At 47.0% G+C, this 111,202-nt stretch overlaps 3 protein-coding genes across 8 annotated transcripts; 2 read left to right on the forward strand and 1 right to left on the reverse strand.

The window, feature by feature from the left end:
* Positions 1 to 11,344: 11,344 nt before the first annotated feature.
* On the forward strand, positions 11,345 to 33,996 carry LOC140900096 (solute carrier family 2, facilitated glucose transporter member 5). Of its 2 annotated transcripts, XM_073316713.2 has the most exons (12): positions 11,345 to 11,579; positions 15,741 to 15,839; positions 17,889 to 18,049; positions 18,848 to 18,972; positions 20,722 to 20,874; positions 20,968 to 21,093; positions 22,904 to 23,091; positions 23,502 to 23,612; positions 25,103 to 25,204; positions 25,695 to 25,770; positions 29,078 to 29,205; positions 30,421 to 33,996. In XM_073316713.2, exons 1-12 carry the CDS (start codon positions 11,523 to 11,525, stop codon positions 30,655 to 30,657), a joined length of 1,563 nt encoding a protein of 520 aa, XP_073172814.1. In that variant the 5' UTR covers positions 11,345 to 11,522; the 3' UTR covers positions 30,658 to 33,996. The 2 variants fall into 2 exon arrangements, with proteins under 2 accessions (XP_073172814.1, XP_073172815.1); XM_073316714.2 differs by lacking the exons at positions 11,345 to 11,579; positions 15,741 to 15,839 and having other exon boundaries at positions 18,022 to 18,049; positions 18,915 to 18,972.
* Positions 33,997 to 43,274: 9,278 nt separating this feature from the next.
* Positions 43,275 to 90,086, reverse strand: CA6 (carbonic anhydrase 6). Of its 5 annotated transcripts, none has more exons than XM_073317185.2 (12): positions 89,884 to 90,086; positions 88,809 to 88,882; positions 83,888 to 84,101; positions 66,451 to 66,543; positions 64,189 to 64,371; positions 62,849 to 62,997; positions 60,775 to 60,870; positions 54,879 to 54,945; positions 53,011 to 53,168; positions 49,680 to 49,803; positions 47,910 to 48,008; positions 43,275 to 44,898 (listed from the first exon to the last, which is right to left on the reverse strand). In XM_073317185.2, the coding sequence occupies exons 4-12, from the start codon at positions 66,527 to 66,529 to the stop codon at positions 44,285 to 44,287; spliced, it is 1,569 nt and encodes a 522-aa protein (XP_073173286.1). In that variant the 5' UTR covers positions 66,530 to 66,543; positions 83,888 to 84,101; positions 88,809 to 88,882; positions 89,884 to 90,086; the 3' UTR covers positions 43,275 to 44,284. The 5 variants fall into 5 exon arrangements, with proteins under 5 accessions (XP_073173286.1, XP_073173287.1, XP_073173288.1 ...); XM_073317186.2 differs by lacking the exon at positions 89,884 to 90,086 and adding an exon at positions 89,272 to 89,473; XM_073317187.2 differs by lacking the exon at positions 89,884 to 90,086 and having other exon boundaries at positions 83,888 to 84,005; positions 88,809 to 89,473.
* Positions 89,613 to 109,921, forward strand: ENO1 (enolase 1). Its single transcript, XM_073317192.1, has 12 exons — positions 89,613 to 89,719; positions 95,731 to 95,824; positions 98,685 to 98,780; positions 101,869 to 101,927; positions 102,878 to 102,947; positions 103,442 to 103,575; positions 104,248 to 104,470; positions 106,479 to 106,676; positions 107,092 to 107,293; positions 107,662 to 107,770; positions 108,312 to 108,370; positions 109,457 to 109,921. The coding sequence occupies exons 2-12, from the start codon at positions 95,740 to 95,742 to the stop codon at positions 109,524 to 109,526; spliced, it is 1,305 nt and encodes a 434-aa protein (XP_073173293.1). The 5' UTR covers positions 89,613 to 89,719; positions 95,731 to 95,739; the 3' UTR covers positions 109,527 to 109,921.
* The last annotated feature ends 1,281 nt before the right edge of the window (positions 109,922 to 111,202 follow it).

A 111,202-nucleotide genomic window follows, 5' to 3' on the forward strand; every position in this document is an offset into this window, starting at 1 on the left:
CAGGGAAATGAGATCGTACAAGGAGACAGAGACTGATCGAGCAAGGAGACTAGGACTGGGAACCAGAAGGGGGGGTGGGTCTGACGAGGAGGTGGGGGAAGCAGGGGTGGAACTTGGACAAGGAGCCAGGGAGGGGGTGGGGTGGGCCAACTGGGATTGGATGAGGAGCACAGAATGCCAGGTGCAATGGGAGCACGGCAGGGATGATTGGAGGCCCGGGGTGCAGGGGGGAACAAATTGCACAAGGAGCTGGAAAGAAGGGTCAGTGACTGGGTCTGGTAGGAGTGTGGGGGAGAATGGGACTCGGAGGGGGAGCGTAGGATTGGCTGTGCAACCTTAATTTGGCCCCCTTGTGTGTATGCTTCATGGTAGTCGTTAATTACACGATCACGTACTGTTTCTTCCATGGGACCCCTGCCTCGTTCAGCACAGGACAGTGCTTCAGGGAGGGATCAGGGCTGTGTTGTCTGTAAAACCCTGCCTCGTTTGTCGCAGATGTTGAAAGCTGTGCAGGGGCATTTGCTTGAGTGGCCAAGTCTCAAGGGTGCAGAGCACTAGCTTTTGCTTGAAAGAAGTCAAAGGGGAGCTCAAAAGGCAGGGTGCCCAGGTGGTGCCTTGGCAGCTGGGCAGGGCATGGGGCCAGGGGACTGCAGGAAGAGAAAGGAGGGTCTCATGGTAAAGGCTGCTGGATGCTTCACTGAAGAGCTGGAATTTTTCTCTGCCCCAGAATTGCTGTGTGATGCTGGGCAAGATGCTTAAACTGAACTTCTCCCGGGTGGTCGCTGGTGGTGTGTTCCTCGTTTTCTGGTGCCTGACTGGAGACCCTGGGCTCTCCTTTGCAGCAGGGCTGGGCACTCACAGCTGCAACTGAAGTCGCTGGGAGCTGTGCTTTGAATATAGGAAGGGCTAGATAACAGTAAATACTCTGAAAAATCCGGTCCTCGGTGCTTCAAATTGGGCACCCAAAACGAGTGGATGATTTTGACCTTAATCTGCGTCCCTTCCCCCTTCTGTAAAATGGGAATCATACCACCCCTCCCCTCAAGGGGTGTCGTGAAAGTAATTCGGTTTTGTGACACGCTCGGGTACCACATCAATGAGCACCATAGAGAGGTCCCTGCGGGAATTAATAAATCGTTTGAATCGTGTGCAGTAAATAAAGCCTGGAGTCACACACACAACGATGAGGCTAAAACAAAAGATCAAATAGCTGCTTATTATGCAAGCACCATCCATGCTCCTGCCCCTTTAAAATGCCTGGAGGACCAAACTCCATGGAATAGCCCTGTGTCCACTTAAAGCAAAGGCAGAATGCTGGTGTGGCAGGTTTAAAGTGTCAGGAGAGCTGAAAGTTTATATAAGGCTCTGTAAACATTTCATCTACTCCTCCTCCTGCCTCGGAGATCTTACAACTGCTGGATGAATCAAGGAAACTCCTGGTGAAACAAGTGATAGGATTTCAAATATATTCCACCCCCACCTGCTGGAATCCTCCTTCCAGCCAAGGAGACCTGGCTGGGCAGCATCTCTCTCAACCAATGCCATTTTTAATTGCCTGTAGAGATCACTCTTGAGAGATACACAGCTCTCCTTTCTTGGAGGGAGCGGGAGCTCTTGGCATCTTACCTGCTGTATTGAATTCCATGTGACATCTACTCCTACATAACCACAGCGTAAACCCTTGCTTCTTCTGAGCGCCTGAGATAGGGAAAAGGAACGCCGGGCTTGGCAAAATCAGCATTTGTCTCTAGGAGCAGGAAAATGAACCCACCCACCCACCACGGTCCAAGAGGTCAGATAACACACACTGAGGAAAAAGGGGCTTGTGCAGAACCCAGGGCAGAAGGAGCTTTTAATTTCCATTCCTTTTCTGTGGTGTTTTGCATTTTGTAGCCTCCTCATTTTGCTGGATCACGCAGGCATGCCGGCAGAGAAGGGACCAGAGCATTCGCAGACCTGCACACCCAGGACTGGGGTCAGTTTGCAGGGCTCAGGAGCTGGGTTTGGAAGCTGCTGTGTTGGATTGAGTCTCATGCAAGCACAGAGTTTCTGCCAGGTAACAAAGGCTGATGGTGTCTGGGAGGAAGTTTTGGTCAAGGAGGGAAGGGTTGCTCTGAGGTAGGCAGTGGGACACCAGCCAGCACTGTGGTTTCTGCTGGGCACGAGACATATGAAATGCACTGAGAAAATTCTGTATATATTTTTTGTTCTCTCTTAGCAGCTTAGCAATAAGTAGCTCTGCTCTTGTGGCTGCCTCGGATTCCACATCCAACCCACCCTTCCCACAGCTGCTGAGTTACCTCCAAAGTAAACGGGCCTTCGCAGATGGTTCCATCTGTGCCATTAGCGATCAGTAACATGCCATGTGTCCTGTTGGCGAGTGTAATGAAGGAAAATCCCATGCACAGCCAAAGCAGGATGATATACGGCAGGATCTGTACACATTTTGGTTGTGGGCAGATCTTTGGTTATTTGTACTGCAGTCATGGGCCAGGACCCTATTGTGCCAGGTGTACAAACATAGAACAAAAAGACAGTCGCTACCCTAAATATGCAGTGTAGTTGTAGCTGTGTCAGTCCCAGGATATTAGAGAGACAAGGTGGGTTGTTGTGACCAACTTCTGTTGGTGAGAGAGAGAAGCTTTTGAGCCACACAGGGCTCTTCTTCAGGGCTGGGAAAGGTACTCCTAGCATCCCGGCAAAATGCAAGGGGGAACAGATTGTTTAGCATGAGTAGTTAGCGCACACTGTCAGGGACCGTTCAAGGTAGAGTGGCCCGTTAGTCAGATGGGGAAGAGGAAACAGGCTGTAATATCTATTGTTAAAAGGGGAAAACACCTGAATTTTAGAGTGTGTGTCTCTGTGTTGTTCCTTATCGATCAATCCAGGATTTTATAACCGCTCCATCATTGCATAATCTGAGCGCTCCAACTGCCCGGGTTTCAGCATCCAGTTTTTAAGCACAGCAGCATTGCATGGTCAGTCTCTCTCTCTCTCTCTCTCCAATAATTTCTTCTTTAGTCACGAGCGGTGGGAGGGATAGCTCAGTAGTTTGAGCATTGGCCTGCTAAACCCAGGGTTGTGAGTTCAATCCTTGAAGGGGCCATTTGGGATCTGGGGCAAAAATTGGGGATTGGTCCTGCTTTGAGCAGGGGGTTGGACTAGATGACCTTCTGAGGTCCCTTCCAACCCTGATATTCTATGATTCTAGGGTCCCCCGTATCCTGTGAAAAACCTTAGTGCTAGCTCCAGCTCTCTCCTCCCCTTTGTCCGTTGCTCACACACTAATTTTCTCCAGCCAAGTTCGTTGGGGCTGAAACTTCAAACTTGGGAGCTTTAAATATTTTGCCCCTTTCACCACAAAATTCGACTTCTCTTCAGCTCCTAGTTTTGTGAACCCAGGCAACAGGATTAAATGCAGATAGTTCCCAAACACACACACGAGAACTTTTCCCCATCACAGGTGCAGGAATGTTGTGGGCAGCCAAACTAGCGAGTGTCTCCAAACAAGTTCTCCTCTTTGGATTTGGGTGCCGGGGTGGAGCACAGACCTAGTGAGCTGGAAAATTCTTTGATGTGTGTTGGCTGAAATGAAACCATGACTGTGAAATAACAAGTCTTCTGCCAAGCTGGTGTTATAAGCAACATGTAAAAGAAATGAAACATCAGGGAAATCTTTAAGGTACAAATACAGTGTTGGTTATTTTTGTTTTATTATTTGCATTCTGGTGGCACCTCGCAGCGCCTGGCAAAGTCACCTCATTGTGCGAGGTGCTGCACTGAGGAAGAGAAGTGACTAGCTCAAGGTCACCCCTAGGTCAGTGCCTGAGCCAGGAACGGAATCTAGGTGTCCTGGGTTGCCGTCCTGTGTCCTGTCCACTGATGCTGTATGTCTGTGTTATACCAATAAAATAAAAACCAGCAGGATCTTATTAAAAGGAAAAAGGCAAAATACCACATTTATTGTGAATACAGAAAGACTCATAGTAAGCAGTTAGTTATAGCTATAACATTCCATTCAATTTCATATTTATTCACACATTCATACACACACACACAGGTTCTGCAAGGTTGTGATCATAGTTACCAGCCTTAGAGTTGCTCATGCCAAGCCACTGGCCAGGTGGCCTGGACATGAGGAGAGAGCAGGGCCTTGTCAGATGCTCATCTGATGCTCCTGGAAGTTGGTTTGCAGAATCAGACCCCAAAGTTCTCACTTTCTAGAGTCTATTTTTATAGGAATTTCTTCCTATGCCAGTCTATGGGAATTGCCTCATCAAGCTGTTGCTGAATCAATCAGCAGATGGCACATTCCTGACGGCTCCGTGCTGCCAGATGTTATCTTGTTCTTTGGTTCTCCCATTCTTGAGGCTGTTGGGTGGATTCCAGTCTGCCCTCCGGGGGTCCTCTGGTTATTACCACTTGACGCCTTCTTCAGCCGATGGACACTGGATTCTTAGGCTGGCACCTCCCTGATCATTCAGTTATTATCCACATCAAGCATCCATCCACATACATCCTCTATCTCTATTTTAATCACAATTGTTAATACAACAAAAGGGCAGGGAGTCTCTGGGTGCTGTTTCAGTTGTTACAGAGTATTGCTTTGAGTCTCTCTCTGTGTGAATTGCTTTGAGAACAGACTGTCTTAGAATGTACTAACGCAATTAGCAGCTTGCAAGTTTCACACATAGAGGGAGAGAAACAGTACCAAAAACCAAGAGACCTCTTCATTAGTAATACCCTGGAATTTAAACTCTGGGGAATCAAACTCATTTGTGATTTTAATACAGCACTTCTTTAATATGATCCAACATCTGCACCCATCCCGGAGCGAACTGTGTGCGAACATGTTTGGGTGGGTGCCCTGTAACACACTGGCTTCCTGGAGAATTATTAGCTACACCAAATTAGACTTTAGCCCTTGGTTCTGGGCTCCATTTATTGTCCAAATGACCACGAACTCACAAAAGAAAAACAAAACTTCCAGCTGGGGCTTTCTACCCAGTCATGACTCCCGGGGCTTTCCACCTGGAATCTGCCTTCCTCGGGGACTTATTGCAGGAGTCTGTCCCTTCCTGCAGCTTCTCCCTGCAGTGCCCCCTCAATTGAGTCACTTCCTGGTTGTTATAATCACTTCCTCCCTTTTCTGCTGGGTCTGATAATCGACCATGGCTGGTTGATCCCAGGCCATTGGCCCTTAAAGAGTCAATCCCACCTGTTATATGCCCCCACTCACCACGCAAGTGTGTCATAAAATCTGTACTGCTGTGAGTTAAAGGAGATTCTCCAAGTGGGCAGGGGCCAGCTTTAGAAGCAGGATGGTGAGGTTTATATCCTGTGAAGTTCTGAATGATGTGGCATGCAGCAGATTGATTCCTGTGAAGTCCTAGGTCGTCACATATTTGTTGTAGTCTGATAGGGCACCCGGCTGCTATAACAAAAGGCCCAGAATACTGAGACTAAAACGTGTGTTTATCTTGGGAGAATGGGGATGTTCTAAAACAAAATGAAATAGGGGCAAACAGCTTAACTTGCTTTAAGATTGAGCTCGATAAACTTATGAGTGAGTTGCCTGCGGTGGTGGGGAACTATGCTTGGTAGCCCTGGAGGGTCCCTTCTGTCTTATGTTCCTAAGATCTCATGCTTCAGGGCTTCAGATGGTCAAATGTAGGAGTCAGGAAGGTATATTTTCCCCTCCAATGTATTCTGGGTTTTTTGTTTGTCTCCTTCCCCTGCAGCATGGGGCATGGGCTACTTGCTGGGATCATCTGGGCATATATCCCTTAATCAATACCCTGGCATGACGGGGCCTCAGGCATGGGTCCACCTTGCTCCCTCCTGTTTCCTGCCTGTGGTACACACAGAACAGCCTCCCGAGGCCGGTAATAGTTCGCTTTCATTCCAGTTGTTGGGCCTGGTGTAGAGGTGACGGGGTGTTGGTTGATGGTCTGTGATCTGGTGGTCCCCTCTGGTCTTATTCTGACTAGAAGGCTGGGTGGCTGGCTGGACAAGCAACAGCTGCTTGTTTGGGCTGCAGTGTAAAGCAGCCCTCCCCATATCTATATCGATCTGTTTACAGTTCCTCTTCTGCTGCCAACTGCATGTTGCTAACTGACCTTGATGAGATAGGCAGATCTACAAAGAACTAATCTTCTGCCTCCGCCCCAGGCATTTATTGCACCCTTTCATCTCAGGCTGGTTTGGTTATGGGGTAGGGCAATATTTTCCTCGTGTGAAAGATCTCTCCCTTCCCTGTCTCATCCTGTTCCCCATCGACTGTCTAGTTGTGGTTGCTTGGCCAGAGCTCCCTTCGGAACTCTGGCTCTCCTCTGTAACGGGAAGAGAGTTTATTTATTGAATGGGGCGAGGCAGCCCCTCATCTACCCCAAACCTGGAACTGATTGTGCTGCTGATGCAACACTCCCAGCACCAATCAGCTTAGGGGCACGTGGGACTAAGAATCCAATTTAGGACTACCCCTGGGCAAGCCAGTGCATGTCCCTGTGGTCGTGGGCAGTGTTCATGTGCTCTGCACATTTTAATCCAGCAACCAAAGGAGGTAATTAACTGAAAGTTCTATTGCAGATGGGTTAACTCAAACTCCTAACTACCCTTGCTGTGTTCTGATTGGTTAGAAGAGCCAATAAATGTTAAGATTATTGTTGCAATTAATGTTCTATCTTGCACCTGTGTTCAGTTAAGACTGGTGATGATAGATATGCAGAAGAGCTGGGAACTGCTAGAAAGAAGCAGTTTCTACAAGGTGAGGAAGCTGCTGTTCAAGCTCTAAACTATTCGTTAGCTTCTTCCTTCAAGGAGCTAAGCATTTTGTTAAGATGTTCAAATTGGTGTTGTGTTTTTTCATTACTAAACAAACAACATTTTAAGCCATTGGGGGACAGTTGGCTGTGGGTTGTGTGTGTGTGTTTGTTTTTACCAGCACTGGAGACCTATTTTTGTTTACATTTTGAAATCCTAAGAATGTTTCTGAGGTGAGTTAACATTTTTGGCTTTTGCCAAAGGAAATTACTTTCTGCTTTAACTGTGTGCCATAGGCTCTGTACTGCCAAGGAGATTCTCCTTTAGCTCAAATGATGTGGTCCTATGTTTTTTGGAGTAGGAGAATCTTAGATCCATCACGACTGCTGATGTGAAATTCTGCCTGTATAAATGATACCTCTAAAGGGCTTTCTTGGCAATGAATTTGTTACTACTTAGCTTTTTTTAACAGCAAAATTCTCCTAAACTTAAATCCATGGAACTGCACAGATATAACAAGATAAAAACTGAGCTTGTAATGTTCCTTTGTCTCTCCATAGACAGGGATCTGTTACTGAATAATTCCTCCACAGTAGGATTTGCCTATCTTTTTTCACAGAGTGGACCACATCTTAATATAAATTATCTCATGAATCCTTCTCATCCCCCTCAAATCACATAAGAGACTTTCCCCTTCCCCTGGCAATCATAGAACAAGAGCCCGGTGAATCTGTGGATATCCACTATAGGTCCACGGACCACATTTGTGGATCGCAGATCGGATACGGATAACGCAGGGCTCTATTTATAACACCACTGTGACACCTACAGCAGTCGCTTCTGTGGGGAAAGTGACAGCAGGAAAGCTGGAAACAGGCGAGATAAGATCATGGGATCAGCTGGTTCTCTGTGGGCCCACAGCAATTCACAAACTTCTGCTCTCAGATTAATTCTCCTTCACCGTGGGATTCTTCTCAGCCAATAAAAGCGTGAGGTTAGGCCTCTTTAATTTCTCTCCTTCTGGCAAGAATGGCAAACTGGCCACTTAAATAGCTGCTCTCTCTAGTTCTTTGCATCCTTGGCTCGATGTGTAGTTCGATGGGTTCTCCTTTCGTTTCCCAGCACTTGCTCGTGTTTTGGAAGGATGTCAGTAAAGAATTGTGCAGTGCTGAATATTTCTCGATGCCAGAGTGTGGGTGCAGGGATTTCTTTCCTGCATTGAGAGGCGACGTTGCCTTGCATACATTCTTGCTTGCTTTTAAGTTCTAAAGGAAAGGGGTTTGTGCCCATACGGAAGAGGTGTGGCTCTTGGGGGCTACCTGCATAGTTAAGCTTAATGAGAGACATCAGACCTTGGGGCATCCATGCATAACCAACCCCCTACCACACTGGGTCATCAGCAGGATTTTTAAACCCAGGATTGTTCAGCACCACAGCACTGTCCTCCACTATGTGTGCTAAAGCAGCAATTTAGCTCCCTCATTCTATTAGTTGCTAGCAGTAGTAGGCAGTTATCCTCCAGTGGATCAGCTACTTTCGTGGCACACTACACATTCTTTGCCAATGTGTTTGCATATGCAATTTAATTTTGAGCACTTACCCCTTTTTTGCTCTTGGAAGGAATCCTTCCGGGAAAGGCAGCTGTGTGCAGTAGGTTTTAGCGTGCACAGAATGAAGCTGTTTAGGAATGAGTATCTTTATGAATCACTAATACCCTTCCCCAAGATTTCTGGACTTATCTGTTTCCCTGAATAATTTTTGCTTTAAGGTTTTTTGCTTTCCTCCTTATCCCTCCATCGGTCTTGTTTCTACATAGGCTTTGCCCTAATTACAGCCAGAAGCCGATATTATCTGTTGATCACCTTTTACATTGTTGCACAGCATTGTTTGTGCATTTTTAGTGCAGTCTTTTTTAGCACCTCGCACGTGAGCTTTACTTGTGTTCCTGATTTGGATTAGCTTGAAAGGGACTTTGAATAAACATAACTACTCGGTGTTGAAAAGAAACAAACAACCCCCAAAACAAATCCTGAAGAAGGAAGAAGAAAAATTATGGGAGCTGCTGTTGATAGGTTGTTACTTCGGTTTGAATGGCCAACCTGTTTCTTTTGTGACCTGCAGAACAGTGCTGGGGAGGAACCATCGACGGGTGCCAAAAGTATAAGTGAGGGTGGAAAATGCTGAGTCTAGATCCTGTACCCAGTCTTGTGTTAAGCCCCTTAATTGAGGGAAGGGAAAGCAAGCGCACAATGGACCCATGTGGGACCCATATGCAACTCACGAGGGTCCAAGAGGACAAGGTATTTTATTGAGCAATAAAAACAAGTGTGGCCTTTAAGAGTAGCGAGTGTTGGTTGTTTCATCTAGCCTGGTGATTGGGACTATCTGTGAACTTCACTTCCTAGTTAATCAGGGCCATCCAACCTCGGTTAACTAATAATAAGGCGCTGTGCAAAATTAGCTCTCGGAGTTGGAACGGAGAGAAGAGTTGAAACCTCTGCCAAAAAAGGACGTAGGGGTTACAGTGGACAAGAAGATGGATATGAGTCAACCGTGTGCCCTTGTTGCCAAGAAGGCCAATGGTATTTTGGGATGTATAAGTAGGGGCATTGCCAGCAGATCGAGGGACGTGATCGTTCCCCTCTATTCAACACTGGTGAGGCCTCGTCTGGAGTACTGTGTCCAGTTTTGGGCCCCACACTACAAGAAGGATGTGGAAAAATTGGAAAGAGTCCAGCGGAGGGCAACAAAAATGATTAGGGGACTGGAACACATGAGTTATGAGGGGAGGCTGAGGGAACTGGGGATGTTTAGTCTGCGGAAGAGAAGAAGGAGGGGGGATTTGATAGCTGCTTTCAACTACCTGAAAGGGAGTTCTAAAGAGAATGGCTCAAGACTGTTGTCAGTGGTAGCAGATGACAGAACGAGGAGTAGTGGTCTCAAGTTGCAGTGGGGGAGGTTTAGGTTGGATATTAGGAAAAACTTTTTCAGTAGGAGGGTGTTGAAACACTGGAATGCGTTACCTAGGGAGGTGGTGAAATCTCCTTCCTTAGAAGTTTTTAAGGTCAGGCTTGACAAAGCCCTGGCTGGGATGATTTAATTGGGGATTGGTCCTGCTTTGAGCAGGGGGTTGGACTAGATGACCTCCTGAGGTCCCTTCCAACCCTGATATTCTATGATTCAGCCATTCACCCCCCACCCCAGCCCCGTGCATGCACCTTGCATGTGGTAGTAAAAGACTTAGGGGCCGAAGGGGTTAATATGCTTGGGGGCAAAAGCAGCAGATCAAACAGCTGAGCAAAAATGTAAGAGATGGGTGAAATGTGCTGCTCTGAACATGCCATGACCTGCAGCAATGCCCCGAGCAGCCAGCTGCAAACGGCTCCTCCATGCTGCACACTGGGCTGTATTCCGGTGTAAAGAACAGGGAGGCAACCTGCTGCCATGAGACGGTTCTAACCCAGTTTGGTCCCATGCCCTCTGGCAGGACTAAAAGCAGGCTGTCGCATAGTTAGGGTTTGAGCCTGTCCCCACTGAAGCCAATGGCAAGGCTCCCGCTGGCCACAGGATCAGACCCTTCGAGCGCAGTGCTCAGACAGGGTACGTTTTGTAGTTTAAATGGGCCCGGAGCGAGACAGAGGCTACGTGAGGACAGACAGATGCTCTCTAGGCCCTATGCCAATCTTTGTCGGCTGAGTCTCTGTAACCCTTGTTCATGCTAGTCTCAGAGCCCTGCCAACTACAACTGTGTTAATACACAGCGGCGTCTATCGTCATTTCCCTGTGCAGCACAGAGGAGGGTTTTCTCTTGTCTGGGGTGGGAGATGGACGAGGCTGTAACTAACGAGCAATACTCAGGACTTGCAGTGTGCACGACCCGCAGTTCAGAGGTGCTGAGCACCCTCACCATCCATTGTTGTTAGTGGGTGCTCAGAGCACTCTGCTCCTCTAATTGCCTGGCTAGGTACCGCCTGATGTTTTCCCGAATACTACAAAAGCGTCATTCAAACAAATGCCTCCCCCCGTCCCCGGCCCCCCAAGCCCTCCAGCAGTGGCCCCCAGACGCTGCAGTCTCACTGTTGCATGCCGCAGTGGCTGGATCATTGGCAGATAATACAGGTTCAATAGGGGCTGTTGGGTGTGGGATAGTACCCTGATTTTACACATGGAGAAAATGAGGCCCAGCGAGGTGAAATGAACTTGCCCATGCTGCCCCAGAGGCTGCGAACTCCAGGAGCTCCTGGCTCAGGCTCCTCGACTGTGGTGCCTCTAACTAAAGCACAACCTACAGCACTCGAGAAAATGGCTCTGTCCACGCAGGGCTGAGATGGATCCTACGGCTACATCTGCAGAAGTGAACCTGCTCTCCCCGGGGCAGAGCCAGCATGCTGCAGTGGAGTTTCCGGCTGCTTTCCCCACGGCTATGACAGCAAGGAGCTGTTTCAAACATCCAGAGTGGGAGTGTGGCAGCGATCCAGTTTGAGCATGGGCTTGGCACGTGGGATTCTGACCTTTGTGGGGATGGGACCTTGGACAGAGGAAGGGAATGCCAAGCCATACGGGAGATATGCGAGAGCCATGCAGCCCCCAGGAAGGTCCAGAGGACAGACTGATTGTACTAGGCAATAAAGCGTATTATTGGGTGTTCCCTGTCACACCCACAGAGCAGCCAGCATGCATTATCTTTCCTCTTGGGGCGTCCCCTGCCCCACTTTGCCTATAAAAGCCTGAAATCAACGTTTTTTGCATCACACACCAAAATGAAGCTGACGAAGGAGAAGAGGGAGCGCTCTGACACCTGCAGGGGCAGGAAGGGGGTGAGTTTACCTGGCTCTTTCTGGATGATATGGTGAAGGCTGCAGAAAAGTTTCACTGGGGAAAATGGGGGTGGGGGAGAGAAAAGGGAAGCTGGTTAGCAGTCCCAAAACTGATGCTCGTGGGCTATTATGGTTACAGACCTATTTGTGTCTGAGGCTGTGTTGTCTAGTGGTTAGGATGCCGGAATTGGGAGACCTCGGATCTATTCCAGGTTCTGCAACTGACCTGCTGTGTGAGCCCTTGGCAAGTCATGTTTGCCTCTCTGTGCCTCCCTTGCTTTGTCTGTCTTGTCTGTTTAGACAGTAAACGTTTAGGGGCAGGGACTGTGTCTCACTGTGCATTTGTACAGCACCAAGCACAGTGGAGCCCTGATCTCATTTGGAGCCTCTAGACACTGCTATAATACTGGAGATGGGGTGGCATGGGGCTGGGAGCCAGGAACTCCTAATCCCACCTCTGAAACTGACTCACTGCGTAACCTGGGGCAGTCACACAACCTCTCGGCATCTCTGTTTTGCATGGACGTGGCTGAGACATCTGAAGAAGCTGAGTGTGAACAGTAGGGAAACTAGGTTTCAGAGTAACAGCCGTGTTAGTCTGTATTCACAAAAATAAAAGGAGTACTTGTGGCACCTTAGAGACTAACCAATTTATTTGAGCATAAGCTTTTGTGAGCTACAGCTCACTTCATCGGATGCATACTGTGGAAAGTGTAGAAGATCTTTTTATATACACACAAAACATGAAAAAATACCTCCTCCCACCCACTTTCCTGCTGGTAATAGCTTATCTAAAGTGATCACTCTCCTTACAATGTGTATGATAATCAAGGTGGGCCATTTCCAGCACAAATCCAGGTTTTCTCACACACACACCCCCCCACACACACACAAACCCACTCTCCTGCTGGTAACAGCTTATCTAAAGTGACCATGCTCCTTACAATGTGTATGATAATCAAGGTGGGCCATTTCCAGCACAAATCCAAGGTTTAACAAGAACGTCTGAGGAGGCAGGGGGTAGGAAAAAACAAGGGGAAATAGGTTACCTTGCATAATGACTTAGCCACTCCCAGTCTCTATTCAAGCCTAAATTAATTGTATCAAATTTGCAAATGAATTCCAATTCAACAGTTTCTTGCTGGAGTCTGGATTTGAAGTTTTTTTGTTGTAATATCACAACTTTCATGTCGGTGATTGCGTGACCAGAGAGATTGAAGTGTTCTCCGACTGGTTTATGAATGTTATAATTCTTGACATCTGATTTGTGTCCATTTATTCTTTTACGTAGAGACTGTCCAGTTTGACCAACGTACATGGCAGAGGGGCATTTTTGGCACATGATGGCATATATCACATTGGTGGATGTGCCGGTGAATGAGCCTCCGATAGTGTGGCTGATGTTATTAGGCCCTGTGATGGTGTCCCTGAATAGATATGTGGGCACAGTTGGCAACGGACTTTGTTGCAAGGATAGGTTCCTGGGCTAGTGGTTCTGTTGTGTGGTATGTGGTTGCTGGTGAGTATTTGCTTCAGGTTGGGGGGCTGTCTGTAGGCAAGGACTGGCCTGTCTCCCAAGATTTGTGAGAGTGTTGGGTCATCCTTCAGGATAGGTTGTAGATCCTTAAGAATGCGTTGGAGGGGTTTTAGTTGGGGGCTGAAGGTGACGGCTAGTGGCGTTCTGTTATTTTCTTTGTTAGGCCTGTCCTGTAGTAGATGACTTCTGGGAACTCTTCTGGTTCTATCAATCTGTTTCTTCACTTCCGCAGGTGGCTACTGTAGTTGTAAGAATGCTTGATAGAGATCTTGTAGGTGTTTGTCTCTGTCTGAGGGGTTGGAGCAAATGCAGTTGTATCGCAGAGCTTGGCTGTAGACGATGGATCATGTGGTGTGGTCAGGGTGAAAGCTGGAGGCATGTAGGTAGGAATAGCGGTCGGTAGGTTTCCAGTATAGGATGGTGTTTATGTGATCATCATTTATTAGCACTGTAGTGTCCAGGAAGTGGATCTCTTGTGTGGACTGGACCAGGCTGAGGTTGATGGTGGGATGGAAATTGTTGAAATCATGGTGGAATTCCTCAAGGGCTTCTTTTCCATGGGTCCAGATGATGAAGATGTCATCAATATAGCGCAAGTAGAGTAGGGGCGTTAGGGGACGAGAGCTGAGGAAGCGTTGATCTAAGTCAGCCATAAAAATGTTGGCATACTGTGGGGCCATGCGGGTACCCATAGCAGTGCCGCTGATCTGAAGGTATACATTGTTCCCAAATGTGAAATAGTTATGGGTAAGGACAAAGTCACAAAGTTCAGCCACCAGGTTAGCCGTGACATTATCAGGGATAGTGTTCTTGACGGCTTGTAGTCCATCTTTGTGTGGAATGTTGGTGTAGAGGGCTTCTACATCCATAGTGGCCAGGATGGTGTTATCAGGAAGATCATCGATGGATTGTAGTTTCCTCAGGAAGTCAGCGGTGTCTTGAAGGTAGCTGGGAGTGCTGGTAGCATAGGGCCTGAGGAGGGAGTCTACATAGCCAGACAATCCTGCTGTCAGGGTGCCAATGCCTGAGATGATGGGGCGCCCAGGATTTCCAGGTTTATGGATCTTGGGTAGTAGATACAATATCCCAGGTTGGGGCTCCAGGGGTGTGTCTGTGCGGATTTGATCTTGTGCTTTTTCAGGGAGTTTCTTGAGTAAATGTTGTAGTTTCTTTTGGTAACTCTCAGTGGGATCAGAGGGTAATGGCTTGTAGAAAGTGGTGTTGGAGAGCTGCCGAGCAGCCGCTTGTTCATATTCCGACCTATTCATAATGACAACAGCACCTCCTTTGTCAGCCTTTTGGATTATGATGTCAGAGTTGTTTCTGAGGCTGTGGATAGCATTGTGTTCCGCACGGCTGAGGTTATGGGGCAACTGATGCTGCTTTTCCACAATTTCAGCCCGTGCACGTCGGCGGAAGCACTCTATGTAGAAGTCCAGTCTGCTGTTTTGACCTTCAGGAGGAGTCCACTTAGAATCCTTCTCTTTGTAGTGTTGGTAGGGAGGTCTCTGTGGATTAGTATGTTGTTCAGAGGTATGTTGGAAATATTCCTTGAGTCGGAGACGTCGAAAATAGGATTCTAGGTCACCACAGAACTGTATCATGTTCATGGGGGTGGAGGGGCAGAAGGAGAGGCCCCGAGATAGGACAGCTGCTTCTGCTGGGCTGAGAGTATAGTTGGATAGGTTAACAATATTGCTGGGTGGGTTGAGGGAACCATTGCTGTGGCCCCTTGTGGCATGTAGTAGTTTAGAAAGTTTAGTGTCCTTTTTCTTTTGTAGAGAAGCAAACTACTGGCTACTCTGGAGAAATCCTCCAGTTAGAGAGGCTGAACAAGTTCTCTGCGCTAGAATAGATGGGCTGAGGCTCTGAGCCATTAAGCCTAATAGTAGCTGGAGAAAACAACCTATGGCTGAATGGAAATATGATTTGATTGCCCACAGGAAACAACAGAGTGATTTAGAGAGCTCTAAAAGGCAGCACTGTTTGCAGCACAGCTGGCTCCAGCTTGAGAAGTCAGGAGCAACCAGGAATACTTTGGACTGTTGTTAGTGGCTGGTGTCTCCAAGGGCTCTGTGCCCACAAACAACGTTCATGTTCAGGCCCTGCACAAGCCAGTTATTTCTCCCCTCTGTGCAACTGCAAAGCCCGGCTCCTACAGGGCACGATTTGACGTCCGTGGAAAGGTTCCAAATGAGTTTAATAGCAGCTGGAATGGGGCCCATAAGCAGCTTGATTCGGAAATGCTGATGGCAGAACCACCATGAGAAAGAAAATAGAGCAACTGCGAGGGGAAGAGATGTTTATTCATTCTGCAAAATTTTATGATCTTTATTTTGGCTATTGGCATCTATTTGACTTCAACGACCAATTGATACTCTAGAGAAAGAGTGTTTGCATTGAAGCTTCAAATAAGGGAAAAATCAAGCAGAATAAAGTGAGTTGTAGTGTAAACAATCTATCAGACGTTCCTTTTACACTAAAAAGAAACACAAGGCCAGGAGCCCAATTTTTTTAGTGTCTTTTGCTTTAACGAATGTCCTGAGTTTTTTATATATATGCGCACACAAAGAGAAACACCCCAATGCTATTTCCACCCATGTAACTGCTCTTCTTTCTTGCAGAAAATGACACTTCTGCTCGCAGGTGTAACGCTGGTGTCCACCTTTGGATCGTCTTTCCAGTATGGTTACAATGTCTCCGTGATCAACGCTCCAGCTGTGGTAGGTTGAGTTGGGGTGCAGGAAACAGCCTAGAAAGTGCGGGGGATGGGGGCCACAAACAAGTGGCAGACTAGTAACAGTGGAGTGTGCACGCATGCACATTTATATGCAGAGTCTAGGCTTTCTGAACTCCCTCTGCCTTGGGATTACTGTGGCGCCAAGAAAAAAGAACAGGAGGACTCGTGGCACCTTAGAGACTAACGAATTTATTTGAGCATGAGCTTTCATGGGCTACAGCTCACTTCATCAGATGCATACTGTGGAAAATACAGAAGATGTTTTTATACACACAGACCATGAAAAAATGGGTGTTACCATACACACTGTAAAGAGAGTGATCAGTTAAGGTGATCTATTACCAGCAGGAGAGAAGAAAAACCTTTTGTAGTGATAATCAAGATGGGCCATTTCCAGCAGCTGACAAGAACGTGTGAGGAACAGTAGGGGGGAAAAATAAACCTGGGGAAATAGATTTACTTTGTGTAATGACACATCCACTCCCAGTCTTTATTCAAGCCTAATTTAATGGTGTCCAGTTTGCAAATTAATTCTAATTCAGCAGTCTCTCGTTGGAGTCTCGTTTCTGAAGTTTTTTTATTGTAATATTGCCACTTGTAGGTCTGTAAAGTGACCAAAGAGATTGAACTGTTCTCCGACTGATTTTTGAATGTTATAATTCTTGACGTCTGATTTGTGTCCATTTATTCTTTTACTTAGAGACTGTCCGGTTTGGCCAATGTACATGGCAGGGGGGCATTGCTGGCACATGATGGCATATATCACATTGGTGCCAAGGAATCCCCCAAGGGAGAAGAAGTGCCCTAACTGTTTCCTCTCTCTGTCTCGTGTGTTCTTAGCATGCAGTGATCGTGGTCTGTAGGCATGAAATATAACTTCGGGATACCACTGAATTTGGCTCTGTTCTTTTCATCCTAGGCTTTGCTTGCTAACACTTGATTCCTGCCCCTCTTCCTTTCTGAATGTATTTTTCTTGATGCCCTTTCCTTTCGAAACCTCATAACCCACTCTATATGAATTCTAACTCCACAAGCCATCTGGCTAGTGTGGAATTCTCCCTGTGCACATATACTGGACAGCTGTAGAGATGGAAAGAACATAATGAAGCACAGTCCTGAAATCCTTAATCAGGGAAAGCTGAGAGGGCTGGACCACGGGTAAGATCCCATCCTGGGCTTCTGGCATCCATCTTTTGGCATTTCTCTACAAAACTAGTTGTCCCATAACACTGTATTATGGCTATCCTTGTCTTCATGAACAAGTAGACTTTGTTCCCAAGGACTGAAATTTTGGATCCATCTGTGACCCCAACTTCCTTTTTCCTCCAAATCTACCAGTCACCATCCTCCAGTGTACTGCCAAAATTCATCTTCAGGTGGACTCTCCCTCTGCTCTGTGTGCTAACATACCCACTTCCTGGCTTGACTATTGCACTTCCTCCTTTTATGATCTTCCTAAAATCCTGCTTTCTAAAGCCAAGTTCAGCCTCACTGAGGAATGGGACCTTTATCTCCCCCAGATCGTTTGCTGGTCTCCTATTTATCTATGCATGTCTTCCCTGTGATCCTGCCCGGGTAGCACTTATCATGGGATGCCAGGGTTACATTTCCCTGTGCCCTGTCTCTTTAAGGCTGTGCCCTTTCTCCGTATAAGTGTGTCTACGCTGCACCTGGGAGGTGTAATTCCAGCTCCCGCAGGCATATCCACACTAGCTCTGACTGAGGTTGCACACTAAAAACAACGGCCTAATCACAGCAGCACAAACAGTGGGAGGGGCTAGCCATGCAGCTACAATCCCATCTGAGACCCTAGGTACATACTTGGCCTGGTAGCCCCTCCCACCACTCTACTGTAGGTTTCTTTAACCTTCTGTTGTATTTTTCTTAAAACAAATCTTCCTCTTTCACCAAGAAATTGTTCAATGGAGTTTTACACTGTTTGGTCCCCTGCTGCTTTTATAACCTGAATAACCGTGTTTGTCATTTCCCCCCCTGCCAAGCCTATTAAGTCTGTTTTTTGTATCTTTTCTAGTTCATGCAAGAGTTTTACAATCAAACCTACTTTGATAGGAAGGGCATCCCAATGGAGAGTAGCTTCCAAATGCTGCTCTGGTCTCTCACGGTGTCTATGTTCCCACTCGGAGGCTTCTTTGGGTCCCTTATGGTCGGCCCTCTGGTGAACCAATGTGGCAGGTGAGTGACAGAGGCACCATAAGATGGACGGTCTGTAGTCCATTCAGAAGCCATTTGTTGTGGTTTGAATCAAGGTCTTCTCATGAGTCCATCTGATTCAGTATCCTACCATAGCCACCCTCCACATTATGCCACCGGACCAATGTTTGCCACTTGGATCAGAGACGAATCCACCCTCCCACATCTGCAGAACAACCCATCTGGTTGCACTGTGGACGGATTGGACATGACCATACTGCAGACATGATACTGAGCCAGATGTATCATTTGCTATGCCAAGGCCTATAGTCTTTACACTCTTAGCCCCTATCTTATTATTAATTTTTAAGCAGCTTAGTTTATCTAAGGCACTTTTGGTTAGATCCCATTGTAGCTTTTTATGTCTCTGGTGAGCCCTTCCCCACTGTTCTCGTCTCAGCTACTTGCTTTCCTGTGTTAAATGCAGGAAAAATCCTCCAGAGGAGAGCGAGGATAGTTGAGAGGGAGGACAAGCTTGTGGTTGAAGTACTGGACTGGGTTCAGTTCCTAGTTCTGCCACAGGCATCCTGAGCAACCTTGGATAAGACACTCAACCTCTTTGTGCCTTAGTTCCCTACCTGCGAAGTGGGATAATATTTCCTTTGTCTGTCACGCCTATCTAAATTCTAAACTCTTTGGGGCTGCAGTTGTGTCCGGCTATGTGTTTGTACAGCACCTAGTGCACCTGAGCCCCATCTCAGTTGGGGCCTTTAGGCAATACGACAGTACAAATAATGATGATGATAAGCCAGAACTGTCACCCTCTCGATCTCTCTGTAGAAAGGGCACTTTGCTGATAAATAACATCTTCTCCATTGTCCCTGCCATTCTCATGGGAACCTCCAAGGTGGCAAAGACCTTTGAGGTGATCATCCTCTCACGAATCATCGTGGGAATATGTGCAGGTGAGTGAAAGGCGGTACGCAGGGGTAGGACAAAGGGGTAGGATTTTCTGGGCCAGGTTGGAGCGTGTGTCATAGCGGGTTGGTTTGCGAGGAGTATATTGTAGGGACAGTACCTGCTGCAGTACAATGCAGTGTCTCCATGTCTGTCTCAGTCTGTGCTGTGTGCAGAGTGGGTGTGGTTCCCGGTAAACGAAGGAGACCAGGCTGGAACTTGAGCTCCATGGAAGTCTGTAAATGTAGTTGTTTTCTTTAATAAATGTATACTGTTTAAGAAAGACTGTGGTTCCATATGTCATGACAGCCGCGGCCTTGCTGGTGATGACTCATTTCTCAGTAACCGTGTGCTCTCTGTGTAACAATATCTGCTCCAGTCAGCCTCTGACAAAATACATCCCAAGCCATGAGGGCTCACTCCAAAACTTTTCAGGGCAATTAGTTGATCAGGAGGCTTATAAAGGAGGGAAAGGGTCTCTCTCTCTTACAGACCATATGAACAGCCTCATTTGGGTGCTTAGTACTTGTGACAACTTGCTCCTCTGGAAGTGGAAGAGGAAACTGCTGTTTCCACTAGACTCGTTTTGAAAGCCCAAAGCAGAAGCTGGGTTTGTTCAGAGCAGGGGCAGCAGGCTGAATGGCTCAGGTCATATTGAGAATCACTTGGCTGCCCCCTGCTGGCGGTTTTTGCCCTGCTGGGAGAAAGATGCTTCCTTCGAGAAATTGGCTGCATCAGAGCCCTGAGCCTTTTGTCAGCAGTGGTTGGGGTCTTCGGTTGGCTTAGGCAGTGCTGTGCTATTGAGTTGCTGAGGGGGCCCAAACCAAAACTGTCACCCCAAAACTTGGGACCCAAATTTTTCAGCTTGAGCCCATTCTGTCATTTTGTTTTAAATGCTCCAAACTCCTCAGCTTAATTAAATACTTCATTTTTAGCTGGATCTCTTCTAGCTATAACCCTGTCAGGAGAGACCTGGTTACAATCAGGCTTAAAGCTGTGGTGTAGACAAGACCTAACTGTGTCCCTGTAATGGGGTTGAAACCTTGGGCAGTTCAGAATCCTAACCCCATTATGGGCACGTGATTAGTCCTATGATGCTAACCCATGCTGTAACCAGGTACCCTAACTTGGCCCGAGCCCTAGTATAGATGGGGCCTCAGAGCTTAGACAAACAGCCCATTTCTGTGTCCGTGAATTGGGTGCCATGGGCAGGGGTTGGCCCTGGAGAGTGACCGCCTTGTCTATCCACGGAATGGATACAGTGTGGGAAGCAACAGTGCAAGTGTCCCCGCCTTGGAATACCAGCTGCCGGGGCAAGAGGGAAATTCGAGCTCATTGCTAGAATGGTCCCATTCGACCTTTGGCCTTTCTACTGAGGCTGACCAATAAAGATGCCAGCTGAGGTGATGGACTTTGTACCATGGACACCTTCAGACTAGGAATGGAGGTGATGCCACCTACTCTTTTATTCTAAGCTCAGACGGAGGGAGAAGAATGTCCTTGGCTCCCTTCACACAGGCCAAAGTGGTCATCCGGTGGCAATAAGCTTTCAGCCACTGCCAGCCTCGGCTAGCTGTGAACCTGGGATATAGCAGCGGAAAGCAAGCTCCAGGCTCCAGTGCCATCCAGCCCCTTGTCACAAGGAGGTCAGCTGTTGTCATCAGAAAAAATACCTTGGTCAAGCCCCTGAACGTCCATGTGTTACAGCAACCGCTCACATCCTAGAGCAGGACTAATCTCTCTCTCTCTTCACCTAGGCCTGTCCTCCAATGTTGTTCCCATGTACCTGGGAGAGATGTCCCCCAAAAACCTGAGAGGTGCGGTCGGGGTGATGCCCCAGCTCTTCATCACCATTGGCATCCTTGTAGCTCAGATCCTTGGTCTTACTAACATCCTTGGAACCCGTGAAGGTAAAGCCACAGTCTGAGGAGGAGGGTCTCTGACTGCGCCTCAGTGGATGAGCTCTCTCACTGGGCACCTTGTTATCTGTTTGTCTGTTGCAGGCTGGCCAGTATTATTAGGGCTAACTGGGATCCCTGCAGTTGTGGAACTCTTCCTGTTGCCCTTCTTTCCTGAGAGTCCCAGGTACCTACTGATACAGAAGGGCAATGAAGAACAAGCCAGGCAAGGTACAGCCACGGCTGCTTAGCACTGCTAGCAAGAGAAGTAGGAGAAGGACCAGGGGCATGGATTTGAAACTAGGTCTCCATTCATAAACAAACTAGGGAAATGCAACTTAGGTGGAGCTACTATAAGGTGGGTGCAGAACTGGTTGGAAAACCATTCCCAGAGAGTAGTTCTTAGTGGTTTACAGTCAAACTGGAAGGGCATAATGAGTGGGTCCCACAGCAATGGGTCAGGTGGTTCTGTTCCATATCTTCATCAATGATTTAGATAATGACAGAGAGAGGACGCTTTTATAGTGTTTGTGGATGATACCAAGCTGGGAGGGGCTGCAAGAGCTTTGGATTAAAATTCACAATGATCTGGACAAACTGGAGAAATGCTCTGAAGTAAAAAGGATGAAATTCAATAAGGACAAATACAAAATACTCCACTTAGGAAGGAACAGTCAATTGCACACATACAAAATGGGAAATGTCTGCCTGGAAAGGAGTATGGGGGAAAGGGATCTGGGGGTCATGGTGGATCACAAGCTAAATATGAGTCAACAGTGTAACACTGTAGCAAAAAAAACCAAACATCATTCTGGGATGAATTAGCAGTAGCATTATAAGCAAGACACGAGAAGCAATTCTTCCGCTCTACTCCATGCTGATAAGGCCTCAGCTGGAAAATTGCATCCAGTTCTGGGTGCCACATTTCAGGAAAGAGGTGGACAAATTGGAAAAAGTCCAGAGAAGAAAAACAAAAATGATTAAAGGTCTAGAAAACATGGCCTATGAGGGAAGATTGAAAAAATTTTGGTTTATTTAGTCTGGAGAAGAGAAGACTGTGGGGAGACATGATACCAGTTGACAAGTACATGAAGGGTTGTTTCAAGGAGGAAGGAAAAAAATTGTTCTCGTTAACCTCTGAGGATAGGGTAAGAAGTAATGGGCTTAAATTGCAGCAATGGAAGTTTAGATTGGACGTTAGGAAAAACTTCCTAACAGTCAGGGTAGTTAAGCACTGGAATAAATTGCCCAGGGAGGTTGTGGAATCTCCGTCACTGGGGATTTTTAAGAGCAGATTAGACAAACACCTGTCAGGTATGGTCTAGATAATACTTAGTCCTGCCCTGAGTGCAGGGGACTGGACTAGAAGATCTCTCGAGGTCCCTGCCAGTCCTTCACTTCTATGATTCCCTGATATATGGGAATATGCTATGGGGAAACATCCTGAACCAAAAGTCAGGTCAGGCTGAATTAAGCTCCTGGTGCGACCCTTTTATACCTGGCAAACAGTAGGTCATTTATGCTTCCCTGTACAGCAAGTACATATAACTCCAGTTTTACGCGATAGGGCTGAAATGGGAACAGAGAGAGGATAACGGATTTGCTGAGAGTAAGAAAAATGGTCAGTGGCAGAGTCAGGAGTTCCGGCTCCCCTCAGTTCCTTGCTCTCACCACAAGAACACAAACTACTTAACTCTGATGGCAAGAAGATGGGTTGGAGCTCTCAGAACTCTCGTTAGAAACCTGGGCCTCATAATCAAGTGCAGGATAGAAGTGCTTTTTCGTGAGGGGAACTCTGGTCCCCTTCTCATTGTTCCTTTGTTGGCTCATATGGACGAAGGACCCCGTGGCCCTCTGGTCCCCCCTCCAGTCCTATGGCTGTTGCTGGTTGCTTTATGTTTCCCACAGTGCAGAAGTGGCCAAGACTGCTCTGCTGCTCCTGGGGTATCTCAGTTCCCCCTCTAGTTTCTGTAACTCCAGCCTCCTCCCCCGAGCTGAGATTACATGGAAATCCAACTTCCCCTTCCCTCCTCCCATCCAGCTCTGAAGAGGCTGAGAGGCTGGGATGACGTGGATGATGAGATCGAAGAGATGCGTCAGGAAGACCAGTCAGAAAAGTTGGAAGGTCGTCTGTCCGTGTTCAACCTCTGCACCTTCCAGGCCCTGCGGTGGCAGCTCATCTCCATCATTGTCATGATGATGGGCCAGCAGCTTTCTGGAGTTAATGCGGTAGGTGAGAGAACACCCGGGAAGATCGTCGGGTGGACTAGGAGAGGACCTGAGTTCTTAGGCAAGAGTGGCACCGCAGTGTTGACACAGATACGAGAACCCATTCCAGATGGGCACAAAACCCCAGTCTAGACCTTGGGATATGAGATTGGTCCCATGCCACGAAGTCTGGATCAGCATCTGACTGTTTAGGAGGGTTCTGCCCAGGGGTCTCAGGTTTGGAAGTTTATGGAGAAAGAAACCAGACACAACAGCTGGAGCCAGATGTGGCTGTCTCCAAAGTTTGAGAGAGTTCAGATCTTGGATTTGCGTTTGGCTGCTTTTACAGCCTGGAGTTGCCCAAGTCAGAGCCTCCCCTTCCCCCCATCTATGAATGGCTAAGTATAACCGCAGGTATGGTTTGATTGCAGATATTCTACTATACAGACAAAATCTTTGAGTCTGCAGGTGTGAATAAAAACGACGTGCAGTATGTCACCGTGGGGATAGGTGCAGTCAATGTGTTCATGACTTGTGTAGCGGTAAGTTTCTCCCACTGCCCTACAGGTTCTAATTCCCCCACTGCCCACTTTTAATCCCCCCATGGCCCACCTCTCTGGCCCCTTTATACCATTACCATTAACACAACTGCCCCTTCCCACATTTAGAGGAAAAGTCCCCTAGTGCTCAAGTCATACTAAACAGAGAGGCAAATTGTTTCCTTAAACTCATGCCATGTAATAGTGGGCATATGCTGGGTTACACCAATGCATGCCATTTCAACTTTCTTTGGGGAAATGGCAGGATCTACTTAGCTTCCTCACCAGGTCTTTTCTTGCTGCTCATGCTAGTGCACTCTCTGTCCTTGCAGCTGCTGTGTTACTGTAACGGATGGGTATAATGGCATCTCTGCCCTGGGAGATTGTGGATATGGTTCCATGGCCTTGGAGGCAACAGGCCTGCCCATGTGTCTATGAATCACTGATTGCTAGTGACACCCCTGATGCTAGGGTGGAGAAAAAATTCTTCAACTCAGACAGGTGATTGGGCTCTGAGAATGCATAGGCAGCCATGAGAAAAGAAAGGTGTCTTTTTTAACTGGTGCAATGAATAGGGCCTGGTACCAGGAGACCTGCGGTTCTATTCTCAGGTCTGCAAGAGGCTCACTGTGTGACTTTGAGCAAATCATTTGACTGCTCTGTGCCTCAGTTTTCCCTATCTGTGAAACACTGGTAATGATGCTTATCCACCCTTGTGAAGTGCTTTGACATCTGTGGATGAAGAGCACAGTATAAATGCTGCAGTGCCCCTCATGGGAGAGAAGAGACAGGACTTGGCTGGAATCCTTCTTGAGGCTGCTGGACCCCAGCGCATCTTGTGGTTCTGTCTGCCTCGGACTGACTAGCACAGCTTGGTCTGTCCAGTGTCAGTGCACAGGGTCTCCCTAAATCCTGGCCTGGATTAGGCAGTCATGGTAGGGACTGCTGACTGCCCTACAAGTGTGCTAAGCATCTGCAGAGGGGGTTCCCCCAGCTTTCACGGTTTCTATTTTATTTCCAATCCACACGTTACTGGTAATACTGAACTTTCCCTAATGGAACAGCCCCTTGGAATGTACAAAATATAAACTTCTCTATATGTTTGTTTGGTGTTGGTGTTTTGTTTTGTTTTTGTTGTGATTCTTTTTTTGGACCCATCCTCTAGAATTTGCTGGACAATTATCCCCCTGCTGTTGACTTCCCACAGGCTTTTATAAAAAACCCTATAGCAAGGGGATCTTGTTCTCTATTAAATTCTAGAGGCTTTTAGAGTAATTCCTGGAGAACCCTAGGACACTTATATAGAACCCTGTTGGCTTCCTTGTCCTTAAATTCTAGTGGACTCTTCCCTGCAGAACTGCAAAGCGCTAGGTTCCTCAGAACACCCTGCCCCTAACAGCTGACAGCCCCCTGCCCACTTTCTCCTCTCAGGACAAAGAATGCTGGGTTCCCTTGGTGCCCCCTTTCTCACCCTCTTGTGTTGTGTCCCTCAGGTTTTCATCATTGAGTCCCTGGGGAGGAGACTTCTGCTTCTCGCTGGCTTTGGGATCTGCTGTATATCCTGTGCTATATTAACAATGGCCCTCAACCTCCAGGTACGTACCCGGATGGCTTAGGTGATAGTCTCTGTCTGTCTGTGGACCCTCTAGGGGATGTGGGCAGGGTCACTCTTTCCAGAGCTAACCGGGAGAATACGCAAGGCCTCCCAGTACAAACCACAGTGGGAAGCAGCAACCCTGCTGGGAAAGAGCAGGACTTCCATTAATTACATGGTTGGGTTAGCAGTGAGTGCACTCAGAGCTGAATTTGGTTGCTTCTCCCTCCCTCCCTCTAAGTTCTTCTGACCGTTGCCCACGGTGTGCATCTCTGGTAGTGCCCCTTGGGGCTGCTTATAGGAAGTGAGGTTCCAGCTGAAGCTGTAAACTTAGGCCAGTTAGTGATGCTGTCTGACCCATCCCCTTCACGATCTCAGCCAGACACCCTGGGGTATACAGCGTCTCACAGTCTGCTTGCAAACGGCGCCTTGACTTTGCTGGCCACTTTAGTAGAGAACTGACTGTAATTCAGTGATTGAATTCCCCACAGGCCACTGTCTCCTGGATGCAGTACCTCAGCATAGCCTGCGTCATCGCCTATATAATTGGACATGCTATCGGAGCTAGTAAGTGTGCCCAGGATGGTAAAACAAAGACATAAACTTTAAACAGCAACTTGGGCTGATGCAGAGATGAGCTGGTGTGTTTCTGCTTGGCCGTGTGACTTCGCAGTAACGATACAGATCTGATTGTTACCAGCTAGGCTGCACGCATGGTCCAGGGACCAGGGCTTTCTTCCCCAGACACGCAGGCCCCTTCTCATGCCAGCTAAAGGAGGGGTGTCTGAGTGTATCGGTAAGAGAAGGATGTGATCTTCTATTTTCAAGAGGCTCTATAAAGACACAGTCTTACTGGTGTCTGAGACATGCCCAATAAATTTTGGAGCAAAACCCTCCTTGGAGGGTGAGTCACACCAGTTTAATCTGAATGGTGCTTTCTTGCATTTATATGCTCCACGTGGAGCAAAAGGCAGCTGCCCCCTAAGAGCCAAATTCTGACCTGGCTGTGCCATGAAGTGGGTGGGTGCAGCATGTGCATAGTCGTGGAGGCTTTGTCCTGGATCTGCACCTCCTGACAGATGTGCTGCCCCACTACAGCAGAGGTGCCCTGCATTCGTTCACAGGAGGAGCCCTGCGGAGCAATTCCCAACACTGCAGTATACTGTCTCTTAAGCTCCTGCAAGGGTTTCGCTGGCTAGTGGAAACTGCCATCCCCCCGACCCTTTCCTCATCTATGTGCATAGCGGGACTGGCTCAGGAATGCCGGCTGCAGACAGGAGACTCTCAGTGCAGAGTGACCGAGTTTCTGCAGCCGTGTGTTTGTGAGTGAGCTGCAAGATCTTTTCTTCCCTCTGTCTAAGTTATCTCTGCCTTGGCTGTAAACACTTAGAATCATAGAATATCAGGGTTGGAAGGGACCTCAGGAGGTCATCTAGTCCAACCCCCTGCTCAAAGCAGGACCAATCCCCAATTAAATCATCCCAGCCAGGGCTTTGTCAAGCCTGACCTTAAAAACTTCTGAGGAAGGAGATTCTACCACCTCCCTAGGTAACGCATTACAGTGTTTCAACACCCTCCTACTGAAAAAGTTTTTCCTAATATCCAACCTAAACCTCCCCCACTGCAACTTGAGACCATTACTCCTTGTCCTGTCCTCTTCTACCATTGAGAATAGTCTAGAACCATCCTCTCTGGAACCACCTCTCAGGTAGTTGAAAGCAGCTATCAAATCCCCCCTCATTCTTCTCTTCTGCAGACTAAACAATCCCAGTTCCCTCAGCCTCTCCTCATAAGTCATGTGTTCCAGACCCCTAATCATTTTTGTTGCCCTTTGCTGGACTCTCTCCAATTTATCCACATCCTTCTTGTAGTGTGAGGCCCAAAACTGGACACAGTACTCCAGATGAGGCCTCACCAATGTCAAATAGAGGGGAACGATCACGTCCCTCGATCTGCTCGCTATGCCCCTACTTATACATCCCAAAATGCCATTGGCCTTCTTGGCAACAAGGGCACACTGCTGACTCATATCCATCTTCTCGTCCACTGTCACCCCTAGGTCCTTTTCCGCAGAACTGCTGCCTAGCCATTCGGTCCCTAGTCTGTAGCTGTGCATTGGGTTCTTCCGTCCTAAGTGCAGGACCCTGCACTTATCCTTATTGAACCTCATCAGATTTCTTTTGGCCCAATCCTCCAATTTGTCTAGGTCCCTCTGTATCCTATCCCTGCCCTCCAGTGTATCTACCACTCCTCCCAGTTTAGTATCATCCACAAATTTGCTGAGAGTGCAATCCACACCATCCTCCAGATCATTTATGAAGATATTGAACAAAACCGGCCCCAGGACCAACCCCTGGGGCACTCCACTTGACACCGGCTGCCAACTAGACATGGAGCCATTGATCACTACCCGTTGAGCCCGACAATCTAGCCAACTTTCTACCCACCTTATAGTACATTCATCCAGCCCATACTTCTTTAACTTGCTGACAAGTTACTAGCTTCTCAGCCAGGGAATGATTGCCCAGCCCTTTCCCCGTTTTCTTTTGATCCGGATGTAATTTGATAAATCAGTGGGTTATTCAGGGCTGCACGGGGCAGGGGAGGAGAGGGAGCAAAATCTGAAACTGAGGCCACTCCTCCTCCCCTGAAACTTAGGCTGCAGGTGGGTCAGGAGTTGGAGAATGAGCCTGGCCCACACTCACCTTGCAGCAGCGGCTCCTGGGCCCAGCTCCCCGCTCCAGGCATTCCGGCCTAGCACGCAAAGTTGCAGGGCCACTCCGGTTTGTCCCAGCCGCCCCTCTGATGGGACAGGGAGATGGCCAGGCCAAGTCTGAGTGAGTGGGGTTGTTACCCGGTGGACTGGCTCAGCACCCTCAGCGGCTGGGCCAAACCAGATTGGAGCCACCCCATGCGCCACATCACAAACACCTTCAAATTCCACAGGTTTGGGGGTCCTCTCAAACAGAGGGGCTGGGGGAAACTGCCCCCCTCTGCCAATTATGGGTGGCAGTGGGCTTCTTATCTTAGATTGCCATTCAGGGAGCTTTGCCCCTCCTGCCCCAACCAGGAATTTCCCCAATGGTCAGTTTCTTTCGCAGAGACAGCAGCAACTGTTACGACAGCCAGCTGTCCTCAAGGAAGCCAGTTTGCCCCATCAGAGATCTCCGGTGCGATTGCTGTGTGTGTTGACATGCTTGAGCACTGCTGAAAACAGCAGTGTCGATGTGGCAGCCCAGCTGGGCATATAGGGATTTTCTCAAGGGAGAGGCAGGTTGTTGCTGGATACCAGTTTGAGATTGACATAGGCACATGGTGACGTGTTGGAAGAAGTCAGGCCTTCTGGGGAAGGGGGGGTCCTTAGGTAAGATAGATACGAGAGCAGGCTCTTTCTTGTTTTAAAATCCTTTTCATCTTCCTCGGTGTACCCACTGTGAGGACAAACAGTTTGGTTTAAGAAGGCTGTTGGATCACTGGATAACACGGGTTACAGGCTCCCAGAGCTCTGTCACACCTGCTGGGTAGGCTCTGTGGATACGCAGGGGGCTGTAATCCAGGGCCCAGTCTAGCAGTGGGAGAATTGCGGAATTCCGCCCTAGGTAAGGTAAAGGCAGGAGGCCTGACAGCTGAGGGGTGCGCTCAGAGACGAGCGGGGGACAGAGGTGCAGCTAGCCTCAGGACCACGACAATGGCTAGTTACAGTCATTCCATTCTGCTTTTTCCATCTCTTCCTGTAGTTAGTTTATCCAGGGACTTGTAACCACGAGTGCCTTAGAAACCATCGCCTTCTATTGTACATTCAGTCCCGCGCCTTCTAAGGATTTGGGCGAGGGAAATGCCTCTTAAAATGTTCAGACTCTTCTTTCTCTTCAAGGTCCAATCCCCTCTGTGATGATAACTGAAATGTTCCTGCAGTCATCCCGGCCTGCGGCCTTCATGGTGGGTGGATCTGTGCATTGGCTCTGCAACTTTACGGTTGGGCTCGTCTTCCTTTACATGGTGGTGAGTGCGGAGCGATCTCCAGAGTCTCACGGGGGTTTGTCACCTGAGGTTAGAAGCACCCTCCTGCCCGGGGGGGATGGTCTTAAAGGGGAACACTGGCCCTTTTTTACTCTTAACACTTCAAAGTCCCCAGTTAGTCCCAGAATGCATGGGTGGAGGATTAACTATAAAGGGCCAGAACCTCATCTGATGTAAATCAGCATTGCTTTATTGACTTCAATGTCTGCTGAGGATCTGGCCCCCAGTATATCTTCGCTCCTCTTTCGGGCCCTTGCCTAGTGCTGAATTGAAAGTTTACAAAAATCTTCCAGAGGATTCCGTGGTGGGGAGTAGATGTTTCAAGGGAAATTAAAGATATTTATAGTCTTTCACCTCTGGGTCACTGGTTCAAAGCCAGCCCAAGTCAGCAGTGACCCAAGCTATTGATATCTGACAACCTCTACCACCTCAGAACTGGGGGTATTTTCCACTCACTTTGCATGGATATGAAATGTGGATAGATAAAACTCTCAGCCCCACTTCTTCCCCCCTACTTGCTGGCAGTCTCAGGAGAAATGGGGGAGAGATTTCTTGAGCATTTTAAGGTGCTCAGGTATCAAAGTGGCAAGTACGATGTAAATGCTTAGCCAGACAGGATTAACAGCCTATTCTGATGCTTACTGAAGCCAACAGAAAGACTCCCACTGACTTCAGTGAGCATTGGATTGGGCCCAGAATGGGCCATGGAGATGAAACTTCTCCCTGTGAGAAACGATCCCTCTAGCTCAGCATGGACATGCATTGGCATGACTGTGTGGGCAGGTTGTACTGCGATGGTGCCCGACCTGCCCTGCCTTGTATCTTCTTTCACATCTGTGCAAAGTGGGCGTAAAACCACTACCACCTTAGAACTGGGGGTGTTTACCACTCACCTTGCATGGGTGTGAATGAACAACCCAACGTGCAAGACACCAGGATCAGGTCCACATCCCAGGCTGTGCCGGTTCTGTGACAAAACACAGGCCTTTAGTCCCTAGGGCTGTGAATCCAGCACCTCGACTATCTTCACATGGTTACAATTAAATAAGGGTCTATGCTGCTGCCTTTTTTACAGCTGCTGCAGAGTTTTGCATTTCCAAACTATGTGACACAGGCCCTGTAGAGCCTCCATCTTATCATAACTGGCATCCTCTACATGTTCCCTGACTCCTTCCCCTCTGGTTTTCATTCCTCCAGAAAGGGCTTGAAGCCTATTGCTTCCTTGTCTTCTGTGCCATCTGCCTGGTCGCCGTCATTTACATCTTCATCATTGTCCCCGAAACCAAGGGCAAAACCTTCATGGAGATCAATCAGAGCATGGCCAAGAGGAACAAGGTAGAAATCCAGATGGACAAACAAAAGCTGAATGATTTCCAGCCTGCCTCAGAGACACCGAAGAAGAAGGAAGAAGCACACTCAGCCAGTGTGCTCTGATCCAGTCCAGCGTCCCGACTGACACAGTGATGACCAGGTTTCAGAGTAACAGCCGTGTTAGTCTGTCTTTGCAAAAAGAAAAGGAGTACTTGTGGCACCTTAGAGACTAACCAATTTATTTGAGCATGAGCTTTCGTGAGCCACAGCTCACTTCATCGGATGCATACCGTGGAAACTGCAGTAGACATTATATACACACAGAGACCATGAAACAATACCCCCTCCCACCCCACTGTCCTGCTGGTAATAGCTTATCTAAAGTGATCATCAAGTTGGGCCATTTCCAGCACAAATCCAGGTTTTCTCACCCCCCCTACCCCCATACACACACAAACTCACTCTCCTGCTTGTAATAGCTCATCCAAAGTGACCACTCTCCCTACAATGTGCATGGTAATCAAGGTGGGTCATTTCCAGCACAGATCCAGGCTTTCTCACACCCCCCCCCCCCCGGGAACACACACACACACACATAAACTCACTCTCCTGCTGGCAATAGCTCATCCAAACTGACCACTCTCCAAGTTTAAATCCAAGTTTAACCAGAACGTCTGGGGGGTGGGGGTAGGAAAAAGCAAGGGGAAATAGGCTACCTTGCATAATGACTTAGCCACTCCCAGTCTCTATTCAAGCCTAAGTTTCATAGATTCATAGATATTTAGGTCAGAAGGGACCATTATGATCATCTAGTCTGACCTCCTGCACAATGCAGGCCACAGAATTTCACCCACCACTCCTGCAAAAAAAACCTCACACCTATATCTGTGCAATTGAAGTCCTCAAATGCGAAGGACATCACTTTGTCCAGTGACGAGTTAATTGTATCAAATTTGCAAATGAATTCCAATTGAGCAGTTTCTTGCTGGAGTCTGGATTTGAAGTTTTTTTGTTATAAGATAGTGACCTTCTTGTCGGTGATTGCGTGACCAGAGAGATTGAAGTGTTTTCCGACTGGTTTATGAATGTTATAATTCTTGACATCTGGTTTGTGTCCATTTATTCTTTTACGTAGAGACTGTCCAGTTTGACCAATGTACATGGCAGAGGGGCATTTTTGGCACATGATGGCATATATCACATTGGTGGATGTGCAGGTGAACGAGCCTCCGATAGTGTGGCTGATGTTATTAGGCCCTGTGATGGTGTCCCCTGAATAGATATGTGGGCACAGTTGGCAACAGGCTTTGTTGCAAGGATAGGTTCCTGGGCTAGTGGTTCTGTTGTGTAGTATGTGGTTGTTGGTGAGTATTTGCTTCAGGTTGGGGGGCTGTCTGTAAGCGAGGACTGGTCTGTCTCCCAAGATTTGTGAGAGTTTTGGGTCATCCTTCAGGATAGGTTGTAGATCCTTAATAATGAGTTGGAGGGGTTTTAGTTGGGGGCTGAAGGTGACGACTAGTGGCGTTCTGTTATTTTCTTTATTAGGCCTGTCCTGTAGTAGGTGACTTCTGGGAACTCTTCTGGTTCTATCAATCTGTTTCTTCACTTCCGCAGGTGGGTACTGTAGTTGTAAGAAAGCTTGATAGAGATCTTGTAGGTGTTTGTCTCTGTCTGAGGGGTTGGAGCAAATGATGTGATGACCAGCAAGTGATGACCAGGGTTTCTCTTCAGTGAGGGAGCAGCTTCCTGACTGGACCTTTGCTTTTTCATTCAAAACTTTGTCTGCATGTCTCCCACAGTGGGGGAGCATCCAAAGAAGCCAGAGAGTAGAGTCCGCACTAGCTGCTCCCTGCCAGCACTAGCGTGAATGTTGGTGGTAATGTTTGGGTTTAGAAAATTAATCTCCTTTCTCTTCATTCACAGCTTGAGCTAACTGTGGGCCCTAACTCTCAGCCAGCAAAAAATTGTCACTTAATGCTTAAGTAGCATGTCCAAAGTGCTCTGCAAACTCATCCAAATTCTGGAGAGGCGGGTATCGCTGTCCCTGTCTTACAGATAAGGAAACTGAGGCCGTGAAATTTGCAGAGCCAGGATTAGATCCCACAAGGGCCTACCTTCCAGCCCTGCTCTGGCCAGTAGACTGTGCTGTCTGTTGGTGGATGTAGGCTGCAAATTCAATGGGTGCAACGTAACTCTGGTGTAATTCCGGTACGAAACAAAACAAAACAAAAAAATACCAAGAGCATGGTACAATGAATGCTCTGGGGCTGGTAGGGAGTAGGTCAGTGAGGGGCCCTGGCTCACCCTCAGGACCTGCTCTATGCAGCTGACTTAGGGTCTGTCCAGCAGCAAGAGAGACCCCGCCTGGGATGCAGTGTGGGAGACGACTCCATTCAGCATCCAGACCTGGCTGTGCGGAGGTGGGATAGCTCTCACCATAAGCCTAACACCCTGCCCCTGCGTTCCTGCTGCCTGGAAACCGGGACATGTAGGGGTATTGCCCCGGTGCTCCCTCTGGCAGATTTGACTCTTCGGGCCTCTGTAGCATCACACAACATCATGCAGCAATGTGGCCGGGAACAGTGCCACCGTGACACAGGGTCCAAGCCATGGTGCCATGCATGACTTCTCAGCAATGGAGCAAATGCAGGTCCTCGCCCTCCCTCCCTCTGCTACTCTGGGTGTTTTTGCACCCCTGATCAGCACCCTTGATCTCAGTGGGTGCTGTTGAACCCATGAACCCCCACTAAAGCTGCCCCTGGTGCTGCCTGTCCGGTTAACTATCCCTAATGCAGTTTCTGTCACACATAGCAGGGCTGGGACAAACCAGCTTGGAGCTAACTAGACCCCTCCCAGGTCAGTGCTAAGCAAGCAGGCTGTGAGCCCCTGTGAGCACTTTCTGGCTTTCGTCATCGCTGGAAGTATTGTCCCATTCCACCATTCAAGCCAATGTTGCCTAAAGAGCCACCCAAGTGTTGGAGACCCCAGGGCATGGCCACTAGTTAAGTCGAGGGGATGGAAGGCCATAAGGGTCGAGGAAGTCTCCCTGCTGAAGGCCTAAGGCCTTCTTGTCAACCCCCCTTAATAGAACTCAGGCCTGGCTGGTTTGAGTAACCTCTTTTGCTCTTAAAACAATGTTGCTGTTGTAGATAATGCCTCATAGTGTAAGGTTTGCTGACGCCAAGTTAAAGATAACCGGAGAGACAGCTACAAGGCCAGACAGGATGTGCTGGTTGTTTAAGTTGCTAGGAATGCTTGTTAGAGGTTGCAGGAAATAAACATTGTTGTAACCCATATAAGGAAGGCAGAGTATTTGTGCAAAGCTTTGACTGGCTGATGTGTAGTGCAGTAGCATTAAGGAATATAAAAGTGTGTGTAATGACCTGCTCTGGTGTGCAGGATTTGAGATTTCTCTCCCTGTACCTTTCTTTGGAATTCCAAATAAACTTTTCTGCTTCTCCACTCCGTTGTGTTTATTGGATGGCGCACACCGGGCAACGAACCCCTGCTGTTGTTTTGCCTGTGGGCACTGGGTGCCGGCAACAGCTTTTGGCGTCCCTGGGTGGGCGTGAGGCTGCAATTTAGCCTTGCCCGGATCCCTTCCGGCTGTCGAGGATTGCAGCGACAACCGACGCCCAGCGTGCACCGGTGAGTTCATCAGGGGCCTCGGAGGAGACGCAGTTTGATCGACCCCAGAGGGCACGACGGTGCAATGCACTCACACAGTGGAGAAGTACCGAGGGTGACGGTGGGAGGAACCGGTCCTTCAGATAAGGTAGGAACTTTGTGAAATCCGGATTGTGCTCTCTGTTTGAACTTGGGGACGCCCAGAGTTACCCTGTAGGTATGGGACAGGAACAGAGCACAGGAGGTAGGGTACAGTGCACACCCCTAGAGTGTATTTTAGTAAATTGGAAGGTATTTGGATCAGATCCAATGACTAAGGGTAAATTGAAGTGATTTTGTATGGTTGACTGGCCTCAGTACCAATTAGAGGACCAGGAACAGTGGCCTCCCGGAGGATCACTAAATCATAATATAATCCTCCAGTTACTCCTGTTCTGTCAGTGAACGGGGAAGTGGAATGAGCATTCTTATGCTTACTTGTTTATGACCTTGTGGTCTCGTACTGGTATTTTACAACTCTGTAATTTAACCCCGATTGGCCCGGTAGCAATTAATGTCAGTCCCTGGACCCCCACCCCAAATGTAATGGCAGATCCTGTGTCTCCTTTGGCCCCTACACCCACACAGAGTGAGGCTCAGAGTAAGATTCCTAGTGAAGCTCATAGTGAGGTTCGAGCTCCATCTGCTGGACTATACCCGTTACTTACCAAGACTAAAATCGCCCGTAATGCAATAGAAAGGACAAGCTCTTACCATGCAGGTCTATACTCATGCACCTTTTAATCCTATGGACCTGGCCACTTTCAAAGCACAGGCTGGAGAATTTTCTATCAACCCAAGCAAGTTTGTATTGGTTTTTGAGGGATGTCTTAGCAGCTACAAGCCGGACTGGGATGATTGTAATGTCCTTCTGCGAACATTATTGACTGAGGTTGAACAAAAACAGGTCATAGCTAAAGCAAGGGGAAAAGCAAAAAGGCGATATGACCAGGACTGTAACAATATCCCGACCCCAGATGATCAGGTTCCCATAAAGGATCCTAGGTGGGACCCAAATGACAATCAGGCTATGACCCACCTCACCTCCTATAAGGAGCTGCTACTGTATGGACTCCGTTACGCAGCTGTCAGACAGAATAATTGGACTAAACCATATGAGGTAGTGCAGGATCCAAAGGAAAGCCCTGGAGCCTTTTTACAGCGCATTCGAGACACGATCCGACAGTATACCAATGCAGATCCTAATGATCCGCAAACTGAGGCAATTATTAAAGGAGCATTTACAAGCAGGGCAGCCCCTGACATTAAGAGAAAGCTACAGAAAAAGGAGGATTTAATGGGTATGACCATGGCACAGATTTTAGAAGCAGCAAATCGAGTGTATAGTTTAAGAGAAGTGGAGAAGGAGAAGAAGCAAGTGAAATTGATGGTAGCGGCAGTGCAGGCAGGCACGAAGGGAAGTGAACGAGAAGGAAGGGGCCATGGACGCGGACGTGCAGGCCCGCAGGAGAGACAACTGGGGTGCAATCAGTGTGCCCTGTGTCGGCAAGAGGGACACTGAAAGAATGAGTGCCCAAACAAGAAGGAAAGGGGGGGTACCTCTATGATGGTGATAGAAGAATAGGAATACGGGTGTCAGGGGAGACGGATCATCCTACCCCCGGAACCCTGAGTAAAAATGCGGGTGGGAAATGAAGAAATAGATTTTTTAGTGGACTCTGGAGCGGCACGAATGGCTGTAAATCAACCCTTCAGTTGCCAGTAGCAGACTCCCTCACTGTGACAGGAGCCACAGGCAAAGATACCAAGCAAAGCTCTTAGAGAACCCCGAGGTCACGCTGCAGCCTTGTCCATCCCTTAACCCTGCCACCCTCTTACCAGAAACTGAGAAACAGTAACATGACTGTTTGGAGATCATACATGCCCAATATTCTAGCCGCCCGGACTTGAAGGATGTGCCCCTCCCAAATGCAGATTATGAGTGGTACACTGATGGTAGCAGCATGGTGATAGATGGGCAAAGGAGGGCGGGTTATGCTATTGTGACCCTCAATGACACCGTGGAAGCTGAAAGTTTGCCTGCTGGGACCTTTGCCCAGTTGGCTGAGCTAGTGGCCCTTACCCGTGCACTCGACCTGTCCAAAGGAAAACGGGTCAATATTTTCACTGATTCCAAATATGCTTTTGGTGTGCTGCATGCCCATGCTGGTCTATGGAAACAAAGGGGAATGCTGACAGCCCAAGGCTCCCCAGTAAAACACAGGCCCCAAATCCTCTGGCTTCTAGAGGCAGTGCAACTCCCCTTGGAAGTGGCAGTGGTATACTGTAAGGCCCATCAGAAGGAGGATCAATATGTGACCAGGGGTAATGCCAGGGCAGATAGAGAGGCGAAGCATGCTGCCACCCTGATGTCCCCTCAGACTGAGAACACCTATATCCATGCCCTTATCCCATCAGTGGGGGAGCTCCCGACCCCTCAGTATTCTGGGGAGGAGAAACAGCTAGCTGACAAACTTGGTCTCCAGGAAAAGGAGGGATGGCTTCATTCCCCGGAAGGGAAAGTCCTCTTACCAAAGGGCCTAATGCTGCCAGTATTACAGAAACTACATCAAACCACTCACGCTGGCAGGGAGGCACTTATCCAACTAATGGGAAAGTACTTCATAACCTCCAGACTCAGACCCCTGGCTGCCCAGGTACAGGTGGAATGCCTAGTCTGTCAAAAGAATAACCCCCGACCAGGACACCCAGTGCCACCAGCGGCCCTGGAACCCACTCCATGCCCCGGACGGGTGCGGCAAATAGACTTTACTGAGTTTCCCTGGACCCAAGAGTTCAAGTATCTCCTTGTCATAGTGAATAGATTCAGCGGATGGCCGGAAGCCTTTCCATGTCGCAATTGCACTGCCAGGACAGTGGCTCTCAAGTTTGTTAAGGAGATCATTCCTCGCTTTGGACTTCCCCAGTGGATAAAATCTGACAATGGAACACACTTCACGTCAAAAATCGTCCAAAGCATCTCAGACGCCTTACAGATTCCCTGGAAACTCCATACACTCTGGAGACCGCAAGCCAGGGGGGTAGTGGAGCGAACCAATCAGACCCTTAAGCGTCATCTCTCGAAAGTATGCCAGGAGGCCTCTCTACGGTGGCCTGATGCCCTGCCCCTAGTCCTGCTCCGCATCCGTGCTCTCCCAAAGGGTAGATTAGGGCTCAGTCCCTTTGAAATTATGTTTGGAAGGGCATGGCCTATGAATGGTACACCGGTTGTGTCAGGGGGAGAGTGGGAACTGGGGAATGGGTTTCTGTCTCAGTATATGTGTTCCCTGTCTGCTGTTCTTTTGCCTCTTTACAGGTATACTAAGGATTCCCAGCCTCTACCCTTGGACTCGCCCATCCACTCCCTGCAGCCTGGTGATTCAGTGCTCGTATGTACCTGGAAAGACGAGCCCCTCCAGGAAAAGTGGAAGGGACCCTATACCATCCTGCTGGTCTCCCACACAGCAGCAAAGGTCAAGGGACGCAAAAATTGAATTCATTATACCCGGCTGAAAGTGGTGTCAACCCCCCCGGCTGAAAGGTGGACCGTGCATTCAGCCCCCTCCACTGAGGATCTTGGACTAAAATTATTATTCAAACGGCAGCCCACCGGGAAGGCAGGAAAGTAGATGGGAGGGTATATTTTATTCCCCCTCTTGGCCGTGTGCCTAACCGGTACTGCTGTTTCAGGCACTGTACCCGTAAATACCTGGCTGGCACTGGCCCAGAGTGCAGTAAACGCAACGTCGTTCTCAGAGAACCTTATTCTCAGAGACTGAGGCAGCAGCTCTGGCCTTTTCCTTAGTTGGTATCCCTGGGCTTGTGGTGCATAATTACCACGCAGTAGAGCACCTTGCCTGCACGGTGGCAAAGGCCATTAATTTAACCTCAGCCGTCCTGGCCCAACTCTCACATGAGTTAGGGGAGGTACGTCAGGGGATGCTACAGAACAGGTTGGCTGTGAATTATTTGCTTCTACGCCATGGTCACCTATGCCAGAAGTTTGCAGGAATGTGTTGCTTTAATATAACAGATGCAGGGCCATCCGTAGAAACTGATTTACAACGCCTACAGCAGCTGGCAAAGGGCATTCATCAGCAAACTGGGGAAGATTGGCTAGGCTCTTTATTTTCTGGTTGGGGCCTTTCCCCGTGGCTAAGTGGGTTGTTTAGCCTATTATTTAAGGTTTTTTTCCCCCTGTATTAATCATGTTATGTTTACTGTGTTCTATGTGGTCCTGTGTAAAAATGCTTATTTTGCATAGCTTTAAAAATTTTAATTTTATGCATAGCCCACTAGTAAGTAAATAAAGATGAGAAGACTCAAGCAGCAGAAATAAGTATTCTCAAAGGAGGGAATTGCTGGAGACCCCAGGGCATGGCCACTAGTTAAGTCGAGGGGATGGAAGGCCATAAGGGTTGAGGAAGTCTCCCTGCTGAAGGCCTAACGGCTTCTTGTTAACCCTCCTTAATAGAACTCAGGCCTGGCTGGTTTGAGTAACCTCTTTTGCTCTTAAAACAATGTTGCTGTTGTAGATAATGCCTCATAGTGTAAGGTTTGCTGACGCCAAGTTAAAGATAACCGGAGAGACAGCTACAAGGCCAGAAAGGATGTGCTGGTTGTTTAAGTTGCTAGGAATGCTTGTTAGAGGTTGCAGGAAATAAACCCATATAAGGAAGGCAGAGTATTTGTGCAAAGCTTTGACTGGCTGATGTGTAGCGCAGTAGCACTAAGGAATATAAAAGTGTGTGTAATGACCTGCTCTGGTGTGCAGGATTTGAGATTTCTCTCCCTGTACCTTTCTTTGAAATTCCAAATAAACTTTTCTGCTTCTCCACTCCGTTGTGTTTATTGGGTGGCGCACACCAGGCAACGAACCCCTGCTGTTGTTTTGCCTCTGGGTGCTGGCAACACAGGGAAAACTGAGTGGTTGGCCCTTTGCTGTAATCCTCCTAACCAGACAGAGGAAGCTGGTGCCTCTGAGAGCCAGTGGGCAGAAGTGTGAAGATCCTTGATGTGGCAATGGCTAGCGAAAGGGGGAGGTCCCAGGAAAGAATTGATGAGGAAGAGGTTAACATTAGCCCTTAATGCAGAAAGGGCTCTTAATAGGTTGTGCTGGAACGATTGGTTAGTAGCTGTATATAAATCTGTTTTGATGAAAACTTCTGCACGTGGCTGTTATGGCACAGGCTGAAAGAGGTTTTTGCCTCACAAACGGTTGCTCATCACAAACGTTCTCAGTACATTGAGGGCCTTGTCAGGACGGTCGGCTCACTCTTGTTGTATAACCCTTCTAGGTGGCCTGTGGCAGAGATGCCATGGGTTGGCTGTCCTTAAGAGTGAGTTTGACAGCCCCAAACAGTGACACTTTCCAGGTGGTGTGGTAGGTCATTGCTTAAGACAGGGACTCTCATCTTTGGTCCTTAGCGACATGCAACAGTCCATGTTTTTAATCCAACCAGCACTTAATAGTTTGTTTTTAAAATGTACATTGCTTAATATTGCATATGAAATGCTTAGAGGTCCTAATTCATACTAAAGTCTAGGGCACGTGGGAATTCTATATGCAGCGCAAACCAGTGGATTTTAATAAACACAACTATTTGCTAGTTGGAACCAAGACCTGGGTGGTTGGAGATCCCTGAGGACATGAATTTGTCCAGTGGGGTGTAAATTTTGAACTGTATTTGGCAGAACCTGCAAGCTTTTGATCAAGTCCTGCTCATTTTTTGGGCAAACTCATATTTTTTTGACCATCAAGTAGTCACATACACACAAAAAAACCCACGTAGCCTCCTCTCTTCTCATGAGCCTGTTATCTCCGTGGCTACCACAATACACAAGCTTGGAAAACGGCTTTCCAATCTCCAAGGAGGTCCCGGCTGTATTATTGTCTCTTGCAGAGCCTGAGTAAAAATGTTTTAAACCTTTATATATTTACTCAAAATGAGTGAGATAAGCTTAGGAATGTGTGCGAGAGTGAGAAAGCATGGTAATGAGCAAGTCTCAGGCCCAATGAGTGAGACTAGACGTGTCTGGTGCTATTTGTCATGGAGCCTAACGATAAGTATTAAATCTGATAGGAAAACAAATTACAAATGGAGAAGGCCTAAGTCTGCAGGCCCAGTCTGTTTGTTGCAATGGGGCATTTCAACACTCACAGGGCTGTGCTGCCTGGCTGTTCAAAGGGGAAGCAGGCCTGATTTTCAGCTAGGCCTTAAGCTGTTACAACCAACACCTATTTCCAGGTGCAGTTCAGATTATTTGGATATGTAAGTAAATGATTGTGCCTGGAGTTCTAAGTACCATCTTTTCAGCTGCAGTCAGGTACCTCTAGGTGACCTTATTTGTACCCACAATTTGCTGACACAAAAATGGAAGCCTGAAAACCCGCCCTGAAGTGTCGACCAAAGGGCTGCGTGAAAATTAATCTGAATCTGTCTGCGTGATGCAGACAGTCAGAACTGGCTCAACTCTACTTGGGGAAGGGGAAGAAATGACTGTACACGTTTCCTCCCCCCGCAAAATGCCACTGTCTGACTTTGATTCTCTGTCGATTCTGATCCCACACCCATTTCACAGCTTGACTTCACGGGAGTTATGCCCGATTTATGCTGTCGTGAGAGCAGAATCAGGCTCATAAAGTGTAAGTTGCCAGAATCAACTATTCCTGCAAAGCATTTCTAAGATCAAAACCCCCTAAAGCCCTGAGAATTTCTATAGAAGTAAGGATTTCTTCCAACAGAGACTGGAGTGATCCTGGAATTAATCTTTCTATTGGCATTGGACCAAATCGGTGAGGTACAAACGCAGCTGCAGACAGAAGTGTTTCAAATCTGGTCCCCTCTTGGTGGCACTGTGCTGTCACTTTTACAAGGGGGAGAAATAACCTTTGCTACTAACAAAATATACCAGAAGCATGAGTGGTAAATGGTCCTCTAGTAACATCAAAGTGTTCTGAAGGAATCAGAGGAGAATTATTCACTGTCACTTATTTAGCACATTGTGGCAGCAAAAGAATATATGAAATGCATGTAAATTTTCTTGTGACAATAAAACAAACTCTGTCCAACACGTGGGCCCCCCAATGTGTGTTGATTGCATCATGTGTTTTCCTTTCTTTTACTGCTGTCAGAATGTTATGCTTCCACTTGGAAGAGAGGAGGCAAAATGTTCTTGTGATACGTGGGGGCCAGATTCTGCGCATGCACAAATACAGAGAAATGCCATTGGGGCCATTAAGGTGAGAGGAGAATCAGGCCCTGCAATATACTGGGTTTGTGTGTGAATTGTTCTCTCTGTGGTGGAGGAAAGAGTGCAGGTGGGGATGCAGCAGTAGAATTCGTTTTCTTTAAACTTGAACATTTTTCAAGTGTCCACTAAATGCTGGTATGCAATTTTTGGGTGCCCAACTTGAGATAGTTGGGGCCAGCTTTTTGAAAGAGCTCTTTTCCTATTATGGCACCTAAACAAAGGTCTGATTTTCAAAAGTCCCCAGCAGATGCCATGTATAACACTTCTGGACATATTTGCCAAAGGGCACAGCTGCACCCAACCTGGGGAGCACACTTTGAAAAGCTGGCCACTGGGGCCCTGATATTCAGAAGAGCAGAACTTGTTCTTTGAGTTGTGCTCCCCCTCTGATGGGTGCTCCACACCATTCCAAACCAGGCCCAAGTTGTTGAGCTGAGCACCCAGATTTATTGGCACTGATGAAACTCTAGGCCTCAGCTTCTTTATTGTTTATAAGCCTAATTTGGTTTTAAGGAGCTTTCCAGAGCTGGTTCTTGACTAATTCTACTCCTGAGCATTCTATTCGTTCTGAAAACTAATGTGTTGGCCCTTGCAGGAAAGGGCAGTGCAGCATTAGAGCACTGGAGTGCTTTTTTTGTAATGCATTTACTGGTCCAGATTTTTTTTATAATTAATTTCATGTTTTAAAGTAGTAAAATAAAATCTAAAGCTAGTCTTTGCCATAAGGGTCTTACAGAGCAGATACAAATAATTCTATTCAGACATCTGTGCCCAACTATCTTGTGCGTTGCTGCTTTCTGCTGGAAAGAAGCAGAACTGTTCACCAGCATGTTATTTGCTTTATTTGCTGATGGAGACTCTGCTTTAGCTCAAGTACTCCTGTCCTTTGAGAGAATGAGGATCAGAGTTTTATCATGCAGACAGCATGTGTAGAAGGTGCCAGGCTGTTTGCATGCTCAGGTTTTATTTTTCAGTTGTTTCCCTTTGGAAGAAAAAATAAACTTCTGACCATGGAAAGAATGGGTGTTTGATGGCAATTAACTGCCACGGGCTTTAGTCTGGCTTGGCCCATAGGTCAACCTAAGTCCAGGAAAGAAGATCCTGGAATGGGGTGGGGTCTGGGAAGATGACTGCATAGGGGCAGTGGACTGAGATAATCCCATGCTCAGGGGGATGGAATGATCCCTGGGGTGGTGAAAGAGAACCCACATAAGGATGGGGCTGTTCCCACGCGAGGGGTGAGAGGATGCAATGCTGGCATGAGAAGTGTGGAGCCCATGCATAGAGAGCACACCACAGAGAAGGGGTGAGGAGGCAAGTAATGGATGGACAGACGGTAGCCCAGCCCCTGTGAAGGAACAGAAGAAGATAATGCCACGTGTGAGGCTGCTGTGTATGGGAGAGATCTGTGCATGTGTTTCTTTTGTCTAAGGGGCAGCAGCTACATCAATCAGCTTAAACTGCTGACAAATGCTTGAGTCTGTGTGGGGGCTTAACCCCTGTCAGGTCCCTGCAAACAAAGCAAAGCTGTGAGGGTGACGTTTTGGGGATCACCTAGAGCGGTAAGAGGTTTTGTCACCCCCTGCCCTGTAATCGTGGGGGCCTCTATTCTGGGGCTTTGATTCAAATCCCGGAGACCAGTAGGCAGCCCACAAGCACAAGGTCTCACCCGGACTCCCCCCAGCCTCTTTACTCCTTGGACGGTGACACCAACAGCCTTTCCGGTACCAAGTCTCCCTAAAACATCCTCCTGAGTTTGTAATTACCAGATACTTGGACTTTCCCCCTTTGAAAAAGGAAAAGGAGTACTTGTGGCACCTTAGAGACAAAATTTATTTGAGCATAAGCTTTCGTGAGCTACAGCTCACTTCATCGGATGCATTCAGTGGATCCCAAAGGTGTGAAAGCAGCCCCGAAGTGATCAGCTGACAGTGGGGTGCATACTCCACAATGACCTGGTGTGTGTGTGGGGGGGGAATAAACAAGAGGTTTATTTAATAGAAGAACCATAGATCCAAAGATAAAATAGTAAGAAAGAGCAAACCCATACAAGTCACACAGTAGACGGACATAAAGATGCCGTTGCAGGCGTTACATTTCTATATTGGATAAAATCCCTTTTCTACTGCAAGCTACCTATTGCTGGGGACTTGGAATGGTACCCAAGAGTACCCCCTCGCTTTAGTGAGGAATCCAGGGTTCACAGACAGGCTCCCATCTACAAGCTGGTCCCTAAGACTTGTCTTCTCTCCCTCCCCGCTCCCCCCCATGCTGACTCATGGTTATTCATGGGGGGGCAGGAATTCTAGCCGGGATATCTGTGTCTTCCCATTAACTCTAATGGCCTGTCATTTGTCTTTCCCTAAGTTGTACAAGGCTGGGGCTAGTCTTGGCTGTCTCAGGAGGCAGCTGCCCCTCCCTGCCTGCTGCCTGGATGTCAGGTGGAGTTGTAGCTGTACTATAGATTATGAGCACGGATTTCTATATACATAAATACATAACCACAGTCTGTGGACATATTGCATAATCATGACCATTGACTTTAGAACATTACAAGCATCCAGAAAAGACCTTACTCAGTAGACCTTTATAGCACATTAACACAGTATAAAATCTGTTGGTTCCACGGCTCTGTTTTGGGGTTTAAACCTTCTATTCTCCCCGAGGGGTGTCTGGGCCCTGCGTGTCACACTATCCTGTGTGTTTAATGACTCTAAACTTAAAGCAGAAGGAGAAATGGCCAGTTAGCCAAGGTGCTTTAGAAAAATCACACACTGTACAAATGTGCTTCCCCATTTGCTCAGAAAGAGGGGACCAATTCAACCTGCTGTCATTGGCAACTGGGGTCTGACTCCAGCACCACTCCCCCTGAGAGACTCATGGGGGTCTCCCCCCAGGCGATCACGTCCCCCTTCAGCTCACTGCGCCTGCACAAGGCGAGCGCTCGGATGTCGGCGTGGCTGATGACCCAGCTCCACAGGTTGACGTGGCTCATCCACCCGGAGAACCCGTTGGAGAAGATCCCCAGGAGCTCATCTCTATCCTTCCCAAGGACGAGCGTCCCTCCGGCCTGGCTCATGTACCCTCTCTGGAGGTTCATCTCTCTCCCCACCACTCCGTTGAGCCACAGATGTGCTGCCCCGGAGTGGGAAGCCCATGCCACGCAGTAGTGGAGCCACTCCTCAGATTTGTGGTGCAGGGGGAATTCAACAAAGCGGCCCCCTACCCACAGCCCCACGGCCGAGCCCACAGTCACCACCAGCTCGTTGTCTCTTTCCTGGGTGCAATAGGCGAGAATGGTCTGACTGGCTCGATTCTGGGCTTGGATCCAAAAGCACAAGGTGAAGGCCTGGAGCTTCATGTCACGGAGGGGCCGGACGGCCACATAGCTCATGATGTTTTCAGCGGGAAAGTAGAAAGCTGGGAAAGCACTAGATTTAAGGCCTGAAATAACCAAACATCAACCAGCCATTATGCATCTTTAGAGACATGCTTTCCTGAGTCTACAGAGGGCAAGGGCATGTGTGGACAGAGCGCACAGCTGCACTGGCAAAGCTATGCCAGAGTCTTAGCTGGCGTCAGCTAGTACTCCTTGTATTATCTTTACGGCCTTGAAAGTGCATGCAACATTGTACCCCAAATGCTTTAACATGCAAAGGCCCGGCCCAGAAGCTCTGAGAAAGGTGGACTGATACCATCAGAGCTGAGCAAAAAGAGGGAAAGATCTTTCATTAAAAAAATCCAGAAAAAATGTGAGTAATATTTGTTCCACAGATTTTGAAAAGGAACCATTTTTTCATTCATTCAACTTTTTTTGAAACTTTGTGCAAAAACGTATTTTTTTTTGTTTAAAAAAAAAAAGTCAATTTGCAGGGTTTCTTTCTCCCACTCCTTTCATTCCTTCCTCTTTTATAATTTCCCCCCTTCCCTCCCCTTTATTCCTTTTTTCCATTTTGCCAGTAGAAAAGGAAGGGTGGTAGAAAGGGGAAGGAGCCCCAAATGAAAGTTTCATTTCCAGGTGTCATTAAAAAAACCTCCAGAACATTTAAAAAGCAAACCACGTTTTTAACTATGTTTCATTTTTGAATAAAGGTGGCTTTTGTTTAAAAAAAATTGTATTTGAAGAATTCCAGCCCCCTCCCAGTAAAAACATGCCTGACAATAATTCACATGCAAGCAGCTGTAAGTGGTCCAAGAACTGAAGGAGCACAAAACCCTTTAAGTCTGGATTTGAGGAGGCTGCAGAGAGGAGAGACTGTGGCCAAGAGGATAACACAGGACTATCGAGAATGGACAGGCATAGGAGGTGATAAGCTATTGGTGCCTCGCTTTCCTGGGCAACAAAATCCCTCAAAAAATTGGGAAAGAAGGAAGAAAAGAGGAGTTTAACTTTGTAAATTCTGGATAGTAGCATGTAACGGAGCACAGTGAGAGAGAAGAATGTGAAAGACCTTCATTTGGGGCAGAGAACTTTGCAATGGTGTGTCTTTCTTTCTTCAACCCTTAAGATTCCCTCCCCTTGACCCCCCAAAAGAGTGGTACTTTCCATAAATGATGTTTCTGTGATTGGCCTACGTCATAAATATAAAGGGAAGGGTAAACACCTTTAAATCCCTCCTGGCCAGAGGAAAAACCCTTTCACCTGTAAAGGGTTAAGAAGCTAAGATAACCTCGCTGGCACCTGACCAAAATGACCAACAAGGAGACAAGATACTTTCAAAGCTGGGGGGTGGGGGAACAAAGGGTTCTCTCTCTGTGTCTGTGTGTTGCTTTTGCTGAGATCAGAGCAGGAATACAGGTTAGAACTCCTGTAAAGGGCTAATAAGCAATCTAGTTAGATATGCGTTAAATTCTGTTTTGTTTAAATGGCTGATAAAATAAGTTGTGCTGAATGGAATGTATATTCCTGTTTTTGTGTCTTTTTGTAACTTAAGGTTTTGCCTAGAGGGATTCTCTATGTTTTGAATCTGATTACCCTGTAAGGTATTTACCATCCTGATTTTACAGAGATGACTCTTTTACTTAAATTAAAATTCTTCTTTTAAGAACCTGATTGCTTTTTCATTGTTCTTAAGATCCAAGGGTTTGAGTCTGTGTTCACCAATGCAAATTGGTGAGGATTTTTATCAAGCCTTCCCCAGGAGAGGGAATGTAGGGTTTGGGAGGATTTTGGGGTGGGGGGCGGGGGGGTGAGAGACGTTTCCAAGCGGGCTCTTTCCCTGTTATATATTTGTTAGATGCTTGGTGGTGGCAGCAATAAAGTCCAAGGGAAAAAGGTAAAATAGTTTGTACCTTGGGGAAGTTTTAACCTAAGCTGGTAAAACTAAGCTGAGGGGTTTTTCATGCAGGTCCCCACATCTGTACCCTAGAGTTCAGAGTGGGGAAGGAACCTTGACAGCCTATTCCTCCAATGTTGGTTCAGGGGGCTTCTCTTGGAATAACATCTCATTGCAACTGACCAGCATGCCTGAAGATACCAGTAAATGAGGTGAGGTTGGGGCATGGGGGCGGTCGTATGTGCATATGGGCAGATATTTGGGGGAGTGAGGTGTATTTCAGGTCCAATGCACCTTTTTCTCCCGGCTATAATAACTATTTCAGGTAGAGAAGGGTACAATTTGATGTTGTTGATATGTAGTTCTGTAAATCAAAACCAGGAGCAGTTTGGATCCAGGTCCCAATTAATCTGAACTCCCAAAATTAAGGGTTCTGTGGGGCAGGCAGCTCAGCTGACAAGGTCCAGGCATGACCCATCTTTCTTGATAGATTGCCAATTGATACAAGACTAGTTTGTTGGTTTTAAATGCCTGACAAATGAGCCTCTGGGATTAAAGGGGACATGATTCCTGGAAGCCATAACTTTATGAATGTAGCAGATGCCACCTATATATGCACGAGAGTCTATTTCTATGCAGGCGTATCTGGGAATGAGGAGGTGAGTCTGGAAATTAAATTCATATCCTCCAAAATATGGATCTGATTTGGGAGGAAAGCTGGTCTTGTTGTCACAGCACAGGACAGCGAGTCAGGAGAGCTGGGTTCATTTCTTGGCTCTCTCACTGACTTGTTTTGTGCAAGTCACTTAATTCTCAATGCCTCCGTTTTCCGCATCAGTAAAATGGGGATAATCATATTCCATTCCATTCCATAGCAATGCTCTGAGTTTTAATTCTTTCATGTGCTGATCTCCGGAGCCACTGGAGTAGGGCAATGGGATGTTAACGGCTGTCTAACAGCTGGCCTTAAGTTAAGCTTAGCTATGCTACAACTGATGGAAACTCTCCAGCGGAACCATAAAAAGGACCAAATTCTACTCGTATGTCCACACAACACCCGCTGATGCTGACGCATCCACGGGCAGAGACATTGTGGGCTCCTCATTAGAGGAAGATATAGATAGTGACTTCCTGTGCAAGTGAATCTCATGGAAATAGAAGTGGCTGGAAGTGTCTTACCGGTCAGGCCCACTCCAGCCAGCAGATGCTTCTTCATCTCCTGGAGCTGAGTGTGTATTTGCTCCAGTTTTGAGCTGAGTTCTTCTGGCAGACAGAGTTCTAGATCAGTGAGAGAACAGCAATCACTGATACACATTGATTCATGGTCAGCTGGGATATTTCTCCAGCTTCCAAACATCGGGAGCTTTTGGGGCACCTCCCTTTTAAACTGAGGTCTCTTTCCCCTGTGCAGCACTTGGGGTGGGGAATTGTTTGAGTGGGCAGTTGTTCCTGGCTACATGGCCTCATCTTTGCCGTCTGTTAAGAGAACAGTGGCAAAACTGCCACCATTTGATGAGAACCAACAGGCCAGGTTCTACTCCCATTGACAGCAGTGAACGTCTTACCGCAGACTTCCATGGGATCAGGTGCTTATCTGCACAACAGATGCTTTGCCAGTACAGTATGACTATACTGCTACAGCCGTGCTGGCAGAGCCCCCTGGTGGAGATGCAGCGTAAGCTGATAGAAGGGGGCGTTGGACCAACACAAATAAACCATCAGCTAAGCCAACAGATGCACTTCTGCTGGCATCATTGCATCTACACTGGGGATTTTGTCAGCACAGTTGTGTTGGCTAGGAGGTGCAATTCCTTCCCCCACCCTCCTAGTTACCATAGCTATGTCAACAAAACTTTGTAGTGTAGACTAAGCCCATGGGTTGACCCTTCTTGGCTACACCTAGCCTGAGTTTAGCTTGTGACCATTTCTCCCTGGGTGTGTGTGTCCCTCTCTCCCCTTCTCGCTTTCTTGCTGTTAAACTCCACAAAGCATTCCACAATATGGTTTGTATGAAAGACACTGAGCAAAGGTGAGTTGTCGAGTGGTCTATGAACCTGGAGAGAGATTTTTAACATGTTAGGTCCCCTGTGTCTGAAATTGTCCCTGTTAGTTTATTGCTAATGTTCTTCCCACTGGGGTCAAAGGTGCTGGGACAAAGGTCCAAACCTATGCTACAGCAAACACACTGGGTCTTGCGCAACAAGTGGTGATGCATCATACAGCCTCCAAATTCTCACAAACCCAGGTATCCTTTCCAGGCACCCTCTGCTAGCACTGGCACTCACTTCAGTTGCACTGGCAGACAGTTCATGTTGCAAGGGGCTCAATACGCAAAAAGCTTGCGCTCGCTCAGTCTCTCTCTCTCTCTCTCTCTCTCTCAAAAAAAAAAGCCCTTGATTGTGGGCGCTCAGTCAGTGATGCTGTGATGGCTATGCTTATCCTTGCCTGTGATGAGGAAGGATGGTTTACTAGGTAAGGCGCTAGCCGGGGACTCAATTTCCTGCTCTGCCACAGACAGACACTGACACCTTGGGAAAGTCATTTAGTCTGTGTGCTTCAGCTCCGTCTCTAAATTGGGGATAATATTTCCCTAGTTCACACAGCGCTTGTGAGGATAAATCTGATAAAGATTGTGAAGCGCTTGGATACTACAGTAATAGGAGCCATATAAGTACCTTAGATAGATCATGTTGTTTCTGCTAGTAGATATTAGAGCTGTCATGGCACTTGGACACAATACACCCCTGCACCTTTCCTTACCCATAGTCCGAGGGTACCGTTAACCCCTACTTGAGTGTGAAGGTCGTGGGTTCTCTGCTTAACTGATTGCAAATGAAACTCACTTCGAATGGTTTCTCATTCCTTACCTGCAGGCCTGTGCCCCACCTGGAGCCACCCCTGTGATGCTGTGTCCTACCCCAGGCACCCAGTCCCAGCCCCCCCTCTTACCTTTGGCGCCTTTGGCTTTGAAAGATGATTCCACCACTCTGTCGTTGAGAGGCTGAGCGTGGCGATAGTCATTCCTCAGGGTGTTGTTCTGCCAGTCCAGCAAGGTATTCTCCAGCAGCTTGATCTTTAAGCAACATGGGCTTGTTACGGAGGGGGAAATGGGTGGCTAGCTCTTTGAAAGAGAAAACCCCCCTCGCCAGACCGAGAGCGCGGTAGCTGCAGATCATGTCTCATGAGTCCTTACAGTGGCAGAGCTAGGTAGGCTATGTCTACACTGTCACTGGGAGTAAGCCTCCCCACCCAGCTCGACAGATTCACGCCAGCTTGACTCCAGCTGGCGCGCTATAAAAATCACAGGGTGGACAGTGCAGCTCGGGTGCAGACTCAGGCTCAGACCCATGGGGTCAGTTGGGCTTGATAGCCTGCTCTCCGGCACCTGCTGCAACACCCCCATGGCTATTTTTAGTGCACTACCTCATGCCCCACTAGGCATGTGTCTGCTCCCCGGGTGGGGAGGCTCATTCCCAGCAGCAGTGTGTAGAGGCCCAGAATCAGGGTGTTGCAATGTCAGAACTGAAGGACACACAGGAGTAGAACAGGAACACGGCACCTGTCAGGCTCAGGGGCAATGGCTGGACTAAGTGGAAGAGGAAGTTGTTCTGACAACTATGCATGTGATGGGGATTTTGCAATAGAGTCCTATTATTTTGCTTAACAACAACTGCCAGGGGGCCTTTGAACTGTTCCCCCCCCCCACCCCGCCGCATTAGAATGCACAGCCCCTTGTTTAGATGCAAATTCACCTCAATCACACACACCCCATTCCTATCTCTGCTGTGTCTTAAAGAGAAGGTTACACACATTATTTACCTAAGGAAAATAATTCATCATTTAAAGCTCCTTGGTGTTCTCAGTTTATTGATGTTGCTTATGCTGGGTCTCTGCCCTATGCTAAATGCCCTGGCAGATCTAGACAAGAGGACAGAGTCCCGTCCTTCCTGAAAGGTTTTGATCACTCTTGGGGGTACAGGAGACACCTGTAATCACTCATCAACAGCTCCCCTTTGTGTCCAGAGTGGAGTCATCAGCACAGCTTAATGCCTAGCCTGGAGTCTAGACCAATGTTCATCTGGCATGCAGACAAAACCTGCACTGGCCCCTAGCTGAAATAACGCCTCCATTCACACAAGGCCAATATAAACGAGGGAGTCGCTTTTCTAAAAACAACAATTATTGTTCTGTAATTATCTTTAATCTGGTCCCAAGGGCCTGCTGGTGGGTGAGTTCGTTATGCTCCTGGCTTTGTAATCCGCAAAGACTCTGCCTCAGCAGTTTTGCTGGTTGGTTCTGGCTGGTCTTCCTTGCTGTTTTTATTTTTGTTGGGTTCTGGCCCTGTTGCATTTAACTAAGCAGGGGGTTTTGCTGCTGCTTACCAGACATCAGCTATGCTCTGCTTGACAGAGATTTTAACTTAAACCACCGTGGCTGCAAGATGTGGCTGCAGCTGCCACTCTTGCACCGCGAGTTTGGCTGGGGGAAAGGCAGAGAGTCGCTCTGAGTGGAGACGCACCTGTTTATGCCAAGGCTGAATTTGGCCTAGAGAGTTTAGAGATTCAATAACCTCAGACTATAAACCCTTTGAATTAGCAGTCTGGCTTGTGCTGAGTGTGGATGTCTAAGCAGCAGACGAGAGAATACGAGCCAGCACCTCTAATTCCAACAGGGACAGTCATGGTCGTATAATTAATGACACTTTCATACTAGGTTTCTTTTTGTGCCCATTTATAAATAATAAATCAGAGAAGCTTCTCCGCCTCCTTCAATTACAACGATTGTTAGACATGTTCAGCCAAACACCAATAATTTGCACTACAGCATATCACGTCACCCAGAGTGCTCTGCAAATAGATGGATCCTCACACAGACGCGCTCTCAAACAGTCATGGTTAATGTTTTCTATACCCATTGGATGGCCTAGGACAGGGGTTCTCCACCAGGGGTACACAGAGGTCATCCAGGGGGTACATCAACTCATCTAGATATCTGCCTAGTTTTACAACTATATAGAAAGCACTAGCAAAGTCAGTACAAATTACAATTTCATACAGACAATGACTTGGTTATACGGCTCTACATACTATACACTGAAAGGTAAGTACAATATTTATATTCCATTTGATTTATTTTATAATTATATGATAAAAATGAGAAAGTGAGCATTTTTTCAGTAACAGTGTGGCTGTGACACTTTTGTATTTTTAGGTCTGATTTTGTAAGCAAGTAGCTTTTAAGTGAGGCGAAACTTGGGAGTACGTGAGACAAAACAGACTCCTGAAAGGGGTTCCGTAGTCTGGAAAGGTTGAGAGCTGCTGGCGTAGGAAACCGAGGCACAGAGAGGTGAAGGTCATCCAGGGAGTCAGTGGCAGATCAGGGACTGGACCCTTGAAGGCCTGGCAAATATTATTCTCACTACACCCCACGAGGCAGGTAAGTATTGTCACGCTGAGTTACTGTCAAGACCAGGATTAGAATGTGGGAGCTCCTGGCTCCCAGCAGTATGCTCAAACCACTGGACCACACTGCCTCTGTCAAGCAGTGTGACTGGCTGAGCATCCATCACCCTGAATCTGTAAGCCAATGATCAGCCACCTGTGTCTGTCATAGAGTCTCACGTGTGAGTGCCAGGCAAAGCAATTGGAGCGCTGGTCAGAGCATTGCAGCATGGCGAACGCACCTAAGGCAATGGCCCAGCACTGCTTGGATCCAGGCCCAGTTTCCTGTGCAGCCAGAAAAGGGACAGAGCGGGGTAACCCCTTACTCTTCCCAAGAACACAGGAGAGTGGGAAAGAATGAAAAACATCCCCCTACATCAGGAAAGAGCTACAACTAGTGACGAGAGCAGGGGACTGGGAATCAGGAGGTACCAAAGATTAACAGTGTGGTCTTGGGCAAGTTACTTAACAGCTGTGCCTCAGTTTCCCCAGCTGTAAAATGGGATAATGTTATTGACCTGCCTTGCATAAAGGGAAGCTACATTCATTCCTGTCTGTAAAGCACTGTGACTTTCCTGGATGGAAGGCCTTAGAGAAGGACTGAGCACTATTATGTCAAGACATCACTACAACTTTGTGCTTCTCTGCGACTTCATTCCTTTACAAAATGCCACATAGACACACACACCTCCACATGGCCCTACAACACTGCAAATAATTGCCCCAGCCCCCTCGAAAGCACCAGACAATGGAGAGTGGAGGTGTGGAGACAATTAAAGAAAGGCTGCCTGGAAGGAGGAGAGGCTGTCACATCTGGCAAGCAGCAGAGGGGGCCTTACCTGTGTGTGTGACAGGATGATGGGAGAGTCAAAAACTGTCCAGATCACACTCTCTGAGCATGGCGGTGTGGTCAGTGAGCCGTGATACCTGTAGAAGTGTGAGAGGTTTTCAGGCAGCATGGCTTGGACATCCAGTGAACTGAGCTTGGTTGACTTCCCTAAAAAGGCAACAAAACACAGCTATATAATGACCCTGGAGAGGAAAGCAGAGGACTGGTCCCGGCAGCTATGGCCAGACACTTGACAAATCTCTTCCCAAATTCACCAGGAACTAGGCCAGTGACTGAGCCAAGCAAAGGCAGATGGGCAGGGACTGTCTTTTTGTTACGGCTGTACGAGAGCTGACTGCAAACAGATTTTCTGTCCTGAGAAAAATTCTCAGATTTTTAAAAAAAATCTTCATCCTAAATCAAGATGAAAATGTAGACATTTTTTCAAGAAATGACCTCCCAAAAAACTAAAATTAATTTCAGGTCCTTCGACACTTTTCATTTCAATAAATGCAAAATGATCGGTTTAGATTTTTCACCCTTTTATATTTTTTATTTTTCACAACAAAAATAGTCAAAATGGTTCTGAAAATGTTGAAAAAAGATGTTTTTAAAATAGGTTTTGTCCAATTTTTTTAAATTAAATTTCATCAAAATGGCTACACACTTTCACCCAACTGGTTCAGTTTTGTTGAAAGGACACGTTATGATGGAAACTTGTTTTGATGAAAATTTTCTACCAACTCTAGTCTACAGCACCTTGCATAGTGAGGCTGGAGTCTATATGTGCAACTAGAATAGAGATAAATAACAATATCCATACTTGATAAGCTGATTTAATAGCTCTTTTCCTGCTCTAGGCACTTTGAAAATAAAAATCACTTTATATAAGGGCCAGGTATTATTAAGAAGACTATTTTTTATGATTCTGGACCTTCCAAGGTCCCTATGGAATTTGCCCTACACATAATGCAAGGGTGGGTTTTGTGGCTTGAGAACCAGTTTGGTGTTCGCGAGAAAGACCTGATTACACAGGTGAGTTCACCTGTCCATGGGAATCAGCTCAGGAAATCCCAGGGCAGCCCCAAACCAATAGCCCAGCGTATTGTGTTAATACTGAGTTGCTGTAGACTTTTCATTTATTTATTTATTTACTTATTTAGTGAGACTGTTTTCTCTGATGTAGCAAGCTCTGGTGGAGGCAGGGAGAAGTCCCTCCCTTTAACAGGATGCCATGGCTTGCTTAAGAATGGAAGGATGATTCTGCAATCAGCACCCCTGTTTTCTGCATGTGTGGGGAAGGAGAGAAACTGCAGGGGTGTGCAGTGGGGTATGGCTGAAGTAACCTAGTTATTTAACTGTAACTTGATATAGAATTTGTTTTTAAAAAAATGCAGCAAGCTGCCTACTAGCCTCCCCTGCTTCTCCCAGTAACAACTGCAGCGTCCAGCAACGCACATGGAACCCAATGAGCATGGGGCATCTGTAAGACTGGTAAATTACAACTGAAAGGGAAAGTCCCCATCAGCTGGGACCCTCTGGCTGAGTCACAGACCTGGGTCCTGTCATGCATGACGAGGAAGAGCATGTTAAGTTCTGATAGCTTTATGTGACCTCTGGCTCATGGGACATCTGACCTTGAAGTGGCCACTGCACCTTAAAACCAGGTAAATAATAACCCCAGTCTCCCATGCCATTCATCAACCAGGCCAAGATCTATCTGGCCTTATCCATGAGAATGAAATGGATCTTCCTGTTGAGCTCACCCGCCCTGCCATCTCTCCCCTTGGGCTGTCTCCTTTAGGTCCAGGCGTACCCAGCACTTACAAGTACTGACTTTTTGGGCAACAAGAATGGAGAGGGGTGCCAGGGACTTACCAGCAAACCTGATTTTGGCCAGGTTCGAAATGAATTCACTGTAGTAGGTGTTCTCAAAATTCCCATCCTAGAAGGAGAACAGGGCTTGCTGAATAAAATGTGTAAAAGTCAAACTAGCACCAGCTCTAGCTCAGTTCAGCATGTGAGATTCACTGAGGCAGGAGCTCACACAGCCAAATACTGGAGCTGGATTTCTTAAGGGATTGGATATTTTCATGAGTAATCACCACACTTGTCATTATGGATCCGAAAGATAGAAGCCTGCACTGAATTGCACAAGAGTGCTGGAGGGTTAGAGGGTGAAGGGCTCCTCCCCCGTGTCCTCCTCTTACATACACACTAAAGCATCCTAGTGTTCTTTTGTGTTAGGTGGGGGAAACTGTGGCATGGAGATGCTAAGGCTGACATTTTCAAACTTTGGGAGCATAAAGTTGGACACCAAAGTCTGTATTTAGGTATCTGAACAACTGACTTGATTGTCAGAGTCCACTGCCTTCCATAAGATGTGTGGGTGCTCAGCACCTCTGACAATCAAGCTAGTTATGACTCAGGAAGTGTCTCAGTAGTGAGTTAGATGCCCAATGTTAAGCAACCACATCCTGAAAATTTGGGCCTAAGATCCTATACCTTTTTGGCCCTAAATGACTCACCTAAACTCAATGCATGAACTGAGAGTAGAACTCATGAGTCCTGGCCCCCGGCCCAACTGCGCTAACCACTAGACCACACTGTTCTCCCAGTGCTAGAAACAGAACCCAGAAATCCAGATGCAGTCCCTCCTCCTCTAACCACTAGACACCACTTCCCTCCCACAGCTGGGAGGAGAATCCAGGAGTCTTGATCCCCTCAGCCTCTGATCATTGCCTCTCATGAACTGCGAAGCATGAGGAAGAGAGGGAGATGCCCTTTTTCAGTGCCTGGAAGCTTCTCGTCAGCAGGCGCTCTGGAACGGAGCGAAGTTATGCCTCTCTTTATCGCACCACAATGGGATCTCAACTGCCATGTCAAATCATCTCTTGCTAGGACCGCAGATCCCTGTCTGCAGCTTTTGTCAACACGAAGCAGCGCTCAGGCCTTTGAAATGAGCACAGAGCTCTCACGAGGCTGGAGCCTGGAGGAGGCGAACAATGCTCTGGTGCTGGCAGTGGGCAGCTGAGTGGTGCTTCCCAGAGCCAGAGAAGAGAGGGGAGGGGTGACCCTTTCCCATCAGAGAGCCAGACCTCTGAGTCCAGTTAGTAAGGTCAGTGAACACACAGACATTCAGCCACGTCCATGACCTAAAGCCAGTCACAGCACTCCCGAGGCAGAAGATCGGTCACTAATTTGAGCTTCCCTGCCCCCCATCAAATAGTTATTCTGTTATAATTTCTTCTTATTACAATAACACCTAGAGGCCCCAACTCAGAGGGGTGCCCCATATGGGTGCTGGAACAATGGATGCGGGGGGGGGGTGTGCTGCAGCACCCCCAACTTGAAATGGTTTCTAGTATAGACTGGGTTTACAGTTTGGGTCAATGGGTCTCAGTACCCCCACTATAAAAATTGTTCCAGCCCCCCTGGTGCCCCATGGTGCTAGGTGCTGTGTATACATCTAGCAGGAGACTCTCCCTGCCACAAAGCACTTGATGTCTAAACAGACAAGGGAGACAACAGGTAGGAGAAAGGGAGTGTTGTTATTGGGCCCAAGTTACAGATGGGGAACTGAAGGATGAGGAGTCTGAGGCCCAGGCAGCTGATTTCAAGGGAAGCTAGGAGTCTAAATGCCATTGAGGATCTGAGGCTAAGTGACTTGCCCAGGGTCACACAGTGAGTTTGTGGCAAAGCTGGCCTGGGAGTTGAGCCCAGCTCTCCTGTATCCCAGGCCCATTCTCTAAATGAGCATGCCTCCTCCCTATTATTATTTACCCACAATGTTTCTTTTCCGTCATTCATCCAGAACTGCTTCTTCTACTCTGTCTGCCTCGATGCTGCTCCACCTTCCCTCTCTCACATCCATGTGCCTACGGGGCTCTTGCTTTACCTACTAACATCTGCCACTTTGTAGCTTTCCCCCAGGGCTCGTACTATGGGGTTGTTCAACTCAGTCTGTGAGGGTGTGGGTTGAGTGGTAGGGGTATCAGCTCACCTTCCCCCCACTCCTGGGCTAGGACACCCTCCCTTAGACAGCTCTGATCTCAGACTCTTCCTCTTTGTACCAGCAGGAGCTGCCTGTAGTACAGAGCCCATGCACTTGCCAGAAGGGAGCTGTTGGACACAGGAGCCTGGGCCTTCAAAATAATCTCAGCTGGGGACAGGACCACTCCAAGGACAATGAAAGGCTGAGCCGCATCATTGTCCACAGGCAAGTTTCACCTCTCTCCTCCCCCCTGGCAACGAGAGGAGGCCATAAGAGAAAAAATATATTCATCACCCAGTGCAGGCAAAGGAGTCGGACCCAGTCTGCAGTGGAACCAGTGTGGTTCTGTGACATGGGGAGAGGGCAGTGCATGAGAGGGCGGCACAGGGAGTGCTAATCCCAGGCATTCCCCGGAGCCACGTTCCAAAGGGGTCACTGTGTGCAATACAAAGGCTGAAGGAGCACCCCATTAGGCACGTCCACCAGCCATGTGCTGCAGGCAGGTGGGATAAGCTACTCTAGCCTGGAAGCCTGGGCCAGGGAGGAGCTGCGACACTCTGAGCAGGGAAAGATCCGCCCCTGGCTGCTCCAGTAATGTGCTGGAGAGAGGACTGGGGGGTAGATGCACTAATGCTTTCCCCGTGCAATGCAAACACGCTGAACAAAGGAAAGAGAGGCATAAGCTTTTTTTTGCATAGAACTGCTGCTGTGACCAGGGAGGGAGTGACTGGCTGTCATTCCGTGAGAGTCCAGGGGTCACTTTCAAGCTGGGGGTATTGTGGGCTCAAGGTCTTCAGGGGAAAAAAATGGAGCTGAGATTTTTTACAATGGGGGAAAAAGCAAATTTAAATTAATAAAGGAACTGGAAGGGATGGCTCTGGGGATTGGTGATAGACTATGAAGACTTCACCTTTAACGTGGCTGGTTCAGATTCGTCCACAGGGGCCACTTAGGGGTTGTTTGGTAGCCTGTGTGACATGACTTTAGTGGGTCTCTGCCCAGTTCCAGTGGGCACGTGTCTACATCACAAAAACCACTGCCAATAACTGGTCAACTTGCCTGGCAGCATCAGTGGCTATCTGGCCCGCAGAGAAAAGCTGAGTGTCAGCCCCACCTGTAATACAGCCCGCTCTTCTCCCCAGGCGGGGAAAATGAAGGTCATGTGACTGGTGGATCACATGACCCACCAATCAGGTAGGGGATAGATAAGCAAGAGTCGGGGGGGCAGAGAGACTTTGGGTGAGGCAAAAGACTGAGTTAGAGGTGCATGGTGGTTGTTGTGAAACCTTCTGAAGTAGCTAGGGAAGACTCTTTGCCAGCTGGTTTCCAAGGTGGGGTAGAAGATTGCATGATACCCCCACAAGGGGTCTTGGAGAGAGGGCTGGTGTTTGGAAGGTTTCGGGTTTTTTGGGGGGTTGTTTTTTTTTTTTTTTTTTAAAGACTTTATTGACTCACCTAGGTGAAACTGGTGATGGAAAACTTAAAAGGGCTGGGGAGAAGCATTGTGTGAGCCCTGGAAAGAGGGCTGTGTGATCCCCTAGCTAAGAGGGAAGGGTTTGGGCCTGGAAGGCTCCTAGAAATTGCATGGAAAGATTTAAAAAAAAAAAAAAAAAAGTCACCCCACCCCCTGAAGTAGGGGTTGCCAGGTGTCTGGTTTTTGGTGCTGCAGGGCTAAGCTAGGCTAGTCCCTACCTCTCTTGGCACTGGGCTGTGCCCTGGAAGCGGTCAATGGGTCCAGCTTGTAGATGTGGTGTCCATGGGGCTCTGTATGCTGCCTCCAGAACCTTTGCTCAGAGTGGCACTCCCATGGGCTGGGAACTGTGGCCAATTGGAGCTGGGGGGGTGATGCCTGAACGTGAGAGCAGTGTATAGAGCCTTCTACCTGCCCTCCCCCCACACAGGAGCCAGACCTGCTTCTGGGGTGGAGCCAGGGCTGGCAGGGAGCCTGCCTTAGCCCTGCTGTGGTGCTGACCGGGATCCGCCTGAGGTAACCCCCTGAGCCCTCCCCCAAGCCCCTCATCCCTGGCCCCAGCCCAGAGCCCTCACCCCTCTGCACTCCAACTCCCTGCCTCAACCCATAGCCCCCTCCCACACTCTGAAACCCTTGGCTCCAACCTGGAGCCCCCCCTCCTGCACCCTAAACCCCTCATCCCTAGCCCCAGCCCAGATCCTGCACCCCAGCCCAGTGAAAGTGAGTGAGGGTGGAGGAGAGTGAGTCACAGAGGGGAAAGGTAATGAGCAGGGGGGTGGGGGCCTCAGGGAAGGGGCTGGAGCGGCCTCGGGGACATACCTAGTGTGTTTGGTTTTGTGTGATTAGAAAGTTGGCAACCCTACCCTGAAGGGAAGTTTTGCTTTAGGTAGCCTGGACTATGGAAAGCTCCTGGAAGACCCAGGGGGGAATTGAAGGTGGGGTGTCTGCAGGGCCACCCACTGCCATGAGGTGGAGCGAGGGAAAGGGTGTTCTGGCCACAGGCAGTCTCAGCAGAGAGGCCAATGACTGAATGGGCCATGGGAATGAATTCTTCTCTCATTCCAAACAGGGCTCTGCCCAGACCGGGGAAAGAGGTGCTGGGAGCGGGGGAGCAGAACCTGCCATCTGTGTTCTGGGCCTGAATAGATTCCATTCCAAAACCTTTCAAATGCACGGAACTCCCACAAAAATCTTACTCTGGAAATATTTCCAAGCATGAAGCAGGGTCTCTGCAAGGACTCGGATCAGGTTATTTCTGTTACCAGGCAGGCGAACTCTGTTGTGGTGACCATTCCAATGGGTGCTCCTTTGTGTTGGGTGCTGCAGAGCTGCCCCTGCGCCAATGTGCTTTTTGCTGTGGCGCTCATGGTGCGCTAGAGGATGGGGCGATGGATTTCTTTGCTTCTGCTGGGGTTCACCCCCATCTCAGGAGCCTCTAGCCCCCTCCTGTGCTCAGTGACCGTCTAACCCTGGCTCCCAAATAGTTCAAAAAAACAACCATGGCATGTCCCGTGGAAGGTAACTCTTAATGTCTGTTCCCATCCTTCACAAAAGCCCTTCTGGCAAAACTGTGACCTGGTGGTCAGCCTTCTACCACTGAATGAGTTGAGGGGTGATGACCCATCTCAGCAGTGTTCTGCCGTGGGTGACCCTTGAAAAGCCAATAACCTACAGCAAGCAAAAGGAATAGTCTATAGCAAGCACCTTCCACCACCATTGTGGTCCAGAAGATAGTGCCCTGGACTAGGGCGGGAGATCTGGATTTCTCTCCCCGCCCACAAGCTCCATCTAACTGCTACATACCCTTGGACATGTCCTTTCACCTCCCTGTGCCCCTGTATTCCCATGTCTGTTCAATCTGCTAGGGCAGGGGCTGTCTCTTACTATGTGTTCGTACAGTGCCTCGCGCAATGGGGCTCTGCTCTTGTTTGGTGTTGTGTTCATAGCATGCATGCAGCAATTAGATAGAAACATAAATACGCCCGTTGGAAGGCTGCAGTGTCACACTGCTTTATTCCTTAGCATTCAGAATAACAAAAGCACCCAAAAATGGGGAGAGAACAGGCTTGCTCCCTAAGGCAGAGGGGCACAACTCACCCCACCTAGCTTTAAGCTGGTTCTTTCCAGATTGACTCTGATCAGAGCCCCCTAGCCTGCAAGCTAGTTCTTAACCTTGTTCTTAAAGTGACCACCTACAATTCCAACAAATACACTTCAGTTAGGCCTGCTACATGCTACTGCAGAACAAATAATAATGTCCCATACCCACTCGCCAACCTGTTCCCTCTCCCTGTAGAGCTACAACCTACCACATAGAGGAAAGCAAGCACTGCCAGCCCGTTCAGCTTGTCTTTTGCTTCTTCAAAACTGGAGTAGTTACCGGAGTTGTAATGGACAATGTGCAGCTGTAGGAGAACAAGACAAGGTCAGTCCAAGGCTGGGGACTGGTGGTCAAGCTGCCTTTAGCTCTTGAAAGAATAGTCTCCGACTGAAGGGATAGCCAGTGCCCAACCTTCTCTTGGTCCTGCTAACCTAATGCAGACACCCAAGCCTTCAGCAACAAGGGTAGGGGAAAATATTTTAGGACCAAATTTCTAGCCTCCATGACACTCAGGTAGCTGTGGTGACTTCAGTGCACAGTGCTGGAAGAATTTGGCCCTAAATGTTTATCACAAACCTGTGTTGCTGAAGGCCTGTTTGATTGGGATTGTGCAGGTGCGACTAGAGCGGTAGCATGGCCCACAGTGGCTAGTGTGTTGGACTTCGATACTTGGGGTCTAATCCTGGCTCTGCCACCAATCTGCTGAGTAACGTTGGCCAAGTCACTTCGTTTCTTTCTTTAGAACGCAAACTCTTCAGGGCAGGGATTGACTCTTACTGTGTTTGCACAGCACCTAGCACAGTAGGTTCCCTCCTCACATTTGTGGCCTTTAGGTGCCACTGCAATGCTCACTTTCCTCCTCCTTCCTTAAAGCTACTAGCTGTAGCTCGGGTCCCGCCATTGACCTTTAACGCAAGAAGGCTTTTCTTTGCTTACTGCCTGTAGGGCTGAGGCTTGTGAACAGATGCCGAAGAGAGAGTCCTTGTGCAGCAGCAAACCTTCATTTTGCAAAGGTGGTTTGGCTCTAAGGGCTGACCAAAGAGCCAATAACTCCATATTACTCATAAGCAGGATTCCCTCCTGGGTTTTAAAAGTAGGAAGGAAAAACATCTGTGATACTCCTTTTTGCAACAATTGCAATTAAAGAGCAGTTTGAGAAAACAAATGTTACGGGCCTGATCCAAACCCCCTTGGCTGCCATGAGAATTGTTTTTCCTTTTCATTTAATTGCTTTCAGAATCAGGCCCAATATAAGGAAAAATAAAAATGTATTAACATATCCCTGAGCCCCTATTAAACAGCCTTTGCTAACTGCAGCTGCAAACGTCAGACAGGGAAAAGCATTTGCCATTCTTGTTGCTTTCTGAGGGCCAGCCCTTTGCTGCACATGATCTTGTCTGCCAAAGCTTGGCAGCTCCCTTCTGTGAAGTGGGCTGTCACAGAATGGGCCCTGGGGCAAACAGCTAAAATGGAGATTAATTCTAGCTCTGTATTCCCCCCTCAGACACACACATCACAATGCATGTGGTGAACTTTGGCCTGCCACTGTAAGCAAAGAGCAACCATGCGGAAGACAGTGGATAAAGCAGTCGGGGAACCTTTGACAGTCAAGGGCTGGAGTCTTATTTCTAAACATGAAAGAGCCTTGGCTAGTGGAATACCAGAGCTTTTCTCCTCTCTCTCTCTCTCCCTTCTTGCTAGGACTGTCTTTTAATAACCCCCACCTCAGTCAATTAGGTTCATTGCCAAAGAAACTGACTAACAGCCTGATCAGAGTCAAAGCTCAAACTACAGGGGCTTCTGCCTCAATCTCCCTATTGGCTATAGCATGCAGTGATGGAACCTGGCCAGAAATAAGGCATGGCCCAAATTTTGCTGCTTGTTGTGCCTTAATTTTCTACCTCCTTGGACCTTTTGCACCCATCTGGACACGATGAGTGTAAAATGCATCTATATCAGAATCCTTCTCTCGCTCACATCAGTGGTAGCATTTTACATCCACTTTGCATTCTCCTCTAACAAGGGGAAATGACTACCCAAGGCAGTGGCAAATCAGGCCCATGGACATCAGTGGAGTTGCTCCAGATTTAAAGCAACGTAACCCAGACAGCCCTCTACATTTAAAGCAATTCACAGGGTGCTGTGTTTGCCAACAGAGGTTTTCTTTTAACATGGGATTTTCCTGTGTTGTTTGTTGTTGCTGTCCCCCCGCCCCATGAGGGGAAAGAAGGCAACCCTCTCCCTTTATGAGGAGGAGGCATGTCTTCCCCTTAAACAGGTACCTCCGCGAAGTATCTCATTCCATCCACGGTATGTTCGGAGCCACTGGTCTCCAGGTCCAGCCCGCCCCAGTGCAAGTGCATCTGGACAGCCGTGAAGAGGCTTGGGAGCCCTTTGGTGATGTGCATGGTGGGTGGCAAATCAATCTGGACTGCAAGATAGGAGAATAAGATGACACTAAATGGATGCAGCTGGTCCTGATGCTGCAAATACTTAATACACTGTATACAGCTTAGTGGGGAGAGCAGCTTCATGGAACTCAGTTGGGCTGCTCCTGCTGGTGGGGTAAACTCCCTAGCCTCTGTTTAGGAAAGCACTTGAGCATGGGAGTACTCCTAGTGAAGTCAGTGGGATACTCAGGATACCTGCTTAGGGTTAGGCAGATGCTTAAAGTTATTTCCTGATCTGGGGCCTGTGCTCCATAGGGGGTGTTTGCAAGATCAGTCACCCTGAATGCTGGCATGTCCTAGTGCTAAGGCTGCTCTGGAGAAAGCGTGAGTTTAGGCATGTTGGTTTGTATGATCTCTGTAGATGGGGTTTATCTGATCTAACGAATGCATCTTGCGGCTGGGATGCTGGTGCCTGAACTCTATGAAACTCTTTTCGAAAGCAAAAACGGTCTAAGGTCAGATAATCAATGTTGCACACTAGATGAGTGTGAGAGAGAGGGGATCTGCGCACATCGGTGCATCTGCAAACTACAGTCCACTGAGTCGGACATGCCTGACATAAATATGTACGTGTCTGACTTTTTCTGCAATGCTCCAGAATGGGAGGAGAGTGGACATGTCACACAAGTGCAATTTTCAAAGGGTGATTGTATGAGCATCTTCAGTTCCACCCATGCAATCTTCAGTGAATTAAAACTACAACTGACTTTAATATATTAGATCCAATGAGTGAAGAAAGAGCCATCTGCTACAATTCTAATTGCTTATCGGTGGCTAAAATATTAATGGCCAGACTCTTGCAATCTCCAGTGCTTCCCATGGGGCTTGTAGGATTCAGCACTTCTTGGGATCAGGCCAAGTGGTCTAAAGTGCTGCTGTTGACTCCAGGGGGGAGCAGGATTGAGCCACAGTGACTATCTCGTTCATTCCATGAGGTAATAAAGGTGCAAATCCCAAGGCCTGTTCTCCATACCCAAGTAATGCTACAGCCTCTGCTTAAGGTTAGATGTAGTGTGAACTGTCCATGGCTATGGAACGAGAGATGCTCCAGGCCCTGTTTACTGTATTGAGGCAGTAACCTGCCACCCTCCTGAGATTAGCAGTGATGTCACAGCCCTGCTGCCCTCCTCTTTGGGGCAGGGAAGGTAGTTGGACAAGCCCCCACTGCTTACCTGAGTGCCCATTGTTGGTCATGGTGAAGTTCCCCTGCAAGGGTCCATCGTAACCAGTCAGCTCCAGCTGTGTGAGCTGTGGGTTGTACCTCACTTTCCTCTTCTGAATGTCAATGGGGGACTGGTGCTTGCCAGCACAGGCTGCAAAGTGCTTTCCCCAGTGCATTTCATCCAGCTCTCCAGCTGCAAAGCCGAGAAGAAGCAGAGCAGGCTCTTACAAAGCGGCAGGAGTCCTGCTGGCCCACTGGCGATGAGTTGTTCCTTGCTCAGCAGCAGGGCCGCAGAGCATCCCCCTCTGATTATTACAACTCCAGGAACTGCATGTCTGAAAGACTGATCTACCTTCCCTAGTGTGAAAATGTGCATCGTTCCGGCTGCATGACAACTGCCCCACCAGGCAGGAAACCTGCCTCCCCCTAATATCCCATCTCTACTAATGGCTGGAGGCTGAACCTGTATTGAAATAGAAGTGGTGTTTATACAGACAGTGATGTTTATATCTACTTCAGGGGACAGAGGCATGAAGTCTGGGTTCTTTTCTAATGAAAGCTGCGAACTGCGCTAAGCCAATTGTCTCAGTTTGTCAGAGGTGGGGGCCCACGGAGGATTGTCAGCAAATTCTCTACTTTTTTTAAAAAAATTATTTATATAGGCACTATCAAGGAAATAAGGAATGGAAAAGGGGAGAGGGTTTAAAATAAATTAAACCTCTTGTGTGTTTTTTCCTAACTCATCTCACTTGCTGTCTGGAGCTTCTTTGGTCCCTTGAATGCTCTCTACTAAGACACTAACTTGTCAGTGCTTTACAAATAAGAATTGGCACTTTCAATCCCACCTTTCATTTGAGGATCACAAACCTTTTTATTCTCACTGATTAAACCATATACTACCTCTTTAGGGTAGGTAAATAGTACTAATTCCTTTTTATACATCGGTAAACTGAGGCCTGGGGAAGTTTAAGTGACTTGTGAGTCAGTCGTAGATGTAGAAATAGAACCCAGGAGTCCTGGTTTGCCACTCATTTGCTCTAAATCACTAGCTAACATTCCCTCCCTTTTAATATATAAAGCAATAAAATTTCTGCTTCAATTTCCACTTCAATTCAATGTAAGTATTTAACACCTTCCACAACCCCAGTGCCATCCAAATAATTAAGCACTGCTTTAATCTTTGAAGGCTCTTTGCTCTCGCTGTACTGTTGTATTCAGGACTTTATGGAACTTTTATGTCCTCTGTCACTACTCTGGCTTAGAATCAGTTTGGAAATCCATTCTTCCTTTTCCAGCAGTTCCCTTTGCCATTTACAGCATGTTGATCTATTTCAGAGTCAGAATACCAGAGCCAAGGTAAACCCTTAAGCTGTTGCTGAAATCTCCCACTGAGAATTCAACAGTACAGGGTGCTGGTCTGGCTTTTTAACCATTTTTTAAAAAATCTTTTAATTGTTCAAAGCTATTTCAGCATCTGCCAAGTGTTTTTCTGTTTGTTTGTTTTGTTATTACTACATCATTATAAACCTATTTCAACATCTGAGACCTTTTCTTTTCTTTCATTTTACTTTGGGAAAGTCCGTTTTTGCAGGTACTGTAGTTTGTTTAATTCCCAGACATGCATCAGTGAGGTAATTGCACAGATGCTCCAGAGATGTTGGTGAAAAGATTCCAAAGATAATTGTTGTAAGCAGCCCAGTGTGCTAACTGGAATTTAAAAAAAAAAAAAAATTAAATCAAGAACTTTAGTTCCCCCACTGTGGCAGCCTGCTTCAAAACCCATTGAAATCCATGGAAAGGCTCCCAGTGACTTCAACAGATTCTGAAAAAAACTAAGAATTAAGCAAAATTTCACGAGGGCAAATATGCAAACAGCAGCCCTCTACCTCTGTATCCATGTTCCACAGGCTGTGAAAGTAAAATAGTGAGCAAGCAGTTATCCAAAGGGAAAGCTCTTTTTTTTTCTTTCCAGGATCAGCAAAAGGTCAGCTTTTATTCTAAAGCCCTGTAAAGATTTTTCTCGTTGTTTGCACCCCATTGTTCTCTCTGACAATATGTTCCAATCACACAAAGGAATGGAGAAGGTTGGCAGTGAAAAGAACCACTTTTAAAATACACAGTCATCAATGAAGTGAAATAAATTAGCTGCCATGTTTTTTTCGAATAGACCAGCTGAAAAGCCCAGCTTTACCTCCAGCCACAGGTGACTGTCTTAAGCAGCCTGGTGGAGCCAGCAGCACTTAAAAACCAGTTGCTTGCTTGTGCTCGTTACCTTTGTATGTCCAGTGCATTATATGAGAAGCGCTGAGATGCACAAGGAGCAGGTGCAGCAAGGTGGCTGGAATCCTCATGGCTCTTGCAGTGTCTGAAATCAGAACCGAGCTGGGAAATGCATTTCTTTGACAATCCCAGAAAGTGTAAATAACAATTTACTCAAAGTCCAGCCCTTCTGCTATCTGTCCCATCCTTCTGCTCTCCCTGCTGAAACAGTAACCACCACCAGGGATATTTTACGTGGGCTGCTAGCTACCACTGCTAAAAGCATTTTATTGATCCACTCACAGAGACTGCCAGTTCTAATGAAACAGAAGGTTACTCCACTAATGCCCTTGAGGTCAGCTTCTGACATGCACTTGATTTATACCTTTCTGGCCACTTTTCCTGTCTGGCTGTTCCCCCTGAGCAGGGCTGTGAGCTTCCATACAACAGTGCCTTGCAAATATTAACACTTAACGCTCTTCTGCTGCAGAGCTCAAAGCAGCACTGTTTTGCAGAGCAACAGTCTGAGGCAGAAAGAGGTTAAGAGACTAATTTTCAGAGGTGCTGAGTATGCACAGCTATATTTGAAATCAATGGGACCTACAGGTGCTCAACCCCTACCACCGGGGCCAGATTTTCCCCCCTAAAATCTATGGGACTTGGGCACCAAAGTGCTTTTGAAAATCCCACTAAGGTGTCTATCCGCATCTTTAGGTGCCTAAATACCTTTAAAATCTGGCCCCAAGTGACTTGCCCAAGGTCACGCAGCATGTCAGTGGCAAAGCTGGGACTAGACCCCAGGTCTCCTGTCTGCTATGCTGAAGTCCTGTTCATTAGACTATGCTAATGTTGTAAGAACAACCTTGGCAACCTGTACTCCTCTCTGCCTAATAAACCCCTACCAATAATGTCCCCAAACCAAAATGAATAATAAAATCAAAGAGCCTCCTGCAAGCAGCATTTTAACCCCAAAAAGGGAGAAATGCCAGACTCCATGAAGTCCACTAAGTACTTTGCTATGGCAATAGATTTTACATTGACGGTGCTTAGATACTATGGTAATGGCCAGATAGATAGATCATGTCAATAAAATCTCCAGTTCTTCTGCCCTCGCTGTCTCCGCTAGTTTCAGTAATGTTGCGCTGCCTTGCAGTGATGACTTAAGAAAGCCACAGCCAGAACAGGTACGGGAGTTGCAGATTTCATTTAAACTTGGCTTTCTGGGGCTTGCATCAAGCTGAAGAATGGGAAATGCTGTTTTGTTTTTAATCTCATCATTTGTCCATGAATGGTTAATTTTAAAAGGCCTTTTTTCTTCTATATCCCACACACCATGTGTTTAAAGTTTGGGAACTGCTGTACTATTGAGTTACTTAATCTGATGTGTATTTTTCTCCCCCTCCCCCACCTCTAAAGAAGTCATTTATTCTGACAGCTGCACTGAACTGTGTAAGGACTGAACTAATCAAACACGTCCTGCAATGCATTTCATAATCCTTGTGTATCCAGTTGGGTAAATAGTCCTTGGAATTAGCTGAGGGAGAAATTTTAGGGGTTTATACCTGTTTTCGCTCCAGAATTCCACATAGGATCACATCTGAGGACGAACAAGACACTAGACAGGAGGTCACTTCTGCACCAAAGCATCCCTTCTGTCCCCCACCCTGACTTGCATTGAACATGGATGTTATTTGGGAACAATCTGTTTCCCTAGCCCGTCCTTTATTGATCAGCTCCCTAGGGGCGACCCAGATGTTTTGAAATGAAGCCCATTGCAAGCTTGTGCTGGTGCTGGGATTGCTGGAGGTGGGGTGAATTCATGTTACATGAAGCCGTTCTGCTCAGTGCCCAAGCTGTGGGATTTACTTGGAGTTTTCTGGAGGACAAACAAGAAATTTAGGCCAAGAGTGGTCACTAATTGTGGGAACTTCCCTTGTTTAGAGCCCAACCTGAGACATCAGATGATGTGGAAACAGCTGAAGTACTCATTGCTTCCCGCCCCCTGCCCCCTCTGTCTTCACAGATAAGGTCAGCTCCACACTGATGTCCTGGGCAACACAGCATGGGGAGGAGGGTGAGCAGCCCTCAGTGCTGAAAGAACAGGTTAAGAACTATTTAGAAAAGCTGGACATGCACAAGTCCATGGGTCCAGATCTAATGCATCTGAGGGTGCCGAGGGAATTGGCTGATGGGATTGCAGAGCCACTAGCCATTATCTTTGAAAACTTGTGGTGATTGGGGGAGGTCTCAGAGGATTGGAAAAAGACAAATGTAGTGCCCATCTTTTAAAAAAGGGAAGAAGGAGAACCTGGGGAACTACAGACCTGTCAGCCTCACCTCAGTCCCTGGAAAAATCATGGAGCAGGTCCTCAAGGAAACCATTTTGAAGCACTTGGAGGAGAGGAAGGTGATCAGGAACAGTCAAAATGAATTCACCAAGGGCAAGTCATGCCTGACCAACCTGATTGCCTTCTATGACGAGACAACTGGCTCCGTGGATATGGGGAAAGCAGTGGACATGATATATCTTGACTTCAGCAAAGTTTTTGATACGGTCTCCCACAGTATTCTTGCCAGCAAGTTAAAAAAGTATGGATTGGATGAATGGACTATAAGGTGGATAGAAAGCTGGCTAGAGGTCAGGCTTGATGGGTAGTGATCAACACTCGATGTCTAGTTGGCAGCCGGTATCAAGCCGAGTGCCCCAGGGATTGGTCCTGGGGCCTGTTTTGTTCAACATATTTATTAATGATCTGGATGATGGGATGGATTGCACCCTCAGCAAGTCTGCAGATGACACTAAGCTGGGGGGAGAGCTAGATATGCTGGAGGGCAGGGATAGGATCCAGGGTGACCTAGACAAATTGGAGGATTGGGCCAAAAGAAATCTGATGAGGTTCAACAAGGACAAGTGCAGAGTCCTGCACTTAGGACAGAAGAATCCCATGCATTCCTACAGGCTGGGGACCGACTGGCTAAGCAGTTCTGCAGAAAAGGACCTGGGGATTACAGTGGACGAGAAGCTGGATATGAGTCAGCAGTGTGCCCTTGTTGCCAAAAAGGCTAATGGCATCTTGGGCTGCATTAGGAGGAGCATTGCCAGCAGATCGAGGGACGTGATTATTCCCCTCTATTTGGCACTGATGAGGCCACAGCTGGAGTACTGTGTCCAGTTTTGGGCTCCACGCTACAAGAAGGATGTGGAAAAATTGGAAAACGTCCAGCAGAGGGCAACAAAAACGATTAGGGGACTGGAACACATGACTGATGAGGAGAGGCTGAGGGAACTGGGCTTGTTTAGTCTGCAGAAGAGAAGAGTGAGGGGGGATTTGATAGCAGCCTTCAACTATCTGAAGGGGGGTTCCAAAGAGGATGGAGCTCGGCTGTTCTCAGTGGTGGCAGATGACGGAACAAGGAGCAATGGTCTCACGTTGCAGTGGGGGAGGTCTAGGTTGAATATTAGGAAACACTATTTCACGAGGAGGGTGATGAAGCACTGGAATGGGTTACCTAGGGAGGGGGTGGAATTTCCATCCTTAGAGGTTTTCAAGGCCCGGCTTGACAAAGCCCTGGCTGGGGTGATTTATTTGGGGATTGGTCCTGCTTTGAGCAGGGGGTGGGACTAGGTGACCTCCTGAGGTCCCTTCCAGCCCTGATCTTCTATGATTCTGTCCTATCCCCACTTTCCCCTGGAACTCTAGCTGAAATCAGCAGGCACCGCACATGCTCAGCAACTCCAGAAATCAGACCTTAAGTGTCTCAGGCTGGGCAACCAAAATTAGCAGCTGTTTTTGAAAACTTTGGCCTTGGGTTTGTGCTGATTTCAGGGGCAAATTCTAGTTTCTAAGGGGAGGCAAATGTATGCATCCCTTTTATCCTATGCATGAGCCCTATTCCCCTTTCAGAGTAAATCATACCCGCTATCTCTTCCCCATACCATTAAAAACCATCCTGTAAGGGACAATCCCTCAGTGGCAGGAGACAGCTTGGATGACCTGATACATCTTTGCCATCTCTAATGTTTATTATGGGCTAGAATCTCATCTGGTGTAAGTGGGAAAAGCACAATTGACTCTCATGGTACTCCACTAATTTACACTCTGTGATTTCATGAATCTGTGTTACCCTTCAGAGTGAGTTTCACAAATGCCCCTGGCAGCTCAGAGAACTAATAGTGGCCCTGCAATCCACATGTAACCAGCAGCTATACCAAAATGGTAGTGTCACAAACAGCAGGGTCTCAGCTAGTATTCAATGAACACTCTGACTGCATCAGTAAATACAGGCACCTCAGAGACTTGGTGGGATAACTCACATGACTGGAGTACTGTCATGGATGGTTATAAACTGTTCAGGAAGGACAGGCAGGGCAGAAAAGGTGGGGGAGTAGCACTGTATGTAAGGGAGCAGTATGACTGCTCAGAGCTCCGGTACAAAACTGTAGAAAAACCTGAGTGTCTCTGGATTAAGTTTAGAAGTGTGTGCAACAAGAGTGATGTAGTGGTGGGAGTCTGCTATAGACCACTGGACCAGGGGGATGAGGTAGATGAGGCTTTCTTCCGGCAGCTCACGGAAGCTACTAGATCACATGCCCTGATTCTCATGGGTGGCTTTAATTTTCCTGATATCTGCTGGGAGAGCAATACAGCAGTGCATAGACAATCCAGGAAGTTTTTGGAAAGCGTAGGGGACAATTTCCTGGCGCAAGTGCTAGAGGAGCCAACTAGGGGGGGCGCTTTTCTTGACCTGCTGCTCACAAACCGGGTAGAATTAGTGGGGGAAGCAAAAGTGGATGGGAATCTGGGAGGCAGTGACCATGAGTCGGTTGAGTTCAGGATCCTGACGCAGGGAAGAAAGGTAAGCAGCAGGATACGGACCCTGGACTTCAGGAAAGCAGACTTCGACTCCCTCAGGGAACGGATGGCCAGGATCCCCTGGGGGACTAACATGAAGGGGAAAGGAGTCCAGGAGAGCTGGCTGTATTTCAAGGAATCCCTGTTGAGGTTACAGGGACAAACCATCCCGATGAGTCGAAAGAATAGTAAATATGGCAGGCGACCAGCTTGGCTTAATGGTGAAATCCTAGCGGATCTTAAACATAAAAAAGAAGCTTACAAGAAGTGGAAGGTTGGACATATGACCAGGGAAGAGTATAAAAATATTGCTCGGGCATGTAGGAATGATATCAGGAGGGCCAAATCGCACCTGGAGCTGCAGCTAGCCAGAGATGTCAAGAGTAACAAGAAGGGTTTCTTCAGGTATGTTGGCAACAAGAAGAAAGCCAAGGAAAGTGTGGGCCCCTTACTGAATGAGGGAGGCAACGTAGTGACAGAGGATGTGGAAAAAGCTAATGTACTCAATGCTTTTTTTGCCTCTGTCTTCACTAACAAGGTCAGCTCCCAGACTGCTGCGCTGGGCATCACAAAATGGGGAAGAGAAGGCCAGCCCTCTGTGGAGATAGAAGTGGTTAGGGACTATTTAGAAAAGCTGGACGTGCACAAGTCCATGGGGCCGGACGAGTTGCATCCGAGAGTGCTGAAGGAATTGGCGGCTGTGATTGCAGAGCCATTGGCCATTATCTTTGAAAACTCGTGGCGAACGGGGGAAGTCCCGGATGACTGGAAAAAGGCTAATGTAGTGCCAATCTTTAAAAAAGGGAAGAAGGAGGATCCTGGGAACTACAGGCCAGTCAGCCTCACCTCAGTCCCTGGAAAAATCATGGAGCAGGTCCTCAAAGAATCAATCCTGAAGCACTTGCATGAGAGGAAAGTGATCAGGAACAGCCAGCATGGATTCACCAAGGGAAGGTCATGCCTGACTAATCTAATCGCCTTTTATGATGAGATTACTGGTTCTGTGGATGAAGGGAAAGCAGTGGATGTATTGTTTCTTGACTTTAGCAAAGCTTTTGACACGGTCTCCCACAGTATTCTTGTCAGCAAGTTAAGGAAGTATGGGCTGGATGAATGCACTATAAGGTGGGTAGAAAGCTGGCTAGATTGTCGGGCTCAACGGGTAGTGATCAATGGCTCCATGTCTAGTTGGCAGCCGGTGTCAAGTGGAGTGCCCCAGGGGTCGGTCCTGGGGCCGGTTTTGTTCAATATCTTCATAAATGATCTGGAGGATGGTGTAGATTGCACTCTCAGCAAATTTGCGGATGATACTAAACTGGGAGGAGTGGTAGATACGCTGGAGGGGAGGGATAGGATACAGAAGGACCTAGACAAATTGGAGGATTGGGCCAAAAGAAATCTGATGAGGTTCAATAAGGATAAGTGCAGGGTCCTGCACTTAGGACGGAAGAATCCAATGCACCGCTACAGACTAGGAGCCGAATGGCTAGGCAGCAGTTCTGCGGAAAAGGACCTAGGGGTGACAGTGGACGAGAAGCTGGATATGAGTCAGCAGTGTGCCCTTGTTGCCAAGAAGGCCAATGGCATTTTGGGATGTATAAGTAGGGGCACAGCGAGCAGATCGAGGGACGTGATTGTTCCCCTCTATTCGACATTGGTGAGGCCTCATCTGGAGTACTGTGTCCAGTTTTGGGCCCCACACTACAAGAAGGATGTGGATAAATTGGAGAGAGTCCAGTGAAGGGCAACAAAAATGATTAGGGGTCTAGAACACATGACTTATGAGGAGAGGCTGCGGGAGCTGGGATTGTTTAGTCTGCAGAAGAGAAGAATGAGGGGGGATTTGATAGCTGCTTTCAACTACCTGAAAGGGGGTTCCAAAGAGGATGGCTCTAGACTGTTCTCAATGGTCGCAGATGACAGAACGAGGAGTAATGGTCTCAAGTTGCAGTGGGGGAGGTTTAGATTGGATATTAGGAAAAACTTTTTCACTATGAGGGTGGTGAAACACTGGAATGCGTTACCTAGGGAGGTGGTAGAATCTCCTTCCTTAGAAGTTTTTAAGGTCAGGCTTGACAAAGCCCTGGCTGGGATGATTTAACTGGGAATTGGTCCTGCTTCGAGCAGGGGGTTGCACTAGATGAACTCCTGTGGTCCCTTCCAACTCTGATATTCTATGATTCTATGATTCTCACCCACACTGTCATAGGGCTGGCCCTCTTTAGACCCTCTGGTGGTTTAACTAGACCTGTTCAATCTATCCTAAATATCACTTTAGCCCCCTACAGCTCAATCAATACAGGATTTGCTTTGAAGATATATCTTAACAAAACATTTGTAATTGTACATGCTAGGCATATTCAAATCTCAAGCTCCAGGGTACAAGCTGGTTGAGACAAGGGTCAGGAAGGAACTTCTACCTATGTAAAGAATTGCACAGATGGGCAAGTGCATTATGTGCACGTTCTGCCCTTCTCTAGAGCATCAGGTAGTGGCCTCTACTGGCAGGATACTGGCAGACTTAATGGACCAGTGGTCTGACCTGTTACAGCAATGGAGTGGTTAGAGATGAAGAATGATTGGCTCCTAGGAGCCATCCCCTACAAGGAGAGGACTTAGTTTCCCCATTAGAGGATGTAACCGATATTAAACTGATGATACCTTTGATGAGAGATGGGCTCTGCTGCACGGTTTGGAGCCAAAATTATGAGGTATTCAGAGCTGGGATTTTAGTTTGGCCAGTTATTAAAAAAGAAAGTGTGGGGGGGCAGTCAGTAGTAAAATTCAGATTCAACCATCTACCAGAGGGCCAGGGGTGTTGCTGGCAGGACTGTGCTTTGGGCCCATCTCAGCACCTGAGTTTAGTCAACAGCAAATTCTATGTCTAGATAGCTCAGGCATAAATGTTCTTAGCATGTTTTTGGTATAAAGGCAGGCTGCTTGCCCATGGATGCACTTATACAGACACCAGCCCCACAAAGTAGAGTGGGAAATCAGTCTTTCACCCCACAGATTTGGCTTCCAGACACTCATGCTTGAATATCCTTCCTTATTTTCATCTCTCCCCTACAGTTCACTCTGTACCATTAATTAAATTTGGCTTCACCCAGGATGCTGCTTCTATTCCAGGCAGCTGAAGAACTCAGGTCAGATTGCAACTTCAGACCCATCCTTGAAGATGTAACTATCCCCCTTACCAGTCAGGAATGTGTATAATCACATAGCAGCCTTGGTCCTGCACTGGAGTAGCTGGCTCAGCATTTAAGGCTCTGACTCAGATTTGAACCCAAGCCCCCCTTCTGTATGCGCACAAATCAGTCTGACTCATGTCAGCAAACACTCAGAACCTGGGTCCTAGGACCCCACTGAAATTCAGGTCCAAAGCCCTGTCATTTTGTAATGTGGACGCAGGTTGAGCCACAGACCTGAGTCAGAAGGTCTGTGTCGTGCAGGGTGAACTTGTTAGTGTGGCTGAGGCCTGGGTCCAGCAAATGTAAACCCAGGTTTCCAGTGCAGTATGCATGCTCAACCACAGGCTTGGAAAACTTGGGTCCACAAGCCCCACAAGCCTGAGCCTAGTGTGCAGTATAGACATAACCTTAATTTGTCCCCCTTTGATCCAGGACATCACATACTCCATCGCTGAAGTCAATGGGAGTTTGCTGGATCAGTACCAGGTCTGAGGAACATTTGGCCAGGAGCTCGTTGTTTAACTCCAGGCAACCAGATTGCCCTCATCCTGGATGTTTAGTGTTTGTTAATAGAGGCTAATGCCTCTTCAAACAGAGTTTTTCCTGCTGGAGCCAGGCTGAGTAAAATATTCACATTTCTTGACAGCTGTTTGTGAAAAACAGAAAGGCAGCCAAGGGAGCTGCAGATTGGACAGGTCCCAGCCATGGAGTAATGGCTGCAAAGGCTGCATGGGCTAGCATGGTAGGAGACACTCCAGTCCATAAACTGCAGTTCTGAATGAGGGAGATTGGAGGAAGGCAGGGTGTTTGGTGGACCTCTCCCGAAAGTGAATGGCATTTCCCTGTCTCCCTCTACGTCAGTGGCTCTCAACCTTTCCAGGCTACCGTACCACTTTCAGGTGTCTGATTTGTATACCCCCAAGTTTCACCTCACTTAAAAACTACTTGCTTATAAAATCGGACAGAAAAATACAAAAGTGTCACAGCCACACTAGTCCTGCAGAATTGCTTACTTTTTCATTTTACCATGTAATTATAAAATAAATCCATTGGAATATAAATATTGTCCTTACATCTCAGTGTATAGTATATAGAGCAGTATAAACAAGTCATTGTCTGTATGAAATCTTAGTTTGGACTGACTTCGCTAGTGCTTTTTAATGCAGCCTTTTGTAAAACTAGGCAAATATCTAGATGAGTTGATGTACCCCCTGGAAGTGGTTCCTGGTTGAGAACCACGGCTCTAGATTAAGCAGTGGGCACTACATACGTATTCCTGTTGTTCTGAATGGAGTTTGGAGGAAGGGTCCTCACAAGACCGCATGGACTTTTGGGAAGCATCACAGAGGTGTGAAGGGTGGGGTGTGAGGGAGGCAGGTCACTCCACTGACTAGGAGGGTCTGTAGCTGGGAGTGGAGCAGTATTTAGGGGTCATCTGGGAACTAAGAGGGTGGGGTCAGATAGACAAGTTGCCCATGCTTCCAAGCAGGGGACATGATGCAAATGCCCGTGTTGCACTTACACACTCAGATGGATGATCAAAACTGGTGCAATAGGACAAATCGTTTTAAATTGAGCGGTGTCCCACTTTTTACGTGGGCCAGGTGACTCCCCGTGAACATGGCCATATTTCCTGGGACTGACCCGTATGTCAGAGGTTTGAAACCGTGGCTTAGATAAGGATATTACTGATTAAGCTGTTTCATGCTACATCTCAGTTTAGGTTTGCCTACTGCATAGCAAGCAACAGCTCTGCTAAAACGTGGTAAGTCAGCAAAAATATCAACAACATCCACAGACACAGTGGAACGGGGAGGCCTCTGCACTGGACCTATCCAACCAAACAGATTGCTGTGGTGGAAAAAAATTATTTGCTTTATTTTACCTTAATTTTCTGGGGAAACAAAACTATTGTTATGTTAGGGGTTCAATCTGGCCCCCATTTCTCCACCTGTATGTTCTTGCACACAAATCAGGTCCTTCCATGGTCTCCTATTTAAATTGGGCAGTGAGACCTCTTTGGAAATTTGGCCCTACATTTTTAGTTTTTCCTGCATTTAAACTAATCTGTGAGAATCATGGAAGTTGGAAGAATCATTCCACCCAGCTTCCAGCCCTCGTGGTCACTGCAGAATTGGTTCCACCTGTATTATATCCCCATGTGCGTGGCCGAATTCTGCTCTCACTGATGTAAATTCAGAGGAACCCATTGATTCTACTGGAGCTCTTGGATATGGTGGTGATTGGTACGATAGAAAACCAAAGGTCAGATAGTCTGGGAATGCACCAATGTTAGAGAGCAGAATTTCTCTTGCTTTGTACAATTTAAAGAGTGACGGACCTAGCACCACTTCACTTAGGAGCCTATTTCATAATCTCTAAGATCTCATCACTAGGTAACTTCACTTGATATTTAACCTAAATGCTCCTTTGCTCAGTTTCACCCCATCACTCCTAACTGTATGTCTCTGAACCACCCAGAAAAGTCTCCCCTTTTTGGGGATTTACACCCTTTAAATACTTGTGAGCAGTTTTCCCCACCTCCCCCACCCCCATGCACATACAGCTGTCATTCAGCCAAGGATGCAGAGAAAATAATGTAAGGCTATAGAAAGAAAACTGAGTGATAGAAGAATCACTTTTTCAACTTCTATTTTCTGGACAGTTAAAGATTTCAGGTAATGTCTCAGATTATGCATGGGTTTGATTGTCCAAAAGATGTGGCTATGTTCCAGCAGGTGCCTGGTCATTCTGATCCCTTAAATGTAGAAGACTTTGATTATCTGGAATAAGGCTATGATGGGGTGTATAGATGCCAATCAGTGAATGGCAGGGAAAAGTTAATCTTCTCCCTGTTGCTAGGGAAGGGGGCACAGGTGTTTGTCCCGTGCAGGGATTTGCAGGGGAGCTGGTCTGGGCCAGCTCTGGGGAATCATTTAATTCCCACCACTGCAAAGTCCATTGAAGTCAAACACCAACTTTACTGAGTTCAGTGGGCTTTGGGGTAGACTCCAAAGGAGGCGCTATACTAGTGGGAGCTGAGTGTGCCTGTGAGAGGGTGGGAGGAGCCTGGGGAGAGAAGAACAGCAGAGGCTGGGCTGAAAGGAGAGACAGTTGCTGTGGAGCTGAGGGATGCCCTGTTGTATTGGTATTTGGCCCTTAAAGGAGAAGACCATTTACTTTTCTCTTGTATAAGAAAAGTCACCCAAAAGGAGTTCAAATGCCACCTAGTCATGCGGAATCCTTCACTGCTCCCAATGAATGCTTAATTGTTGTGTAATGCTGAATTTGCCTCTTGGAAAGTGTTATGCCTATGGTTGGAAAGAGGTTTAGCTGCTCTGCATGCAAAGTGACTGCTGTAACTCAGAACGGAGTTAGACTTCATTCAGAAGCTCTATGGCCTCGTGTTTCCCTGCTGAATTAAAAGGCCAGGATGTTGACGGAGCTGGGGTGGAGGGCTATTGGGGGAACTGGGTGATGGTGGTATTGGGAAGCAGGTTTAAAACAAACAAAAGGAAGTATTTCTTCATACAACACACAGTCAACCTGTGGAACTCCTTGCCAGAGGATGTTGTAAAGGCCAAGACTATAACAGGGTTCAAAAAAGAACTAGACAAAGTCATGGAGGATAGCTCCATCAATGGCTATTAGCCAGGATGGGCAGGGATGGTGTCTCTAGCCTCTGTTTGCCAGAAGCTAGGAACAGGCGACAAGGAATGGATCACTTGATGATTACCTGTTCTGTTCATTCCCTCTGGGGCACCTAGCATTGGCCACTGTTGGAAGACAGGATACTTGCCTATATGGACCTTTGGTCTGACCCAATATGGCCTTTTTTATGTGAGGCGGGCCCAGTATTGACCCAGACTCCCGCAATAGCATTCCCAGCAACCTCAGACATCTAGCATCCACCCCAGCTACCTGCAACACCTAGAACCCCCTCCCGTAGCTACCTAGAGAGAAACAGAGGAGAGGGAAATTGGGGCAGGGGAAGCAAAACCACATTCCTCCCACTCCCAATAGTTCCCCCGGTCCCTTAACAAAAACTTGCTCTTACGACAAATCTCATTTGTGGCATCCCCCTGTGCCCTCCCATCCTGCCCCAGCCTGGCAGCCATGAGTCCCCCAGACAGTGCATGGGATTGGGGGAAACTCTGTTTTTGGCTCACCCTCCCCTCTTCCACAGGGGGCCAGGGGTGCTGTGATGGGGCAGGTGCAGATTAGGCCACGCAGCCTGAAGATCACCAGGAATTCCTGGCACCCACCCTCGCAGATCCCTAGGCATCCCCCCAGAGGGGCTGTCCCTGCTTGCCGTCTTGGCACACCTCCCCAGACGGCAGTGCCAGCCCAGATAGATGCACTGACTGGCAACCAGCACTTGAGCGCCATGACCTACATACTGGGCTCCCAAGAGATTGTCAGCTGAGCTCTTCTCTGGGCAGCATTAACTAATTCCTGACCCTGGGATTCAGGACTTAGAAGGCAGCCATGCAGTGTTAGATCAACTGTTACCCAGCTCCGACCCCTCCCTGTTTCTCGGTGTGGTCAGTGGGCTACCTGGAGTTTCTGTGAATGGGATGGAGGCAGTGACCCAGTGAGAGGGGACAGCCTTCACAGCTGTCTTCTCCCTTCCATGTGGCCCCACTGTGGCTAGTGGTTATATACAAGCCAGTTGCTACACGGAGCACACAGCTTCATGGCTGCAGTGTTCATTTTCTAATCAAAGGTGTTGATTATAACATGCCACCATTTCCCTGGTGGGGGCTCTCCTTTCAGTCTGCCTCTTCTTCCCCTGTCTGAGGGCATTTCCGCTACTCCTTCCCTCGTGACGGGCCTCCTTGTACCAAATCTAGCGCTGTGATGGCATTAGTAATCCAGCCGTGACACTGCAATCAGGGGATGTGATTGTAGCTTGTGTAGACGTACCCGAGATGGCTTTAAGCTGGCGAGCTTGGGTACCATTGCAGAGAAGCCACGGCAGCATGGGTTTCAGTGTGGGCCAGCTACACAACAAGTTATTACCCAGAGTCCCTGGTGGGCATGTAAAGCCCATGCAGAAGCCTGTTCTGCCACGGGCTTCTTTGCTGCTGGTACCCAAGCTAGCTAGTTTAAAGCCAGCTTCGGTATATCTACACAAGCTGCATTCACACTCCTTGACTGTCCTTTGTCACCTCCTGAGTCCTGTCATCTCCAGGGGTGGACCATCCCTCTCTTTTTCTCTCCTGCTCAGGGCAAAAGGAGAGGATGGGTATGTCTACATTTAAAAAAAAAGTGTGTTCTTTCCTCCAGTCAGCTAGCTTGGGTTAAAATAGAGGTGAAGACACGGCAATTTGGCTTTTAACTCAGGTTAACAGCTCAAGTTAAAGCCTATGGGGAAGTCTGGAGTTGGATCTGAGCCACTAACCTGAGTTAAAAGCTGAGTTGCTGCATCAGCGCTGTTTTAACCCAGGTTAGTTAACGCGGGTTAGCTAACCGGACTTAAGAACACACTTCTTTTTGCAGTTTTTTGTAAACATGCCCGAAATTAGATTTCACTTTTCTCCTGTAGTGAATCTCTCTAAACTAACTGAACGTGGTTAACCTGCATGGGGACAACACGGCTGCATTTGTGCTTTGCTTCTAGCTACTGCTCCTGACTCCCCGTTGTGTAATGTGCAGAGAAAGCACTCCTACTGTTCTGTAGTTCTGAAAATCAGTAAAAACAATGTAAAAAGAAACAAAAACTCCCAAACCCCTGAACAAATACATACTCCATGCAGAACAAAACAATTTCTGGAATGCTGTTGTTACCCTGTCGCTGGGTAAGCACTTCTTCCCACTCCACCCTCCCTCCCCCCCCCCCCCGGCCCCTACTGTATTGTATGTTGAGCAGCTGTGACATCCAGTGGCCAAATACAATACAGTTTAGTTTTGTATAGAGTCCGTCATACATAGAAACAATAACATAGTCCTTATATAGCACTTTTCAGCTTCAAAGTGCTTTACAAACACTAACTAATTAACCCCTGCCACAGCCCTGCGGGGTAGATGAGTGTGATCAACCTAATTGTACAGATGAGATGGGGCAACATTACACTCTAGGCCCTAAACAAATAGTAATGGTGATAATTAATTAATTATGAAGTTCAGTAGTTGCCTTATTCACTTCTGGGATAGGTGAAGACGCCACAGAGGGAAACTCAGGAGTTCCTCACTCCCAGTCTGGTGTGCTCAGTGGATCCCCCCATCTTTACAAACAGGATCTACTATCAGATAAGGAGTGAAGGAGGGCTGTAAGGCAAAAGGTATCAACTCAGACTAATTTAGCACCTCAGAGGGAGGCAGCAAGTGATCGGAGGGATGTGTTCTTATTCCCTGGGTCAAGAGAGAAGTGTGGATAGGGACAGTGGCAAGCCCTAAAAGAAGAGATTGCAGTAGTGGAGATGTGGAGTGATTGGTTCAAGGATAAGGAGTTCAGCAACAGCCAGGTCTAAATAAATGCCTTCCCCAGTGACGTTCTGAAGGTGCGGATGGGACTAACTAGCAGCCATGGAAGTTGTGGGAGAAACCGGAAGTTCAGAGTTCGAGCAAACTGAGGCTGGATTCAAGAGCATGGTGGTGGAATGAAAGATACGGGACAAAGAGGCCTCTTGACATGTTTAGTAGTAGGATGTGACAGTTTAACCAGAAACTGGCTACCCCTCTATGGGAAACAGAGGGATAGGAGAGTGAGTCAGGGAATGGAAAGTTGGCCACTATCCAAAAATAGGGATGTCCAAGGCTGAAGCTAGCAGAGATCCATCCCAGAAGGGACCAAGATAAAGCCTTTAGGCACCTTGCAATGGAGGGAGAAAAAGGAGGATGTAAAGCCTCCCTCAGAGGCTTAGGGGCAGTATTTATTCTGTGGATCAGATGTATACAACTTCAGTGTTTACTCCTGTTGTTCACCTTGCTTCAAATCACAATTCAGTGAACTAAATTAACGGATTAGCATGTGCTTGCTACATTCAACAGTTGTATTCAGAAAGCCCCTGCAAATAGAACAGCAGAAAAGAGAAACCGACAGAAAAACAAGACTGGAATAGTTTGGATGGTCCAAAGGATGGTTAAAGTGGGTGGCAGACCCATGCACACCCAGCTCGCCTTGTTGAATCCAGCCTAGGCTGGTAGTGGTAAAAAACTGTTATGATGGGTATGTAGTCCGGAGATGACACACCAAAGGTAGCTTTAATCTAGCTAGCTCCAGTAACAACAGCAGAGAAGCTGCTGCAGCACAGGAGTTGAAGGGGCCAGGACCTTGAGTACCTACCCGAGCAGCTGATGCAATTTCAGTACTGTTGTTACTCAAAGTAGCTGTGATCTAGCTAGCTGTCTAAAGGTACTGCAGTTGCCTCCTGAAAGCAGTGCTGACATCCCTTATTTCCTGGTCGGGGCCTTTGTGAAATGAGTGGGTGATTTCGGCCCAGTTCCTGTTCAGCAGGTGCATATTTCACAACAAAACAGAACAAAAAACACTGGGCACTAGTGGGCTCCCTTGCTAGCCGTCTAAGCAGAGAGACCAAAGACTGAGTTGGCTCAGAGAGCATGTGTGGGGGTACGGGAGCTAAACATGATTCCTTCATGCTAAGGTTGAGATTGGTGGGGGGCAGTGCAAAAGAAACTCATAGCTGCTGCCCATGCTGTACTGGTTCTGCAAATACAGGATGTTTCTGTCCAGTCCTATCCATCTGGTGCTTTTCACAAGCATTAAATACTCACCAAAACAAGTAGGTGAATTATTTATTAATTTACTGTGAATTGATTGTAATATTCGGGGTTTTTTTTTTAATTAAATTGCAAATTTACTTCCTTAATGACAAGCCAATTAATGACTAGTCAGTTCCTGGTCTTGACATCTTGTCCATAACTGTACCAGACTTTAAATGCTAGAAAAAGATCAGAGCTGTAAAGAACCCAGAATCTACAGCAAGGTGCAGTACAGTATTCAGCACGTCAGCACCTACCCAGGTGATTACTTAATAATTTTTCATACAAGTTTTCTCTTGTCATAGGTTACATCAGCAGCAATTTCCTTCAGGTTGTTCAGTTCTTGGCAGTTCATGATCGGCTGGATTAAAAGCCTTTGGTTTCACCTCAAACCCTCAACAATGCCAGGTGATTGCATTTGAACTTCCCTCTTAGCTTGTCAGCATTAACTTTTTCAGCCTTCCTTGCGGCTTGGATATATTTATAAATACCTCTCTCCTGAAGTTTGAAAATAGACCTGTGATCATTTCATATATAAAAATTACTCCCTTTCTCATTCTGGGCATGTTAGCCCTCGTTTGGTTATAAGGACTACAACTGACTTGCATTGACATTATATTTTAAATAAGGTACATTCATAGTACTGTATTCTCATTGGTGAATGTGTACACAGCAGTGTATTTACATATATGGACACATAGACTGATGCCTGATGCACTGCATATAACTTATGCACGGACGTGCCCAAACCAGAGTCCACACTGTCACCCACTACAGGTCAGTAGTGAATCCAATACCTATTGCATTTTAAAGTACCAGTGAAAGCATGTATCTGATTGAATAAACCCCTTGAGAACCTCTTAGATGGGGAAACCTTATCCACACAATCTCTGGCCTGGTTATCAAGATCCATAAGCCCTTTGGCCCATTCCAGCTGGTTGGATAATGAACTATGGAAGAGTGACTTCCTCACCAACAACCTAATCCAAAGTCCATTGAAGTCAGGATAAAACCCCACGTCAATGTGCATGATTCTCAGATCAGATGGCAGAGTGAGGTCGCTGCAGTCATACAGGATTTGTAACTCGGTTTCTTGAGAGCAGATTCTGGCCTGCCTATGCACATGGGATGATAGCACGCAGACACATACACCTACACACTATCTAGGTATTGATATCAGCTCATGATCTTGGTGCCTGAGTACCTGCATTACATCTAAAAGGATCAAACTTTGTATACGATCTTCAACTACAACCCTGCTAATTATGCCACAGGTGGGCAGATAACTGGGGTGTTATGGGTTGGAAATTACCCTCAGGCAATGAGTTTCAATTTGGCATTTAGGTGCTGGTGAAGGAGGTGGCTTTTGGAAGCATTCACAGTACTTCCACTTGTCTGCCCTTAAGAAATCTGGGTGAGGGATGGGGTGGGTTAGGGAAGAAGTGGAAAACAAAGGTCATAAGAATTTCAAAATAACGATCATGCTAAGTCATTTCATTATCCTGGTGCATTAAAACCTAATCAATGGATCAATGGCTGCAAAAAGCGTGACAGCAGAGAGAAATGCTCTGAGATTCAGCACCTGGAGCCAGGCAGGCAACTGTGAATAAACATTCAAATATTCATGTAATGTTTTTAAAAGAAGCCCACAAACCAGCATTAGTCTAACGTGCACCATTACCTTTCTAACGTCTGCTTCTTAAATAGCTCGGTCTGTAGAGTCGATAGAGGGAGGAAATCAGAGCATCACAGTGCTGAGTGCTGCTTCCATTACAGCATTTCTCTGGACCAGCGACACCCTAGCCATGCAGAGCGATGAGTTAGGCCAGAAGATCAGGAAGCCTTGATTACAAGAACACTCGGTCCCAGAACGGAATCCTCAGCTGGAAGTTCTGCTTTTTGGGGGAACACGTCAACAACATGCAAGTTGGCAGGCACACACAAAGAGATCTGCTGGATATGGTAGATGTGGATGATGTGTAAGCAGTAATATGGTGATATTCGCGCTCCTCAGGTGTGTTGTGAGGTCTGAAGTAGAATCCCCCACTCCTGCAGCACTCTGGATGTGCATACAAGGTGCTGTAAACCCACACCCTGGAATGTACGCTGCGTTTATGTAATAGGCTATTGGCTATATTAATGAATTGACTAGCAAGTCCTGATCTGTGCAGGTTGTGGTCTTGTGCTTACATGCTTTGGAATCCTCAGCAGATAATCTCAGCCAGGCATTTCATGGCAGAGTTGCCATTCTTAACCCTCATGCTGAAAAATTTCAAACAGGAGTGGAAGCAGGATTGCCCCCTCAGATACTAGAGTAATGAGCATGGGATAAATGATTAGATGCATATCGTCTGTAAATTTGTCACAGTCCATAATAATAAGGGGAATAGCTAGGCTGGCTGTCTATAAAAATCCCATTAAAGGAAAATGATTTTAGACCATAAGGAAACTGGATTATATTCCTAGGTGGTGAGACATCTATAATGTATACCTCTATTATTACAAATGAGTTCCAACATTGGCAGATTTTGATTTACATACCATGCCCATCATTCTGGTATCCTAGCACCTTGTCCAATGACAAAGTGTGCATAAAAGATCTATTTCTCTCTTTCCCCCCTACTCTGTAGGGATTCAGCATTGTTTGTGTTTTACTGGTGTTATTATGGAAACGCTGGGTTAAAGAAGTGGGGTTTGCATTTTGCTCTGGAAATGCTGAGGTCCCTGGTTATCCTGATCTGTGCCGGGACTGAAGTTCAGATTCATGACCCATCACTGGAAAACCTCTGTCTCCTGAGTTCCCAAGATCAAGAATGAGAAGTAGCTGTCTGGGGAGGATATGGTCAACGTCGGCTCTTAGCATCAAGGATCCTGAAGGCTCTGAAAGTGGGGACCAAAACCTTTTATTTGACCCAACTGAGACAGCCGAGCACTGGGGCAGTGTGGTCTTGGCAGCCTGTACATCTCAGGAGATGGACTGCTGTGTTCTGAGTCACTGTAGCTTTTCAAAAATTGGCAGTTTTATTCCTAAGTGTAGGCAAAATCCTCTTTTGTTTTTTAAGGGGCTGGTTAAAAGAAAAACAAAGTTGACTGAAATATTTCTTGTGTAATAGGATGAAATGTTGGAGGCAAGGAATTTTCATGGAGCCACGGATACCCCCTATTCAATGCCAGCAACAAAGTGGAGGGGGGGGGAGAGATTCTGTTTCCCAGCCCCTGCCCCAACACTTCTATGCAAAACTAACCCAGGAGATGCTCAGATTCCAAAGGACCTTCACTGAAGAAAATGTGGATAATTTCTGCTATAGTGCAAGGAAGAATTCCATGGGGCTAGGGGATTTATGTGCACCCCTGATCAATGTAGCTATGCTGACCTAACGGATGTGCTTGTTCAGGAGGTGGTATTCCCACACTGATGTAAAAGCCCCTTCTGCCAGTATAGGCTGTATCTACACTATGGAGTTGTGCCCACATAGCTCCCAAGTGTAGACATACCCTCCTTCTTGTGCTTTATTTCATTTTAATGACAGTGCAGCATGCTGAGATCTGTGCATAAGAGGCACTATGTGACTAATGTGATGAATATAATTGTCTGAACTGTTCAGTTTCCAAGTCTCAATTTCAATGCTTTAAAGTTTGTTTCCTGTACAATTTCTTGGTGCCTTTGCTAGGTGTGGGTATCAATGTATTTTCCCTTTGTGTATGCATTGTAGCCATGATCCCTATTTTATGTATTGCTACCAGCCCCTAACTTGCAAACACCTATGCATGTATGTAACTTTACTCAGGTGAGGCTTCACATGATTTCAGTGGGACTACTGACCTGAGTAAAGTTACATACCTGCATAAATCTTTGCAGGATCAGGGCCCTAGCTTGGATTTTAACAACAATAAACATTTTAAATCCCTCTCTCCAATATATAAATATTGAAACTGACAAATCCGTGGCTTTTTCTCACATATAAAGCCACTCAGGTCCTGAGCCAAAGCCAATTAAAAACAATGGAAATATTCCCATGGACTTCAATGGCCTTTGAAGCAGAGCCTTGTTAGGCATCTAAATCCAAACTGTAGATTCTCAAAACCTCTGCTCAGGTGCTGCCTGAAGTCCCTAGGCACCTAAATTTCCACTGGAAAAGCCCCCTACAAATCTGCCAGTGAGCATATGCACAGCTGCCTCAGTCTCGGTGCTTTGGGTGCCTAGCTCATACCTAAGCCCCAGCAGAAACCTCAAACTAGGCATCACCCCACCTACCTTACCTGTGTGGCCCAATCCTCTAGGCGTTCTCAGAAGCTGCCTACTGGATTGGACTCCACAGAAAACACTGCAGGGTGGGTGGTCTAACCACCAGGCTGAAAGTTTATAGGGGTGGGGCTTCACCTCATTTTGTTGTGAGAAAGGGCTTAGGCATCTAACGCCAGGAGCAGGTATGTGATTGTGAATTCTAACCTGAGGAAGGCGCCTCCCTCCGGCCCAGATGTAGGCACCTAAATCCTTTGACTTACACTGCTGCACAGTCATTATCATGAAATAAAGCCCTTTGTGGGGCGGGGCTTAGGACATCTCTCTCCTCCTCAGCACTTGCTATGGGCCAGCTTAAGCGGCTCCCCACTTGATATGGTGGCTTTTGTGAATCCCATTCTTAAAGGAGTCTAACTCTCCCCATGCATTGTATAGGGAGCATGGGCACCTAACTCAGCTGTGGATTCCACTTGGCAGCAGGGCGCCTCAGCATTAGCTATTGCAATGCTGAGTCTGAGTCCCTTTTGTGGATCTAGTCCTGAGAGCTTTGCCACAGAACGAAAAACTCCCCTTGGCATGGATCCGGCATTCTTTAGGCACCAAAACGCCTGTTGTTAACAATGATGGCTCTGATCCTGCAGACGCTTATGTACACAAGTAGTCCCGATGAGCTCATGTCTATAAGTGTTTGCAGAATTGGGACCTATGTCGTTAACAAGGATGGCTGTTCTCCCAGCCATCTGTAGAAAGGGGATATAACTGTACAGGGATATCCTCTTCCAGAGATTTTTTGGTGGGGGAGATTAATTAATTAATTAACACTAATTAAAGCATGGGTGACAGTTTCTGTGCTGCCTAGAGGGTAGCTTTGTATTATTTGTATTTTTTAAATATTTGGTATAACAGAGCCTGGATACCACACCAATAGGGACTATGCAACTTAAATGTTCTGGTTCGTTCTCTATGTACAAATGGAAAATTTCTTTTAAAATCTCTCTTTTTGAGCCAGGGCTGCAAGTCATCCCTAGAGGGGTGGCTGAGATGAATCTAAAGGTAGGGATGAGGAGTGAAACCCTCCAGAGTGGCAGGGAAATCCCCTTTTCCCCTTCCCTTTCAGAATAACCACTGCTTTCGAGCCTCAGAAATCTTGTTGCAAAGTGCCAAATGAAATGTATGTGTTAGCTATGTTTTCCAATCTCTGATTCTTTGGCCTTCCTAGATCTTGGGGCCTGAGTTTCTGAATGGTTAATAAAATGTAAAATGCCTTGCTACTCACCAGCAACCACACACCAGAACCACTAACCCAGGAACCTATCCTTGCAACAAAGCCCACTGCCAACTGTGTCCACATATCTATTCAGGAGACACCATCATAGGGCCTAATCACATCAGCCACACTATCAGAGGCTCATTCACCTGCACATCTACCAATGTGATATATGCCATCATGTGCCAGCAATGCCCCTCTGCCATGTACATTGGCCAAACTGGACAGTCTCTATGTAAAAGAATAAATGGACACAAATCATACGTCAAGAATTATAACATTCAAAAACCAGTCGGAGAACACTTCAATCTCTCTGGTCACTCGATTACAGACCTAAAAGTGGCAATTCTTCAACAAAAAAACTTCAAAAACAGACTCCAATGAAAGACTACTGAATTGGAATTAATTTGCAAACTGGGTACAATTAATTTAGGCTTGAATAGAGACTGGGAGTGGATGGGTCATTACACAAAGTAAAACTATTTCCCCATGTTTATTTCCCCCCCACTCCTCTCCCCACTGTCCCTCAGACGTTCTTGTCAACTGCTGAAAATGGCCCACCTTGATTATCACTACAAAAGGTTTTCTCCCCCCACTCTTCTGCTGGTAATAGCTCATCTTAAGTGATCGCTTTCCTTACAGTGTGTATGGTAACACCCATTATTTCATGTTCTCTATGTATATTAATCTCCCCACTGTATTTTCCACTGAATGCATCCGACGAAGTGAGCTGTAGCTCACGAAAGCTTATGCTCAAATAAATTTTAGGCTCTAAGGTGCCACAAGTCCTCCTTTTCTTCTTCCTGGTTAGCATTACCTCTAGATACACTTCTCCAGTACTCAGTCCTACTGGAACGAGCACTAACAGCAAGACATGACATTTTTAGCAATTGTCTGCCCCCATCAATGTGTTTGCTGTTTTCATGGATTCTTCCACCACCCTTCATTTCCCCCAACTTTTTGTATGTGGCTTCTCCTATGGCTTTCTTAGAGCTTGGAATGGATAAAAATGTTGCCGGGGGGGCGGGGGGAAGAGAAGGCGAATGAAAATTCTTGCTAGGAACATGTGGCATGCGCCATAAATTATCTTACCCTTAGCTGCTCTTCCCCTGGTCCTGTTCCTTTGGTTTGGCCAGGATAAATCACATTGCCAGAGCTGACTTTAGCTTTATGAATGGAAAATAGTATTTTTCAAAATCTAACCTAGTACTGTCAAACTCATTTCAGTTGCTCTTAATCGTTCCCCTCCTGAGCTGCGCTTTTCCACGGTCTGGTACCTACTTTGCCTTTGCTAGAGGTGAGACCTTAGCTTTCTGAGTGGATAATAATGGGCTACCCAAAAAAGCACTGTGGTGCAAACTGGCCTCCTCGTTCCTCGGTTCTCGATTATCCCCATCCTGAGCTGTGTACTCCTTAAGTGCTTGGCCTGTGAGCGGGTGGCATGGTGCTTGCAAGCTGGTGCCTGGTGCATTCGGTCCCCATGCGGGCCCCTAAACAGGACAATTTTGAGGGCTCCCCCCCTTCATCCAGGACTAATTGCATCACTTCCACAAACCAAAAAATGGACCAGCACGACACACACGATGCGCTTGTTCACCAGTCCGCGCTCAGTGAGATGAACGGTATTTGGGTGGAAGACCAAAGCGGGCCCCCCCGCTCCACGAGCGGCTTGGGGGGGGGCGGGGGCCCTATGCAACTGCGCCCCCCCCCGCGCCGGCCGGAGAGCGCAGGGGCTGCCGCCCGCGCCCAGCAGAATGGGATTTTTCCATGACTGAAACACCCAGCCCGGCACGTAGCGCACGCGCCCCAGGGCTGGCGCGAGCCCCGCGCGGCCAATCAGAGACGGGCGAGTGGGCAGGGCCAGCCGCGGCGGGGCCGGGCCGGGCCGCCCCTCATCTGCATGGGAGGGACTATAGCCCAGCGCGAGCCGCCTGCCTCTTCCCCAGTCGCCTTGGAGCGCGAGCTGCGCGTGACTTGCCCTCTGCTCTGCCGCTGCGCCTGAGGTAAGCGGGGCGGCCTCGCTGCAGCCCCCCCCCCTCCCCCTCCCGGGCACGAGAGCTGCCCGGCCTCGGGGCGCACCAAGTTGGGGGGGGGCGGATGCCAGTAGGGTGCCGGCGGGGGTGGGTGGGGGAATGGATGCTGCCGCCCCCCCCCGGCCTCCCTTCACCTCAGGAGGCTGCCCCCGCCGGAAGATGGGGTGCGTGGCAGCAGGAGGGGCTGTGTCGCCCCCCGGGGGTGGGGAGAAGAATATCCCCCCCCCACCCCACCCCGCAGCCAGGGTGCGGCAGAGCCGGCCCGCGCACAGCAGCGGCCGCGTCGGGAGGGAGGCGCGGGCTGGTGCACGGGCCTTTCCCGCCGCGCTGCGGCGGCTGCTGCTACCGCTTCCTCCGGCTCCTCGGCGCCCGCCCCCGCCGCCTCCTGCAGCCCCCGCCTGAGTCTGCGGCCGGCCCGGCGGGGGCGGGGGGGGGGACTCGACCCCGGGGACTCGTGTGAGAGGCGGGACGGGCAGCCACGGTCCGTTCAAACGCGCTCCTGGCTGCTCCGTTTTACAGCCCTCCCCTGCCCCGACCAGAGGCTACACACGTGCCCCGTGCACTGAGCCGGTTTCCGCGGTGACCGCAGTGTAGCGCTTTGGTTGGCCGGGAGACATTGTGGGGGGCAGGTCAGACCCCCACCAGGCTGCTTCGTTCCCCAGTTAAATCGGGTTTTGTGTGTACTTTGTGCCCTTGGCTAATCTGAGGGATCTCTTGGCCGGGGGTGGGGGGCAGTGAAACTGACCAGTTGAGGAGGAAACGTTCCTTAGGTAAGAGACTTCCTACTTCCTCTTTGCACCTTCCCTTTGCTGCTCTTCTGTCTGCCCGCACCCTGCCCCCCCCAAAAAAAAACAACCCACCCCAAACTTCACTTAGTTGTGTGGGTTTTACTCCCAGACAGTGTCCGCAGACAAATGTTCAAAGCCATGTGGAGCCAGGGAAAGTCAGTACTGCTGAAATATTAGGGTTAAGCAGCTGGCATAGCAGCAGCATTCGTGCCTCACATACCAAGTCCCCTTCAATGCAGGTTTACGTTGCAGGGTTATGTATTGATTTACAAGGCCTGTAGGCCCCTGGGCCATGCTGACTGTTGCAGGACTCTTGCAGGCCAATCAGCATGTGGTCTCACAAGGGGAATGGTGCTTTTTTTCAGCCTGCTTCTCATGACTCACAAGAGTATTCTAATCTATGTGCTCTACCTATTACTCCCTTTTTTCATGATGCTTATAATACTTTTAGTAGGAGTGGACATCATGTTACTGAGAAAAATGAATCACCATGCAAAGGAGTGGTTCCTTAGTTCAGTAACTGTTAACATGATAAAAAAAGGAATACTTGTGGCACCTTAGAGACTAACCGATGTACTTGAGCATAAGCTTTCGTGGACTACAGCTCACTTCATCGGATTCTGTAGCTCACGAAAGCTTATGCTCAAATAAATTGGTTAGTCTCTAAGGTGCCACAAGTACTCCTTTTCTTTTTGCGGACACAGACTAACCCACCTGCTACTCTGAAACCCGTTAACATGATGGGTACAGACTAGTGAGTATTTTGCAGCAGGCTTTAATTAACAGTGACTGTCTGTAGTAGGTTACAGCTTTGAACCTTTCCCTCTTTTGCAACAGTAGCTGTCCTTCAGCTCTGCTTCTCAAATATTTAATTTATTTCTAGATCAACATTCTTGACCAACATATGTTCCCAAATGGACCGTTGGTCTGACCCAGTATGGCCATTCATATGTTTTTATGAAATCTTAATAGTGAAAATAATTAAATGTTGCTTTTATCTTTGGAACAGTACTGCGAGAAAGGTGGCTGCATAATACTTGCCGGGGGTTACCACAGTCTTCGTCTGAGTGTGAAAACTAGTAGTGGAAATTCTCCTTTTGACTCTCATGGGGTTTGTACAGCTAGTCAGGAGAAGTTTTTAGTCATCCAGACTTCAGAGATTTCTTTCCGTTACTTAACATGCTGAGTCATAGGGCAGGGATATGGGTTTTGAGCTGTACGGGAAGTATTGATATTTCACTTCCAAAACCACAAATTGAGGCAATTCAGTCCTTGATCTCCATTTTATTAAAAAACTGATTTTGAGTAGTCTGTTATTTCCTGACTTCCTGCATTCCCTGCTATGATAGATGCCAAGCAGCATTCTCATAGTTGCATCACACTTAGGGCATAGGGATGAATGAGGAATACACGGAGGGAGGGGAAGACATGGGGTGGAATCCGATGGTACCCTTGTTGAAGTCTTCCTTGGAGACCCATACCTATCCTCTCTGGAATGCTAAAGAGTGGAAGTAATAGGCCAGAGCCTAATCTTACTGGAACTGTTCATAATTGGAGGTGGTGATGTCAGTCTTATCCAGAGAGTAAGGGAAGGTTGGGGAGGAGCCTTGTGAGTCTGCAGAAACCTCCAGGATATGCTTTTCAGGACCAAATGCAACTTTGCAACAAATAGCTTGCAATTCTCATTCTGTACAGTTGCATTTTCAGTGGCAGGGCATTCAAGGTTCTGTGGTGGGCTTACCCCCACGATTTGGATTATCTCATTGTCCCATAGCCTGTTATGTGCATCTGCAAAGGCTGTCCATTACCTTCAGACTATGTTTTCACTGCCAAAAAAGGGAGTTTTTACAGCAAGATACCCGACTTCAGTGAGGTATCTTGCTGTATAGCCTAGTGGAGGGGAGGCACAGTGTTCTTATTTTTAATCTTTATGCAAGTAGTAAAGGTCATTTTGCTGTAAAAACACCTCCTTTGAAGAGCTGACCCAAGAATCTGTAAATTAGTATAAAGTACACTAGGCATTCATGTAGTACTTGTTATCCATCTGGTAGGTGTGTTGTCCCCGTATACAGTATAGGATGAGGGACACAAGGATTTGGTGCATCAGTGGGATTAGAATTTGGGACTCCTTAATTTCCAGATGCTAGACCACACCTCTCTAAATGGATGCAGGTATCCCCTCATCTTACGGGGACCATTGACTGAGTGGATCACAGAAATAAGGGGGGGACTATATGTAACTTGAAAATCACTTATGAAACAAGAAAAGGAGTACTTGTGGCACCTTAGAGACTAACCAATTTATTTGAGCATGAGCTTTTGTGAGCTACAGCTCATGCTCAAATAAATTGGTTAGTCTCTAAGGTGCCACAAGTACTCCTTTTCTTTTTGCAAAGACAGACTAACACGGCTGTTACTCTGAAACCTGTCACTTATGAAACAGCCACTCCCCAGGTTTGACTCATTTCTGATTAGTTCTGCCATGAAGCATTGGAGGCTTGGAATGGTAAATGTGAGCTTACTGTGTTCCAGAATGCTCTCTCGGGGGGGGGGGGGGGGGTTCCTGTTTTTACAGCCCTGTCTCCCCACTTATGTAACCAATGAAATGAGCACAAGCAGACCTAAGCACAGCTGTGACATGCTCCTGCTTGTTCTTCTTTTTCCCTCTATAGCTGTGGTTGATTGAATCACGGTTGTCCAAGCAGACAGTTCATGGAAGCAAATGATTTACGCTGGGCTCATGATGAGTCAGACTGTATCTTGTAGACAGATGCTGTTCCCTACCAACCATTCCTGGGCAAAATGACTCTGTGAAGACAGGGGTGAAGAGGCTCATCAAGGGTTAAAATAAAACTGGTTTGGTACAGGTCTGAAATACTGCAGTGCTGTAAACTGAGCATAGCTGCTAAGGAAGGGGAGGGACTTCTGGGGAGGTCACTTGTCAAGGACATTTGAGTAATAGAGTAATATTAATGCCTGGTTATCATTTCAACTGAGGGAGACAAGCGCACTGGAAGCTTATAATGAGTATTTCCTTGGTAACAAGTCTACTTTTTTAAAAAAAAGAAACAGTTTACATGTTGTTTAACTAGATTTCCATGTAAACTGGCATATCCCACTAAAGGTAGCGTGTCTGATCAGGTGCTTTCTGATCATGGTGCAGCCCTGAAAATGAAAGTAAGAGACAACATATGCAAGAGCCTAATCAGCTTTGCGTTAAAAGCAGCCTTTCTAGGATAAAGGAGGGATTCCTGCATCAAGGAAGGGCAGTATTTCATGATGGCCACTAAACAGCATTGTAGAGGTCTGTGCACTGGAAAACAGCAAGGAAAAGAGGGGGAATGTTAATTACCTCGATACTTGCAATTGGGCTAGCGGTCAGGGTTCTAAAACTCCAGGACTCTTCATACAGACCTGCCTCTGAAAATTGATGGCTCAGTTTAAGGCTCTTACAATAGAGCAGAAAAATAGAATTAAAATCCTTTCATCCCCAGGTTTTCTACTACCTCACTGTCAAATGAATCAGAGAGGATTCAAAGTAAAGGGACTAAACAAAGCTGTCTTCTTTCCTTGTAGTGGAGAGAGATTAAGGACATAATTTTGGGAAGAGGGATAGCTCCTGAAAGAGAGGAAGGCAAAATCAGTCTCAGACCTGTAATCGCAGCATTTTAACACCTGTCCCTTGAGCCTTTATCATCTCAAAGGCAACTCATGATCACTCCTGTATGCTGTCCCTACCTATGACTGATTTGCCAAACAAACTAGCTTACAATTATTTCCGTCTAATGCAATATTTTTTATTTGAGACTAAGCTCTGCTCTCTTTAAAGAAACTAACCACACTGCTAAATCATGGCACGCAGGCACTTGCATGAGTTGCTTTAAAACATAGCCACGCTTATATAACTGCAGTAAATAATGCCTGTTCTCAAACAAATGGGCTGAGGGGAGTAGCAAATAGGAACACAGCCAGTTTGACAGTACCTCCAGTGATGGGGTGCACAATAAACGATGGACATTTAAAATGTTCTTTAACCTTGAAAATGGAAAAACATTTATTTCCCAAAAAATGATCTCCTTTGCAAGGTTTTTAGCATCGCAGCTAAAGCTAGAGCAATGTTAATGTTACAAAGCAGGTAGCTTAGCCCTGTAATAGGCAACACCATGCAAGGAAATGACATGCCCGCATATCCTTCTTGGATATTTACTTTGGAATGCAGCTGAGGTAGATATGAAAGGTGTTTTCTCTGTAGTTTGCCCTAGTTAATCCGTGCTGCTGGCTTTAGCTGAATGGCTGGGTACTAAAAAAACCTTGAAATGGAGACTGATTTCAGAGTGTATTATGGCTGCTCTGGAAATAGCCCATGAAAGCTTTATGCCCAAATAAATTTTTTAGTCTAAGGTGCCACAAGTATTCCTCATTGTTTTTGAAGTGAGAGTAGTATTTATAAAAACTGACTCTGAATCCTTATTCCACTTAGTGAGCTGTTGCTCCAAGATTCACTGTGAAAGCACAGTATTGCTCAATGAGAAGTCAACAGGTCCTTGATTGAAGGATCACTTCCTGCTGGTTGTGGGTTTTTTGGACAAGGAAAAAAATGTATGGAGAAAACTAGATGTGAAACAAAAGTTCTTCCTCCAAATGGAGGAGAACACCATTAACACACTTCATATCAAATGCAGCAGAAGCTAGCCGTACAGTAACTTGCCCTTGACTAGAGACATAACTAATTAACACACGTAGCTGCCTCTTTCCATTTCAGGATTTGGTTACATTCAGGTCCCAGAATCTGCTCTTACATGCGCTAAATGGGAGCTCCTGCACTGAAGTCTCTCTCAACAAAAGTGGTTTCAGCTAGTTCCTGTGTGTCAGTGTTGCTTCATTATTATCTAAGTGTGGTATCTTTTAAGGAGTCTAAGGGAATTGAGCCTAAAGGAATTAGGCATCTCACCGCCTTAGGCTCCTTGGAAAATCCTAGCCTGAATGAACAGGTTATGCTTCCTCAAACTCATAACTGACACCTTAGCAGAGGGAAGAGATTTGATGGTGGCTTTCTCCTGTGCGAACAGGAACTTTAAAAAAAAAAGTGACTAGCAATATTTATGGAACTGCATACATGACCTTTAGTGGTACTAAGGGTTCCTGTGCCGTGTCTGTCTTTCAGAATATTAAATCTTTTTTTTTTCTTGGCAGATACTCAAAATGTCCATACTCAAGATCCATGCTCGTGAAATCTTTGACTCACGTGGGAACCCCACTGTTGAGGTAGACCTCTATACCAGCAAAGGTGAGTCTTGTTTCTGCCTAGGTCCATCTACTCCTGCCACATATCAGTCTGGGCTGCCTACATCAGTCGAAGTAGAAAGATGATTGGTACAAAACCTCACTGCCAAGAATGAGAGTTCAGTGTTGTGTACATACTGTGGTGAACACTCCTTTCATTCTTCATGGGCCTCCTGCTTGCTTGGGGTCTGAGGCTGACTTATAGGGGAGGATATTTAGAGGAGAGGGACGCAAACAAACAAGGATAGCAGCCAAAACTTACGTGAAAAGTGGTGCTTTAAAGCCCTATCTATTTCAGTCTGCTCTGTCTCCTAGGATGGATGAGATAAAGCTTCCTAATTAAATGGGAAAAGCTGAAATCTCCAGGTGTGCCGTATTGTGATAGAAAGGAACACATCTCAGCCCAGTATTTCTGTGCCGGGGGAATCTAATCTCTTTAGTTATTGGTCTTGCTGGCTTTGTTAGGAACCTGATGTATGCTAGCATAATTTTAAACTGCAAATTACTTTACAAATAGTGGTCAGCTTGAGTTGGGCTTCATGAATAATAAGGGAAAAATTCATCTCTAGTGTAACTCCAGGAAGGAACTGTAGGCGTGGGCGCCCCCCTCCCCCCTCCCAAGATTAGGGCTAGAAACTCTTGCATTTAAGCCACACTGAGGCATGGGAGAATCATACAAATTTTAAATGGCTTGTCACTACACTTGTTTTCTCTCTGGCACTGAATGTGTGCACTTGCGGGGTTCCTCTCCCAGCCTCTTCTGCATGATCCTGTAATCATGTATTTGATGTGAGTATCTGTAGCCATAGGACTTCCTGTGAAGTGCAGCATTGAGATTTAGCTGCTGGAAGAGCTGATGAGTGGTAAAGAGAAGGTGAATGGGTCTCAGAATCTGAACTTCTCCTAAGCTAGCACTGATAGGAAAGTGCAAACCCAAACTGAGAATGAAACGCTCTTCACCTAATTCTATACTGAATACGTTAAGTTGCAGTGATGATATCCTATTCTATTTATATGGATTCAGTGGCATAATTAATCTGAGCATGGACAATGAGGTGTTTTCTTCAAATGTACTATGGTCATGTCTTGAACAGAGCTGGGACTTTCCCTCTCTATGTAAGGCTTCCCAACCACAGATAAGTAGGAGCACCAGGAAAATAAACTAAGAAGGACAAGACACATCAATAGTGCAGCAGTTTGTACTTCATTAATTCAGACCTCTAGCATTTGCATCAATGGGGATTTCTGCTTGAAACTAGGATAAGCTTCATGGATGGTGTAGCTGGAGCAAAATCCCAGTGTAAGTGGGGGGTCTTATTTCCCCCACTTTAACAACTATCAATGTCACTTGCTCTGCTGTGCTTTCACAACTCCCGCAACATTGGGCTTTGGCAAACTCAGCTCTATGCATATACATTCTTGCTTTCCCTCTAGAAGCTCTCTCTGCTTAATTAGAGGAAGTTGTGGCTATCTCTCTTGCGTTGCAGTTAGCTCTGCTCCAGGTCTCTTGCTGCACTGCCTGCCTAATGACATCTGCCAACACACTTCCCTTTGCTGTAACTTTGTGTAGCTGTTTAATGTGGACACAGACATGACTAGACAGCTGCTTAGCTGTAATTGTGTTTGTATATCTAACATCCTTCATCTGTTTTGGTTGCTGCAAGGCCTTTTCCCTCCACCCTTACTCATTGGGTCTTTGTTACTTATTGCGCCATCTCTTACAAGATCAGACACTTCCATTGAACAAACCCGTACAAGCGTGGCTTGGAATGAGCAATCACAATAGCTGTAATGCACTAATCAAACAGCTTAGCTCTGCATGGAAAGATGAATGCCGTCTCTTAATGACATTCCATATCAGACTTCTGCTTGAGGGAGGAAGGCTAGAGAAATCAAAGCTGGCATATCACTCCAGAGACTGGATGAACTCTAGTACTCTCCATGTTCTGTTCTGCAGGGTAACATCCTCAGCTAGAAGAGTGGTATGTCTGCAGTTTTGTGCCCACCTTGAGGGGTCTTCCCCTCAAATGACCAGATAGCATCTCTGGGGACTACATTCTCCATAGGATGACCTGCCCTTATCTCTCCCATCTCCATTCCCCCAATTGAGCCACAGCTTAACACATCTTCAGGGCACACATTAACCTTGGGCTTCAATTGGTAAATTGGGGTGCTGATCTGAAACCTTCAGCCACGGCTCTGTCTGTCTAAACCACTTTGCCTGCTTCCGAAGAGTGACCTTGCCTGATGAGATGATGAAACCTTTGTCTGCTTCCCCGGGACACAGTGATGGTGATGCTGAGCATTATGTAGCACACTCAACCTTCCCGATGCCCTCCTCCCCTCCCAGCCCCACGCCAAACACCTGCTCGCCCAAGAGCAAAGGATTCAATTTAGGTTCTCTGCATAGAACTAGTGGGCCAGCCCTGGCAATGGTGCTTTTTGTTGGGAATTGAGTTTTGGTTGTTTTAAGTTTTTTGGATTTCTTTTTTGAGGAGGGGGACTTAGGAAATAATACCACTGTTAAGCTAGATACCTCCAACTCCTAGTTCATCTGGGAAAGCGTGGCTTATTCAGATGATGGATGGGCTTTTCCTGACTCAATACCATCCATCCAGCAAGCTGTCAGTCTTGATATTCAGCCCATCTGCACATTGAGCAGCCTGAGTTGGCTTATTGTGTTGCCCAAGCATGACTCGGAAGAGTAACTCTTCCTGATCCAGGAGAGAGACCTCATAGTGTGGAGGGAGCAGCATTCCCGGTGCTGCAATACTCGTAGTTTTAGGTTGGGATAAAGAAGACGCAGAACCTCCCTAGATCTTGCCATGCTGAGATTGTTCTCTCTTCTCTCCTGCTATACTCAGGTCTGTTTAGAGCTGCCGTACCTAGTGGTGCCTCCACTGGAATCTATGAGGCTCTGGAGCTTCGTGACAATGACAAGACTCGCTTCCTGGGAAAAGGTAAATCCATTCTTTCCTTTCCAGGGTCCAGCCTCAGCGGTTCTGCTGGAGGTGTTGCTGCAAACACTCATGCACCAGTGCTGTTGCCATAGGTAGTATGCTGGCATCTTTATATTTCCATCACATCCCCCTTCACTTAGCACATGGTTACTGGCTAACTTGCAATCCCTTAACAGCAAGTCAGTTGACCCATTGCACAGAAGTGCTCCAATACTGTTCAAAAGTGTAGTATACCCACACAGCTCCTCTTGAAGACAATGGGAGCAGTGGATGCCTATTTCCTCAGAAAATTAGCCGTAATAAGAGCCAGAGATTGTTGTATATGCCTAAGTATATAGAGCTCAGTCACTTTGTTTGTTTGTTGGGGTTTTTTTTGTTAGCTGGTCATGGCATTCTAGTACAGTATGGAGTAGGCAAGTTCATTACCCCACTTTGCTGCACTGCATGTTGACACACCTCAGGGCACTTGTTCTGTGCTAGATAATAATGCATTCAGGCTAATGGGCATCTAAACAACCTACCCCCAATAGTCCATTATCCTTATTTGCCAGTTAATCACAAAGATCGTTCATAGAAATGGAAGACTGCTTGTAGGGTGAGTGCTTGAAGCATTCTCTTCCCTGAACCATTTGGTAACAATTGGTGTAATGATATATGGAATCTAAAATTAAGAGTATCTGGTAGAGCAGTCCTGAGCCGAGCTCAAAAGAGCTTGCATGTGAGCATTGGACTGTCTGCAGATGCTGTCCAATGTTCAGTGCAACTGTTCATGGTCTGCGGTGACCTGTTTGGGACAGAAGATCAAATTCGGTTTTCATAGAAAGCATAGTTGCCTTTTAAACTGACCTTTGGGAAGGGTCTGAAAAAGTATATCCATACACTACCACTGTGAAAGCCCATGTGCCAAGGGAACCTATCAAATAGTATAGAAAGCCTGTGCATTTAGGTAATAGAGTTCTTGAGCAATTTCACGTTTGTAATCCTAAAACATCTTGCTTCTCAGCAAATTGCTTGCCAAGGCTCATAAGAGTGGCTAGGTTTAGCTCCCTTTTTTCTCTCATTGTAAATCACTTGGGAAATTGATTGGTTAAATGGGAGTGTGATCAAATAACACTGAAGATAGTCCCGTGACTCTTGAGGGGCTGGTGTTTTTAAGTGGAAAGGTTGGAGGCCTCTATGGTGCTTCATAAACTCCATTGCAGTCAAGATTTCTTTGACTCTGGTCTGGGGAGATGGAACTGTTTGTCCTTAATTTCATCTGAGCGGTGAGAGAGTAACTTCAAATATGCCCAGATTACCAAAGCAGAGCTTGGTCTGGGCAGTATGGTTAAGAAAAGCCTCCTAGGAAGAATTGAAGAGCTTGTGCTGTCTACAACTTAACAAAACTGCCTATATGGCATTTGGAAACGGTCCCATAAACGCTTCATGTGGCTAGGAGTTTTCTTGTTCAAATATAATTTTAAGGGCTTATCTGCTCCTGCTGCTTATTTTGCATCTGGAGTCATAGCCCTGTGTTTGAAAAAATACATGATCTTCCACAGGTCTGATGTCTGAAGACTATTTATGTCAGGTAGGGAATAAGCAGCAGGAGCCAACAGACTCGAAGAACAAAGAGGAGTGGAATGTAGGAAATACAATAGAAATATTTCCAAACCGATTGCTTTGGAAAGCCTTCTGTAGGTCATCAGAGGCTGTTTAATAATGCAGATTTAATCAGGCTTTGCTAGGCTTAGCAGCCTCTTACCTCACCTGCTCCATGTGTTCTGAACAAAGGAATATTTGAAGCACTTGTCTGCTCAGATCATCTTTGAGAATGGGGGAGGCTATCCGGGTCACTAGGCTGGTGTTGGTTGGCTAGTTAATTACTATGGTCTTGGCTGATAGAGGAAAGAAGCAGAATCTACCTGGGTTTGGGAGTGGATTGGTCTTCTGTCATTGCATACTTGGTGGCCACAATAGACTCAGTGGAGTGTTTGACTGCAGGTTGAACAGCTGGGATGTGCAGTGTCCTGTAGAGAATTGGTGTGGTGTTGTGTTCAGAAGCCCCATTTCTCTTTAATTCATATAGATAATTTTTTTTATCCCAGGAAAATGTTGGCTGACATGCAGCATTTTGTACAGGCGCCAACTGCTTCAGCAAAAGACAAAGCTTTAATATCTGCACGTAGGGTCTGATGTTCAGTGTAACACTAACCACTCTTCCAACTGAGAGGACACTAATGTAAAAGAAAGTGGTTCTGCCTCAGCTAGGCCTGGATTATGATGGTGCTCTAGTAGTCAAAACAAGACAGGGTTGCAGATATTAAACACCCAGTTGTCTATTTATTTAAACCCTCAAAGAAGAAATCCTCCCCTCCTCTGGCACCCCACATGCACTTACAGGAGCAGCCCTTCTCCTTAAGTATCCTAATGGCCTCCTTATCCAGAAGTTGGCATGTTCAGCCAATAGGAACCTGAAGGTTTGCAAATTCAAGGCTGGACTCTAGAATTGAGACATTGCTGGGGGAAATAATCCATCTGACTGACTGGAGATGCGTCAACTTCCACTACCTTGTGAATCCGCTGGCTTCTGTTCTGTTGCTTAATATGGGGCATTTTGCTCATCTTTGAAACTACTGCGAAACTTTCTCTGCACTTTTGTGACTTCTTCCTTCATTTGCACAGTCTGCTTTTGTGTTCTTTTGTGGGCCTTCATCTCTTCCTTTACTCTCTTGTCCATTTCACTTCTGTCAGGTGTATCCAGAGCTGTTAAATATGTTAACGAGTTCCTGGCTCCAGCGTGTTGTACTCAGGTAATGGTCATGTGCGTTTATTGCAACCTGTCACTTGGACAGACTCCTCCAGTGCATGGTCTTGCAAACTAACCTTTCAGCAGGCATTCCTAGAGGATGGCTATTTCCATGATATAACTTGCCACTCACCTGAGATCACCTTCTGAAAGAACTTAGCTTTCACTACCAAGTCTAAGGTTTTGTTAGGGGAGAATCTGAATGACAGGTGATTGGGGTTGGATTTTTTTCAAGTGATCATCTACTAATGCCTGCTTAGCCTGTGTTTGATTAGTGATTGATTTGCTTGTTCCTTCCAGGTGTCTCAAAAGCTGTTGGGCACATCAATAAAACAATTGCACCTGCACTGATTAGCAAGGTAGGAGCATTCGTTGTTTAACCTCATTTAACGCAAGTAGATTTTCTAGCTCTATTTTTTTTGTCCCTTTTTAAAGGAGCTGGATGTGTAGCTGGCCTGTGTATGAGTGCATGAGAACAAATCGACCTAAAATAACTCTCTTCTGAATCCAGTAACTGCTTCCATTAAAAAGTGCAAATGTAACCCTAACTTAGCCAGAATAGCATCACTTGTTCTGGTCATCTGTGACTTAGTCTGGGGTAATGTTGCATGTGTTGCTGCATACAACAGTCTAAATGGTGAACTCAGTGCATATTTATTCCTGGTGTCCAGCATTCAAAATGAAAATGTAATGGCACTTCATTCTGACAGCTGTCTTTTAAAGAAAGCATGGGGTTTGGTTTCATATATAGCTTCAGTTTGTCTGAAGGAGTCCATCTGATTACAAAGCTATTCTGAAGTCATACTCTTGAGTGTAGAGTCTCATTGAGCTAGGATCACTGGACCTTTGTACTTGCTAAAGGAGGAATATAAACCTTCATTGGTTTCTCCTCTGCCAGGCCAGGATGAGGCCAAGGGCAGTGTCCTTCAAATGAGGCATGTTTAAGGGTGTCCTTCAGAGTTCAAGAGTAAGACAGTTGGAATTCACCAGGGTTTGAGTTTCCTATTGGCTCTCTTTGGTGTATCCACTGAACTTCAAGTCCTGCTATAATTAGCTAGAAGCTGAAATTCACATACAATCACAATGCATGTCTAGCCTCTTAGCTCTGCTGCTACTTAGTTACCCTCATGAAATTCTTCATGTCTGCCGGACATACACCTGAGGTATCATCTGACCTCAAATTAGTGACAGGTTTTGAAGTTGAAATTTGGGGGGAATCTACAGGTAGGTGACACTGGAGAAGGGGGATTGCTTTGAACTGTACAGCATGGCTTTATTTCTTGGGGTTTCACTCTTCTTCCCTTTGCAGAACATAAACGTTGTGGAGCAAGAGAAGATTGACAAACTGATGCTGGAGATGGATGGATCAGAAAACAAGTGTAAGTGTCTTTTTCCACAACACACAGATGTACCTTTTCAGCACCAGGAATGTGCCGCATTGTGGTGCAAAGTAATTGAGGTTGTTTGGGAGGGCCAAGAGAAGTGTACTCTATCCATGATTAACCCTACATCATGGTGCTGAAGTAGTTGATGGCCATCTCTAATTGAGTAAAGGGATAGCTGTTAAGAAATAAGGCATCCACTTCACAATCAGTTCTGCTGCTGTGATTGTAGGTACTGTGTACCTACTAGGATGTATACTGGCAGTGCGTGTGCCCATAGAGACTTTCATGAGAATTCCATGTCTAAACTATTGTAAGTTACTCTGAACTTCATGCCATCTTAGAGTGGGAGTGAAGGAAAGGGGAGTTGTATAAGTTTGTGGTTTATACATTTTAAAACAGTTATCACAATAGTGCTGCTGAGGTGTTGCTTTTTGAGGAGGATTGGCATTGTCTATATAAACCATGTAATTGTTTTGTTTTTGTTTCAGCCAAGTTTGGGGCTAATGCCATTCTGGGTGTGTCTCTGGCTGTGTGCAAAGCCGGTGCTGCTGAGAAGGGGGTCCCCCTGTATCGTCACATTGCTGACCTTGCGGGAAACCCAGAAGTCATCCTGCCAGTTCCTGTAGGTTTCCTGAGTCAGACATTTGGATACTTAATCTGCCTGGGTGGCATTTTCCTCTGTGATTTAGGAGCACAAGTCTCATTGACTTTCACAGGGCCTCTTGCTTCTAACTCATGTGTGCTTGAAAAATCTCATTCCCCATCCTTTGAAGACTGACTATGCAAGATGCATTAGCACAGTACTCTGATTTGGGAGAGCAGCCTATCTCTTGGCCTCAGGAATTTGAGGGTCTCCTAGTAGAACCCGTCTGGATTGTCACCCTTGGTTTAAAGCACAGATGAAATAGACCTACCTATGCATGGTGGTCTTCATTGTAAACTCAAGTGACAGGAGAGTTAAGGAGCAACTCTCCCTTGATTCCTTATTCAGGGAGAGCATGCAAGAGTTTCATGCAGAATAAGAATGCATTCCATGTCCAGGGTGAGTGAGCCAGCAGCATAGTAGAATGGGGTCCAAATGATTAGGTGTTTGATCCTACACCTGTGATTCAGTAGGTGTGTTTCCGTTGATTTCCACAGGTCCAGGATAAGGGTGGGTGTTCTGGACAGCTTGTTTGGTGGAAAGGGAAATGGGCATATCTCATTGCACTGCTTAGTTACACTGTATTGGTCATGGCTAAAGATGGAGGGCGAAGTGGAGTAGCTAACTCTTCCTCTGTTCTCTTCTGTCAAGGCTTTCAATGTGATCAATGGTGGGTCCCATGCTGGTAACAAGCTGGCCATGCAGGAGTTCATGATCCTCCCGGTTGGTGCTGAGAGCTTCAAGGAAGCAATGCGTATTGGTGCTGAGGTCTACCACAACTTGAAGAATGTCATCAAGGAGAAGTATGGAAAGGATGCAACCAATGTGGGTGACGAGGGTGGTTTTGCACCCAACATCTTGGAGAACAAAGAAGGTACAAAGCAGAGATGAGTGGAGAAACTAGAACTCTACCAACAGTCGTGTGCAAGGCTGTGTAACTGGCTCAGCTGCTTCAGCCCATCATAGGCTCCAAATATGTCAGGCTACTGGCCTAACAGTCTTGCTGATCTCTGGTGGAGGGACTTCTTCCTTTCTATTAGCTCTTAATGGTCACTGAAGTATACATCCATCCCCCTTCCATTTTCCCAGAGGGGCTGGTCCAGTCGCATAGGGCTTCCAGTGCAAAGCTGGTGTACTGAATGCCCCCTATCACTGACTCCAGAAGGCTAAATGGCCAACAGGAGATGGAGACATACTTGGCCATGTGCGGGTAGGGACTAGTAGCTCCATTCCATGAATTCATGTGGATTAACAAGGTGATATAATTTTTCCATAAATTTCATTTCCTATGTATGCTGGGTGGAGGACACCCCATCCCAGCTAGCAGTGTGGTTAAACTCTTCTAGTTCTTATGCCTAAGGTTGCTGTTGCTCAAAAGTAAATAAGTGAAGAGACTTCACTGGGGCTGGTCTGTCTCCTAATGCTCCAGAGAGAAGGGACAGCTTGCACTGTAATAATCAGTGAGCAAGAAAAGCTGCTGGGGAAGTGGAACAAAGGTGGCCTCTGTTCCAATTCCTCAGTCCCTGAGACAGCACAAGCCTCCGGGAAAGGGGATCTGCTTTCCAGCAACATGGAAAATACATTTACCGAGGAGCCTCCAGCAAATGCTGTGTGTCTGCCAAGTTGGTGGCAGGGGAGCAGCCTCTGAGCCACAGGGGAACTGAACACCTCTGCATCAGCAGAAAGCTGTTTCAGTTTTGAATGTAACTGACAGTTTTCACTGTAACCATTATGGTGCATAACTGTCCAACCTCTACATAGCAGTCCCTTCAGCAACATTAGAGATGCTTGAGCAAACACTAGAGTCCCAGAGTCTCTGACTCTACAGGCAGCTTCTTCCCCTTCATGGTACTGAATGGACAGTCTATTGGTTTTCTACACTGGCATTTTTTAAAAATGAAGCTGCTGGTTAAATATAAATAGCAAACAATTAACACAACTCTTTGAGTTCTGGAAGTTCCACAGACTTGTGTTAGTACTGGCTGCTGCTTTTGCAGCTTGCCCTACTCTAATATCAACTGTTTACTTTTTCTAAAAAGTACTGATCAAAGTTGTTACTGTACACAGTCTGGCAGGTCCAGCAGCCACTCTCCTCTAAATCTGGGAGAGGCCATGGAGGGATGGGTTTGTATTTCTGTTGCATGGGTGATCATCCAGCACTTTGCTCTTCAGACTGCCAAGTGGTATCATGTTTTAGAGGATTCATCAGCCATGCCTCCTGTCAGAAATAACCTCTCATTTCCAAGGAAAAGAGGGGAATGTGTGTAACTGGAATCCTGACAGATCACTAGGGGAAATACAGTCCTCTTCTGTCCCACTCAACATCAGGCTAAATTTACTACTTTGACTTCTATTAATGCCTCTCAGGACCTTTCCCCTTACCAGCTCTGTCTGTGCTTCTGCAGGAGTTGAAACTAGACAGGATTCAGGCAGGCCATTACTTCGTGCCTAGCTAAATTCCCACTGCAGTTGAAACTGGAAATGCTATTCATTTCCTGTCCTTTAATTGTTAACTGATGTTGATATGGGCAGTTGCACTCCACCTCAGAGGTGGCTTCATGTCAATGGTGGGTGAAGATTGTTAAGTATCTCTGTGAGGCTGATATGGGGTATCATAAAGATAAATGAAGTGGTAAAATGCTCCAGGAGTATCTGGTGCTGTACAGTCATTGGTCAATAAGACCTTGTAACACCCCTAAAAGGCTGGTAAGGAATAATCTCATTTTACAGATGGGGAGAGGTCAGTGACTTGCCCAAGGCCCCCCGGATAAGATAGTAATAGAATGTGGATCATCTTGAGGCTTACAGCATGCATTTTCTACAAAAGTGGTGTTAAAAGTGTTACCCAGGAATTCATTATAACCCACTATCTAACCTTCCAGCTCTGGAGCTGCTGAAGACTGCGATCAGCAAGGCTGGCTACACTGACAAGGTGGTCATTGGGATGGATGTGGCTGCCTCAGAGTTCTATCGTGATGGAAAGTACGACCTGGACTTCAAGTCTCCTGATGACCCCAGCAGATACATCTCTCCTGACCAGCTGGCTGATCTGTACAAGAGCTTTATCAAGAGCTACCCATGTAAGTGGTACATGCTGCTCAGTTAACAGGCAGCCAGTAATAGACGGTGTACTCCCTGGCAGGTCTTCCTCCTCCCACCACCTCTTGGTGCACTGCAAGAGGACAGACAGGAGTAGAACTCAAGAAACTGAGTGGGCTGGAGTGGAGGTTAAACAGTTCATAAAATAGCCTTTAATCCTGTGCTTGGGATTTGCTTCGTAGTAGATGCAGTTTCAAAGCTGCTTATGCAAAGTCCTGAGCAGGGAGGTGTCAGGTGCATAAGTAGATGTCATAACCCTAAACATCACCTGGCTATAATTAGCTTTGCCTTTAGGAGCACTAGACTCTGTTAAATGATATTTCAAGTGCCACGGCTTGAACTCTTCCTGGATGCTGAGGCTGTTAATTAAAAAACCCCTTCTGCTTCCCTTCTCAGTGGTGTCGGTTGAAGATCCCTTTGACCAGGATGACTGGTCAGCTTGGAAGAAGTTCACTGCCAGCGTGGGTGTTCAAGTGGTGGGTGATGACCTGACTGTGACCAATCCTAAGCGTATTGCTAAAGCTGTGGAGGAGAAATCATGCAACTGCCTGTTGCTCAAAGTGAACCAGATTGGCTCTGTCATGGAATCCCTGCAGGCGTAAGTCACCTTACAGATATACAGACCAACTTCATAACATCACTGTGGGGCTAGGTACTTGCACTTCAAATACCACCTGAATTACTTACACACACACACACACAAAACTGTCTTCTTCCTCCTGATGGAAGAGTATTCAGTGCAGTGCTTGAAACATCTTAAAACAAGTCAGCCACAAGCTGTGGAGCAATGGGCTGGATGACTGTTTCGCTTCTCTGAATAACTCTCTTGGCAGTGCATCATTGCATCCTTAACACCAATATCAACATTAACTGAATAAACCTGAAGCTGGATCATGCAGTAATTAGCAATACTTGGTATCCTTTGTACGAGTGGTGAGAATCTTACTCCTATTTCTCTTGCTTTAGCTGCAAGCTTGCGCAGTCCAATGGCTGGGGTGTGATGGTGAGTCACCGTTCTGGAGAGACTGAAGATACCTTCATTGCTGACCTGGTGGTTGGTCTCTGCACTGGACAGGTCAGTGTCTGTACCTGGAATGGTCCCCCTCTAGTCACCTGGCTTTCTTCTTTCATAGAACAGAAGTCATTTTGTAGCAAGAAATAGATGATCCTAATGACCTCTGAGGCACAAGGATTTCCCTCTATTGCTATATGGGAGGCCACCAATCTGTAATAGTAGCTATGGCAAAACATACTGATGCTCTTTCTCAGTAAGCGGAGATATTGTTTCCTTGTGATGTCACTACTAAAACAAGGGAGGAATCTTTCAGATTAATCCATGTGGGTGTGCCAGGATTTCCTGATACTGTAACTTCCAGCAATAAAATGAGTGAGTGCACTATTCACTGCTGGAATCCAATTTCCACCCAGCTTAATTCAGGTTAGCTGATCAAACTTCTGATTGTTTCTGTCCTTCCACCATGCTCAACTCGATTTATTATTATTAAGGACATGATTGTTCTTATCTCCTACCATAGGAGGGCATTTGTCTTCACACCTTCAACTCTTAAGAGCAGATCTGTTTTAACCCCAAAGTAACTTACTGACCTTTCTTTCAGATCAAGACTGGTGCCCCTTGCAGATCTGAGCGTCTAGCAAAGTACAATCAGCTCCTGAGGTGAGGATTGCTCTGGATTGGAGTGGGGAGGAAGGGGACTAAGTAGCCTGCGGGCTTGCTCTAAGAACAGGGTATAAGACATTGTCCGTCTGACGACTTGGTCTCTGGTGATGCTGTGCTGGCTCTCCAAGAGTCCAGTGGAACCAGAGCAGTCTCCATTGCCATGCTAGGGCACATGCTAACACTGGCTAAGACCTTCCTAGCTGACTGTAGGGAGACCAGTGGGTGCTGCCATGCATTCTGGACTGACCAAATACAAAGGGCTAAGTGCCTCAAAGATTTGGGGGGGTCCCTAGCTGGCCCTTGTAGAACTTTCCATGTTGCCCCTGTGGGCTTATAAACATAGGTGGTGTAGCCACAGCTTGGTCCCTCTATTCAAATGAAGAAGCCCTTATCTCGTGACCTGTGGCAACCCTAGTTCTATGAAATGCTACCACTTTTAGCTCAGAAAACATAAATAATCAGCCAATGTCTGTGCTGCTTATGCTATGCCATGCCTTGACAGCAACTGGAGTCATTGCCCTTGGTATGGACGGCACTGCACTTAAACACACTGAATACACCACAGGGAGATTATAGTTAGGAAGTATCCTGCAATACCCGAGAGTTGCTTGGCATGAGGTGTAGACGTTAACTGTTCATGTGAAGGTCAGCAGAATGTCTTGTCCATAGCTGGGTGGGGCACAGCATGCAATGCATGTGGTCAGCTACTAAGCAGACTCTTGACTCCTCCATGGGTATGACATGAAGGAAAATACTGTCCCTCGCCAAGGTGCTTGTGCCCCACAAAAAGACAAGCCCAAATTCAGCTGCATATTTGGAAACCGCATATGATCAGTGGCACAGTGTAAAACACGCTAGCTTGTGTTGGCTGCTGAACTTCGGTTTTGTGGCAGAAATGTCACAGGGAGGGCTTCAAGCGTGTGTGGTGAGATCACTGTCCTCTACAGTACTACTCTGTGGGTGGGTTTTGCTCCCTCACTGTTGTTGCTGCCAGTCCAGCCAGGCAGTCATGCAAATAGATGTACCACGTTCTGTGCTTACACTCCTTTCTCTTTTGTTTGGTCCCCCTCTTTTCCCAAACAGAATTGAGGAGGAACTCGGAAGCAAGGCCCGCTTTGCCGGCAGGAACTTCAGGAACCCCCGTATCAACTAAGCTCCGCGGGTCAGACAGCCCTGGTTCTGGTTTAAAGCACTAGTCACCTGATTAGACCATTATTTACCTGTATTAGAAAGAAGGGCAGCTGAAGGAACAAGACCAGTTTGCAGGGCCTCTCACCCTAGACTGTATTTCACCTAGTGTTCCCCAGCTCTACCTGTTGCTCTTAAGCGCTTTGATGCTTCTGTAGAACAGTCCCTCTGGGGGTTTTGTGTATTTAAAAAATTTGAACCATGTTTTAAGACCCCACTTTGACCTTGCTGAGTGTGGGCATAAACCTATACTTCCCCCTGTTTAAGTGTGTGGAGCTGTGTAACTTGCAGTGCAGCCTGAGGTTCCTGCAAACAGGAAATAGTAGTGTTGTGAGGCAAATAAAAGCATCAAACAGCCCAGCAGTGAGTGTTGCCTGGAGTTATTCCGTGAGAAGTCTCACTGGTGTGCACCCCTTCCCTATCCCTAGTCTGTGCGCGCGCACACCTACTGCTGAAGGCTCTCCTATTGTGGGTCCTGGCTAGTGGCATGCATGGTGTTCGTTGTCCCCACAAAAAGCTGCATCTTAGCTGTGTTTGCCCTTCACAGATCGATTTCCCAGCACATCTAGTGATGTGCCACACTGCTGCTGAGAATTCACTTAGCCAAGTTAGCCCCTCTTGAAAACAGGGCTTTCTCATGAGGAGAGAGCTTTGGGGCATTCTCTGAACTCTTGCAGTCTCCTCACCTCATAGTGTGCATGTTCTCGCTCTCCCACCCCTGAAAGTTGGTATAAGAGTTGCAATCACTTGTTTATTTTCAGCATTCAGTGCAAACTGTTTACATGCCTGGAGGTCAATAAGGCTTCTTATGCCTATGCCTCTTCAATACCACTGTATTTTGTTTCACGTTTGGGGGCTTTAGCTGTAGGAGGTTGGAGAGAGCAGAGTGAGGTTTAAGCAGAAATACAGATGCAGATTTGGTCAGGTGCATCTAACTCGTATAGTCCAGAACAGCCCTGGTAATGTGGCCAGAAGTCCTTGTGTGCCACCTTCCTTAGGCTGGTTTGATAAATTTTTCAAACTGTAAGGATCACCTTTCAGGACTAGCCATGTAATAGCAGTTGTTTGGTCCTTTCCACAATGTCTCCTAGCACTGATGCAAGGCATTACTTCCCTAGTTCATAGGACTCCCTTTCCACCAATCCATGTAGTTTCTCATCCTCTTGCAAGGGAACAAGTGTTTGCCAAATATTTGTTTAAACTCCCAAGACCCTGTAGTTTTCTGCACAGGGTGACTTGGCCTGCTTGACACTGAGAAGACATGATGGCAGTATTAGCAAAATATGTGTCTGTTTTATCTTCCTGGCAGGACATTTATTGCTGGGAGGAAAAGGGGTTTGGTTTCCTTCCCAGGCTTAGCAAGTGAAAACTAGATACTTTAATCCTCTGTGGCTGGATTCTGCATAGTACCCCCAGAGCAGGATTTTACAATGTTATTGAACTTCCCAGGAGACTGCAAAAACACACCAGGTGGTGCAGAAAGGAGGAAGGATTGCTCTGAGCAGTTTTTATTTTCCTTAATGGCTGGCTTGCAGGGAGAGATAAATCTCCTTCTTGCCAATTCTCTGTAATAACTGTTTTACTAGTCTTTCAATTTCAGCACATTAAAATACCTATTACTGAAAACTATTTACCCACACA

Source organism: Lepidochelys kempii, chromosome 18, assembly GCF_965140285.1.
Source record: "Lepidochelys kempii isolate rLepKem1 chromosome 18, rLepKem1.hap1, whole genome shotgun sequence".
Taxonomy (NCBI): Eukaryota; Metazoa; Chordata; order Testudines; family Cheloniidae; genus Lepidochelys; species Lepidochelys kempii.

What these genes read in the sequence shown, in the direction of transcription:
- CA6 (XM_073317185.2), bottom strand. Translation starts at nt 66,529, where the DNA reads ATGAGGATTCCAGCCACCTTGCTGCACCTGCTCCTTGTGCATCTCAGC. An exon ending in GAATGAGATACTTCGCGGAG is followed by an intron (nt 60,871 to 62,848) that starts GTACCTGTTTAA and finishes GTTCTCCTACAG; the next exon opens with CTGCACATTGTCCATTACAA. An exon ending in TCATCCTGTCACACACACAG is followed by an intron (nt 49,804 to 53,010) that starts GTAAGGCCCCCT and finishes TGTTGCTTAAAG; the next exon opens with ATCAAGCTGCTGGAGAATAC.
- LOC140900096 (XM_073316713.2), top strand. Translation starts at nt 11,523, where the DNA reads ATGAAGCTGACGAAGGAGAAGAGGGAGCGCTCTGACACCTGCAGGGGC. An exon ending in TGAAGAACAAGCCAGGCAAG is followed by an intron (nt 21,094 to 22,903) that starts GTACAGCCACGG and finishes CCTCCCATCCAG; the next exon opens with CTCTGAAGAGGCTGAGAGGC. An exon ending in TGGACATGCTATCGGAGCTA is followed by an intron (nt 25,771 to 29,077) that starts GTAAGTGTGCCC and finishes TTTCTCTTCAAG; the next exon opens with GTCCAATCCCCTCTGTGATG.
- ENO1 (XM_073317192.1), top strand. Translation starts at nt 95,740, where the DNA reads ATGTCCATACTCAAGATCCATGCTCGTGAAATCTTTGACTCACGTGGG. An exon ending in CATCTTGGAGAACAAAGAAG is followed by an intron (nt 104,471 to 106,478) that starts GTACAAAGCAGA and finishes CTAACCTTCCAG; the next exon opens with CTCTGGAGCTGCTGAAGACT. An exon ending in AAGTACAATCAGCTCCTGAG is followed by an intron (nt 108,371 to 109,456) that starts GTGAGGATTGCT and finishes TTTCCCAAACAG; the next exon opens with AATTGAGGAGGAACTCGGAA.